We start from the raw sequence: 144179 nt of genomic DNA on the forward strand, positions 1-144179 counted from the left end.
AGATAAATGCCATACTTTTGTGTCTGCTAGGAAAAAAAAAATCCTTTCTTTAAAGGTTGTTAATTATGACATAAGCCTTATTTACCACACGCAAATTTTATCTAATGTTGACATATTTATACATAGGAATCATTAATGAGATAAGTGGGTTCCTTTTGGCAAAGCCATATTTTAATCACTTTAAAAATAATTTATTTAGCCATTTTATGGACCTTTTCCTTAATGAGAAATTATTTTAGAATAATGCTGTAAAATGCATTAGAATCTTAAAGTTTTTATTATTATTTTCCAAGACCATTTGTAATTTGTGATAATGCTTTCCACCATACTAAAACTGAAATCTTTATTCCAGTCAAAAATAATCACCCTGTAATTACCGTGACAAACTGCCCAAGCTGTATCATCGTGGCCATTTCAACTAATGATATTGTATTAGAATGCCTAGCAATAGACTTCAAATGGAAAATATAATTATGTGCATTAGTTTGTCTAAGCATTTATAAGATCACATATCCATCAGTTTTCAGGTCTCATAAAGAAAGCCATACATCACTGTCACTGTGAGTTTTGTTATTGAAAGCACAGGCCTAACAAACTGAGCTTAAGATGCGTATCTTAAATTTCACTTGTTTTGTGGATCACCAAAATCCCTGTAAGTTAAACCAGCATAATCGAGAAGAGCTTTTCCTCTGGTGATGGAGGAACTCTGAGCACAGACCACTTCACACTCTGACTAAACAGAAGACTAGCCAGCCCGAGACAGCTTAATCTAGCTTTTCCACACCTCCTAAATCTGTGGGAGACTGATTTGGCATAAAAGCCTATGGAAAGGCTTTTGGGCAAGGTATCAAATTAAAGGTTTCGTACTGTCGGCTCCACTGACCTGAAAGATATTAGAAGGAAAAAAAAGTGCAAAAAAAAAAAAAAAAAAAAAAAAAAGATGTACATTTGAGTTGTGAATGGAAGAAAACAGTTCTTTGAAAAACAAATATGCAATGAACTTGAATAAATGATACTTCAAATAAATGACAGCATTAGAATTAAAATTTGATGATTATTTACTGAACTCTGCATACAACAAACCATAGAACCCTGGGAACGTTGCTCAGCTTTTTTGTCTACCAGTGTTCTCATTTGTAAAATGAAGCCATAGGTGGATTTCTTGACCCTTTCTAGTTTTAGCTTACTGTAACAATGTGATTCAAACCTCAATTTAAAAAATATTTGCTCTATCAGTTAACAAAAATGTGCATGAAAAAGTGAAACCTACTTTGGGATAACAAAAGAAAATTGTTTTAATTGGTTGCAAAAAAATAACCCATCAATAGATGTAAAAAGTTTCTCTTCTACTAGGAATAATTATGTTACAAAATATTATACACCCAAGGGCCCAAATTTGAATTTGTTAACTTCTCATGTTGTGTGTTCATTGTCTGTAGAAAGTGATAATCTGTGTGTGATGTTCCCCTAAAATGTGTCACCTGTGCATGATGCTGAAAATGTGTTAAAACATGTTCTACCATCTTCAGATCAGTCTTCTAGCAGATCTGGAATGAGAAAATTCACTTCTCTATGATATAAACTTAATGGAGGCGTGTTTCTAAAGAGCAGCACTATTGACATTTTGGGTTGGATCATTCTTTGTGGTGAGGTTATCTTGCGTACTCCAGGATGTTTAGTGGCATCCTTGGTCTGCACCTGTTAGGTCCTGGTAGAACTCACCCTCATTTCCAGACATGAAAACAAAAAATGTCTCTAGATGTTGCCAAATGTCCCCTGAAGGGCAAAATCACCCTTTGTTGAGAACCAATGTCTGACAGCATAAGCAACTAGTGAAAACATTGTTTGACCAAGAAAAAGTAGAATTCTCTACTTGTAGAGAATTTGAAATATGTAGATTTTGAAATAATTCCATGGTTATTTATTTATTTTATGTATCTACTTTATACCAAAGCATGTGAAAAAATTTAAATAACACAAATACTTCTTGGCATTCATGTGTCTTTTTTCTATTGCTGGATCTGAAGATGCTTCCTAAGTCCTGCCTCTGAGAAAAAAATTGACCAGGAATAATTCTTAACCTAATTTTAATCTAACTGGAAATAAAAGGTCAAAGTCAAAGAAGCTGGGGAATTAACAGATAAGGTAAGATATTTTTCTATTCATGAAAAGGCAAGATTTGTTGATTTTAATATCCAGTTGATTATCATGATTACTCAGCTCAATTAGTTAAGGTTCTCATGACCTCGTGGATGTCTAAGACAACAACTTCCAGTTGTCATAACCATACATACATATTTACCTATGTTTTACATCTTTTAAATTAATACATCATTCTCATAAGTTAGGAAGAGTTATTCCTATTCTACAGAAAACTGAGGCTTAGAAATGTGAATACTACCATTAGGTGACAGAACTAATAGTCAAGTCTAGGTTTTCTAACTCAATGATTTGTGATCTTAACTCACTGTTCTCAGCTAGGATTATTTTATTAAGTTCTGCATTATTTGTTACAAAGTATAAATTATATCTATACAGTAGATGAAAATGTTACTCAGTTCTGTTTGCCTCAGCTGTCTACAAGCCAAAAGCTGAGAAATAAATGACTTTATGATCTTAATTTTCATACAATGATCTCCCTTAATTTATAAGTAGAAAAAATGTTTTAAAACAATCAATCAAATCTTTTTTTTTCCTCTTGAGACCACTAATTCATCAGTTCATGGTGTACAGATATGATTCTAAACCATATAAAATATTGTAGCACTAAAGTCGTCAGTATTTCATCCCCTAAATTCTAGAATTTGATTTAGCATTTCCATGAAATATTCACCAGGGGCTTAATTTCTGACTTTCTGAGTTCTGGAAGGCTTGTAGGACACGCAGAATAAGATAGTCATCTTTAAACCCCATGTTGAAGACAGGTCTTCCATTGTGGGAGCACATTCATTTTTCTCTTTAGGAAATGTTACCATTCCTTTGAAAGTCTAATGCTATGCTAACATCAAGTAACATTCAGCAAAATTCAGCCTACATTGTGTTATTTCCATGTTTTGGCGCTATATACATTTGTCTATGCTTTCAACTCAAAAGTTGAGCAATATTGCTTGCTGTATTTTGGTGCCAGCATAGATTTAAGCCATCCAAACAAGACTGCGTATTTGAACTGACAGAGAGTAAATGATTTGCATCTGGCATAACTGATGGTGGTGTCAAAACCTTGGAAGATAATTCATTGGTAAACATATTCCTCTGGATGCCTAGCCACACATGCCCAATTTCCTATCAAGGGATAGAGCCAGATCATTGCCAGAACAATGTGAAATATTTTATGCAGATAATTCAAGAGATTATTTTGCTTTGACAGAAAACGGGGAGTCGGGGGAATATGGTAGTGTTCCTCATTGATGAGGCAAGATAATTTTTTAACCATCATTGCAGAAATTAAATTTCATGCAAAAATGCCTTTATTACAACTATGGAGTTGATGAACTAGTAAAAATAATCACAAACAGCAAGCTTAAAAAAAGTAATCTATAATTCCTGGTTGTAATTGGTAAAGAAAAAAAAAGTTTACATCAGGCCATGACTAAAATGATGACAAAGTAGGAATACAGCATTAAGGTCTTAACACACATATGCGTGAACTACCCAGGTCTCTTCAAAGAAATAGTCATAACTAGATACTGTGCTCAATGGAATAAAAATCTTTGAATCTTTCCATTCCTTTCCACTCATAAGGTATGTATACATTGCTTCAGATGTCTGTGTTAGTCTCTTCTTGTGTTGCCATAAAGGAACATCTGAGACTGGGTAATTTCTAAAGAGAAGATTTTTTATTGGCTTATAGTTCTGCAGGCTGTACAGGAAGCAGGGTGCTGGCATCTGCTTCTGGTGAAGCCTCAGGAAGCTCACAATCATGGCAGAAGACGACAGGAACCAGCATGTCTCATGGAGAGAGTGGGAGCAAGAGAGAGAGAAGGAGGAGGTCCCTAACTCTTTAACAACCAGATCTCATGTGAACTAGCTGAGTGAGAGCTCATCACCATGGGGATGGTGTTAAACCATTCAAGAGGAATCCATCCCCAAGATTCAATCACCTCCCACCAGGTCCCATCTCCAACACTGGAAATCACATTTCAACATAAGATTTGGAAGGGACAAACATCCAAACCATATCAATGACATATACCAATGGAATTTTGTCCAGGTGTTCATAGAATTGGGTTGAATTAAATAGTCTCTTGAAGAATGAATGCATGTCATATAAAGGGAATAAACTTCAAGATAATTTAAATTAAATACAACACTCTTGCTATTAAACCACATGTACTGTAGTTTATTATCTCTCTGATCATTTAGTTGACCTTTCAGGATCTTGTGGCTCAATCAAAAACAGCTATTGAGTACCTATTTTGTCATACACTCTGTGCCAAGTATTGGATCTGATACAAAAATGACTGTGGTTTTTATCTCTGTCTAGCTCTTAGTCCAGGGAGGATATTTAAGAAATTCACTTTAAAAAATATCATGATGGTAGAGCATACTATTCCAATAGATGTGGGCACAGACTCTGCCTAGGTTATTTCAAAGGCTTCACTGTGAAGGGGATGGTGAAGATTGTATGTTTTTGTCCCCCAAAAATATATGTGCTAAAGCCTTAACTACCAGTTTGGCTGTATTTAGAAATGGGAACTCTATAGAAGTAATTAAGGTAAAATAAGGCCATCAGGGTAGAGCCTTGATCCAACAAGATCAGCGTCACTATGAGAAGAGACAGGCCAGGCGCGGTGGTTCACGCCTGTAATCCCAACACTTTGGGAGGCTGAGGAAGGCGGATAATGAGGTCAGGAGATCCAGACCATCCTGGTTCACATTGTGAAATCCTGTCTCTACTAAAAATACAAAAAAATAGCCGGGTATGGTGGCACGTGCTTGTAGCCCCAGCTATTCGGGAGGCTGAGGCAGGAGAATGGCGTGAACTCAGGAGGTGGAGCTTGCAGTGAGCGGAGATCACACCACTGCACTCCAGCCTGGGTGACAGAGCAAGACTCCCGTCAAGCAAGCAAGCAAAAAATCAAGCAAGCAAGGAAGCAAGCAAGCAAGGAAGCAAGCAAGCAAGGAAGCAAGCAAGCAAGCAAGAAGAAAAGAAAGAAAGAAAGAAGAGACATCACTGAGCTCACCCGCTCTCTCTCCCTCTATGTGTGCACACAAAGAAGAGGTTATGTGACCACATAGGGAGATAGTGGCTGCCTGCTAGCAAGAGTAGAGCCTCAGAATAAAACCTACCCAGCTGGTACCTTGATTTAAGACTTCACAGCCTCCAGAATTGTCAAAAAATTCATTTCTCTTGTTCAAACCATATAGTCTGTTATTTTGTTACAGCAGCCAGAGCAGACACATACAATGATATTTCAGGTGCATTTTCAAAGATGAATCAAAGCTTTCTTACAAAGATAAAACACATGGGAACAGAAATCAGTGAATGGGGAGAAGGGGTAGATGGAGAGTGAAGAAGAGATCAAGAACAAAACAAGGGCAAGGAGCAGCCTGAGTAAAAGAGCCCTTTGAAACAAAGCAGGACAGAAAACATATGCATGGTCAGAGATAGAATGTGAGGAAATTGGCATGTGATTTATTGTTTCTTTTTCCTGTGTCAAGCCAATCTTCTGTTGTCAAGGGAGGTAGGGATAAATAGGTGGCTTAAAGTAAATTATAAAGGTTTGAAATATTTGCTTTGGGGAATGAAAAAATGAACTGAGCACAAATCAATGGTGGTCCAACAGGATTATTAGAGCCAGGTTGAAAAGAGGTTTATAATGACTAATGAGTGTCTTTTAGTGGCGATAGTGATGGTGTTTTCCATGTGCAACAAAAGTGGAGGAAGCAGATGATTGGATTGGCCAGATCTAGCTGACTGGCAGGGCAGCTATGGCAGAAGCAGGAGGTAAGGTTACTGTGGGTGGTGGAAAAGGCTGCCTGGTAATCCAATGCCCTGGTTGTGATAAAGAAAAAAACTGAAGTGAAGAAAGCAATAAATCTTGGAATGGGGCAAAGGTGTGAAAAGTTGAAAGAGAGGACAAAGGGGAAAATTTGGTTAGAGGATGAAGGAAAAAAAAAGACAGATTCTATTTAATGGAATTAAGAGACAAGAAGTTTTAAATATTATTGGGAATGTATTTTAACTTGCGAAGTATGGCAGAGACTGGAGGAGCTCTTTACCACACCAGTTTCCCTTTCCCTCTGGATGTCTAGATAAATCACCACTCTGTAGGGAAGAAAAAGTAGTTTTCTCCTCCCCCATCACAAGGTTCGTGGCCAAGGACCCTATAAATAAAAGACAGATTAACAAGAAAAATGCATAACAATTTTATTTAATCAAAGTTTTACATGGAGTGGGAGCACTCATAAATGAAGGCCCAAAGACACAGGGAAAACTATCTTTATGTTAAGTCTGATGAAATAAGAGGATAGTTGTGAAGAAACATGTCTCGACAAAAAGGAATACGACCTAATGGTAATAAACTGGGGGAAACACAGGAAGGCCTGTTTGCTTCATCTTCTCTGTGTCTCAGGCTGATATTCCTCCCCAGGTATGGGGCAAGACACTTGTCACATGAGGATCTTCATGGGAGAAGGGAAAAGATCAGAGCCTGACCTTCCCAGCTTTTATGGCTTGCTTCAGTGGAGAGGATTTCTAGTTTCTATGACCCACTTGGGGGTAGAAAATGGGACTGGAGGAGGGAAGGCCAGAGTAGGTCGATGAAACTGTCTTGTTTCTGAGGCCTTCCCAATCTTATTCAGCTCAAAATCATCAGCATGTCAAAGTGTCATGCTTTCAGGTATCATATTCAGAGCCCAAATAATTCCCATCTGGCTTATGAAGCATAAGAATTAAAATAAACCACTTTCAAGAATGGGCTATAGTAACCTCCTGAATGTGATCCCCACTTTTTGACCTTCTCTGGTGACCTTGGTAACCATGTGTTGAAGATGCAGAGCCACATGATGGAAGGAGAAGCACAGCCACTTGCAAATCAAAATCACCTGCTTTTACTATTGCCTTAATAATAGAGGGAGAAATACAAAATATTTTAGATATTTCAAGTGGATTATTTTCTACAAATGTTATAAGAATACTTTTCAATTTCTATAATATAAATGCTAAGTAAGCTTATTGCATGTGCGCCCTCATAATGCCATGTATGCTTTCATAATGCCACCCAGCTAATCAGGGAATTGCTGTATGATTTCATGTGAAATATTTTCGGGGTTCCAAAGAGAATAAGTGTAGTAATAACCATGAGCTGTTTAACCAAGTATAATGATTAAAAATATAGGCAAATACTTACAGATTTTTAACTCAAAATGCCCAAACATATCTTCTGAACACATCCCTTGCTCTCTAGGTATCTCTATAAAACAGGGTGGGAGCTGAGTTTTGAGTGTAGAAGGGGGAGTTCAGAGAGGTAGAAACCCTGAGGAGAGACTTACGTACCTCAGTTCCACTTCTAACACCTTCTGAGTAGTTTCTCCTCCTCCTGCTTTCACCATGTCTTTGAGTGACACAAACAAAGCCACTGTGTTTTGGGGAGAAAAAAATGCAATAGTCTCACAACCATTCTTCCTTTTAGCCTCCTAAGTGGTTTTCTAAGAGTATTTTACAGCTTGTTCCTCCAGATAAAAGAAGAGAACATTGTTTCAAAGCCGCCTCTAAAGCTCTATCCTTTCTCTTTTCACTTAGAAGACAAAGAATGCATGTAAATGCTAATGAGAGCTTTTGCATAAACAGAGGAAGAAGCAGTGAAAGGCCTTTTTTCTTAATCCCAGAAGTGGCAAAAATAAGTTTTTACCTCTGCTTCTTCTTAACTTGCCAAAGTCTACAACACTCTCCTCCCAGCCTCCCACATTCTTCTGAGAGATCAGCCCTGAGGAAGGTAAGGGATGGTAGAGCTTGGCCAGCCGGTAACAATAAGACAGACCATTTGTGAGCTTTAAGGGAGGGTGAGAAATTCTGATGACCAGGCACTGTTTAACAAAGCAAGTACTGAAGCCCTGGGGTGCTTTGAAAATTACATGTTTTGGAGCCATTCAGACCTGAGTTAGACACTTTGTTCTATTGTTTAAGAGCTGTTTGCCTCAGATAAGCTATTTCCCTTCCTGGAATATCGGTTTTTCCTACCTCAACTGTGGGGGGGGGGGGGGGGGGGGGGGGGGGGGGGAGTATCAACTTCACAGACTTGTTATGAAAATTAAAGATAATTGGCCGGGCGCGGTGACTCACGCCTGTAATCCCAGCACTTTGGGAGGCTGAGGAAGGTGGATCACGAGATCAGGAGTTCAAGATCAGCCTGGTCAAGATGGTGAAACCCTGTCTCTACTAAAAATACAAAAAAATTATTGGGGCATGGTGGCACGCGCCTGTCATCCCAGCTACTCCGCAGGCTGAGGCAGAGAATTGCTTAAACCTGGAGGGGCGCAGGTTGCAATGAGGCGAGATCACGCCACTGCACTCCAGCCTGGGCAACAGAGCAAGACTCAGTCTAAAACAAAAAAAAAAAAAAGAAAGAAAGAAAAGAAAAGAAATTAAAGAATTAAAGATAATAGTTGGCCGGGTGCAGTGGCTCACGCCTGTAATCCCAGCACTTTGGGAGGCCGAGGCGGGCGGATCGTAAGGTCAGTAGATCAAGACCATCCTGGCTAACACGGTGAAACTCCATCTCTACTAAAAATACAAAAATTAGCCTGGCGTGGTGGCGGGTGCCTGAAGCCCCAGCTACTTGGGAGGCTGAGGAAGGAGAATCACTTGAACCCCGGAGGCGGAGTTTGCAGTGAGCTGAGTTGGTGTCCCTGCATTCCAGCCCAGGCAACAGAGGGAGACTCTGTCTCAAAAAAAAAAAAAAAAAAAAAAAAAAAACCCAGTTTAAGTAATGCTTGGAGCCTAATAAGGAAAATATTAAATGGGAGCAACTTGATCAGTCAAGAGATATTTGAGTACCCTACTATATGTGATATCAGCTTTGTAAAATTAGCAGGGAAATGGTAGGGGAAGTAAGGTGAGTGTATTAGGGAATTGGGGTTTCAACGCAAAAGTATTTGAGACAGGTCTCAATCCAGAAAGTTGATTTTGGCAAGGCTAAGGATGGGCTTGTGACACAGCCTCAGGAGGCCCTGATGACATGTGACCAAGGTGGTTGGGGCACAGCTTGGTTTTAGACATTTTAGGAAGACATGAGACATCAACCAGTATGTGGGAGATGTACACTGGTTGTGTCTGGAAAGGCTTCCAAGTCACAGGTGGATAAGGAATAAGCAGTTGCATTCTTTTGAGTCTTTGATCAGCCTCTCACTAAATATACAATTTGCATGTGAGAGAGGGTAGAGAAATAGTCACTTATGCCTTAGTCTGACTCAGTGAATCTGCATTTTTACATAAACAGTAGGACAGAGGAAGCAATCAGATATGCATTTGTCTCAGGTGAGCAGAGGAATGACTTGTGTCCTTCCCTGCCCCCTACCCCCCACCCCCCACCCCCACCGCTGCCACCCATCTGTGAAGATAAGCTATCTATTTACATTGCCCAAGGTGAAATTCAACAGAACTGTTTTAGGGTAAAAACCTTGAGACCCACAAGGATTTTCCTGTGCTGGATAATCTTCAAACAAAGACAATAATAAGATCATAATTACACCTAACATAATACAACTATCCTTTTTACAACTAGAAATGTAGCAATCCCCAACTCAAATACTATTACATAAAGTTAACAATACTTCAATGCTGGTATGATTTCAATAAATCTTATGTCACATAGTAGAGGAAATAAAGATATTTTCTTAGTACAAGTGTATACATGCACAAACACGTTTTTAGCAAAAGACGGAGGAAATACTCATGACAATTACAGTCCTCATTTCTGCAGCTGGTCACGTGGTTGTAGCTGGTATTGATGACTGCCTTCTTCTACTACCCATTCTGTATTCCCTTTGCCTTCAGTAAGCACCTCGGGAGATCTTGGATTTTTTCCTGGTGCAGTGACAGAAACCCTCATTCCTGAGAACTACAAATCTGGCCCATTTGTAGTCCTGCCTGGATTGGGCTATTGTAGTTTCCCATTGACCTTAATCACAGGGCATGGTAATACTAAAAGATGCCCTAGTGGATCTCCTATATTCCATGCATACTCTTCCTTACTACTGTTGTGGAGTAGTAGACTGATTTCATCTTGATAGTCCGGGTCAATCACCCCAACCAACACTGTAACTCCCTTCTTAGCCTGTTGACTTAAAGGTAGGAGGAACCCAAAGTGTCCAGGTGGCAATCATAACTTCCAGTTTAATGGAATCATTGTGTCTCCTGGTGGCAGCTTCCCTCCCTCTGGAACTAAGGCCTCTAGGACAACAGAATGTAATGTTGCAGGAACAGGAAGCAAACATTTTGCTAGTGGATCACTGGTGGTGATGGTGAGTGGTGAGTGGTGCTACTTCCACTTCCACCCCTTGATTTCTGAACCTGTGAATCCTGGCTATGGGAGAAATAGTACCATATATTGGATGCTGATTTGGAACATACATGACCTTCTGGAGAACTCTGCCTCACCCTGCAAAGTAGTGTCGCCTCAGTGTTGTAATTGTGGCTTCAAAAAGCCATTCCACCATTCTATCAATCCAGCTGCTTCAGGATGATGGGGAACATGGTAAGAGCAGTGAATTCCATGAGCATGAGCCTACTGCAGCACTTCTTTAACTGTAAAGTGAATGTCTTGGTCAGAGGCAATGCTGTGTGGAATACCATGACCGTGGATAAGGCATACCATGAGCCAATGGATGGTAGTCTTGACAGAGGCATTGTGTGAAGGATAGGCCAACCCATATGCGGAGTAATTGTCTATTCCAGTGAGGACAAACCTCTGCCTGTTCCATGATGAAAGAGGTGCAATATAATCAACTTGCCACTAGGTAGCTGGCTGATCACCCCGAGAAATGGTCCCGTATTGAGGGCTCAGTGTTGCTCTCTGCTGCTGGCAAATTGGGCACTTAGCAGCAGCCATGGCCAGGTCAGCCTTAGTGAGTGGAATTCCATGTTGGTGAGCCCATGTGTAACCTCCGTTCCTACCACCATGGCCACTTTGTTCATGATCCCATTGGTGATGACAGGGTGGCTGGGGAAAGAGGCTGAGTGGTGTTCATAGAACCGGTCATCCTATCCACTTGATTAAAATCCTCCTCTGCTGAGGTCACCCGTTGGTGAGCATCCACATGGGATACAAATATCTTCACAGTTTTTGACCACTCAGGGAGCTCCATCTACATACCTTTTCCCCAGATATCTTTGTCACCAATTTTCCAATTATCCTTCTTCCAAGTCCCTGACCATCCAGCCAAACCATTAGCTACAGCTTGTGAATCAGTATATAATCACATATCTGGTCATTTCTCCTTCCATGCAAAGTGTACAACCAGGTACACTGCTCAAAGTTCTGCCCACTGGGAAGATTTCCCTTCAACGCTGTCCTTCAGGGATGTCCTAGAAAGGAGCTGTAGTGCTGCAGCTGTCCACTTTTCGGTGGTGACTGCATATCGTGAAGAGCCGTCTGTGAACCAGGCCCTAATCTTCTCTTCCTCTGTTGACTGATCATAGGGAACTCCCCATGAGGCCATCGGTGCAGGCTTGGGGAGAGAAGGCAGGATGGCAGCAGTGGAGACCAGGGGCATTTGAGCCACTTCCTCATGTAACTTACTTGTGCCTTCAGGACCTGCTCAAGTCCGATCACATACATACCACTTCCATTTGATGATGGAATGCTGCTGTACATGACCCACTTTATGGCTAGATGGGTCAGAAAGCACCCAGTTTATGATAGGCAATTCAGTTGCCATGGTGACTTGATGACTGATAGTCAAACGTTCAGTTTCCACCAAACTCCAGTAACAAGTTAAGAGTTGTCTCTCAAAAGGAGAGTAAGTATCTGCAGAAGATGGCAGGAACTTGCTTCAAAATCCTAGAGGCGTCTGCTGTGATTCAGCTATGATGACCTGCCAAGGCTCCAAACAGCATCGCTATTTGCCACTGACATATCAAACACCATTGGAAAAGCACAGAAGCCTGGACCTGTTGCAGAGGCTCCTCCTGTTCTGGACCCCACTCTAAACTGGCAGTCTTTTGGGTCATTCAACAAATGGGCCGAAGTAACACACCCAAATGAGAAATGTGTTGCCTCCAAAATTGAAATAGGCCCACTAGGCATTGTGCCTCTTTCTTGGTTGTAGGAGGGGCCAAATGCAGCAACTTATCCTTCACCTTAGAAGGAATGTCTCAACAGCCCAAATGTCCCTACACCATTGAACCCCTAGAAATTTTAATGAGGTAGAAGGTCCCTGAATTTTAGTTGGATTTATTTCCCATCCTCTGGCACACAAATGTCTCACCAGTAAGTACAATGTGTTTGCTTCTTCTTGCTCACTGGATCCAATCAGCATAATGTCATCAATGTAATGGACCAGTGTGATATCTTGTGGAAGCAAAAAGCGATCAAGGTCTCTCCAAATAAGATTATGACACAAAGCCAGAGAGTTGATATACCCCTGAAGTAGGACAGTAAATGTATATTCCTGGCCTTGCTGGCTGAAGGCAAATTGTTTCTGGTGGGCCTTGTGGACAGGAATGGAGAAAAAGACATTTTTCAATTCAATGGCTGTATAACAGGTGCTAGGAGATGTGTTAATTTGCTCAAGCAATGAAACCACATCTGATACAGCAGCTGCAATTGGAGTCACCACTTGGTTAACCTTACGATAATCCACTGTCATCCTCCAAGATCATCTGTCTTCTGCACAGGACAAATGGGAGAGTTGAACGGGGATGTGGTGGGAATCACCACCCATATGTCTTTCAAGTCCTTGACGGTTGCACTAATCTCCGCAATCCCTCCAGGGATGCAATATTGTTTTTGATTTACCATTTTTCTAGGTAGAGGCAGCTATAATGGCTTCCATTTGGCCTTTCTCACCATAAAAGCCCTCACTGTACTAGTCGGGGAAGCTAATGTGGGGGTTCCACCAGCTGCTAAGTATGTCTATGCCAATCATGCATTCTGGCACTGGGGAAATGACCACAAGATGAGTTCAGGGACCCATTGGACCCAATGTAAGTTGGACCTGAGCTAAAACTCTATTAATTATTTGACTTTCATAAGCCCCTACTTTAACTAGAGGACAACAATGACGTTTTGGGTCCCCTGGAATCAACATCAGCTCAGAGCCAGCGTCATGCAGTACTGGAAATGTCTCATTTCCCCAATGCACAGTTACCCTGGTAAAAGGCTGTAAGTCTCCTTGCAAAAGGATGGGAGAAAGATTCACTGTATAAATTGTCAGTAATGTAGTGCAGTTCTTTCTCAAGGGGACCAAGGCTCCCCTTTATTCAAGGGGTTCTGGGTCTGTAAACTGGCTCAAGTCTGGAAATTGATTGAGGGGCCATGATCCTCAGTTTTTGTAATTTAAATTAGTCTTTTGTCCATTTGACCTAGAGGTTTTCTGCTTGTATAAATTAAGTAGGAATGCAGTAGACTTCCTGTTAATTTCACTTCTAAGAAGTCCGTGATTAATTTGCCAGTGCCAGAGGTCTACATGAGTCAGACTGTTCTGATTGCCGCTTTATCTCTGCTGTCCATTATGTTAGCTATGCCCACCTTACCTTTGACAGTTGAGTGCTGCCACTTGGCCCCTGCCACCTTGGGATCCAATTATTCCCATTGTATTTAAATTTTGTAGTTGAATGACTGCAGTTCCCACTGTTAGATATGGCATACAGAGAAGAGCAATTACAGGACTCTTCAAAGATGCACGTGTTGCCCTCACAAATCTACTTTGCAAGGCATTGGTCAAGGGCATATCTTCTGGACACTCCCAGCTGGGATGAGTAGGTCTAAAGTGACTAATCCACTCCACCATTCCAGTCTCCCTAAGCCTTTGGATCCCTTCCTCTACATTAAACCAAGGAAGATCAGGCATTTCCAGCTCACTCACAGTGGGTGACCTTTTAATCCACATTTCAGCTAACCAGCAAATAAACTATTAGAATCTTTTTTAACTCCTTGAGCTGCAATATTAAAAGCAGAGTCCCCACTTAGTGGGTCCAAATCAATAAATTCAGCCTGATCCAACTCTGTGTTCCTTCCACCACTATCCCATATCCTTAATATTCATTCCTATGCCTGTTATCTAGATTTCTGTTTGTATAAATTAGAGAACTCAAACAGTTATTTTTGAGTGTAGCATATCTCCTCACGAGTCACAGTCCCAATCTCATCTCCAGGGGCCAACTGGGACTTCAGTCTAGTTATAGGTGTAGAAGCAAACAGGGGTGTTGGGGTTTCTCCTGAGAAGAATCAACATTATTTTGCCTGGCAACTGCCTCAGGGGAGGCCATCACTGCTGCCTCAGGCAGCACAGGCTTTATCTCCTCAGACCAAGGTGGAAAGGCTGATGGTAGCATGGGATAGGGAGAGGATGCTGTTTCCACTAGAGATGGGAAATCTGATCCTTCTGGCAAAAATGTTTCATCAGAGTTTACAAACTCGGTGTCCCCAGCTTCATCAGTGTCCTCCCACATGTCCCCATTCCAAGTTTCAGGGTCCCATTCTTTTCCAATCAATGCTCTCACTTTACCAGTAGACACCTGTTGAGGCTGTGCATGCACCTTTCATTGCAGATCAGTCACTTGCATGATAAGAGCTTGTGTCTGTTTTTCCACAATTTCAGCTCTTTCTCTACAGGAAATAAGACTCTCACTCTGAGCAATCTTAGCAGATTTGAGGTTCACTATCTGCTTCTGAAGCCAAGAGACAGAATCCCTGAGTTCATCATTTTCTTTCATCACTTTGTCCACTGAACTTAGGAGGAACCAACCAGGTTCATTATTATGTTCTCCAGATATGGTCAAAAGTATTATGTATAGGGTCACTAAACTCCTTGCCTCTCATGAGCAGTGAGTCAGGAATATCAAATGCATTTATTTTGTATAACTCTAAATAGTTCATGCCAAGGACTATCATTATTCTTCATATTATTAGAAGTAGAGTCCTTAGCATTTTTTGGGTCTAATCATATTAAGTAGCCAACTTCAGAAACCCCGATACCAACAAAATAATTCCATCCTTAATATTCTATTCCTCTACAACCACTCCTGGTATGAAAATCTGTATTAGTCAGGGTTCTCTAGAGAGACAGAACTAATAGGATAGTTTTTAAAGTATTAACTTACATGGTCATGAGGTCCCACAATAGGCTGTCTGCAAGCTGAGGAGCAAGGAGGGCCAGTCTGAGTTCCAAAATTGAGAAACTTGTAGTCCAATGTTCGAGGGCAGGAAGTATCCAGCATGGGAGAAAGATGTAGGCTGGGAGAATAGGCCAGTCGGGACTTTTCACGTTTTTCTGCCTTCTTTCTTTTCTTTTTTTTTTTTTTTTTTTGAGACGGAGTCTCGCTCTGTCACCCGGGCTGGAGTGCAGTGGCCCGATCTCAGCTCACTGCAAGCTCCGCCCCCCGGGTTCACGCCATTCTCCTGCCTCAGCCTCCCGAGTAGCTGGGACTACAAGCGCCCGCCACCTCGCCCGGCTAGCTTTTTGTATTTTTTAGTAGAGACGGGGTTTCACCGTGTTAGCCAGGATGGTCTCGATCTCCTGACCTTGTGATCCGCCCGTCTCAGCCTCCCAAAGTGCTGGGATTACAGGCTTGAGCCACCGCGCCCAGCCTTTCTGCCTTCTTTATATTGCCTGATAAGATTGTGCCCACCAGATTAAGGGTGGATCTGCCTTCCCCAACCCACTGACTCAAATGTTACTCTCTTTTGGCAACACCCTAACAGACAAGTGCAGGATCAATACTTTGTATCCTTCAATCCAGTTGAGTTGACACTCAGTATTAACCATCATAACATCCTTCTTTGGGGACCTCTAAAATTTACTAATCCTTTATCTGAATCCACAATCCTTTATCTGAAACTTTTGGGACCAGATGTGTTTTGGAACTCAGAATTTTTCAAATCTTAGGGGGAAAAAAACCCCTCACAAAACATACTAAATGAGGTTTGGGACAGCACCTTGTAATAATCACATTATGTTAAGTCTGCAGTGAAATCGAGAATATTTCAAGAAATGAATGGAGAATACAAATAGTCTCACATTTGGTCAGATCCAGTTTTGCCACCCAATGGACGGTAGGGGCTAAGGGCCCACTGAAGGTTCACTGAAAAATCACTGACATGAGGCAGATTAATAGGAGTAAAGGCATAGAAATGTATTTAACATGTATACATGGGAACCTTAAGAATGAAGACAAAAGATACACGGAAAATTCTCCATTTTTATGCTTAAATTCTACAACGTATGGACAGCCATGTAGAAACATGATTGGAGGAAAAAGGCATGATCTAACATTTAAAGATTGAGTGAGGAAACTCGCAAGCCTGTCTGTCTAGATTCTTATTGGCCTCTCCGAGCATAAATTTCTTCCTTGTATATATGGAACAAGATCTTCTCCGGAATGGGAGTCTTAACCTACAGTCAAAGATGATAGGTCAGAGAGTTTCTTTAAGGCCAGTTTTTACACAGATAGAGAAGAGGGGAAGTTAGAGTAATACTTTTAGGATTTTTGGTTGGCTTTGGGGAAAAGAGGTTCTGGTTTTTATGACACACTTTTGGGAAGAGGGTTTCTAGTTTCTATGGCTAGACTTGAGAGAAAATGGGCCTGACAGGAGGTGAGGAGAAGGTCAGAGAAAAATATTTTATTCTGAGGCTGTTGCTGAGCCCTTCATTTTGGGGTATGTTTTCTGAGCCCCAATAAAGCATTCATTTCAGTCTTAAGTGTCTTCAGGACTTAGAAATCCCAGATAATGGAATGTGAATATGCATACTGAAAATATCTTTGAATTGTCTGCAACTGAAGTTTGCTTTCCTTTCTCCCCCACTGCCCTATAGACAAGTCCTCAGCAGGGGAATTGCTTTCACCTCAGAAGTAGCAGACAAATGTACTCTGTTTACAAGTTTAAGAAAGAAAAAAGTAAAACATAAAAGCTAAAATCACATTTCTTTGTCCCATTTTGACAATTCTGTGCCTTCTGTCTTCTTGGGATTAATTACCCGTCTCCCACCCTTGTTTCAGCCTCCTACATGTGTCACAGGCTTAGTCAAGCTTTTCTTGTTTTAATGAAGAGAAAAAACAAACAAACAAAAAGTCAGGTCACTCTATTTTCCAGAAACTAAACCTTCATTGGAGACTATTATATTTTCCCAATCATTAAAATAATTACTTATGCACTAATTTTGTTTTTCTTTTTTTGGTTTTTGACCTCCTATGTTAAAATTGGTAGACCAAATGAATATTGCAATTTGAGTAATTTAAAAATCTTTGAGTCTTGCCTTCTTTATAGATAAAATTAATTTAGAAATAGCATTTTTGAAACCAGACATTCTTTCTAAACTAAGAATTCCAGATGTTTTTAGTCGCTGCCTATGACATTTCCACAATCAGAATAAATTGTGTTTCCAGAGTAATGTAATAGATAGAAGTGCTGAATAAATCTCGTGCAGTTGGGATGACAAAATTAACATGCTGATGACATTTTAATGTTTCAATATAATCAAGGGGGCATGGATCATGCCTCCACCAGTTCTAATATAATTCTATTCTTGAATCTTTTTCAAGACAAAATAAAATATAGATTTCAGAAAGTATATAAGCACAGTGTGCTACAGTCTTCAGGCAAGCTGTTTAGGATGCATCTGAAATGCTATTTAGGTTCAGCTTTGCCAGTAGATATTTTACCAAAGCAAATGAGTTATATATATAAAAATCATGGGTTAAGGGCAGATATTTTGTCAATTTTATTCTCAAGGCTGCTATCGGTGCTTCTGCTACAATTACTATTTTATATTTAGGCAGATAGTTTGCTAATTGAAACAGAGAAAATAGTCTATTTTGATTGGATACAGTGAACAGCTGCTATTCACCTATTCTCACAAAAACAAGAAAAAAATGTAAACAAATAAACTTCTTGGACTCAAAATGAGAAAAAAAGAAAGACAAATAGCTGATAATAGCTATTTGAAATCTTAAAGTCAAATTTATCCCTGGGGTGGGGGGAAAATAGCTTGACTAACTTGACTATACATGTAGGTTGAAAAGTTGTGTTAGGTGTTGACAAAGTTGTATCCTGTTTTCTCAGTGGCATTGGAGAGAAGAATGAAGACAAAGAGTTGGAAGAATGGCAAAATCTCTTTCCTCATCTGCCCACAGAAAGGGTAGTGATGATAGGCTAGATGGGGACAAGAAGCAATGATGGTTTTGCCAGAAATCAGGTATAGACAGAAATGAGTGACATAAGATATGTGATTTCTTGGACACTCATTGAGCTCACTGTAAAACAGTGACAGAACAAATGCTTATTGCTAAACAGTACTTTTCAAGCATATACTTGAATGTAAACCTCAAGATTTTCCTTGAGAAAATTTTTCTGAAGAAAAGTCTTATTCAGAAACAGAATATAAATATATTAAGCTTATAAGAGAAGACCCCCCCTGAGTGGAGCTGGGTCAAATGGCTGGCCCTGCTGTGCCTTTCTAGAGTGCAATATTAAATCTACTGCTGCAAATTCACCAAAACACGGGACAGACACATTTTTCCCAAAAAAATTATTTTCCCAACATTTTCTTTTCTTTCAGTCACTGCTGACAAACTGATCTTTCTAAAACATAGTCTTGAATACATAGTATCTTGCAATGGATTATGTATTATCCCAGCTTTCTCACCTCCACACCCATTGCAGAGGACACCCAGCCAGGCCACTAGTGCTTCTGCTTACCTCTCCAGTTCCCATGTGCTCTCTGTGTCAGTGTAGATGCTTTCAGCTGCAATGAAACGAAACCCTATTCAGAGTGGCTTCAGTAACTTGCAAACTGATTGTTCCCACCTTAGAGTTAGAGCAAATCAAAGCAGGAAAGGAAGAATGGCTTGATGATGACATCAAGGGGCTTAATTCTCTCATCTCTCTGGTCCATCAACCTATGGCTGTTTCTTCTGGTGTTCTAAAGATGGCTGACACAGAGAATTGTGGCTTCTCTTGTTCAGCTCTACCACGAGAGGAGAGGGTTGGAAAGGAGAGGGGAGCAGGGGGGAGGTGGAGAAGGAAATTGAGGAGAGACGGAGAGCCAGGAAAGAGGGACAGAGCCAGTCTATAATCCTGGAAAATAGGTCCTCATTGGCCCAATCACAAACCATTAGCAATTGGCAAGAGAAGACCAAAAGTCAGCTAGCAGAGCAGAGGAAAGGACCATTCTGTGAGTGCATCCATGATTTCAACTCTACCAAAGTTTGTCCCACAACCCCTCATCTGGTGATCTGACAGCATAATCCACACTCAACTGCCAAAATAAGTATTCAGAGGCTGAACACTGAACCTGAACAGCAGCTCTGGCAGCAGAGTCTGGATTAACATGTTTTGTTTGTTTGTTTGTCTTAGGTAGGGGGCTTTTTTGAAAGTATGTTGAATGTCGTTCAAAAGAATGTGTTTTAACGTCACACCCAAGGGATGCAAGTATACGATATATCAGTGTGTTTATTTCTCTCTCTCTTCTTGGAAACCTTGAAAGAGTGTACTGATATTTTGATCCTTCCAGAAAAGGCTGAGGAATCTTCAGAAAGTAGAATTGTTTTACACTAAGAAACTAGCCCACATCCAGGACATCACACATACAATCAAAACACTCCAAGTTGTCAGTTGCTTTAGCAGATTGATGGCTCTAAGGACCTCCCATACACTAAAAACCTGAAGTTCCCTGATAGAGATTTAGTTAAGAGATGTCTTCCTTCCCATCTTGCTTATTGAATTTGAAAACTTCTTAGCTTTTTCTGTCAGGGAAGCTACAGAAAAGAGAATTGTTACAGGAATTAGTTAAAAGAAAAGAGTGAAAAAAAGATAAATGTAAATGAACTTTTTTAGCTCGAAACACTGGGAAAGACTAAATATGCTTTCACTGGAAGACTGTAAGGGAGGATTTTTTTAATAAGATTTCTAGTCTCAGAATACTCCTAACCAAGATATAACACTGTTACAGTAGCCTAATACTTTTCTTTCAGTAAGAGAAAAGAAATAATTCAAAGCTTTCCAAGTTTGTTTATGCAGTAATGATAAAACTGTTCATCTTTTTTTCATTAAAAAGTGAATTACCAGTGCATTCTGCTATTAGGGTCAATTCAAGTCGAATTTGTGGAGATAGAATTTTTTATGGTCACTGTCATTGTTTTAGACACCTCCAAATATAGTACCAAATCATCCAAGAACCTCACTGCAGAAAATCGTAGCGATCTCTAGCTTTCTCAAACTCCTTCAATAAAATGAAACTTAGGTGCATTTGTGTGTGTGTGCAAGCTTTCTTCCGAGTGACTACATTTGTTTAGGGATTACACTCAATTATAAATAAATTTATTATTAAATAACAATTTCTAAAACTATTATCATAAGACTTGGGTAATACATTGTCTTTCTGATAAAATGTCTTAAGACAAAATGTAGAATTTCTTGAATGGTCCTCCAACATAACTTTTGCAATGGACATTTTAGAAAACTTCTGGTAAGGAAGTAGAAAAAATTATTGGGTAGGCGTATTCCTATACATTGTCTACATATTAATCCAGTTTACCGACGATTTCAAGATTGTCATTCTTAATACATTTTTATTTTTGTTACCCAAATAGCTGTTTTGAATATTCAAAAGAGTTCTAGATTTGGGGTCTCTTTAGTCTCATACTGGGGACAAGATTTTGGCCAAATTATTTAAACTTTTAAATTTCACATTTCCTCTGTAAATGGAATTACTGACCCCAGGAGTGTCTTACCTTATGGGTAATATAAGAGAGCACAGGCAGCAAATTCAAATACAATCATACCTATAGGGCCTAAGCAGTGACCAGTACATGTAAAGAAGTTTGAGTCAGAGTAGCAGTAAGGAAAGAGATGTTAGACATAAATTGGAATATTTTGAGAAAAAGTTCATGTGGTAGCCATCCTTCGAGGTGGCCCTTAATGATCTTTACCTGGTAGTATTCATATCTTTGTATAGTCACCTCCTATATTGACCAGGGTTGTCCCATGAAGCCAATAGGATACTGTAGATATGACAGTGTAACTTTTGAGGCTAGATCATAAATGACATCATGTGTTCTATCTTGCATTCTCTTAGATCACTCACTTTGGGGAAACCAACTGCCATGTTGTGAGAATACTCACACTAGCCTATGGAGAGTTCCATGTGGCAAGGACTAAGGTCTCCCAACAACAGGCATCATGAACCTGCCGGCTGTGTGAGTGAGCCATCCTGGAAGCAGATCCTCCAGCTCTAGTCAAGTCTTCAGATGACCACAGTTGCTGCCAACATCATGACTGCAACCTCATGAGAGACCCTGAGCCAGGACTATGTGTCAAGAATTCTGGAGGGTCTATGATTTTACTCTAATTGCCAGCTAGCATGTTAGCCTGCTGTATATTTATGGATTATAGCAGAAGACACAAGATTCCTGGGTCACAGTCAAAGAAGTTTGCATTCACAGCCATAACAATAGCCAGAGAGTTAGCATGTTCTCACACATGTTCAAATCCCACTTCCCATAGGCACCACAGAGGACCAGGTGACACTTGCACATATAATGAATTGCATTATAAGAGAGGAATCTTGAGCCTAGGAAACCTAAATATTTTATACTGGACAGTAAAGATGGCTATCCTTGGTTCAGGTAAGAGATCTTATAGCTATCTTCCAAGGCAGAACACTATACAAATATCTTTGAAAAGATAGCCTTGAATAAAGGTCATCAGTGTCTTGGTTCTCAATACATGTAGAAATGTGAGGGATTCATGGAGAGTCTTCTCTCGATCTTACACAGTTAAGCCACTCCTAAATTCCTGACTCACAGAAAATTGTGAGATGATTGTTCATCTGTTTTGAACTCAGAAGTTTTAAGGTAATTTGTTACATAGTAATAGATAACTAATATGGTTTATCTATAAAAAAGAAAAAAAACTAAGTATTAATAGAAAACAATAATTATTACATAATGACTAATTGGTAAGGAGTATGCAGTGAACCCTGGACTAGCAGCAGTACTAGCACATGGAGGACTGAAGAGATTAGGGGAGGAAAAGTTTACTGAAAACAGGAAGGAGCAAGAATCACGTAGAACAAGCCACCACTTAAGATGAGGCAATCTTCAGTTAAGGCTGGTGATTTCACATGGGATTCATCCAGGAAAATAAATATCCTAACCTCTCTTCATTGCTTTGTACTTCTCCATTGGCTGAAAGCAAATGGAAACCAAAAGAATGGAAGCTTTGTTGATGTCATTCATGCAGATACACTTCCCAGGTAGAGAAGGATGGAAAGTGAATGTAGGGAAGCAAATAGAGAATATCTATCACAACCTGGCAAATAAAATAGCTCATGCATGCCTCTTCTAAAAGAAACAGTTTCTACTCAGAAGTAAACGATTATATTGCTATTGGGTTATTTAGTTGGAAATACAGAAATTGGAGAGGCATCAAAGTAGGGGGTAGGGGAGGGTCTTAAACAAAAGGGAGAAATAAATTACTTACTGCATGGAGACTCCTTCCTCAAGGGTCATCAGTAGAAGGCATTACTGATTGAACTCATTTCATTTAAGCCCAACAATGCTTCCAATGGCCAGGTATTCTTCCCGAGTGTCAATGTCAAATGTGGAGACATTTGATTCTCTGAACCCAAATTTTTGACCGTCTCAAACCACTCACCCAAGCCAAGACTTGTAGGTAATTGAAATTCAGTTGCATATTGTGATTGTATTCTGGATCCCAAAACTCAGCTTTAGATAGAGAAAAAAGTGCTTTGCCAATTATCACACAGAAAGCAAAATAAAGTGGGACACTATGAACCCTTTTTATAAAAAATCATTTATCAATTTGAAAGCCTTGATAAGTAATCAATGGCTTCTCATGATTTCTAGCAATTCAACTATAGTGGATTTTTACATAGAGTGTGATTTTAACCTAGATTTAATTTGTTTCCATCATTTACACTCAGGGCCAGACACAGAGAAACAGATTTTGATATATTTACTAACACTTAAATACAAAGCAGATTTCACAAACTTCTCTATGAAACAAATACACTGTATTATCATTTGGAACAAAAATTTTGGGGAGAAAACTACTTCTGTCTTTTTTTTTTTCTTTTGAGACCAGTCTTCCTCTGTCTCCCAAGCTGGAGTGCAGTGGCACGATCTCAGCTCACTGCAGTGCAGTGGTGCAATCTGTCTCACTGCAACCTCCACCTCCCGGATTCAAGCGATTCTCCTGCCTCAGCCTTCCAGGTAGTTGGGACTACAGGCACATGCCACCATGCCCAGCTATTTTTTTTTTTTTTTTTGTATTTTTAGTAGAGACAGGGTTTCACCATGTTGGCCAGGATGTTCTTGATCTCCTGACCTTGTGATCTGCCCACCTCAGCCTCCCAAAGTGCTGGAATTACAGGCGTGAGCCACCGTGAGCTACTTCTATCTTTTTTAGAAGTTAAAACAATACGAAATTTTATCTATGAAAAGGTGATATTTTTAAGGTAAAAATGGGGTTCAACCTATCATTAAAGCATTAGCACATTTACATAATATTACTTAAGGAGATATTAACTAACAATTCATAGAATAAATTACAGATAATAAGTACAAAATGATTAAGGTTTTTGTTTTGTTTTGTTTTGTTTTTTTTTGAGACGGAGTCTTGCTCTGTCGCCCAGGCTGGAGTGCTGTGGCCGGATCTCAGCTCACTGCAAGCTCCGCCTCCCGGGTTCCCGCCATTCTCCTGCCTCAGCCTCCCGAGTAGCTGGGACTACAGGCGCCCGCCACCTCGCCCGGCTAGTTTTTTGTATTTTTTAGTAGAGACGGGGTTTCACCGTGTTAGCCAGGATGGTCTCGATCTCCTGACCTCGTGATCCGCCCGTCTCGGCCTCCCAAAGTGCTGGGATTACAGGCTTGAGCCACCGCGCCCGGCCTGATTAATGTATTAAGAGTCAAATAATTATAAAAAGAAAAAGATAATAATTTCAATTAACTAAGCTCTTCATTAGACTATATGTTGTTATAGAATTTCTAGAATGCCTGTTGGAAGTAAATAGCAATAAATTTTTAAGTGTTCACTTAATTTTATGTCAGAATTTCAATTTTAAAGACATAGAGATTTGAGAAGCGAATTGTACATAGAAAGATGAACCTCAAAGAACTATTTTACATTACCAAAAGTATTTGGAAACATCTCCAGGCTTAGCTACAAATTAATATATCCAAATCTCATATGTCATAATTTTGAATGTTATTTGGCTATTAAATGAGAATAAAATATATTTTTATAACTTTGAAATTTCTCATAATATGATAAAAGTAAAATAGAGACAATATTATAGACAGTATGATTGCAAGCATATTAAATAGTCATGTATATATGACTAAAAGTAAATATGCTAAAATATAAATATTAATTGAGGATATATTTGCATGGAAGGATTATAAATGATATTTTACTCTTTATAGTTGCTATTTTTCCCAATCTTTCTAGTAAATATAAACATCATTAACTTTTAAAATGTTCCTTATCCTTATTTTAGAAGTCCAAATGAGCAAATACTGGCCAAGCGAGCAACATAAATGCACACTAAAATACCTTTTGTGTACTGTCAAAACAACATTCTCCTAATCTTCCATTAATAAGGGGGTTTATAATATAAATTACTGAGTACTGTTCTATGACTCTAGTACCAAAAGTCATCAGTCATATCTGTAGCTTTTCACAACACACAATAGAATATATATATTGAATTCAAGCCAAGTGATTACTGACTGGTGTTTTAGAATGAGAATTCACGCCAAGTGATTGCTAACTGATATTTCAGAGTAAAATTTCTGGGAATTCAGAGTGATAGCTTCACTACTTGTTCTTTTTCACCCCATGAGCACACTGGTGTTTAAAGTCTTAAGTATAAATTGAGGATATGTAATCACACAAAAGGATGTGGGCACAGCGCAGTGTCTTTTCCATCCTTGGGAGGAAAAACACAATAGAGAAATATGTTTGTGCTATAACCATTCCTCTGTACATCTCTGTTTTGCTGATAAAATCAAAGTGGAAGGATATTTTCATTTTATATTAGACACATAATGAAACTTGAAGGTTTCAGTTTCCTTCACTTTATTGGTGTTAACTTTAATTTTTATAAGATCTCAAACACTGCTTAAACTTTTCATATCATTCTACAATAACTATTTGAAAGTGTTCATTTCAATTATCTAGGGGATATTTCCTGTTCTGTTTATTTTATCTACTAACTAATACCACAAGGCATAGTTTGGTCATCTCTTGCCTGAATTGTTTCAGTAGGCTCTTGACTGTTACCATTGCCTCATTCCCTCCTTTCTTTCATCTATTTGCCTCACTGACATCAAAGTTACCTACAGTAAAACAAACATAAACAAAAATAAAACAAACATAAGTTATGTATTTCAAAATTCTTTAGTACACATTCACGATCTCAGAATATTCTTCAGCTGACCTTCTTTCCATTACCTCTGTGTGCATGTATATTCATACCTCCACAAATTTACTTCTTCTCTTCTTTCATATTCCACCTGGAACTCATGAACTCTGACTGTATCTTCAGTGTTGTACTTATTTAATAGTTCATTCTGCCATTTTATTTCTTCCTTGTTCTGTTTTGTTCCTTAGATTGCAGACAGTTGAGGTACATTTTCTTCAGTTCTCTGTGTCTGCAGGATTTTCCCCAGTGATTTCATTACCTGTTGGATGAACAAAAGGCCTACCAAATTCAAAATTTTACGTCAAATATATATGTTGATATATATGTTGATCATTGCTCTATGATGTTTCATTTGTCTGAAACCTGAGTTAGTTACTTCTTCATTGTTATATACCAATGTGGTATATATGAGGCTCTCATCTTTTCCCATAATCTCATTGTTCCATCAACTCCTTCAGAGACTATCTAAATATGACTTTATGAAAAAAGATTAGTTCTTGGATATTTTCAAAATAAATTTGATGTACCAGCTTTTTTAAAAGTTAATTGAAAAATAATTAGTTTCTTCATAACTTTATCTTTTTAAATTTTTTATTTCCATAGGTTTTGGGGGAACAGGTGGTTTTTGGTTACATGAGTAAGTTCTTTAGTGGTGATTTGTGAGATTTTAGTGCACCCATCACCTGAGCAGTATACATGGAACCCAGTTTGTAGTCTTTTATCTCTGACCTCCCTCCCACCCTTTCCCCTAAGTCTTCTTTCTCCCAATAAATAATTATGGTACAACTCCAGTGTTCCAATTATTCCTCTAGGTACCAGGGGTATAGCAATGACCATGTCAGACACAGTCTTTGCCATGATGGATTTCTCAGGTTAGCAGCAAAAGCAGACATGATAGAAAGATTTACAGAAAGAATTCTGCAAGTGGAATTCTTGGAATTATAGTAAGTGCTAAGAAAAAAAAATGCATTCTTTCTGGTAAGGTTTATTTGGAAAACCTACCAATTCTGGGTAGTTAGAAGAGGCATTCAAAAGAAGCTCATATTTAAACTGAGATTTATGAAATTAGCAGCAATTGATGCAATAAAAATTAAGCAGGAATTATTCTACCTAGAAAGAACACCATAAGCAAAGGCCCTGAGCTTGGAAAGGACATGAAGTAACTGAAGACCAATGTGTCTAGAGTACAAAAAGGGAAAAGAATTTATCCAAGAAACATAGGTTGCAATTGTTCTCTGATAGTTCCGCAATTACTTATGTTAATGAGGAAGAATCGATTAAGTAAGACAATAGCTGTGGCTTGGTGAATACTTTGCAGCCAGCTTCCACTTCTGTAAAGTGACAAATGAGAATGGAGACTTCAGATAGGATGCCTCTGCTCTGTCACATTTTTTATCAACCCTGTGTAAAATCATCGAACTAGAAGTGGGTGAGAGTGGCTTTCAAATAAAATACATTCATCTTGATGTAGAAAACCTTATTATTAGACACTTTATAAGGAGCCTGTAGCAATATAAGTGAAGTCCCTCTTTTTTTTTTTTTTTTTGAGATGGAGTCTTGCTCTGTCTCCCAGGCTGGAGTGCAGTGGTATGATCTCAGCTCACTGCAACCTCCGCCTCCCAAGTTCAAGCGATTCTGCTGCCTCAGCCTCCTGAGTAGCTGAGATTACAGGCGCATGCCAGCACGCTGGGCTAATATTTATATTTTTAGTAGACACGGGGTTTCACCATGTTGGTCAGGCTGGTTTCGAACTCCTGACCTCAGGTGATCGCCTGCCTTGGCCTCCCAAAGTGCTGGGATTACAGACGTCAGCCACCACCCTCGACCGTAAAGCCCCTTACATGAACATTTAAATTATTTTGATTAAAAATCTAAACAGTAGAAAGAAGAAACATAAAAATCAAGGAATTATAAGATGCAGAATTATAAGAGAGAGAGAAGAAACAGTGACAAAATAAAAAATTCAAGGAAGGATTCCAGCCACTATGGGAATAAGATTGTTATTCAAACTAAATTAAAAAACAAATTTTTTTTCAATATGCTTCCTAGTGAGCATTTAATTCTTTTACCTTATTTACAAATTCCAGAGTTGTTTATAATAATTTTTTAAAAACTTTATAAATATATTAATGAGTTTTGCAAAATGTTGTGTGAAGGAAAATGCCTTTAAAAACATAACAAAAAACTGTCAATCATCAAAGGGTCTCACCAATACAGAATGCTTTGTTATGAGTGATCCAAAGGCAAACAGAAGACACTTTGTTTTACGTGTGGGAAGGATGGTTTTTGAAAGATATGGCTGTTTTTCAATTGATGTGCCCTCTGGTTTATAATTTTTCCACTTAGAAATCTTTACCAAAAAATTTTTACTATATTGCATTTAACATGTTCAAAGAATCATTCTGTGATCCATTGTTTTGATTTTTTTTTTTTTTTTTTTGAGATGGGGTCTTGCTCTGTCACCTAGGCTGAAGTGCAGTGGCATGATCTTGGCTCACTGCAATCTCTGTCTCTCAGGTTCAAGCGATTCTCCTGTCTCAGCCTCCCCAGTAGATGGGATTACAGGCACACGCCGCCATGCCTGGCTAATTTTTTGTATTTTAGTAGAGACGGGGTTTCACTGTATTGCCCAGGCTGGTCTTGAACTCCTGAGCTCAGGCGGTCCTCCAGTTTCAGCCTCCCGAAGTGCTGGGATTACAGGAGTGAGCCACCACGACCTGCCTTGATCTTTTCTTTTAAAGCCAGAATATTTTTTTGAAGAGAGAAGAAATCTATTTAAGACTAAGTAATACTGGCTCTCTATTAAAAAGCATTTTGCTAACACTGCAGATAAAATTATTCTAGCAACATTATCTTTAAAATGTTTACAGCAATATTTAACATATGTATTTTGAGGTCTCATAAAAATTGCAGATTAGTGAAAATTCAAATTCAAAGTGATGACTAGCATACTTCTCTAGGGCAGGGAGGTCTAAAAGATGGAGACATTCAGCTCTGGAGGTGCGCCTCCTGGAATTTCCTTAGCTCACATGCAACTCCAGGCAAATTTAAATAAATTGGGGTTTAGACACCCAGATAAATGGTCAGATTACTGCTAATTAGTGAACTATACAAAGAGTAACCAACAATATAGTTATTTGATCTTTGTTCACCTCTCTTCTTCTAAGACCTTGCATACATTCCTGAGCAGAGAAAACAGATGCAGAGGATAGGCCACGGAAATTCAGAGTTGTCGAAGAGAGAGAAGAGAAGGAGAAAGGGAAACTGAAAAGAGAAAAAAGAAGGAATAGAAAGGAGTGGTGGAATGAATAAATTATGGCTAGAAGGACAATGATGAAATATAGCCATGAGGAAGATAGGAAAATGAAGAGAGGAAAGTGTATGGAAATGAAATATAGCTGTTGAATCAGAAGTTCAATTAAATATATTTCAATGAATACTCTCCCATTGTCTTCTAGCTTCAAATTAGTCAAAGCCACAGTAATTTGACTAATGGAATGAGGTAAAAAAGGGGTTGCATAAAGTTTTACACATTTTTAACATAACATTACTTCTGGAGGCATCATGTAAGAGAAGCAATATGCTTATAATATTAAAAAATAATACAATTCAAATTTGCATATATAATTTTAAAATAATAAAACTTCTTTTCTCAAAAATAATGCTTGCAATAGGAATAGACGAGGTAATGTCATGTCTTCATACCTCTGCCTTCTAAGATTCTTTCTCCCTGTGCTATCATCTATTGAGCCTATCATTTTAAAACATGTATATCTTGGGATCTGGCTATCTTTTCCAATTACATTTTAAAAATATTTATTTAAGAATATATTTTTGTCTAAAGTGTTAATTATGGATTCTATATTTTTATGGAAATAATTGTTTCTGAGCTCTGTGACATAAATGAAGTTCTTTTCTTTTTGAGTTGAAATGAATCAGTAGTTAGAGAAAAACAACTCAGGTTCAAACCACAAATGTAGACTTCAATTTCTCGTATTTTTTTTTTTTTTACTACACTCTGAGGCATGTCTCCCTGTTATGTATATTTAAAAGACAATGTGGGATATATTTTATTTCGATTATAAAATTTCTAAGAAAACCTGAAACAATTTACAACTTGCTACATTATAATAAGTATGTGAGTCAAGTTCAGTATCCTCTTAGCTTCCACCCACCCTCATCAACTTCCAGATGCACATTCCACTTCCCAAGCTGCTCCACGGCCTCTATTATGTGTTCCCTATAATTTAATATCTATTGTACACTGGTTAGACACTGTTTGACACAAATATCTATACATAGTCTAGAGAAGAGACCACAGAATTCAGGGTCAAGCTGCTAATACTACTAAGTACTACTAATTACTTTGAATATAAAGGTCTTAATTCTGGATTCCAATTCATTGCCAAAATGAATTTATTCTGGGAACAACGTCTCAAAGATATTTGAATAGCATTGCAGTTATGTGAACTGCCCTGAAGTCCATTGGAGTCACATATTTTTAATTTATTTCTCAAAAATATAAATGTAAAATTCAATATGCATACATGTTTCCGTAAATAAATAAGTATATATATACAATTCAATATACATTTGAAATCACTTCTGAAAAAGACATGGTTTTGATGGTTGCAGAATACACTTTTCCTGCAACTTACACATATTCAATCATTATAAATAATTTTCATTCTAGGATAGAGTGTGCTTTGTCTTATAACAGTTATTGCTAATTTTATTCCTCACATCCCATTCATTAAATATCATTTGTGGCATGAAACGCTAGGTATTTTAGGGAATGTAAAATAGGCTCTTTTTATCTTTGAGAATTACATAAAGTAATAGGGCAAACAAGATATCTGGGAGCAATTTTGGCTATAATATGTATTCATCCATCCAATTATATTTATTCAATTATGTTCATCTTTTATATGCTATAAGACACTGAGGATAGGTAACATTTACTAAATGTTACTGTGAATGCGTGTCATATGAATTAGCCATCGAGTTCTCACAAATACCAGTAAGACAGGTACTAATTTATCTTTTTTTTTTTTTTTTTTTTTTTTTTTTTGCAGCTCAGGAAATGAGTAACAAAGTGGTGAAGTTCCTGTGCCCAAGCCACATAGACAGTAAGTTGTGGCACTGGCAAAGTCTTTTCCAAAATTGACACCTTTAGCCATTGCATGTTGTAGTCCCTCAAATGCAAACAAAGGAGCAATTCCTTCCTTCACATTTAAAACCAAGTTGAGATGCTGTACCTGCAGATTTAACCACATTTATACATACTGGAGATAAGAAGAGAAAAATTTCAGACCAGTATAAAACAACCATTTTAAAGAATGATATAGGCCGGGCGCGGTGGCTCAAGCCTGTAATCCCAGCACTTTGGGAGGCCGAGATGGGCGGATCACAAGGTCAGGAGATCGAGACCATCCTGGCTAACACCGTGAAACCCCGTCTCCACTAAAAAATACAAAAAACTAGCCGGGCGAGGTGGCGGGCGCCTGTAGTCCCAGCTACTCAGGAGGCTGAGGAAGGAGAATGGCGTGAACCCGGGAGGCGGAGCTTGCAGTGAGCTGAGATCCGGCCACTGCACTCCAGCCTGGACGGCAGAGCGAGACTCCGTCTCAAAAAAAAAAAAAAAAAAAGAATGATATATAGTACAGATAGTCCACGGATTCCTTTAGAACTTGAAAACTCTTCTGGCAGTAAAAATTTGAATATAAATGAAACATCTAAATGTGTAATTCAGGAGGACAAAACTCTCCTCAAAAATCCAATAAAGAAAGATTATGTCCAGGACGCTCCCTCAGACAACCAACAGAGCCAGGTGGGATTTGACCTGGCAGAGAAAAATTCTTGGGCTTAAAATGAGTATGTAAGTTCACCAAACTAGCTAAGTCTAGTTCTTACCTTGTTATACCTCTGAGTTGTTTCTTAATGGCAAAATTTGTCATGATTCCAGGACTTACACACTACTCATTAGTGATATATAAATGCGTAAATAATGGAAGGTTTGGAGAGCAACATGTTAAACTTCATGTCTTCAATAAGCATTTAACTTTGTTTACTAATAGAGTCATTACCTGTTAACTGAACACTAGTATTAGGTATATACAAAATATGAGTTAATTATGTCACTTAAAATAATGATATTAAGGACACACATTAGTGGATTAGCTATTGAGTTATAGCAAAGTTAAGCCTTTGACTTTTTGAGGGAAAGGAAGATTAAATGATCTCTGACCATGACTCCTTTTCTGCATGGGAAGCTTTCATAAACAGTTAATATTAATGCATCCTGAGACCAAGGCCATTTCCAATGCAACTGTTTCTGAACATTTCCAATGCAGAAAAGGAGTCCTGATCTGAGATTATTTAATCTTCCTTTCCCCAAAAAGTCAAAGGCTTAACTTTATGTTCAGGAATGTCTCCTCTTGCTCCAGCCTTTTATTATTTTTATATAATGTCGAGTCACTTTATTTTATATCCAGGTGTTTCCACCTACTACCTTTAACATAGAAAACTAGAAACTAGATCTTAATGATTGACTCAATAATAATTTAGAAAAGAATGCCATAGATTCCTATTGTAGCTAGAAAGCAGCCAGACTCTGTTAGGGCAACCACACAATCAAATTTATTATGTTGGTGACACCTTTGTATCCCACAGTTGTTTTTTTTTCACATGTAATTAAGATAATCAAAATCAGTACTAAAATTTAACTTTTTTCAATAATGATTTGCCATGATTTGCAGCTAATAAAAATTATATTGTAAAATAATATTTGAGAAAAAGTGGCCTTTTATAAAGCATATTGTTATTAAATTTTATTAAGAAACTATACATATATAAATAAAAATTACCAAAAACTCAGGTTAGATGTTGAAATTATATTTATATGACAATTACTACTGACATTTTTCCCACCTTGGTTCTTTACTAATTTAAAATATTGTTTGACAGTAAAATACACTTCTATTTCATTAAAATATTATTCTAAAAATCCTGCTACCTAGTTCTCATGTACTTATGTTATGCACTGTATGTAGAATTATTTAGTCTAACCCCTGACTCATGTCTTCCTTCTGATCTCTCGATCATGTTGAGCTAATGTCAAGAACCTCTATACCAGAGTCTTTCTAACTGCAAGCCATGATCCATCAGCTAATAGTTATAATGAGCATTTAAAAAATATATATATATGTAAAATAGACAAATTTTTAAAAGAAAATATCAGTGTGCAGGGTGTGTAGTAAGAAACATACTTTGTGAAACTTTTTCTGTTTTATGTATATATGAAAATATACTGGTGCATACAAGAAAATATATTTCTTACTACTGGACTAAGTCAGAAAAGTTTGAAAACGACTTCATTAAAATAAACTATATGAACAGATAAAGAAATGAAACTACAGAGGGTTTAAAACAACTTACTCTAGGGCTTACCTAAGTAAGAAGAGGTTGATTCAGAAGTGGTATTTACTTAGAACTGTCTAGTGGTTATTTTAATCATGTTGCCCACAGAGTACACTGTGTAAATCAAAGAATGGCAGCCAGCAAGAATATATGTACTCTGTATTTCAGAACTTTTATTCTTTTAACTCAGCAGCCTTTCTTCTTATGGCAAATATGCAGCACTCCAGAAGAAAAACAAAGAACATATAATCATTTACATAATTAATTTGATTATTTTAATAAACATTGTTTCTAGTCCCTATAAAAATGATAATACCAAAAAATCTATATTTTGTTTCCATTAGTCTCAATTAGTAATGTAGTCATTTGTAAATTATATCATTGCCTACCATGCATGTATCCAATAATCTAAAATTAAAATCCAGTATGCTGTGCCATTCTCATTAAACGCCTTACATCTAATCTGTTGCACTTGAGCTAGTGAAGGATATTGTTTTGGAAAGGTAATTAGCAATATTATTTCTTACAACATTCTATCTGCTACAATAGAAATTTTCAGAAGAAACTAGCCAATATTCTAATTGAACTATCCATTTGACATAAGCATTTGCACTGATACTGTTAATTATCCTCTGCTTTAGCTGGTCAATTAAAACTGTAAAAGGATGACCAATGTGAAAGTAGTGTTTTTAAAATGTTGTCTCCCCATCATTTAACTCCAAAAACTTAATTGTATCACTTTCACCAAAGTGAATCAAATGCTTCTAAGTGCACATATTTTTCTTAAAATTTAAAATCAAGTAATAGTCTGTGTCATATGGTGACAAGAACAGTTCAAAGTACCATTATCACTGCTATCATGGTGATAATTAATTCTTTATTTATTATCATAATGAGAAACCATGTTCAGAAAATGCTAATTGAAAAATGCAGATATCAAACACAAGCTATTCATTGCCTATCAGCCAAATTGCTTCTTACACTTATGGCAGATTAGCACAGAGCCTTCCAAATAATTTATCTAGCCTACTCCAAACTTTTCTAGCCTTCTTATGTTTCACTTCATGATTTTTTTAATGCCTGCTCTAACATGAAGTACCAGCATTACACTTTTATTTATTAATCTGTGATGGATCTTTCATCCTAATCAGAACTGTTTCCTGATTTTGTTTTAAATACGGTCTTACTTCATTCCTTAACTGGACTGATTGGAATAAGTTTGTAACTGTCTATGGTCAATTAAGTCTGAAACTTTAAAACTTCCAAGTATAACTTTATCAACTTCAAAAGAACTGATAGTCATTTTCATAATTTCATATTGCCCAGTGAAATCCGTAAGTGAACATTCCAAAGGACCTTAACTCTAAATTCATCTAGATACCTTATGGGTACAGAATAAGATGCTGCTGATTTTTCCCCAACATGTAAAAACTCCAAGGGCTATAGATCATTAAGTGTGAATTATCTCAAAATGACTGTTTTCTGATGTTTTTCTAGAGTTTCAGTCTTGTATTGACACGTGGGACACATCCAAAATGATGTCCTGTAATCACCTGAATATACACTGAACTCCCTAAGTTTTATCTTAACTTTGCTGACTTTACTGTCTTTTTTCTCTACTTCTCTCAATCTCAAAACTTGAGTGTTATTAAAATCAATGTTTGTATTTGACAATCACACTCAACTGGCATGCTCATACATATATATCCAGTAATTGGGTTATATTACAGCATCATTTGATGCCTTTTCTTATGGTCCTGTTGAGTCATGAGGAGCATCATATAATAAGAAACAAATACAGACAGAGGATTCAGAGCACAGCACAAACATGAATAAAATATTGGGTGGTAAAGTGCAAGGGGGACATGTTTGCAAGGAAAAGATCCAAACTTCCTCAAAGGAGAGCACATATAAACTCATCCTTGAAAGTTCTTCTACATCAATATGTCCATTTCAAAAGAAAGGAAAGGTAAAATAAGAAGCAACAAGGGTAAAAATGAAAATTAAATGGTTGCTCCAGTTATATTCCCAGAGCCAACGAAAAGTGAAAATTCTGTGAGATGGTTGACCAATGGCTCCAGCAGTAGGAATCAGAGTCCAAATTCCTGTTGAGAGGTTTCGTATTCTTACATTTACTGTCCTACAGAGAACTTTCTATATTAACCAAACTTATACTGTACTAGCATGTCAGCAATGTACTAGTTAAGGCAAAGCATCATTCATAGAAAATTTGGATTGAGATGATTCCTTCTCTATGAGGCATTTCTCTAGAGATATCTTTCTAAATCAAAGACTTGTTCAATATATCTGTTTATTATCACAATCTAATAGTGCTGTCTGTCAGCTTGTGTATTAAGACTGGTATAAACTGCATTTACATCTTTAATATAGCTGCCTTTTTTATTATTTAATGGTAAAATCTATTTTCTTCTTTACATGGGATATTTAAATATAGGTGAAAGGTGGCTAATGCTGTCTTAATATGCTTATTCAACAAGGATGACTTAAAATCTGACCATCCATGCAAATGGAATTTTGTACTTGTGGAAGCAAGAACTCAGAAGGGGTTCTCTCCAAGTGACTAGTAACTCTGCGTGTTCTAAAGATTACTTAGTTCTCTGTTCAAGCTGTCTTTTGTACATAGTCGTGTATTAACACAGGACAATTTTGACAGTCCCTTGGCTAGGCAAACAGGAACTAGCCATCCTATCTCTTGGGTCAATAAATTCTGCCCAAAACATCCTGACTAATTGAGCTAATGGATACTTAGAATATGTAGGGTTGAAGAAACTGTCAGATTGGACAGCTGGGGGATCATTATGCACTACTATCATAACTAATCAAAAGTCTGGAAAGGGACCGGAATCATTGGCTGCTATTATTTAGAGGACAATCCTCCTCTGCTACTATAAAAAATACAGACCACATTCTGTTCTTCATTCAAACGATGTTCTTTCTCAGCTCTTTTATTAGCATATACTGTTTCCCAAGCTGACAATCGCTAATGTACTTCTGACTTTACCTGCTCTTTTTTCCTCCAGTGACTTATCTTAATCTACTTGATAGGATTTTCTTTTAAAACAGAATACCCCATATTTCTGTAAAGGCACACTTTTATAGACATTCAGTCAACTTCTCCTAACAGCTCTTAGTGTGAAGAAAATTAATGAACAGTGCACTAAAATGGTCATAAATAGCACAAATAAATAGGCAAGGTGATGAACATGTACAGCTCTTCCTCTTCCTCTTTCTTTCCATTTTGCTCTCTTCCCTTCCCTTTCTTCCTTAGTCCTTTTCCCCTTTAAAATAGTCAGACCTAAAGCCGTTAGGTACAGCACAATGACTTACGGGTTAAGGGATGGAAGCCCCTGGGGTGAGGTGGCAGGGAGCAGAACAGGTTATGAGAACCTAAGCAAGGTAAAGAAGGCATCTGCGCAGAGACGCAACCCCGTGGGAGATGCTAGAAATCAAGCAGGAAAGCGAGGGCAGGCTTACATAACGAAAGCCGACCTTTGGATATTGGAGATCAAGCTGTAACACCACAGAAGGAATAGCGGTGGAAACAGTAGTTTGTATACATATAGGGATTTAATCAAATAAGTATAATGAGAATATTGGTAGGCAGGTTTCTCAATGGAGAGGAAATTTACCAATATGGAAAAGTAAAAAAAAACTAGAAGAAAACCCTGTGGAAATAGATTGGAACTGAAATTAGTGGTGAAGATGCACATACACAGGTGAACACACACATATATGCACATATATGGAGTTAAATGCAGAAAATACATAGATGTAAATTCAATAGATATATATGAGATTTGTATCAATGATAAATATCAGTATAATGTATATATGTCCACACACACACACACACACACACACTGACAGGTGCTAAGAGCAATGGTATCCTAGTAACAATAAGAAAATATAGAGAAATCAGACTGTGGCTTCTAAATACCACCCACTACTAAAACAAAACAAAACCAAACAAAATGAAAAACAGAGCCTGTTTGAGATCTGGTTGATTCTAGGACCAGAGCAGGATGAGCCAAAAAGTCTTGATTTATCAAAAAAAAAAAAAAAAAAAAGGAAAGAAATGCTCAAAGAATGATGGGTGTAAGTCAAAAAGAGATAGAAACTAGCTTGAAGTGCTCCCACTGGACAAATCAGGATAGCATGACCATCAAAATAAATGATAGGAATGGATTAGAAGCTGCTGAATATAATAGAAAACCATGAGTCCGTCTAGATATAAATAAGCTTATAAATATAATGAGGAGACTATTACATAGTTTAAAAGTGTATAGAATACTTATTCTAAGGTTTAAAAATGGTTCAGAGGATTTGCAAAATTTGCGAAGAAGCCTCTGAGTAATTGTGCAAAACCATTAGTGGTCCACATGATGCATGTGTGCCTGGCTTTTCCTGGCAAAGATCACTCTGATCAAGCAATAAGTATGGGCATCATAAATAATGGGGGAAACAAAAAAATCATGAGCCCCTTGATGGGACATAATGAGAAAACTACAGCATCAATTCATTGATACTCTTTTTAATGATGGATAATCTGAATGTAATCAGGAGCACCAATCCAAATTTAATAACGTCTGAAAAATAACTAACCTTTAAACTTCACAAGCATCAAAACCATGAAAGTCAAAGGTTCAGCAACTGTTCTAGGCTGAAGGAGACTATTGAGATGTAATAATTAAATACACTACTTGACTCTGATCAGATCCTTGTAGGATTAAAAGGAACTGCTATATAAATGTTAATTTCCTGATTTTGATGGTTGTACAGTGGTTGTGTAGGAAATAAGAACTAAAACATTTCAGGAGTGATGGGACATAAGGACACTGAGGTATACTCCACAGGTACAGGAAACAATGTTACTTGTACCATACTGGCAACTTTTCTGTAAGTTTATGCTTATTTCTAAACCAAATTAATTAACTAATTAAAATTGTGTAGAGAAATGAATAGAAAATAATCAAATGTGGTATATGGGTTTTCTAGCCATCCTCAATCTCACCTGTTCCTCTACAAACTTGTTTACCACATTGCATTGGAAAACACTGTTTAAATATCTCTCCTATAATCTCCTATATATTTATGTCCCCAATGCTTTAAAAAGCTCATATCTGTTCTTTAAGAGATCATACTTTGTTCATAACTGAGTTGTAAGTAACCTAACTTGGTTTGCCTTTTTTTAATACAAAAGAGAAAAGTTTAGATATATTTTAAAGCCAGCTAGAGAAACCAGAAGCAACTCAGTATAGCACCCAGAACATAATGCATTCTGCCAATGAATAGAGTAATGGCATTGGTTTCTTAGAATTATTCAGAAAATTATTTCTAAGTCTCACAAGCTCTCTGTGCCATTTTCTGGAAAAAGAAACACTGCATAAACCATTATGTTTTTTAAAAAGAAGTCAAACATAACAAAAGAATCTCCCAGCTTGTAAACTGTGCTGAAAATTTTCTTAACAGGAGGTTGTTTTCATAAGATACTGACCAGGTAATGTTTCTGCTCTATTATTCCTTTTACTAATTGGCAAAATAGGGTTACTGGATTAAATGATTTTTAAGATTATTCCTACTTTAATTTTTGTGGTTGTATCCTTTGTTCACCTTTTCAGAACTCTGAAGTAATCAAGGCTCACATTAACTAGAATTAATATACACAGGAGAAAATATTCATTTGCCTTTTGGGAGTCAAATATCTCATGGTATAATTTAATATAAAATTTTAATAATAACCATTAGGATTTTCATTAAAATAAACGATATGCATCTCATGTTATATATGAATACTACGTGTCAAATGTCAAAACGTACCTTGCAACTAGTAAAATAATATAATTTCCATGGGTTCAAAATGGAATGAAGTTTTCTTTCTTTTAGGCCTGTTGCTTATTTTAAGTTAAACATCTTTGATAACCTTATTTTTCTCACTGCAACTGCAGTGAGTTGAGGAAAGATGTACATCTTAAACCTCAGGACTAATTTTGAGTTCTGTTTCAGTTGTCCTACCCCCACCCCAACCCTCTGCATTATTTCTTCTAATTTCCATGGACTATTTTATCCGAAGACACTGTGTTATATTAAATTACAATAATAGCAATCAAAGTCATGGGGAGCAAAAGGATTTTCGATTGCAGCCCATGCTTGGCTCTCAATAGCACAGCAGAAGGAGAGCCTGAAAAGCACAACAATTCAGAGAACTTGCCAGCAGACCCCATTGTCCTTTCGGTTTCTAATGACACTGAAGTACTTCCATGATTAAAATTTAAAGGCTTCCCGGTAACCAAGTAATTTGCCCAAAACTCCTTATCTAGCACTTACCAAGAAGACTCTGATTTTAATATACTATTAATCAAGCTCCAGCCAAGTTTACCACGGATACTTTCAATTATAGAGAGACTAGCTTCATCTCTCTCAGTATGTATGTATGAGATATTTTTTTCTGATTAGTCAGTTACCCAGCAATGAAATAAACCACAGACTTGGTTTAGATACACATTACTAAGACACTAGTTGTGGATTTGCTAACAAACTAAGATTTTTAAACTATTAACCACTTGTAAGATGATTAAAATCTGAAAGCCTTGGTGTTCATTACCAGGAATTAGTTATTAGTATTATTAAACCTGCAGTGTACTCATTAAGACACATGCTAAAACAGGCTTTATGATATAAAAATCAACTAAGAAATGTACTTCAAAAAAATAATGATGGATATATATCATCAGTTTCAGTGCTGTCCATAATATCACATATTTACAAAAATACAGAATATTTATATTTATATCAAATATATATGATATAGACATATTTACATTGCATAATATTTACATCAAAAAAAGTTGACTATATAAATTATGAATTATTCCTTCAAAAGATTGAATAATATAAAAATATGTTTATAATACTTTTTACTAATATGGAAAGTACTTAAGTGGAAAATAGCTGGTTTATTTTCTTAAAATATACGCAAGTGATAAATGACACTGTAAATATAATCACCTACACATGACCAATGCTTATCTTTTGCTGATTAGGGATTATTTTTACTTCTTTAATTCTGATTTTTTAAATTTGCATTTTCAACATCAAAAATATATTGCTTTGTAATCAGATAAATGACATAAATTCATCTCATTTCACACATAAGGCATCTATACAGCCAAGGAAAAACCGAAGTATTTTGTCCTTTTCTTTCCCCCTCAATATTTATTTAATACCATAATGACTATTATACCAAGTCACATAATTATTTAAAAAAAATATCTGGAATGCTATATTATTGATGTTTGCAACAAAAATGTAGACTATGTGTGCATGCAGCTTAGTGGATGATAAAAAGATAATCAATAAATTACTTTGGACAATTCAGTACAAAATAAAAATAATTTTGTTGACTTATTTTTTTCTCTATTTTAATTTTTATATAGGACAATTTTTGAATATAATTAAAGACCAGGAATTTTACTATATATGTAAGGTTAAATATAGGATGATTTTAAACAATAAGTGACTATATGATAGTATTTGCTAGTGTTAGCAAGATAAGATGAAATTTAAAAATTGAAACTATGTAGATTGAATTCGAAATTGCTAATTGTATATTACCTTATGTATTGCTATATGTAAATTAAATTTTTTGATTAAATATTCATGCAATGTGGAAGACAAATTTTCTGAAGAGGGTTTTAGCCAACTTAAATGTATAGCTCCTAATTCTGGAGGCATGTGGTCTTATTACTGTTTTTATGTAATTTGAAATAACAGTAATATAATCGCAAAATCAAGTTTTTATACATAGCAATCATTCACTAATATGTTAGTCATAGTAGCTCATATTTATATAGCATTTTACAAAACACTTTAAAAACAATGATTACAAGTAAATCTCAAAAAAATCACTGAATTTTATATTTTAATCATTATTTGCAGATGAGAAAATTCTGTATCAGATAGCATATAAAAATGTTCAACTTTGCTAATGATTAGAGGTAAATAAGTATCTGTTATTTTTAATTTTAATTTATAATATTAAAGATTCTTTTTTTAATATTTTGATAATATTTACTGTTGTTAGAAACGTAGTCTCCTAAGTTTTCTCTTATTTCTATGAAAAAGTACAGTCATTTTGAAAAGAAATGAAGCAGTAAGTATCAATTTTCAAAATATTCACATTATTGAACCAAATAATCCCCTTTCTGAGACTTAGGTCTAAAGAACTTAACTAAAATAGAGGAAGAGTTCAACTAAAAATAATTGACACAACTTAACATGTAGCAATATCAAAATAGGCAATTAAATTTAAAAACTATACATTTATTAAAATATTATTAATAAAGTTGTTTTAAGAGCAAGATAATTTTTTATCTTATCTAGTGCTTTACTGCTTTGTCATGGTGATGTTTCTCAAAAAATATGAAGATTAAAGATGAAAATGAAATGTACCAAAATGTTAATGGTACTTATCTTGCAAAAATATTGGAATTGTTTATTTTTTGTTTTAATATTTCTTCTTTCTTACAGATTTCAGACTTTCAACACTGAGCAAATGTCACTTCTTCAAACAGAAAAACATAAGATTGATTATGTTTTAAAACTTTCCATGTTACCTAAACAGTCTCTTGATGTAGATTGAGCTTGATGTGACACTGTATTCACCTGACATTATCCAAAACAAATTAATTTAAGGATGACTAATACCATCAGAGAGATAAAATAAAATAAGATTTTCTATAAAAGAAAATGTAAAATATTGCAAACATTTGATTTAATTTTTTCATTAATATTAGATTTGCAGAAAGTATATTTGGGAAAGTTTAAGTTTCATTATGTAGCCAAAAATTGATTGAAAACAATCACTTTGCAGTTTTAGATATTCTTGATGATTAAAATGATTTATATTATTTATGTAATAATCAGTAACTTGGATTTTAAAAATATTCCACAGTAGATGATTCATTAACCCTATCTCAAATGCACGTACTTTTAAGATCTGTTTATGCTGGGAGAGGCACCTCTCCCAGCATAAATAGATAAATAAATAAATAAGCCATTTCTTTTTCAGTTCTCTTTTCTGATAGCTATTGTCTGAGATTAACAATTTTCTACAAAATCAAATGTTAAGAAGAAGATGGAATGACACATTTTAACCAATTATAAGTATAATATATGTGAACATACACATGTCTTTAAAACAGGAAAACATATAAGTGTCAATATACTTTAGCATACACCATGGAAAAGTTTTTGAGGCCTTTCTAAACTAATTTTATACAAAGTAAAGAAAGACTTTTCTGTGAGCTTTGATTTGATATTTTAATAGTGTACAATCACTTGTACATAAAATTAGAGAAAAGCTTAGCTTCAGCTATTGAAAATGCCAAGAAAGTGGAATTAAAGTAAAAACATAAAATCACAGGCAGTTTGTACTGATTCCAAAAAAAAGAACTGCAAATTTTGTAACTACTATTTTTTTGTGTTCTTTACGATAGTGGTAACTTACTATAAACGTACAAAAAATAGATCTTTACTCTTTCTGAGGTAATTACATTTATTTCACTTACGGTGCTTTTTACTCAGGTCATCTAAATATAATAACTATATATTTAACTTTTTAAAGTACTCTGCATCACTAATTTCTCAGGTTCCTAGAAGCTATCAAATGAGGCTACAAATGTGGAGTATATCTACCTTACATAATAGATAAATAATTACACAAACACATATATACACAAAGACAGTAAATAAAAGTGAGGAGTGTGACCTGAAAAGCAGCCAATATTAGTTCATTGATTTCTCTTTTTAATGAACACCTTTTTTCCTACTTTGCATATAGACTTGATTAAGACATATTCAAGTTGGCTATTACACGAAAGATTTGAGTCCTCCTATGAACTGCACCTTCTCTAGAATGCAGGTTTATTCTTTATTAAGGGGAATTCTCAAGTTTGTTTATGATTGCTAAGTAGATCTTACAATAGAATATTTAGGCAATTGTCTACAGTCTAAAATAATGTTGAGTTTCCCTCTGCATTACCTTCCAACAAAATGCACAGCATTAACCAATTCTTTTCTGTCAACTAGCAATTTTTGGCAGATCCCTTTTGCATGATTCATGAAGGACCAGTAAAAGGCTAATTGTTCAAATTAATTTGCGTAAATGACTAAGCAAGAGATAACAAAATTACATCTGCACTTGTTTGGCAAAGATTCAATAGCAGCGGCCCTGTACTGCCAGCTGCTTCCAGACAACACTCTTGCAGAAATTAAAAGCTACAAATATTAATTAATACACTTTTTTGGTACGTTAATTTGCACTGAAAGGTTCCGGAGTGCAAAACTGCTGAGAAGATGAACCATGATAATTAGAATTAATGGGATGGATGCATGTTTTTTGCAGCTGAAGTTTTAAAAACCCATGAATGGAACTGGGAACTTGAAACTGACATTCTCATAAATCTCTATGATAATGCAGCTATTAGTATTAGAAGGATTAAGTACTATGGCTCCAGAGTTATCAATCACATGACACGTTATATCCCATCTGTCATTGCAGTAGCTAAGACACGATAGCCGTCCTTGAGGAAGCCGTATGAAAAGCGTTGGGAATTCAAGGAATTGTAGTGATGACTGTCAGACTACAAAATGAACAGTTCAAAACTCTGACTTCCAAACAGAAATAATAGCCAACACTCTATTTGTCAGCTTGGTACTTTGCAAATACCCTAATTCTAGTATCTATATTTAAGATTGGTTAGGCAATGGGAATTATAGATAGATCACACTGGAAAAAAGAGTAGTAAGATGTCACAGACTTTACCTTTAATTCATATGTAGCTTCATGACTATGAGTTTGCCTGTAAAATACTTTTTACTGATTATATTATTAACTATACACAGAAACATCTTAAAATCTTACTGTTGACATACTAGTAAATATGCTGAAATAATCTTGATACAAAGTGATTAAGAAATAAAAATGCAAAGCTTGCGCTTTTAGCTTTATCCATTGATTTGTAGATGTTATAGTTCAAGAACTGTCTATCAAGATATAACATCAGTTTCTACATGTAACTTCCCAAATACTACTAATTAATGTAATTAATGTATGCCACATATTTACTTTTGTTGCTTAAATAATAAAGCCACATTTGCATGAAAGTTTATAGGATACATGCAACACTTTATTTATCTAAGCTTTCTATTTAATTTACCTAAGTTTGTATTTAGAAAGAATACAGCATTGAAAATGCCAAGAGGAATTGTCTTACAGCATTCTAATTTGGATCCGTTAACGCTTTTTTTTTTTTTTGAGACAGCTTCTTGCTCTATCACCTAGGCTGGAGTGTAGTGGCACGATCTTGGTTCACTGCATCCTCCGCCTCCTGGGTTCAAGCGATTCTCCTGCCTCAGTCTCCCGAGTAGCTGGGACTATAGGCACCTGACACCACGCTCAGCTGATTTTTGTATTTTTAGTGGAGCCAGAGTTTCACCATATTGGCCAGGCTGGACTCAAATTCCTGACCTTGTGATCCGCCCACCTCGGCTTCCCGAAGTGCTGGGATTACAAGCGTGAGCCACCACACCCAGCTGTGGATCAGTTAACACTTTCTAGAGTGTCCCAACCACCATAAAATACTGCATTTAGCGAGAGATTATAAGAAAATGAAAAAAAGTTTTAATATTCTTTTTAAATATTAAATATTTGGAAAAATATTTTTCTTTATACCAGGCTACCAATATGCAGATGGATGAAGGGAAAACTCTAGAATTAAGAAAAATTTTTCACTGATATTCAAAATTATGCCCTAACATGTTTATTCATTTTACAGTGATTTTATTTTTTATTTTTTTATTTTTTTTCGAGAGAGGGAATCTAGCTCTTGTCACCCAGGCTGGAGTGCTATGGCTCGATCTTAGTTCACTGCAACCTCCACCTCCCAAGTTCAAGCAGTTTTCCTGCCTCAGCCTCTGGAGTAGCTAGAATTACAGGCCTGCACCATCACGCCTGGCTAATTTTGTATTTTTTTTTTTTTTTTGAGACAGAGTCTCGCTTAGTCGCCCAGGCTGGAGTGCAGTGGCGCGATCTCGGCTCACTGCAAGCTCCGCCTCCCGGGTTCACGCCATTCTCCTGCCTCAGCCTCCCGAGTAGCTGGGACTACAGGCGCCCGCCGCCTCGCCCGGCTAGTTTTTTGTATTTTTAGTAGAGACGGGGTTTCACCGTGTTAGCCAGGATGGTCTCGATCTCCTGACCTCGTGATCCGCCCGCCTCGGCCTCCCAAAGTGCTGGGATTACAGGCGTGAGCCACCGCGCCTGGCCTAATTTTGTATTTTTAGTAGAGACAGGGTTTCACCATGTTGACCAGGCTGGTCTCAAACTCCTGACCTCAAGTGATCCGCCCACCTCGGCCTCCCAAAGGCTGAGGGATTATGGGCGTGAGCCACCATGCCCAGCTCATTTTATAGTGATTTTAAAACATATATTCCTTCTATAGCTTTCCCAGATATTATCTTTCCCTAAGATTTTGTGAAAACTTGTGTGTACTTTTTTCTTCTGGAGAAATGCCTGATTACATTTTATTTATTTATTTATTTATTTATTTTATTTTATTTTTTTGAGACGGAGTCTTGCTCTATCGCCCAGGCTGGAGTGCAGTGGCAGAATCTCAGCTCACCCGCAATCTCTGCCTTCTGAGTTCAAGCGATTCTCCTGTCTCAGCCTCCCAAGTCGCTGGGATTACAGGCACGTTGCACTGCGCCCAGCTAATTTTTGTATTTTTAGTAGAGTGGGGTTTCACCATGTTGGCCAGGCTGGTCTTGAACTCCTGACCTCAGGTGATCTGCCTACCTTGGCCTCCCAGAGTGCTGGGATTACAGGCATGAGCCAGTGGCCCGGCCAACCTGATTATATTTTAAAATTATATTTTCAAAAGTGTTAAGACTCAAGTTTAAATTCAAGGCTTTGATCTCACTTTTAGTAGAAATATATGCATTGTCAGGAAGGAAATATTTAAAACTGCAAACAGTCCTTTACTGTCCCTGGAAACAGATTTTGAGTCTCCCTTGATAATAGTATCCATAAAGGGTGCCAGGAGGACACTGCTGTGATTATAGATGGAAAGAAGAGTCTCAAAGTGAAGAAGTTCGCAGCATCAGAAGGCTGAGCGACAGGGTAAACCTTGCCTAGCTTAGAACTGTGCTCAGAGCCTGAGTTGCTTCTGAGGCATGATAAAGAACCTAAGTAATTTATTCAGGGGATAAAAGATCATGCAGTAACTTAATAGTTTAAGTATTTGGTGACTCATTGCCATAAAGAGACTATAGATTGGACTTTATAGAGAATATCTTAGTGGCAAGACTGATGAAACCTGATGATACAAACCTGAAGAAAGTAGAGAGTGTTTCTCAGGGGATGAAGCAGAACTATCACTCACATACTCTTATCACAATAAGCACTTTTCAAATTTTTTTTTCCCAAAGGGAGGAATTTACAGCTAAGAAAGCATACTCAGATATATTAACCTTTTTGTAAGCTCTTTAAATGGCCAGCTAATATGCAGAATAAGAACTTTTTTGTTAGGATGGAAAAGGTGATATGTCAAGGTGTTTGTTTACTTGATTGATAAAGTCTGTGCAAAAATTACAGAATGCTACCATATGGTGTTCATTTGTCCTACCCTTCCTGGGTTGTCTCTACTATTTACCAGGTATACTAGCTAGACTTAGAAATATGCCCATTCCACAAGCATTTGCACCCAATTGGAATTTCTATCATACCAAAAATTTCACAAAATGTAAACATGTTATCAAATACCTCTTTGAAAATCAATAGGATTTGTTCTATAAAAAAATAGTTTTCATAAGCCCTTTAGTAGGACATGCCCAAAAATTGTTAAAATAGATGCTGTTTTCTAAATTTGAGAATGATATACAAGTTTCTAAAACACTTCATGAGTTTATTATCATTTGTTTATGAAGATGAATTTATACCTTTAATATTCATGATTTGAGTCTCATAAGGTCCTTGTCAGAGTAGTTAAAACATTTTATCAAAGAACACATAATAGTTTCTTCTATTGGGAATGTGTTTCTATGTATATATGTAATTTCAGAATCATATGAAAGCTTTATGGCTTTGTGGGCGCCAGCTTAGAACAGTGCCTGACACGGATCAAGCTGCTGTTTTACCAGGGAAGAATTATTGGCCCTTGTGTAAGCATGATGGCATTGCCTGGCAAAATGTTAGCTGCTTCTTTTATCATCTTATTTGTAAGTTAATATTTCAGGATATAACCACGCATCAACAGGCAACAACATTCAAATTTGAAGAAACTCCTGTTTCTTCACGCAGATATACAAAGAAAGCATCATGCAGATACTTTATGTCCTTAGGCAAAGTGTCAAAAGTTAAGAAAAAAAAATCTATACAACAAAATAAACATAATTTAAACAAAATCAAAACCAGCATTTTTTAGAATGATCAAATTCCTATCATCAACATTCAATGTCCATGTTATTTTGCCCATAAAGAAATATCTCATAAATAAAACCTAGAAGACATTTCTTTCCCAAATCTTAAGGCAACAAAACAATTTTCCTGAATCAAATTTTTAATATTACAGTATCATAAATCAAACACACATACACAGCTTTATCCCATTTGGACGATCACACACAATAAAATCTGTGCAGCTATTCATAAGCGGGTGTAATACAAAGTCACAGCCTGACAGTTTCTTTCCAGAATTTTACTGTTTTAACCAAGGAAAAGGAATTATACCTCATCTGCCAATGAATTTCTTCCGCCTAAAATACTTTCTGAGCAAACATTAGAAGAACTTCGTTTTAAAAAAGAAAAGTTTATGAAGGACAAAACCTACATTAGCCATTCTACTTTTAAGTGATCTTTCTGGCCTGCTACCTGCTATTCTCTGTACAAAGTATAGAGGTTTTATTTCTTTCAACTATTATTTGAATTATTTGTTTGTATTTATCTTTCAATCAGTCTTATTATTATGTTGCAAAACTGAATTGTAAACTCTTCGAGGACATGTTCTCAAGCTCATGTGACCTCATACAGTTTGGTATCCACTACAATTCCCAAATGTGATTTGTCTGCATTCAATTTACCCTGCTTTGGGAACGTCTTCCAACCTTACACTGACCCTCAATATCTGGAAATTTCACTTGTTAAAATCTGCGCCTTACTTCCACCAGGGCACACAATTGTAATGTGGGCATTTAAGCTAGAAAAATCAGACATTTTGCCCTCAGAAACTGGACATTTGTAACTGAGGAGTTGGTTTCTGAAAATCTTTAGAACTAAGTCAGTTTAACTATAGTATTTTAGATTAAAAGTCTGTGAGATTCCTAGATTTTCATTCTTGGTCGTTTACTTGATTCTTGGATTCCTCACCATGGCTCAATAAAATTCCATAATTTTTCCTTTTGGGAAGCTGGCTGGAGTTGTTTTCCTTTTCTTTTTAGTTGTGTTTTCAGTTATAATTCTAGGAAACTTAATTAATAAATACGTATTCATTAGAATTAACGAAACGAGATGGGGGTGAGAAACGAGATGGGGGTGAAGCTGGAGATATTTCGGATGATACTCTACCTCACTTTCCCTGTGGCGATGTTCTGGGTTTCCAATCAGGCCGAGTGGTTTGAGGGCTACGTCATACAGCACAAGAGGGAGCTGTGGACACCTGAGAAGCTTCAAGAGATAGAAGAATTCAAAGAGAGGGTACGGAAGCGGCGGGAGGAGAAGCTTCTTCGCGATGCCCAGCAGAAATCCTGAGGCCTCCAAGTGGGAGTCCTAGCCCCTCCCCTGATGAAATATACACATACTCAGTTCCTTGTTAAAAAAAAAAAAAAAAAAAAAAAATTAACATCATGAAGGAGTTTCAAAGAAATATATTCTTTATGCCAGGTGCGATGGCTCACGCCTGTAATCCCAGCACTTTGGGAGGCCGAGGAGGGCAGATCACGAGGTCAGGAGTTTGAGACCAGCCTGGTCAACATGGCGAAACCTCATCTCTATTAAAAATATAAAAAATTAGCCGAGTGTGGTGGCACACACCTGTAGTCCCAGCTACTCAGGAGGCTGAGGCAGGAGAACTGCTTGCACCCAGGAGGCAGAGGTTGCAGTGAGCCAAGATTATGCCACTGCACTCCAGCCTGGGTGACAGAGTGAGACTCTGTCTCAAAAAAAAAAAAAAAAAGTATAGTCCCTATAACAAATTTTAAGAGAAAAAAATAATGATTTCTTATCAAACCCCTTTCCATAAATGAATAAAAATACCTGCCTCTCTATGTATGTATCCTATGAACAAACCCATTATTAATAAAACATCTGTATGAGTTGTGGCAAATTTTATTACATATCAAAATATTCAATCTGATTAAAATATATTTGAAGAATCCCATTTACACTTGTGCCAGACTATTTACTTTGAGGTAGCTATGCAAGGTTTTTTTCATTTTGTTTTGTTTTGTTTTTGTTCCTAGGTAGAATTCTCAAATCAACATCAAAATAAAGCTGCCTTTTGAAAATAATTTATCGTTGCTAAATTATTCATTGCATTCTCTGTATCATTAAATGTATTTGTGATTAGGAAGAGTTAACATCCCATAAGACATTATATACACCTCTGTAATATCTTAAAAAGTAAAGACAATTTTTCCATTAGTGAGTGAGAAAAAAATAAAGCAATCATTAAGAAGTCATATGATTTGGGGATTTGGGGGACAAAGATACTTTGAGAGAGCATCTTTCATGACAAAGACTGTTCCTTTTTTTTGAGAGGCACACAGAATCTACTTGGTAGAAAAATTATTGATGCATAAGGAAGCCCAAAAGGTGGAAACCATTTATTTGTAAATCTATTTCTTGCACTCTTGTTTTTGTTTCTTAAATCAAGCTACTGAAATTGGTATTAAGAAGTAAAAAAAAATTTCATACACAGTAACTAATGTTATCACTCTATGGAAGAAAACGTTTGACGTGTATGTATAAGTTACATAATATATTTAGAATGTTGATGATATAAATAGAAGAGGCATTTTAACACCTTGTAGTTTCCTGGAAAACAACTTACCATCCAGTGTAGTGACGAAAATGAAAAGCCTTATATTTCCCCATCAACATGTGACTATGTTAAAATTTTAACAATCAGAACACCTAATGTTCAGTCTGGGTAGAAGGACTGGTTGTAGAATACTAGATGGATAGGTTAAAATGGTACCATATGTCTTCAAAACAATGCATTGTGACTAAATGATTGGCCACAGTGCTGTTGGCAACTGCTCCTCTGAAGTTTAACTTAGAAATGGAAAATGAATGAAACTTGTTTACCACTGACTGGTCATAACTCACTCTAATCTTGCCAAGGAAAGATCTGCTACCAGGTTTCCCATAATCTTAGGTTTTTGTCATCCTAATTCCTTTCAAACAAAAGGTTTTATTATTTGAAAGAACATTAGAATAAAATTCCTTCTGAGATTACTTTACATTTGCTATTCATAAGCCCCAAATAATAGCACACCAGGGTAAAAGCAGCAGTCTAATATATTCGCCGCATGTCTGACCACTGATTACCTTTTATTTAGAGAAATATCCTGGAGATCAGGTATAGGTTTCTTATAGCCATGTGACAAAATAAAAAAAAAAAATTATTGTTCTGGGAGCAACACTCCTCCAGTGGCTCTTGAGTGATCTTGAGGAAGTCATTTCAATTACCCTTGGCTCCATGTTTGCATCCAACATATGGCCATGCAAACTCGGTATTATTCACTAACTCAGTGATTCAATTCAAAAAGGAATGTCTACTAAAACTGAAGGCTGATTTTATCTTTTCAAAAGAAAAGACAAACATACCAAAAAAATTGCCACTCCTCTCTCTTGGAATATATAATTCATTTTACATGGCGTTTGCTCTTAATGCTTGAAAGTGGGGCTCAAAGTAACAAGCCAAGTGAATAAGAATGTGTCCATGTTTTGTTTCATGTAACCAGCACTCACTGTGGTGGTGACTGACTCTTTTTTTCTGGACCACAAAAAGGAGTTCATACTGTTTGCGTAAGAGATTTAAACAACCAGGCTTCATGTTTTTATCATTTGGTAAAGCTGCCAGAAGAGGTCTCAAATCTCAAACTATCAATGAGTAGAAGAAAAAAAAAAGATCTTACTTTTTAAAAAAGACTATGGAAAATTGGAAGGGAAAAAAGAATATAAAGAAAGCAAAGCTCAGAGGAAGTAATAGGGTTTCCAGTACTACGTAGCATGTCAAAAATATCAGGGATTCAGTCAGACCTTTAATTAAATTTTTTTTCTTAGAGTGCAAATACAATGTAATGAGTAACTTTCTGATTGTATTATTTTTCCTCAACATTTGTCTATGATTCTTAAAGGAAAACTAAGTATCACTGAATGAAACCCCAAATCTGGCTTTCTGAAGAGTATTCGACCCTGGAAAGTGGTCGCATGCTTGTCACATTTAGTCTATTACATAGTTCTAAGTCTATGTAAAAATACAAACAGATATTGCTGAACAAGGCCTTAGCAAGGCAGGACTGTGATTCAAACAGCCCTTTTCATTCAACACCTTCTGGTGAGTAGAACTAGCCAGGAGCAACGCAGACTGGGATTAAGAAACATGACCAGCTGTCCAATGGAGTCAGGTTCTATGAAACTAGTGGCATTTTCTCTTAGAAGCAATTGAAATAAACAAGATATTTGTCAGTGTTTCAGTTCAGAGAATGGAGAATATGCATTTTGAGAAGTGAGAAAGTAAAAGGTTGAATTAGTTTAAAAAAATTGGAAGAGACATGCTGGTAAGGGCAAAGGAATGAGCTGATAAATTAAGACATTTCATAGGAAATATTTTGGTGGTTTTTATTATGTAGCTTTCTCTGGTTAGTTTTTCAGGTTCTTCTAAGCACTTTTAGGAATAAAGTGATTATGACTAATGTGTCTAATAGCTAATTTAGTTAATGTAACCAATTTATTTAATAATTATGACTAATGTGCATTTACATACATTGTAAATTACAAGTTTTATTTCTCACCAAAAACATGTTCTAGTGAATAGAGATTGTATTAGTTGGCTAGGAAAACCATACAAAATGCCACAGACTGCATGGCTTAAACAACAGAAATTTATTTTCTCACGGTCATGGAGCCTGGAATTCCAAGATCAAGAGGCCAGCAAGGTTGGTTTTTCTTGAGATCAATCTCCTTTGTGTATTCAAGGTCGCCTTGTTGCTATGTCCTCCCATGGCCTTTCCTCTCCGTGTGGGCGTATTTCTGGTGTCTCTCCCTCTTTTTATATGGACACCAGGTATATTGGATTAGGGCTCCACTCTTAGGACCTCATTTATCCTTAATTACCTCTCTAAAGATTCTGTCTCCCAATACAGTCACATTGTGGGTTAGGGTTTCAACACATGAATTTTAGAAGGACATAATTCAGTTTAGATCCAGCATGCGATAACTAAAAACATTTCTAATGCATTTTCTTATTATAAAGAGACTCCTTCCTTATTCATCCATCTCTTTAAAATAGTTATTACTATGACTTAAGTGTTAGCTTCTCTTTTAATGGGAATAATGCACCTAGATTTATCAGACCATTTTTAGGAAGTGTATTTTAAAAAATTTCAAATATCAAATAAGATCTTGATCAAACCAGAAATTGTAAGCAGCCAATTTAGCATAAAAGCCAACACGGTCTACTTTGGTATATTATTGAAGTGACTCACCGATTTAATCAAACCACACTTAGGTACTAGTGTAGTGACAGAATTTTAGAATAATGTCTTTGAAGAAGTGCCTACATATAACTATTAGAAAAATTACCTGAAGTTTGGAAACAAGCAATAGATTACTAGATGCTCTTTTATTACTTTTCTATTTACTTTTCAAAATTTACGACTCTTTAGGAACACAACCTAATGTACAGATTTTTCTCAGGTAAATATGCAAATCATTTCTCTCCAATGAAGAGATAACTATGAAAGTCACAATTTATTGCCCAGAAAGACAATAACTGGTTTTATACCTAACCCAAGAATCTCACCCTAATATGTTTTCTTAAAATTACCTCTATACTTACCTCATCAAATGTTCTTTGAACTGATTTTAACTTTCCTGGTCCATTCATTAATTAACAGGTTAAATAAAATCTTTGACACATGTCTGTTTAATATTTGCCTCAGAGCCACAGATTCACTTTCCTGAAAATAATACTTAAGCATAACCAATAAACACATATTCATTAATATCTTATGTTGGCATATTATAATAAACAATCTAATCTGGAAATTGAATCATTAATAGAGACTATAATACCAAATGATTTATAGTTTAATTTTAAAATTACTTGTCATGCTTTTAGGGAAAAATGGAATATTAAAACTTTAAGAAAAGCACCTGGAGCATTAAAAAAAGATTTTCTGTTATTTCTATGTTTATGTAAACTTATATAGTAAAAGATTACATTTCTTGTTTCCCATTGTCGTTTAATAACCATATGTTAATTCTGTATGTAGGCATTGTGAATACATATTTACAAAGAGAAAGAAGGGAAATTAGTATGATTTTAATCTATGGCTATCTATAATAAAGCAAATCATTTCTAACCTTATTGGCTTTGAACTCCCTGTTACTAATTTGGCTAGAGTCCCACATTGACTCTAAGTGTTTTGTGGGGGAAGCAGCAGCTCAATGGTTTTTCTTCCAGAGAAATTTGGCCTAGTGTCATGAAAGGAAAGGAACTAGCTAGGTGGATTGTTGGTTTATGGAAACCTAAATGCAGGTAGGATCCTTTTGATACAGTCTTACTGGGTCAATTCTTCTGTTTCTTCAACGTTTAAGGTCAGGAATCTTTTTCCATTGGGAAGTCTTCCTTGCCTACAAACATTAGCTAAATTAGATGCCTCTGAACTCCTATGCCGTCCTTTAATTGCACTTAATATGTATTTCGTATGTTTTATGATTCTGCCTCCTCCTTTATTCCATGAGTTCAATAAAAAGAGAAACTGCAATGTTTATCATCCAACTAATTTAGTTTTTGACATCTACATACTAAGTAAATAAACCCAGATAAAATATATTTGATCAGAGGACTAATTAGCTTGACAAAAAAACTTGAATATGGCCTTTCTCCCTAAAAAAAATCTTTTAAAAATACCTCCCAAAATTTCCCCCCAAATCGGCATCTACTCCGTCAGAGAATTATAATATTTTTTCTTCCGCTTTTATAAAATAACCCGGTCAACAGTCAAGACCGACCCCGCCTGCGGCCCTGCAGCAGCTGCAAGGAGGAACCAGGAGACTGAGGCCTTCCCGCCGCCCGAACCGGAGACCCGCACCGTGGCTCCCCGCCGGCAGCGCGCAGACAGCGGCGGCCAACCGACCTCACTCTGTGGCTGGTAAGTCATTTCCGATTTGGTTGATTTTTGTCCCTCAGCGCATGCCCTTGCTCCCTGCTCCCGGCTCCGAGACCCCCGGCCCGGCACTCGCTCTCCTCCTCTCACGAAAGGGCCGCGGCCTGTGGCCCTGCGGGCAGCCGTGCCGCGATGAACCCCAGCGCCCCCAGCTACCCCACGGCCTCGCTGTACGTGGGAGACCTGCACCCGGATGTGACTGAAGCGATGCTGCAAGAGAAGTTCAGCTCAACCGGTCCACCCTGGCCATCTGGGTCTTCAGGGACCAGATCACCCGCCGCTTCCTGGGCTACGTGTACGTGAACTTCCTGCAGCCAGCGGACGCGGAGCGTGCTCTGACCACCATGAACTTTGATGTTATAAAGGGCAAGCCAGTATGAGTCCTGTGGTCTCATTGTGATCCATCACTGCTCAGAAGTGGAGTGGGCAACGTATTCGTTAAAAATCAGGACACATTCATTGAGAAGGCACTGTGTGATGCATTTTCTGCTTTTGGTAACTCCCTTTCGTGTAAGGTAGTTTGTGATAAAAGTGGTTCCAAGGGCTGTGGATCTGTACACTTTGAGACACAGGAAGCAGCTGAAGGAGCTATTGAAAAAAAATGAATGGGATGCGCCTGAATGGTCTCAACGTATTTGTTGGACGGTTTAGGTCTCCTAAAGAAAAGCAGCAGAACTTGGAGCTAGGGCAAAAGAGTTCAAAGTTGGACCGACCTTAAGTGTGAAAGTAATGACTGATGAAGGTGGAAAATCTAAAGGATTTGGATTTGTAAGCTTTGAAAGGCATGAAGATCCACAGACAGCTATGGATGAGATGAATGGAAAGGAGTTCAGTGGAAATCAAATATATGTTGTTCAAGCTCAGAAAAAAAGTGGAAGGGTAGACAGAACTTAAGTGCAAATTTGGACAGATGAAGCAAGATAGAATCACCAGATACCAGGGTGCTAGGGTTTATGTGAAAGATCTTGATGAGAGTATTGATGATGAACGTCTCCAGAAAGAGTTTTCTCCATTTGGTATAATCACTAGTGCAAATGTTACGATGGAGGGTGGTTGCAGCAAAGGGTTTCGCTTTGTATGTTTCTCCTCCGCAGAAAAAGTAGCTAAAGCAGTTACAGCAATGAATGGTAAAACTGTGGCCAGCAAGCCATTGTATGTAGCTTTAGCTCACCTCAAAGAAGAGCACCTGGCTCACCTCACTAACCAATATGTGTAGAAGATGGCAAGTGTACGAGCTGTGCCCCACCCTGTAATCAACCCCTACCAGCCAGCACCTTCTTCATGTTACTTCATGGCGGCTGTCTCACAGACCCAGAACCTGCTGCATACTATCCTCCTGGCCAAATTGCTCAACTAAGACCAAGTCCTCCCTGGGCTGCTCAGAGTGTCAGACCTTATCCATTCCAAAATATGACCTGTGCTATCCGCTCAGCTGCTCCTAACCACCACTCTGAGACCAGCTTCTTCACAGATGTTACCAGTCATGTCTACACAGTGTGTTGCTAACTCATCAATACAGACAATAGGTCCATGTCCTGTAGCTGCTACTGCTGGCTCCACTCCTGCTGTCCACATCATTCCACAGTACAAATATGCTGCAGGAATTCACATTCCTCAACAACATCTTAATATACATCCACAGGTTACCAGGCAGCAGCTTGCTGTTCATGTCCAAGGTCAAAAACTTTTTACCGCTTTCATGTTGGCATTTGCCCCTCTTCAGCAGCAGAAGCAGATATTGGGTGAACGACTGTTTCCTCTTATTCAAGCCATGCACACTACTCTTGCTGGTAAAATCACTGGCATGTTATTGGAGCTTGGTAATTCAAAACTTCTTCATATGCTTGAGTCTCTGGAGTCTCTGAAGCTGTGGTTATACTACAAGCCTACTGTGCGAAAGAGGCTCCGGAAAGCAGTTAACAGTGCTACTGGTGTACCAACTGCTTAAAATTGATCAGGGACCATGGAAAAAAAAAAAAAAAAAAAAAAAAGCAAAAAACAAAAAACTTGTGTTTCAACAAAGAAAACTAAACATCAAAAAACTAAAATATGATGGAAAAACTTACAAAACATAAACAAGGAAAACAAACTGTGAACCTTATGTACTGAGGAAATACCAAGTCTAGCAAACTTACTAGTCCTAGATTACTTATTGATTTGAAAATAACAAACAAAACACAAAAATATAGGAAAATGTAAAAACAAGCCAGACATGGTGTCTCATGCATGTAATTCCAGCACTTTGGGAGGCTGGGGTGGATCACCTGAGGTCAGGAGTTCGAGACCAGCCTGGCCAACGTAGTGAAACCCCATCTCTACTAAAAATGCAAAAAATTAGCTGGGCACGGTGGCGGGCACATGTAATCTGAGCTACCAGAGAGACTGAGGCAGGAGAATTGCTTGAACCTGGGAAGCAGAGGTTGTAGTGAGCCAAGATCATGCCATTGCACTTCAGCCTGGGCAACGAGCAAAAAACTCCATCTCAAAAAAAAAAAATTAAAATTAAAATTAAAAACAAATTAATGTTTCATAGACCCTGGGAAAAAGAATTTTCAGCAAAGTATGAAAATTTAAAGCATTTCTTTAATTTTGTAACTCTTAACTGTGGAATAGCTCAGAATGTCAGTTATGTTTTAAATAACAGAATTGATAACTAAGCAAGGAAATGTAACTTGGATTATGAAATTCTTGGTTTAATAAAAATTCCTTAAATGGTTAAAAAAAACCCTAATAGGCTCAAAAACAAAGGTGATTATGCAGTGTATGTACACATAAAAGGAGGATGTGGCCGGGCGCAGTGGCTCACGCCTGTAATCTCAGCACTTTGGGAGGCTGAGGTGGGCAGATCACGAGGTCAGGAGTTCAAGACCAGCCTGGCCAGCATAGTGAAATCCCATCTCTACTAAAAATGCAAAAAATTAGCCGGGCGTGGTGGCGGATTCTTGTAATCCCAGCTACTTGGGAGGCTGAGCCAGCTACCCAGGAGACGAAGGTTTCAGTGAGCTGAGATCATGCCATTGCACTCCAGCCTGGGCGACAGTGCGAGACTCTGTCTCAAAAACAAACAACAAAAACATAGATGTGTATGCATTAATACTAATATGTGAATCAAACAATTAGTCAATTTTTTTCCAAAGTAATTGCTTATTTAACCTAATTCCACCATTTTGTTGGTTTTTCAAACCTTAATGGGAGTATAAACACAATCTGACTTTCAAACAGGTTAAATCTAAACCCTCTACACCTTTATCTAGCAATTGCTATGTTGTATAGCTTTCTTCACTGTCACATCACAGCTATGATTTTGTAAAGCATTTATTTTTATAGCATTGGAATTTGTAGCTATTAGAATATCAAAGCTATAGGAATATTTCAAATATTCCAAATATAAAAACAAATTTGATTTCAGAGGGAGACTTTACACATTTAAATGCCTGAAAATAAGGCATATAATAAAGAGCCTGGTAGACCGTGTACTCTGACAATATCACTGCAAATGGCTATAAAATCTGATGGAAACACTGAAAAATTACCTTTGAGGAGGATGCAGAATCTGTTTTCTTTGTAAACTGACCCTGAAAATGTGTCAACACATTTGTAATATCCACAATAAAAAGTCAACGGCATGACTGGGAGATTTCTTGGGCCTGAAATAAAATATTCATTTTAGTGATTTTTCTTATTTAATGTGGTGAGGTGAAAAATTGATATAGTCTATCCATTTTTCTTTAGGTATCCCTATTAATATCCACTTCTAAACTTTCAAAAAGCATAACTAAACAATGCAAAAAATATTTGTGATTGCCAGAGTAGCACGAGGGAAAACGAAGACCTCTCAGCCATGAAAGAAGGAAACAAATGGGTGAATTTTTTCAATGCTTAAAAGGAATCCATCTCAACCATGTCAGTAGTCCATCTGATTTGATTTTCTTCCAATGTAAGCTAAAGTACAGGTTATTCTCACACCTCAGTAAGGATGTAAGGTATTTGAAGACGAGCCCTGTAAGATTAAAATGTCAATAATATATTTATATATTGCAGTAAGATGCAGCCTTTTGCAGTCTGATATTCCGATTAGGAAAATGAAATATGCTACTCTGGTTTTTTGAACTTCTTTTCAAGTTTTTAAGAGATTATTGTTTTAGCCTAGCAGTTATTATTACTCAAAACATACTTTTTTTGTTTATATGATGTATTTATTCTATTAATATTTACTAAGTATTAAGTACGTATTATCAAAAAATGATGCATTCTTTAACCTTTCTTGGAAATCAATATTTGGAAGGATAGGCTGGTAGAACTGTTACTAAAATATGTAGGCAATTAATTCCTCATAGGGATAAAATATCTTCCAACAATTAGTAGATATTATATCCCATTACCAATCTTATTCCATTATGACAGTCAAAAATTTGTTTCCTAGTCAAAGAAGCACTTCATTTATCAACACTTATGTATTCTGTGTGTTTCAAAGACTTTGGTAGTTGTCTCCTTGTAATATTTCAGCTTTTAAGCTGCTTCCCTGCCTCACTGAGCTCACATAAGATACATCTGAAAGCTTTAGTACAAATTTACTTCGAATAAAGTCTTCAATTCATTTTCATGGCACCAAAAAGACAGCTTTAATAACTGCAATGACAAATAAACTGGAAATCATTCCAGGCCTTTTCACTTAACTGACAAGTAGAACACTCTCATAATGAGCCGCAGGTTTTACGTTTTCTCTTTGACCATAATAGCTTCATTTAAGAGTGTCAGACCCTGACACTTCATCATTTATCTACATTATTTCTCTTCTTCTTTCAAATAAATTATGGAATACTAGACTGAGCACATAAAAACAAAGTGACTTGTTATCAGTAAACAGTAAGATAAATTGTCCAGAAGTTCCTCATTTAGTTCCTTTTAAATTTAAGGGCAAGTTATTGGGTGCACCTTTTTTAACTTCCAGCGTTTGCATTTTTACAACCATCTTATTTCTCTTGCCACTGGCCTCTGTGCACTCATCCAGAGCCTGATGTGGAAGGCATAAAGTAATCCCATTATCCCAAGGTTGGCCGCTGAAGTACAAAGAGGCAGAAGGGGAGAAAATCAAATAAACAACTTTGAGAGAGATTTCTCCACATCTATAAAAACCCCCATCCATAATACATCTTGTCATACTAGAAAATGTGACACTTCCAAAGTAATGAACAGTGCAACTGTAACTGTTTTAGCCCTTGGAAATACAGCACTGACTTTAAATGGATGGGTGAATGCCATCTCCTCTCATTTCATCTTTTTTTTCACCTTATGGAACTGGAGGAAATCAGAATCCCAATCGGATTGTATTTCTCTTTGAAACTGTTGACCAAGTTTATGGAAATCCTCACCTCTCTTCCTTCTTACGTATTGGTTTAGTATTAACTTAAAAGGACTTAAAGAATCAGATCAGATTAATTAATAGAAGTATCAGTATTTTAGAAACACTAAAATGTGTTTGTGTATGGGGCAATACATATTAAAGTCTTATTTATATGCTAAATGTATCAATGAAAGATGTATAATGTAGGCTGATTGTATATTAACAACTTTTCATTGACGTGAGTTATTCTGGAATTAAGCTTTAAGATACTGTTGTTTTATTTTGCTTTTCCTAGATATTACAATCAGTTTGGTCATAATATCTCACAGATTTAGCAACAATGTAACATGGAAATTTAAACACTGGTAACTTAGTAATGTTTTATAGATGCCCTACTCAGTGCAAAATTCTGATATAGGGAAATACAAGAAAAGGCTATATGACATTACCCATCCTCAAAGATCTCTGGGAATAGGTTTACGTATCTAATTTTGGGATGCTATTTAGCTTCTGAGATTCTACAGTGGTGAGAATAATTTAAGGTGTGAATAATTTATATGCCTCTATATTTATATTTTGAGGAACTTTTCCAAGTTTTAGTTCCTGAGAAGTTGGTGTAATAATATGCTATTTTGGCTCCTTCTACTAACCCAAACATGAAGATATTTCAGAAAGAGATGTTGATGAATTTCTCAGCCAGCAGATATCATAGAAATGTTGGTGGATGTGTGGGGGCAAAAGAAGATGGTTAGGGCTGTATGTGAATGGGAGAGTGTTGGGTGGTGGAGGTCAAGGTGAAAGGAATGCAAGGCAGAAGAACTTGGAGTAGAAACAGTCTAGGTAATGTCAATTCAGGTAGTCATACGTTTTGGTGGAAATGTGCCTTTTGCTTTCCTATATTTTGTACCTTTGCAGGAATAGTCAGCCTAGGAGAAGGGGAGAAAAGAAATATCCCTTTAAAAGACAGTGTCTTAGTAAATGTACAGATTATCTCATAAAAGCTCTTTATGCTATGGCATGTCTCCTATTCCCTAAAGTCACAAAGAAAGACAAAGGCCGGGACAAAAATTATCTTCCCATCCACAAGTATACAACCCTGTAAAGGTGACTAACTCACAAAGACAATACAGACTCGCAAGGGAAAGTAAAAAACAAATATAAGACAAAGACAAGAATCAGCAAACCTATAGGCTGAAGACAACAAACTTCAAACCTAAAAATTAACTTTAAAATGAATATGCTAAATATCTTCAAATAAGCAAAAGAAAGTATTGTACACTTTGTTTATTGAAACAGAAACAAACAATCATAAAATATAACAACAATGACAACCAGTAGTCTGGGTGTGAAAACATCACAGAAAAGAGAACTCAATATATGGTTCACATACATACAGCTGAAGAATTAGTGAGAGAAATGGAAAATAAGGTGAAGGAGTTCATTGAGAAGGATTACAAAGGGAGAATGCTAATAAAGGAATGCAGAATGAAGGGAAAGGGTTAAGTTACATATCCAAAAAATTCAAACAGATTAAAAAAGAAATAACTGGAAGAATTTAATGAATTACTGATGCGGAGTTTAACAAATAAAATTATGAGAACTCAGATACAAAGGATTTATGGCAAGGCAAGCAGGAAAAATAATAAAAAGACTGATACCTAGAAATGCAGTGAAATCTAAGAATTGCAGAAACATAAAGACAATTTTAAAGGAGAAAAAAAATAGATCTTCTATAATAAACTGAGAAACAGATAGTCATTATGCTTCTCAACATCTATAGATAATGTACTAAGTAGCAGAGCAGTAATATTTTCAGCATCACAAAGAAAAAGAAATTCAAAATATATAGTTATATATATAAACTACCATTTAAATGAGCAAAGCCCAATAAAGATATTCTCAAGCACATTTCTTGATAAGTTTCATTACACAAAGACCCTCTTTGATAGTACCATTGGGTATAAAAAGATAAATACATTTGGGTGGTTTCTATCAGCAGAAAAGAGAGTATTAAAAACTATGCCCTGAAGTTGGTCTTACCATTATCTCTGTATTATGGAATACAAAATTGAAGCAAATAAATTTCACACACATAGGAAATAAAAATGCCAGGATTTGAACCCAGTAGTTTAGCTCCAGAGCTTGCATTCATACTTGCTACAAACAATACACATACACACATTTATACACACACAACACACACACATAAAACAATTCAGAGTGAAAATTCAAAACTCCAGAACTGCTGTGTCATCTAACTCTAGTGAGCACCATTCACATGGAATATATTGTAATAACAGGGACCATCCTGCACTTTGTAGTTTATGTAAAGGGCATCTTTTGGAGCTGTGCAATACAATGGCTCCATTTTTATTAGAATGCTATAATTGGCTAAGTCTATTTAAAAAAAAACAACAACAGCTAACTGTAAAACTCATACTTCCACATATGAACACATACTCCAAATTTATAGAATTAAAAACAGTGTAAAATTGGTTCAGTAATAAACATTTAAATCGGAACAGAATGGAAAGGTAAGCAACACACATATACACATGGGCACTTCGCATATGAAAGCAGTGCCACAATAAACCAGCAGAAGTATGTACAAGTTAGATAGAAAATGTTGAGAAAATGGTTTATTATTTGGATACAATTAAGATATATCGCAGTTACACAGTCCACAATGGTGAATTATGTTAGCTAAAATGTCAAAGTTAAGTAAAGAAGGACTTCTGAGTAAGACCCCAAAATTACAAACAATAGATAAAGTTGAATGCCAGAGGAATATCTGTGTTGAATAGTAGATACTGCAGATAAGGTTAATATGTGAGTAATGTGTTCAGAGACAAAAGCGGGCAAAGAATTAATGCTTGCAATTCAAGTACTTTTGCACATCAACTAGGAAATTTGCTGAAACTTAATGGGAAAATGAACAGAAACATAGATGAACAATTTATACAAAGGACGACTAACAAACATCAAAATCATTCAGAATAAAATGGAATAGTTATTTCCCTAGCAAAATGTCCTGTATAAAAAAGGTAAAATTTGAAATAAATACTCTCACCCACATTTAATCATTTTCCTATTTATTATCTAAATTATATTCTGAGGAACAATAGCTGGACTCAATTTTACTATGAATTCTTCAAAAGAAAAACTGATAAATATCTAAAACACTCAAAATATTATATATGTAGTCTGCAGCCAAAATTTAAAAAAGGAAAAATATGTGAATATGAATACATATATATATTTATAATAATAGTTATGACTGATTTATAAGAATCAAGGAAACCAATGAAAAATGGAAGCAAATTTATATGGGGTGATACACTTACATCTCAATGTTTAAAAATGTGCAAAAACTATTTAAACAGAGTTAGTGGCCAGGTACAGTGGCTCATACTTGTAATCCCAGCATTCTGGGAGGCTGAGGTGGGTGAATCACTTGAGGTCAAGAGTTAGAGACATATATATATATATATATATACACACACAAATATATATATATATATATGTCTATATATGTGTGTTTGTGTGTGTGTGTATGTGTGTGTATAGTAGTAGTTGTAATAAGAGTAATAGTAATAATAACTTACCAGTCCCTGCAACTACATCAGTAAATCTCAAAAACATGATGTTAAATAAAAATATGTGGATATAAAAGATTACATGCTGTGTGATTTCATTTATATGAAGTTCAAGAACAGGAAGGGCTCACCTATGGTTACAGAAATGTGAAGAATACGTACTTATGAGGTATGTGAATTGACTGCAAATGGATATGAAGAAAATTTCTGAGATGATAAGAATGAATGATTTATATGTTGACTATGGTTTTTGTACTTAGATATAAATATTTGTCGATAGTCATTGACAAACACCATATATACACCTATGTAGATTCTATCTTAATAATAAAAAAATACTAAAAACCCCCTTACTAGTTTGGTAGTAGATATCCCACTGGATGGGCTTAACATACTGAACACAGCAGAGAAGCAGATGAGTGAATTCAGAAAAGATGTCAATAGAAAACATTCAAACTGAAGTATAGACAGAAAAATGAATTCTAAACAAAAAAGTCAGAATATATGAGAAGAATAGGTGGAACTCAACCAAAAGATCAAATAAGCTTTGACTAGACTCCTAGAATGAAAGGGGTAAGAGAATGATGCAAAAAAATTTTTTTGAAGTAATAATCCAAAGAACAGTATCAATCCACAGATGAAAGAATCTCAGCAAATCCCATAGGATAAATACATAGAAAACTAATCATAGGCAATCATTGTCAAATTGCTAAAAATCAAATACAAAGATAAAATTCCATAAGCAGCCAAAGCAACATCTGATATTACATTCACGGGAGCCGTATACTGATGACATACATGTCAACCAAATTTGGGGAGCTAGAAAACAATAGATTGAAATATTTAAAGTACTGAAAAGAATAAAAAAGCTACTAAAGTGTATATCCACTCAATATGTGCTTTTAAGATGAAGGTGAAATAAAGATTTCAGATCAAAACAAACAAAAACCCTGACTCCTTGCATTCCTCACACTTGCACTTCAAAAATTACTGAACAGATTTCATCACCATGAAGAAACATGATCTCAGATGCAAACTCAAAGCTTCAAGTTGGGATGAAATGACCAGAAATGATAAATATGTAAGTAAATGAAAATGAATATTAATGACTTAAAGTTATTAAAAAAAATCATGTTCTGACCAGGCAACAGAAAGCACAGTAATAATTTGAGCAGAAAAACATTAATATAAAAGAATTATTAATTAGGCTGGGCTCGGTGGCTCACAACTATAATCCCAGCACTTTGGGAGGCTAAGGTGGGTGAATCACCCGAGGTCAGGAGTTTGAGACCATCCTGGCCAACGTGGTAAAAACCTGTCTCCAGAAAAATACAAAAAGTATCCAGACGTGGTGGCAGGGGCCTGTAATCCCATCTACTCGGAGGCTGAGGCAGGAGAATCATTTGAATCTGGGAAGCAGAGGTTGCAGTGAGCCAAGATCATGCCATTGTACTCCAGTATGGGTTACAGAGCAAGACTCCATCTCAAAAAACAAACAAACAAAAAATTATTTAGTAAAAAGTGGTTAACAAATATAACAAAAGAATGTAAGAAAATGCTAAATAATACAGGGATAGCAAATAGCCTTCTATCTCCAAGGCTAAGGAAGAGCACCCAAAGATGAAATAAACCTGGGTGACCCATTGCTTCCCAACACTACTACCAGCCTGAGATTCAGTCCTTGCTAAAGAGGGTAAGTCTGTGGTCTTATCCTCTTTAAGGTGAAGGGTGAATACATTCACTGTGTGCCATGGCACAGAGCTGTTCCACAGCCAGTAAACTGGGAATGGTGAGCAGGAAGTTGCTTGATTTCTGGTGAAAATCTGAAACTTGAGAGCCACTGAACATTGTTTCATGTTCAGTGCTGGAAGCACTGTCATAGGAAGCAGAAAGAAAGGCCAGCAGAACTCAGAAGACAAGCTTCTTCCCTTGCTTTGCCCTGCAGTGTCCCAACAGCCCCCTCCACTGCAAAGCTTACTATTGAGCCAACTGATGAAGGAGAACTGATTGCAGCAAGCTTGCCCAGCCCACGGTCCATGGGCTACTTAGATGACTTTGAATGCAGCCTAACACAAATTCGTGAAATTTCTTAAAACATTATGAGATTTATGCATCACTTGAAATATGCACAACAAATAAAAGTTTGCTAGATCTAATATCTGTACACTCTGTTTTTTTTTTTTTTTCCAGCTTATCAGCTATCGTTAGTGATAGTGATTTTTATGTGTGGCCCAAGACATTTCTTCCAATATGGCCCAGGGAAACCAAAAGATTGGACACCCCTGGATTATGGAGTGCAATTCTAGTATCATGAGCAGGTAATGTAGGGCAGATCACAGCTGAGAGGCAATAAACTTATAACTGGTGTTTAACATGATATCTTGTAGGAAATATAAAAGATGTAATTGTAAAATATGTGACTATACCAGCACAAAGAGTGAGAGAAGGGTAAACAGTTAAATCAATGTGAGATACTTCTTTTGTTTGGGACATAAAAAATAAAGTAGTTTCAACATATAGATGTATATCATACTAAAAATTAACCAAAGACGTCTCATTAAAAAGATTTTTTTTAAAAAAAGATCATCAGCAAGGATATGTCTTCCTTTTTCTCATTATTATAAAGAATTAGAAATAAATTTTTTCTAGCAATAGGAAAAAATTATATTTATCCGCACAACTAAATATGGTTCTATAATTTTAGAGAAACAGGAGTTGTAAATGAATAGCTACCCACAACAAATGTTCATTATATGCAGTCTAGTGATAAAAGCAGGTTTTAAAACTGTAAATACTATCTTATAATAGCTAGATTATTGAGCACTTGTGGTATACCAGGCACTCTGCAACATGCTCTCATTTTATCTTACTGGCAGCCCTATAAGGTATTATCTCCATTACAATATAATCCCATTTTCATAAATACAGTCACACATATATTTATAGGAAAAATATTAAATTTATCTCTGATTTGGTGTGATAACCAGTACTTTTAAATTAACCTCCATTTGCTTTAGAATATTTTCTGTTTCTCTCCACTGTGAACATGTATTAGTATTCTGAAAAAAAATTAATTAAGCATGTAGAATTAAAGCAATGGGTAATCTAATCACAATTATTTACCTCAGATAGTGGAAAAATTAACCTATAAATTTAAGAAATATGCCTGAAGATTATGAGAGTAAGCAGTTTATAACTCAGCGGTTAATATAGTTTGCAGATTGTTTTTATTTGTTTGTTAAAAAGAATCAGTATGGAAGATTTGGCTTTTCATCATGCCTCTACCCTTAACAAGAGCAAGTTGTTTGCAATTACTTTGAATATGAAAAACTGCAAATATTCCTTTCAAGAGATTAATTAAGGTCTCATAACTTCATCTTTTAATTTAGGTACACTGACATAAGGTATCCACAGATGGTTCACACAGTTGATCCATGGTTGAAACTACAGGACCTGTATTATATCTGAAATAAAGCAAACAGAAAGACATGAATTTGCTACTCACAAAAAAGATAGCAATCTTTATTTAAACAGCTCTGTGTAATATGAATAAAAGAGAATAGAGAGTTTAGTAAGTAAGATGACCCAAACTTTTATGCAAGATCTATGGCATTCACCATTTTTGTTTTCTTTTTTTTTTGCTCCTAAGCACATAAATGTCCTTGCAAAACAAACAATTTGGGGACTTACTGTATAAATAAATTGATCTATGTAAAGTAAATTATAATAATATGAGGATAGAATATAAAGTCCTCTAAAGGTATGTAAATGAAGTTTTAAAATGTGTGTTCAAGGGAGTCTTCCATAAGGAGGTAACATTTCATCAGGACTGAGGGTCCAGACCTGTCCTGGGATATTCTTGTATACTACAGAAAAGGCATCACTTGAAATAAGCACTCCAAATAAAATTTCACTAGATCTAATATCTGTACACTCTGTTTCTTATCCTTTCTTCTATAAGTTTTTAAAATCTTGCTGTCTCTCATGATCCAGTATCTTGGTATCTTCTACTGGTCTCTCTCATACCTGTGTAATTCTCTTTTATTCACAGCTATTCTGCATTAAAACTATTCATAAACTTTTAAATCTTGTTTCTTCGAATTTCCAGTTCTAGAAGTCATATTTGTCTTCTAATATTTTATCATTTCAAATTATTTTTCCAGATTGTTATTCTCATCTTTAAAATGACCTGAAGTGTAGTAAGCATTGTTTATATTGAAAGTCTGCATTTTATATTTCCAATATCAGGAGCCCTAGTGGGTGTCTTTCTGTTTCCCTTTTTTCCAAATTATTCTGATTTATATTTCTTTGTTCACCTTGGTTGTGTATAATTTGATGCTTGACACGACAATTGATAATTTATTTGTAGATACAGTTTGAAGTTTAGGATATTGTTTTCCACTGGTGTGTCACCTGGGAGAAGTAGCTTTCCAGAATATCCTAAAGAAGTTTGAGTAACAAATATTTCCAGGGCCATTCAAATGACTAGAGGCTGGACTATGGTTTGGTCTGTATGAGGACTGATTTGTGTCCACTTTGCCTTCTGTCCCAATTCAGAGATAAGGGCATTATACCAGGGTCACTGTCCTTGTGAACCCTTTGCTCTGAATTGTGACTGCAAGCCATGAAAGAATTTCAGAAGAGCTATTCAGTCTTTCAGCCACCTCTCTGAGAATCTGCAGAGGTCCCAAAGGTGACTCACCTCATGGATTTCAATCTCCTCTTGGAAACTGAACTAGAAACATTTCATAAGTTTTAGCTTTATTATGCCTTCAAGTAGCTATTTTGAGTAACTGCTCCCACTTCCTAATTTCTAGTTTTCTCAATGAGAAAGTTACTCAGTTATTTTATAATCTGCAATTTTAAGAAGAGGAAGTCTCCATACACAATGTTAAGGACATATACTTGACAAGTAGTTCAAATTGGAAGAAACACAGCTAAGAACAATCCAGGGGTTATAAACAAAACATAGTCTGCAGGAATTTGACCTAATTGGTGAAAGTCATTTGGCTTTTCGTGATGAAATTTTTTTTTTTTTTTTTTTTGAGACGGAGTCTCGCGCTGTCGCCCAGGCTGGAGTGCAGTGGCCGGATCTCAGCTCACTGCAAGCTCCGCCTCCCGGGTTCACGCCATTCTCCTGCCTCAGCCTCCCGAGTAGCTGGGACTACAGGCGCTGCCACCTCGCCCGGCTATTTTTTGTATTTCTTAGTAGAGACGGGGTTTCACCGTGTTAGCCAGGATGGTCTCGATCTCCTGACCTCGTGATCCGCCCATCTCGGCCTCCCAAAGTGCTGGGATTACAGGCTTGAGCCACCGCGCCCGGCCGAAATATTTTTTAAAAACTCAAACAAGTGATTTTTTTTTTTTTTTTTTTTTTAGAAAGCTAACTCTGCAGGCCTCTGAGGACTTGCGAATGTGCACCGTCTTTGAGGCAGTAATATAAACACTATCCTTCCTGCCAAGGTAATACTCCATGACTAGAAATGAGAATGCCGTGTTTATACCATCAAGCTCTAAAGACACACACACACACACACACACACACACACACACACACACACCCACACCATTTTCAGTCATTCATTGACCTTAATTATGGCTTGTTCTCTTAGCTCATGAATTACACAAGGTTGATTTCAGAGAAAAGAACTCAGTTGATAACATTTGCTTATGTTTATGGATAAAAACAACTTTTAAGAACACAAATATATTTTTCCTTTGATTAAAACAAATGATTTGGGAAAACATGACACTGTTTTGTTTTTTCTCTATCTTCAAAATAGTTTTATTCTATTTTGGGAGGCAAGGCTCTATCAGTTGTCAACTACTGCATTCTAGGACACTGTATATAATTCCAAAATTTGAAGCATATGATTTGCTTAAGGTAATCAAATAAACTAAGTTCTTATCAAACCTTACTTCTTCTTTCACCACACGTGAATAACCTAATAATGATGGAGAACAGAACCATTGCCTAGTTTTGCATAGGATAGCGTAAAAATACAGCCTTCATTTGTGAATGTCTTTGATAAAAATGAAACATAAATATTTTTCAGTTTTATTTTACAACTCAAGTTCAAAACATCCGTATTTTAAAGACCATTCAAAGATAAAAAGGTAATGCAAATTTTAATAAGATATATCTGTTTTGAAATAATCTACTCTAGTAAGTATAAGAGATTTTGTCTTATTGATACCACTCAAACAGTTATAGATAAAATATTACAGAATGAGCATACATTTTGAGATTGCTAAAAAAAAAAAGTAACATTAAAAGAATGGATACACAATTTTATGCTATTTAAAAGTTCAAAAAGAAATAAAACCTGTATATCAGATAAGGCATCAGTTTAAAATTTGCAAGAAATATGAAATTTACTGTAGATTGGTTTTCAATGCTCATTTTGCACTTACAGTGGTATTTATTAAAATATTTACAAGTTGTTTCAAGAAGGAAGAATAATCTGTAATTTAGATTTATGTTCAAATATCTCTGTAAATAAGATGTTAAACTGTTAATTTAGACTATTTCTGATCTACAATGCAGGCTTTAAGTATAAATCCTTAAAAGAGTGCCTTAATGTGTATCTTTTAAAAATGTATCCAGGCATGTAAGATTTTAAAGAAAAAGAACAGAATAATTTTGTGAAACAAACTGTGAGTTACATTAAAGAAGAGTACTTAGTTACGAATATATTAAATCAATTCATAATTTGTGCTCTTTATGACTGAAATTATGTAATGTTCAGTTCTGTACGTGTGTTTTACTTGATTGATACCCAAATGAATGCTGTATTGATTATATATTATCCTTCTTAATTATCTTAAATCTAAATGTAAAATAACACACATATATGTACAATATCTATGTCTCAGGAGTACCTTGGGGTGTGTAGCACTTTTAATTAAATTTGGTAAACATTGTAACGTTCCAAAATTTCTTTTTATTTTCTGATTTACTGTTAGTTGTGCAAGAGATTAAAATAACCAGTAAGAGGTAATATAATCAAGCAATAATGTTATGAGAACGGGTACATGCATTACTTTCTAAAGCTGACATGTTTCTCCTGGCCCTTCTGCTTTTTAAACTCGATTGCAGCCTGTATTTTCTAACGCAATGGATGGACTATATAAGTCTGTCTTCTGAAGTGATGAGTTAGAGAATGTTGCAAGAGTACTTGCCAAATCATAGTACCATTATTAATTCAAGCATGATGAAATTGCTCATTTTTACTATAATCATGTAATTCATCAAAATACTACTAGACCATATCACTCTCAGCTATTACACTGATATAGCACCTAATTCTAACACCAACAAAAGCAGAAAATTATTTTGCTGCTTATCTCCCCAAAATAGTAATTGTTTTGAATTTGGGCAAGCGTTGCCTCATATTTTGATAAAAGGAAAATTTCAACATGTTTTTATGTACTGACTTGAATGTAGTTGTTTTGCATTTGAATAACCTCATCTATTAAGCTTTAAAATATGTCAGGGTGTTGAGAACTGAAATTCCCTCATGTCAGTTTCTTTATTGTTCTTGATGAATATATCACAAACTGGGGTAGTATACAAGTAAATATCCCCTTAAGTCATAAACAGAATCATGAAAAATTACAGTCTCATTACTGAACAGCTCTTCCTTGAAAGTTTCTTTTGCCATCAAACCTATACACTTCCAAATACTATGTTGGAAATTGAAATGCGGTGGACAATAGCCCTACTTATTGTCATTTATCCATAAAAGTTTTGTTGGGCACAATTTATTAGGAATAAAAAAGTCAGTAAAATTTTGTACATATTTTTTACTAAGATACTCAACTTTTGTCTAATGCTCATGGATTTATTTATTTCATAAGAACCATTTACTGCTACTAAAATAATATTGCAATGAATAACAATATCCACTTATTTATATGCTGTACTTGAGCATTCAATATGTGTGAAATTGTCCCTGCTCTTTTCTGAGGACTGAACTGTCTGCACCATAGTGCCATGCAGAGGAACAACCTTATTAGAAGTTAGAGTTATCAATAAATAGATAAATTAAAATAAACTAAGATAAGCTAAAATAGATTTTAAAAAAGAAACTCTGGTTGCTTCCTGTGCCACTGAATCTATTATTTTATTGTACATTTCCTTTGTCTTTAGAGTTTATGTTTGTAAATTAGTTTTCTTCATGCAGTGGGTCTGACAGCCTTGGAAATCTTCAGCTTGGTGAATTTCTAAGGTAGGTAGATCCCACTACCCCCACTGATTCTGATTTACATGGGAAGAGGAACACAGGCTGAAACATATTCCTTGCCCTTGCCCCTCCTCCTTTCCTCTACCCTGATTTAAGATCACTATTTATTTTATTTATTTTTTATTTTACTTTAAGTTCTGGGATACAGGTGCTGAACATGCAGGCTTGTTACATAGGTATACATGTGCCATGGTGCTTTGCTGCACCTATCAACCCAATCATCTAGGTTTTCAGCCATGCATGCTTTAGGTATTTGTCTTAATGCTCTTCCTCCCCTTTCTCCTGATCCCCCAACAGGCCCCAGTGTGTGATGTTCCCCTTCCTGTGTCCATGTGTGCTTATTGTTCAACTCCCACTTATGAGTGAGAACATGTGGTGTTTGGCTTTCTGTTTCTGTGTTAGTTTGCTGAGGATGATGGTTTCCAGCTTCATCCATGTCCCTGCAAAGGACATGAACTCATTCTTTTTTATGGCTGCAGGGTAGTCCATGGTGTATATGTGCCACATTTTCTTTATTCAGTCTATCATCAATGGGCATTTGGGTGGATGCCAAGTCTTTAGTATTGTAAACAGTGCTGCAATAAACATACATGTGCATGTGGTTTTATAGTAGCATGATTTATAATCCTTTGGATATATACCCAGTAATGAGATTGCTGGATCAAATGGCATTTCTAGTTCTAGATCCCTGAGGAATTGCCACACTGTCTTCCACAATGTTTGAACTAATTTACACCCCACCAACAGTGTAAAAGCATTCCTATTTCTCCACATCCTCTTCAACATCTGCTGTTTCTGGACTTTTTAATGATCACCATTCTAACTGGCATGAGATGGTATCTCATTGTGGTTTTGATTTGCCTTTCTCTAATGACCAGTGATGATAAGCTTTTTCTCACATTTGTTGCCCACATAAATGTCTTCTTTTGAGAAGTGTCTGTTCATATTCTTTGTCCACTTTTTGATGGGGTTGTATTTTTCTTGTAAATTTAAGTTCCTTGTAGATTCTGGATATGAGACCTTTGTCAGATGGGTAGATTGCAAAAATTTTCTACCATTCTGTAGGTTGCCTGTTTAATCTAGTGATAGTTTATTTTGCTGAGCAGCTCTTTAGTTTAATTAGATCCCATTTGTCAATTTGGCTTTTGTTGCTATTGCTTTTGGTGTTTTAGTCATTAAGCCTTTGCTCATGCCTATGTCCTGAATAGTATTGCCTAGGTTTTCTTCTACGGTTTTTATGGTTTTAGATTTTACATTTAAGTCTTAAATCCATCTTGAATTAATTTCTGTATAGGGTGTAAGGAAGGGGTCCAGTTTCTGTTTTCTGCATATAGCTGGCCAGTTTTCCCAGCAACATTTATTAAATAGGGAATCCTTTCCCCATTGCTTGCTTTTGTCAGGTTTGTTGAAGATCAGATGGTAGTAGATGTGTGGTGTTATTTCTGAGGCCCCTGTTCTGTTCCATTGGTCTATATATCTGTTTTGGTACCAGTACCATGCTGTTTTGGTTACTGTAGCCTTATAGTATAGTTTGAAGTCAGGTAGCGTGATGCCTCCAGCTTTGTTGTTTTTGTTTAGGATTATCTTGGCTATATAGGCTCTTTTTCGGTTTCACATGAAATTTAAAGTAGTTTTTTCTAGTTTCGTGAAGAAAGGCAATGGTAGCATGATAGGAATAGCATTGATCTATAAATTACTTTGGGCAGTATGGCCATTTTCACAATATTGATTCTTTGTATCCATGAGCATGGAACATTTTTCCATTTGTTTGTGTTCTCTCTTATTTCCTTGAGCAGTTGTTTGTAGTTCTCATTGAAGAAGTCCTTCATGTCCCTTGTAAGTTTTATTACTAGGTATTTTATTTTCTTTGTAGCAATCGTGAATGAGAATTCACTCATGATTTGGCTCTCTGCTTGTCTATTATTGGTGTATAGGAATGCTTGTGATTTTTGCGCATTAATTTTGTATCCTGAGTCTTTGCTGAAGTTGTTTATCAGCTTAAGCTGTTTTTGGGCTGAGACAATGGGGTTTTAACACTCTCTCCTTTAAAAAGAAAAAATTAAATTAATTAATTTATTTATTATTATCATTATTTCTTTTTTTGGTAGAGAGAAGGTCTTGCAATGTTGACCAGCCTGGTCTCATGCTCCTGGCCTCAAGTGATCCTCCTACCTCAGCCTCCTGAAGTGCAGGGATTACAGGCATGAGCCACCATGCCTGGCAAGATGACTCTATTCTTCGGGTTCTAGAAGTTCACAGTAAGCATCTTCCATTAACAAAAACTGTAAACACGGCTTCCAGAATGTGGAAATTAAATTTACAAACTGAGGCAACTGGATTAATTTAAACAGACCAAAGCCATGCCACTCAGCAACAAAGCCCTTGTACCTACTTTACGAGCTGCCTGAGGCTCTTCTATTGACTGCCTATTGGCCAGTGATCTCCTCCTCATCTGTTGTAATACATCTCATGTGATACCTTGCAAGTAAAATGAATATATAAAATCCTGCTGTATCCCAGTTCTAGAATTTCCAAAGTGAAAAGAATATACATCTTTTTTATAATAGCACAAATGTAAAAGGTTCTGCTGAGTGCAGTAACATAAAACTATACAAAGCAACTTCCCCAAGAATTAAACAAGTATGAGATTGAATTGCAAAAACAAAAAAACAAATTCTGTAAGCTTATTTTTTTCAAAGCATTTATTTTGCTTAATCTCTAGTGTTAACAAGTGAACTGTGATTAAAAATAATAGTAAGTCTATGTTCCATACTAACAGAACTTACTGTTGTGATACTGTAAATAATATAACTCCTTTATCTTGTTCATGGCTATCAGACTTGGCTTTTGTTGAATTTGTTTGTTTATGGCTTCTGGAATTTAAGAAAGCAATACAAATTTCTAATTAATCTACCTAAGTATATGAGTAGAAAGATCTCATGTAGGCCAGTTTAAAACATGCTGTGAATTCCCAGATTCTTCATTTTGAAACTAACTTAAATAGAAGTTTATGTGGTAATTCACTTACCTTTCACAAAGTATGCCTTCATATGGTAAAGGGGGAAGTGTTCATCAAAGGATTACAAAACATAAAACATTTATTGAAAATTAGGAATTTAACCTTTTCCATTCAAAGTGAGGAATACATGTGTATATATATGTATTGACTCACCTTCTTAGTAATGGAATTCCTAGGCAGGGAGGGGGAAAGATGAAAACTATTTGAATATTGGATAAGATTAAAACAATCTTCCGCTAGGGAGATTGTTCTTTATTTCTGCTATAGGAAAAGAAAGCATTTTGCTAAATCTTTACTAAAAGTTCCTATTCCATTGGGATGTCTCCTAGACAGCGGGCTTTTTTTGTGTAAGAATTGAACTTCTAGGATGAACTTGAATGTGTCAAGTGGATCAATATGAGTTTTCTGAATAGCATACCATTTCAGAATTCTCACCTCAGAACTTTTGTTGGGTTATGATGTTTCTCTTTTTCTTTCCTCATCCCCCTTTAAGAGCATACTTTTTTTGTAAGTTTGAATTAAGACAAGACTATTTACTCCTTTTACATGATTATTTATGTCAAAACGTCACTTTGAGCATTATATATATATTTGCTCAATTATACCTTAATAAAACTGGAAAAAGTTTTCTTTAATGTTCTATCTTGCAAACATTATATAAATATTTGCATATATGATACATATGTATCATAATATATGTATGATATGAAATATTCATCTGAAAGGATTAAAGCAATGAACAAAAAAGAGACCATATAATCTATAAACAAATTTTAAAAGAAAGACAAATTTTTAATACTGTCTCACGCTAACATATAAAAGACCTGATGTCATCAAATATTTCTCTTTGACTCCTTTACAAAATTTAGATGTGGGTGTTTTCTTTAATTTTATACCATGATATATACCATAGAAGTATTTAGAATAAAAGATAGTCAATTCGACCCCTGCTTTTTAACATTATAAAATGTGTTCAGTTTAGTAATAATAAAACTCAAATAAAAATGAGAAATAAAATTAATTTTATTTTTTATTAAATAAATTTTATTTATCTGTAACGTCGCAAGCATTTATATAATGTTTGAAGCTAGAATATTTTAAACGTTTTTTTCAGCTGTATTAAGGTATAATTGACAATTAAAATTGTATATATATAATTCTCAAAGTGATGTTTTGATATATTCATGTGAAAGGATTAAATCAGGCTAATTAACATATTCGGCACATCACACACATGACTTTTTTGTGATAAGAAAGTTTGAGATTTAATCTTTAATCAGTAATAATACAATACTATTAACAATAGTGACAATGTAGTTCAATAGATTTCCAGAATGTATTCATCCTAACTAAAACCTTGAACCCTTTAGCCAACATTTCTCCAATTCCCTGACTTTTCTCTGCCCTGTGTCCTGGCAACCACCATTCTACTTGGCTTCTCTCAGTTGGATTTTTTAGATATCCCATACACATGAGATAAGGCAGTATTTATCTTTCTATGCCTGGCTTATTTTACTTAACATAATGACTTCCAGGTTCATCCAAATGACAAGATGTCCTTCATTTTAAGGCTCACTAGTATTCCATTGTGTATATATACCATATTTTCTTTATTCATTCGTCTATTGTTGGACAGTTAGGTTGCTTGTATATCAGGGCCACGGTGAATAATGTTTCAATGAACATGGGAGTGTAGTTATCTCTGTGAAACAGTGATTTCATATACTGTGGATATACACCCAGTAGTGGGATTGCTGGATCATATGACAGCTTTATTTTTAAGTTTTTGAGGAGCCTACATATTGTTTTCCATAATGGCTATGCCAGTTTACATTCCTGCCAACAAGGGCATGAATTCCCTTTTCTCCAAATCCTCACCAAAACTTATTAGCATTTGTCTCTTTCATAATAGCCATTTTAAAAGGTATAAGGTGATATTTCATTGTGGTTTTTATTTGCATTTCCCTGATGATTAGTAATATGCACATTTTTTCATATACCTGTTGGCCATTTTTTCATATACCTGTTGGCCATTTTTTATGTCTATTCAGGTCCTTTGCTCGTTTTTCAGTAGGATTATTTCCTTGCTATTGAGTGTTTAATATATATATTTTTGATATTAACCCCTTATCAGATGCATGGATTACAAATATTTTTCCCCAATTAATAAACTGTCTTTTTGCTCTGCTGATGATTTCCTTTGCTGTGCAGAAGCTTTATAGTTTGGTGTAATCCCATTTGTCTATTTTTGTCTATTTTGTCTGTGCTTTTGGGGTCATATTCAAAAAAGTAATTTCCCAAATCCATGTCATGGGGCTTTTCCCATATGTTTTCTTCTCGTATTTTATAGTTCAGGTCTTATGTTTAAACCTTTAATCCATATTGAGGTGATATTTTTATTTGGTATGAAATAAAAATCTAATTTCATTTTTCTGTATATGGACATCCAGTATTTCCAACACATTTATTGAAGAAACTCTTTTCCCCATTACGTGCTCTTGGCAGTCTTGTGAAAAATCAATTGACCATAAACATGTGGGTATATTGCAGGCTCTCCATTCTGTTCCATTGGTTTATGTGCCTGTTTTTAGGTCACTATCATGGTGTTTGATTACAATCACTTTGTAGTAGATTTTGAAGTTAGATAGTGTGATGCCTCTGGCTTTGTTTCCACACCCCCCTACCACCCCAATATTGCTTTGACTATTTGAATTCTTTCATGGTACCATACAAATTGCAGGATTTTATTTTTCTATTTCAGTAAAAAATGTCATTGGAATTTTGATAGGGATTACATTGAATCTGTAGATCACTTGGGTAGTATGGACATTTTAACAATATTGATTTTTTTTAATCCATGAACACAGGATATCTTTCCATTTATTCGTGCCTTCAATTTCTTTTATCAATGTTTTATAAATTTCAGTGCGCAGATCTTTCACCCTTTTTGTTAAATCAATTCCTAAGTTTTTTTACTGCTTTTAAAATAGCAATTGTAAATGAGTTTTTTTTAAATTTCCTTTTCAGATTCATCATGGTTAGTGTGTAATAATGCTACTGATTTTTGTATGTTAGTTTTGTATTCTGAACCTTTACTGAATTAGTTCTAATACTTTCTAATAGTTTTTTTTTTGTTTTGTTTTTTTTTTTTTTTTTTGGTGGAGTCTTTTGGGTTTTCTACATACAAAATTATTTCTTTGCAAATAGGCATAATTTAATTTCTTCCTTTCCAATTTAAATGCCTTTTATTTCTTCTCTCTTTTTTTTTTTTCCTAATTGTTCTTAGTACTATATTTAATAGAAGTTGTGAAAGTAGGTGGGCATCCTTGTCTTGTTCCTGATCTTAGAGAAAAAGCTTTCAGTTTGTTTTATTGAGTATCAAATTAGCTGAAGGACTGTTATATATGGGTTTATGGTGTTGAACTACATTTCTTCTATACCTAATTTGTTGAGAGTTTTTATGATTAAAGGATGTTTAATTTTGCCTAATGCTTTTTCGGGATCTGTTGAGATAAGTGCACGATTTTTGTTTTTCGTTCCTTAACATGTTGTATCACATTTATTAATTTGCATACGTTGAACTATCATTGCATACCAGTACTAAATTCCACTTCGTGATGTTGAATGGTCCTTTTCATGTGCTGTTGAATTTTATTTGCTAGTATTTTGCTGAAGATTTTTACATCTATGTTTTTCAGGGATATTGGCCTGTGATGTTCTTTTCTTGTAGTTTTCTTGTTTGTCTTTGGTATCAAGGTAATGTTATCCTCATTAAATGAATTTGGAAGTATGCTCTCCTCTTCAATATTTAAAAAAAAACTTTGAAAAGGATTCATATTTGTTCCTCTTAAATGTCTGTAGGAATACAGCAGTGAAGCCATAGATCTGGGCTTTTCTTTGATAAGAAACTGTTTTAAACTGATGCAATATCCTTACTCCTTATTGACCTGTCCAGAGTTTTTATTTCTTCATAATTTGGTCTTGGTAGGTTTTAAGTTTCTAGGAATTTATTCATTTCTTCTAGGTTATCCAATTTCTTGGTAAATAATTATTTATAGTAGTCTTATATAATTATTTGTATTTCTGTGGTATCAGTTGTAATGTTTCCCCTTTTTTTCCTAATTTTATTTCTTTGAGTCTTTCTCTGTTTTTTTTAGTCTAGCTAAAGGTTCTTGATTTTGTTTATCTTTTCAAAAAAACACAACTCTTCATTTTGTTGATATTTTCTCTTGGTATTCTAATCTCTATTTCATTGTCTCTGCTCTGATATTTATTAATGTCTTTCTTCTATTAACGATAGACTTAGTTTGTTACTTTTCTAGTTCATTGTGGCATAACATTAAGCTATTTAAGATCGTTCTTCTCCTTTGATAGGCATTTGTTGACATAAACTTCCTTTCTAGAACTGCTTTGCTGCATCCCATACATTTTGGTATGCTGTATTTCCATTTTTGTTTAACTGACACTGTTTTTTAAAATTTCTTTTTTGATTTTTTCTTTGACACATTGGTTTTTCAAGAGCATGTTGTGTATATCCACATATTTGTCATTTGAACAATGCTATATACTAAAAGGGTCTAGAACATTCCATCAAACAGCAGCAGAATATACTTTTTTCTCAACCACTTTCTTCAGAACAGATTATGTGTTAGGCTACAAAACAAGTCTTAGCAAATCTAAGAAGACTGAAATTATATCAAGCATCTTTTCCAATCATCACAATTCACTTTCTGCCTATGTGTGTGCTTAAAGCTAAAGAAAGTTCCTTGAGGCAGCATATAGTTAGAAATTGTTTCTTTATCTATTCAGCCACTCTGTGTTGTTTGATTGGAGAAGATAATTTATTGACATTTAAAGTAATTACTGATAGATAAGGACTTACTATAGTTATTTTGTTGTTACCTGCTTTATATTTCCTTTAACTCTTCCTGTCTTCTTTTCTTCCTTTGTGTTTTAATAACTTTTGTAGTCATATGCTTTAATTCCTTTTTCTTTATCTTTTGTGTATCTATTACAGGTTTTTTCTTTGTGGTTACTGTGAGGCTTACATAGAGTTTACTATATTTATAACAGTCTGTTTTTTAGCTGATAACCACTTAACTTCAACCAAATTTTTAAAAACTACATTTCAATTTCCTTTCTCCCCACATTTTACATTACTCATGCCACAACTTACATCCATTACCAAATCTTGAGTGTTCATTACCAAATCATGTGGCTCCACTTTATTCATATACTTTTACCTTTTAACTGTCTTGTTAGAATTAAAAATTAGAATATTCTGAATTTCTCCATATTTTTACCTGTACACTGAATTTATAGGTTTTCATGTTCTTAGCATCTTTTTATTTCAATTGAAGAAATTTCTTTAGCATTTTTTGTAAGGCAGGACTAGTGGCAATGAACTCCCACAGCTGTTGTGCGTCTGGGGAAGCCCTTATCTTTCCTTAATTTCTGTAGGACAGTCTTGCCAGGTATAATATTCTTGTTGCCTGGGAGTTTTTTTTTTTTTTTTCCTGTCAGTACTTTGAATATATTACCCTACTCTCTCCTGGCCTACAAGGTTCCTGTTGAGAAAGTTACTGATAGTCTTATAAAAATTTCCTTGTATGTGACAAGTTGCTTTTCCTTTGTTATTACAAAATTCTCTTTTGAATTTTGAGAATTTGATTATAATGTGTCTGGATAAAGATCCCTTTTTTTTTTTTTTTTTTTTTTTTTTGAGACAGAGTCTCGCTGTGTCACCCAGGCTGGAGTGCAGTGGCACGATCTCAGCTCACTGCAAGCTCTGCCTCCCAGGTTCACGCCATTCTCCTGCCTCAGCCTCCCAAGTAGCTGGGACTACAGGCACCCACCCCCACACTCGGCTAATTTTTTTGTGTGTTTTCAGTAGAGATGGGGTTTCACCATGTTAGCCAGAATGGTCTCAATCCCCTGACCTCGTGATCCACCCATCTTGGCCTCCCAAAGTGCTGGGATTACAGGAGTGAGCCACTGCATCTGGTCAAGATCTCTTTATATTTAATTCATTTGGGGTTCTTTTTTCTTTGAGTGGCCTGTTTAAGGTTCAGTCTTCCCTGCTCAAATGTCTCTGCCAGCACCATTCAAGGGCCCAATCCATTGTCATGGTGTCACATATATCACTGTGGGACTCCCATAACCACGAAACCATATTATAACATAAGAATCATGAAACTTATTGTTCTGTGTACGCAGCTGCCCTGATATAATGGGAAAATTGCTTGTTGAGAGGTGAGCTAAGGTACCAGCTCAAGAACAACACCTTCAAGGTTGAGTGGCCATCCACTAAAATAAGGTATATACACTTAACCAATAGCCAACAATCAGTGACTAGAACACACAGGTCAAGGAGCAAAGGATTGGAAATAGAAACAGCTCTTATTGCCAGCATTCTCAGGGACCTATCTATGGAAATCAAACTCTTCACAACATTCTTCTTTCTGTCTCTTATTCAGATAGGTAAATGTTTGCATGGAATTATCTTACTGACCAAATTAAAAACCAGTTGTCCAGTTATCCTACTGGACACCTGGATTTCCATATACTGATTAGTATAGGACTGGTTGTTGCATATGGATCTCCAGGAGATAGACCTCAATTGCATATCTGAAGCAGGGGTTGGAAAAACCATGTATTTAAAAATGTCATGACAAACTTCTCCCCAGCAAGGAAAATAATCAACAGAGTGGAGAGACAACACAGGATGAGAGAAAATTTGTGCAAAGTATACATCTGATAAAGGGTTACTATCTAAAATATATAAGAAATTCAAACAACTGAGTAGCAACAAATAATGTGATTTAAAGATAGGCAAAACATGTTCAATGTCACTAATCATTTGGGAAATGAAAACAAAACAAAACACTATATCACCTCACACCTCTTACAATGGCTGTTATAGAAAGACAAAAGCTGCTGAGTGGCAAGGTGGCAGAATAGGAACAGCTCTGGTCTGCAGCTCCCAGCAAGACCAATGAAGAAGGCGCATGATTTCTGCATTTCCAGCTGACGTACCAGGCTCATATCATTGGGCCTGGTTAGACAGTGGGTGCAGCCCACGGAGGGCAAGCCAAAACAGGGTGGGGCGATGCCTCACCTGGGAAGCACAAGGGGTCATTGACCTCCCTCCTCTAGGCAAGGGAAGCCATGAGGGACTGTGCCATGAGGAATGGTGCACTCTGGCCCAGATACTATGCTTTTCCCATGGTCTTCACAACCTGAAAACCAGGAGATTCCCTCAGGTGCCTACATCACCAGGGCCCTGGGTTTCAAGCACAAAACTGGACGGCCATTTGAGCAGACACCAAGCTAGCTGCAGGAGTTCCTTTTTCATATCCCAGTAGCACCTGGAACACCAGCAAGAAAAAAAACCACTTACTACCCTGGAAAGGGGGCTGAAGCCAGGCAGCCAAGTGGTCTAGCTCAGCGGATCCCACCCCCACAGAGCCCAGCAAGCTAAGATCTATTGGCTTAAAATTATCACTGCCAGCACAGCAGTCTGAAGTCGACTTGGGACACTTGAGCTTGGTGGGGGGAGGGGCGTCCACCATTACTGACTACTGAGTAGGTGGTTTTCCCCTCACAGTGTAATCAGACTTCCTCTCTACATTCCTCCTCTCGGGGCAGTGTCTCTGAAAGAAAAGCAGCAGCCCCAGTCAGGGGTTTATAGATAAAACTCCCATCTCCCTGGGACAGAGCACCTGGGGGAAGGGGTGGCTGTGGGCACAGCTTCAGCAAACTTAAACGTTCCTGCCTGCTAGCTCTGAAGAAAGCAGCAGATCACCCAGCACAGCACTCAAGCTCTGCTAAGGGACAGACTGCCTACTCAAGTGGGTCCCTGACCCCCGTGGCTTCTGGCTAGGAGACACTTCTCAGTAGGGGCTGACAGACACCTCATACAGGAGAGCTCCGGCTGGCATATGGCAGGTGCCCCTCTGGGACAAAGCTTCCAAAGGAAGGAACAGACAGAAATCTTCGCTGTTCTGCAGCCTATGCTGCTGATACCCAGGTAAACAGGTCTGGAGTGGACCCCCAGCAAACTCCAGCAGATCTGAAGCAGAGGGGCCTGACTGAAGGAAAACTAACAAACAGAAAGGAATAGCATTAACATCAACAAAAAGGATGTCACACAGAAACTCCATCTGAAGGTCACCAACATGAAAGACCAAAGGTAGATAAATCCATGAAGATGAGGAAAAACCATTGCAAAAAGTCTGAAAATTCCAAAAACCAGAGCACCTCTTCTCCTCCGAAGGATCACAAACTCTGTGCCAGCAAGAGAACAAAACTGGACGAAGAATGAGTTTGATGAACTGAGAGAAGTAGGCTTCCGAAGGTGGGTAATAACAGACTCTTCCAAGCTAAAGGAGCATGTTGTAATCCAATGCAAAGAAGCTAAGAACCTTGAAAAAAGGTCAGAGAATGGCAAACTGGAATAAGCACTTTAGAGAAGAACATAAATGACCTGATAGAGCTGAAAAACACAGCAGGAGAACTTTGTGAAGCATACATAAGTATCAATAGCCAAATCAATCAAGTGGAATAAAGGCCATAAGAGATCGAAGATCAACTTAATGAAATAAAGCGTGAAGACAAGATTAGAGAAGAAAGAATGAAAAGGAATAAACACAGCCTCCAAGAAATATGAGACTATGTGAAAAGACCAAACCTATGTTTGACTGGTGTACCTGAAAGTGATGGGGAGAATGGAACCAAGTGGAAAATGCTCTTCAGGATATTATCCAGGAGGACTTCTCCAACTTAGCAAGACAGGCCAACATTCAAATTCAGGAAATACAGAAAACACCACAAAGATACTCCTTGAGAAGAGCAACCCAAAGACACATAATCATCAGACTCACCGAGGTTGAAATGAAGGAAAAAATGTTAAGGGCAGCCAAAAAGAATGGTAGGGTTACCCACAAAGGGAAGCCCATCAGACTAACAGCAGATCTCTCAGCAGAAACCCCACAGGCAGAAGACAGTGGGGGCCAATATTCAGCATTCTTAAAGAAAAGAATTTTCAACCCAGAATTTCATATCCAGCCAAACTAAGCTTCATAAGTGAAGGAGAAATAAAATCCTTTACAGACAAGCAAATGCTGAGAGATTTTGTCACCATCCGGCCTGCCTTACAAGAGCTACTGAAGGAAGCACTAAATATGGGAAGGAAAAACCGGTACCAGCCACTGCAAAAACATACCAAAATGTAAAGACCATTGACACTATGAAGAAGCTGCATCAACTAATGGGCAAAATAACCAGCTAGCATCATAATGACAGGATCAAATTCACACATAACAACATTAACCTTAAATGTAAATAGGCTAAATGTCCCAATTAAAAGACACAGACTGGCAAATTGGATAAAGAGTCAAAACCCATCAGTGTGCTGTATTCAGGAGACCCATCTCACATGCAAAGACACATATAGGCTCAAAATAAAGGGATGGAGGAAGATTTACCAAGCAAATGGAAAGCAAAAAAAAAAAAAAAAAAAAAAAAGCAAGGGTTTCAATCCTAGTCTCTGATAAAACAGACTTTAAACCAACAAAGATCAAAAAGGACAAAGAAGGGCATTATATAATGGTAAAGGGATTAATGCAACAAGAAAAGCTAACTATACTAACTATATATGTACCCAATACAGGAGCACCCAGAATCATAAAGCAAGTTTGTGAAGACCTACAAACAGACTTAGACTCCCACACAGTAATATTGGGAGAATTTAACACCCCACTGTCAATATTAGATCAACGAGACAGAAAATTAACAAGGATATTCAGGACTTGAACTCAGCTCTGGACCAAGCAGACCTAACAGACATCTACAGAACTCTCCACCTCAAATCAATAGAATATATATTCTTTGCAGTACCACATCGCACTTTTTCTAAAATTGACCACATAATTGGAAGTAAAACACTCCTCAGCAAATACAAAAGAATGGAAATCATAGCAAACAGTCTCTCAGACCACAGTGCAATCAGATTAGAATTTAGGATTAAGAAAGTCACTAAAAACCGCACAACTACATGGAAACTGAACAACCTGCACCTGAATGAGTACCAGGTAAATAACAACATGAAGGTAGAAATAAATTAGTTCTTTAAAACCAATGAGAACAAAGACAAAACGTACCAGAATCTCTGGGGCACAGCTAAAGCAGTGTTTAGAGGGAAATTTATAGCACTAAATTCCCACAGGAGAAAGTGGGAAAGATCTAAAATAAAATCTAACATCACAATTAAAAGACTAGAGAAGCAAGAACAAACAAATCCAAAAGCTAGCAGAAGACAAGAAATAACTAAGATCAGAGTAGAACTGAAGGAGATAGACACATGAAAAACTCTTCAAAAAATTAGTGAATCCAGGAGCTGGTTTTAGAAAAATTAACAAAATAGATAGACTGCTAGTAAGACTAATAAAGAAGAAATGAGAGAAGAATCAAATAGACATGATAAAAAATGATAAAGGGGATATCACCACTGATCCCACATAAATACAAACTGCCAACATTGAATACTATAAACACCTCTATGCAAAAAAACTAAAAAATCTAAAAGAAATGGATCAATTCCTAGACACATACACGCTCCCAAGACTAAACCAGAAAGAAGTCAAATCCCTGAATAGACCAATAACAAGTTCTGAAATTGAGGCAGTAATTGATACCCTACAAACCAAAAAAAGCCCAGGAGCAGATGGATTCACAGTCGAATTATTCAAGAGGTATAAAGAGGAGCTGGTACCATTCCTTATTAAACTATTACAAATGACAGAAAAAGAGGAACTCCTCCCTAACACATTTTATGAGGTCGGCATCATCCTGATCCCAAAACATGGCAGAGATGCAACAAAAAAGACAATTTAAGGTCAATATCCCTTACGAACATCAATCTAAAAATCCTCAATAAAATACTGGAAACCAAATCCAGCAGCACATCAAAAAGCTTAACCACCATGATCAAGCCAGCTTTATCCCTGGGATGTAAGGCTGGTTCAACATACACAAATCAATAAACATAATCCATCACCTAAACAGAACCAAAGACAAAAACCACATGATTATCTCAACAGATGCGGAAAAGGCCTTTGACAAAATTCAACAGCCCTTCATGCTAAAACCTCTCAATAAACTAGGTATTGGTGGATTGTATCTCAAAATAATAAGCGCTACATATGACAAACATAAAGCCAATATCATACAAAATGGGCAAAAGCTGGAAGCATTCCTTTTGAAAACCAGCACAAGACAAGGATGCCCTCTCTCACCACTCCTATTCAACACATTATTGGAAGTTCTGGCCAGGGCAATCAGGCAAGAGAAAGAAAGAAGGAGTATTCAGATAAGAAGAGAGGAAGTCAAATTTTCTCTGTTTGCGATGACATGATTGTATATTTAGAAAACCCCATCATCTCAGCCCTAAATCTCCTGAAGCTGATAAGCAATTTCAATAAATTCTCAGGATTCAAAATCAATGTACAAATATCAGAAGCATTCCTATACACCAATAACAGACAAATAGAGAGTGAAATCATGAGTGAAATCCCATACACAATTGCTTCAAAGAGAATAAAATACCTAGGAATCCAACTTACAAAGGATGTGAAGGACCTCTTCAAGGAGAACTACAAACCACTGCTCAAGGAAATAAGAGAGGACACAAATGGAAAAACATTCCATGCTCATGTATAGGAAGAATCAATATCGTGAAAATGACCATACTGCCCAAAGTAATTTATACATTCAATGCTGTCCCCATCAAGCTACCATTGACTTTCTTCACAGAATTAGAAAAAAAGCTACTTTAAATTTCATATGGAACCAAAAAAGAACCCTTATTGCCAAGACAATCCTAAGCAAAAGGAACAAAGCTGGAGGCATCACACTACCTGACTTCAAACTATACTACAAGGCTACAGTAACCAAAACAGCTTGATCCTGGCACTAAAACAGATATCTAAACCAATGGAATGGAATAGAGGCCTCAGAAATAATGCCACACATCTACAATTATCTGACCTTTGACAAACCTGACAAGAACGAACAATGGGGAAAAGATTCCCTATTTAATAAATGGTGTTGGGAAAACTGGCTAGCCATATGCAGAAAACAGAAACTTGACCCCTTCCTTACACCATATACAAAAATTAACTCAAGATGGATTAAAGATTTAAATGTTCCACCTAAAATCATAAAAACCGTAGAAGAAAACCTAGGCAATACCATTCAGGACATAGGCATGGGCAAAGTCTTCATGACTAAAACACTAAAAGCAATGGCAACAATAGCCAAAATTGACAAACAGGATCTAATTAAACTAAAGTGCTTCTGCACAGCAAAAGAAACTATCATCAGAGTGGAAAGGCAACCTACAGAATGGGAGAAAATTTTTGCAATCTATCCAGCTGACAAAGAGCTAATATCCAGAATCTACAAAGAACTGAACAAATTTACAAGAAAAATACAAACAACCCCATCAAAAAGTGGGCAAAGGATATAAACAGACACTTCTCAAAAAAAAGACATTTATGTGCCAGCAAACATATGAAAAGAAGCTCATCATCCCTGGTCATTAGAGAAATGCAAATCAAAACTACAATGAGATACCATCTCACACCAGTTAGAATGATGATCATTAAAAATTCAGAAAACAACAGATGCTGGAGAGGATGTGGAGAAATAGGAATGCTTTTACACTTTTGGTGGGAGTATAAATTAGTTCAACCATTTTGGAAGACAGTGTGGTGATTCCTCAAGGATCTAGAACCAGAAATACCATTTGACCCAGCAATCCCATTACTGGGTATATACTCAAAGGATTATAAATCATTTTGCTATAAAGACGCATGCACACGTATGTTTATTAAAGCACTGTTCTCAATAGCAAAGACTTGGAACCAACCCAAATGCCCATCAATGATAGACTGGATAAAGAAAATGTGGCACATATACACCATGGAATAGTATGCAGCCATAAAAAAGGATGAGTTCATGTCCTTTGCAGGGACATGGATGAAGCTGGAAGCTATCATTATCAGCAAACTAACACAGGAACAGAAAACCAAACACCACATGTTCTCACTCATAAGTGGGAGTTGAACAATGAGAACACATGAACACAGGGAGGGGAACATCACACACTGGGGCCTGTCAGAGGGTAGGGGGCTAGGCAAGGGATAGTATTAGTAGAAATACCTAATGTAGATGATGGGTTGATGGGTGCAGCAAACCCTCATGGCACGTGTATACCTATGTAACAAATCTGCACATTCTGCACATGTATTCCAGAACTTGAAGTAAAATTTAAAAAAAGAAATAAAAATAAAAATATAAAAGATGAAAGTAACAAGTGATGGCAAGGATGTAGAGAAAGGGAACCTTTGTACACTCTTGGCAGGAATGTAAATTAGTACAGCCATTATGGAAACAATGTGAAGGTTCCTCATAAAATTAAAAATAGCACTGCCTAATGACCCAGCAATCCCACTGCAATCACATAATCAAAGAATATGAAATCACAACGTCAAAGATATCTGCACTCCCACATTCATTGCAACATTATTTATAATAGCCAAGATATGCAATCAACCTAAGTGGCTATCAATGGATAAATGGATAAAGAAAATGTGACGTATATCCACAATGGAATACTAGTCAGCCTTAAAATGAAGGAAATCTTGTCATTTGTGACAGCATAAATGAACCTGGAGGACATTATGTTAAGTGAATTAAGCCAGTCACAGAAAGATACATATCCCATTATCTCACTTATATGCGAAATCTAAAAAAGTATAACTGATAGAAGCAGAGAGTAGAGTGGTGGTTTCCAGGGACTGTTGGTGTGTCAGGGGACATTGGTTAACATACACAAAATTTCAGTTCAATAGGAGGAATAAATTCAAGAGATGGTAGTTAATTATAATATATTTAGTCTTAAAAATCACTGAGGACATTTTGTTCTCACCACAAAAAATGATGTATATGAGATATTGTATATGTTAATTAGTTTGATGTAAGCCATTTCTATACATACTTCAAAACATGTTTTATTTCATAAATATATATACCATTTTTCTCAATCAAAATAAGTAAACTTTAAGAAATGTCCTGATGTGATGAACAAATGCTACCACATTGGAACAACTCTCAATTCTAACAAGACTATGAACAATGTGTGTGTGTGTGTGTGTGTGTGAGTGATGTTGAAAGTCACAGAAATTCCCATTTGACCAAATGCCACCTTACATCCTCCTTCTTTGATTTCCCTCAGATAAGAATCCTAAAATCAAAGAGTTGGTATTATTAAGGTATCTGAAAACCAATGGGCATATTCCAAACTTGGACCCTTTAAATTCTTTTTAACAGATGAACTCAGTCACCCCAATGAGCATTCAAATCCCTTGAGATTCTTTAAAATCATGGGAAGAATTTTGTTCTAAACCTTGCACATAGCATGCACTTAATAAATAAATAAATAATGGATTGAATGTCTGATTAGATTATGTATAACTGAAGCTTCTGTCAATATTTCTTTAATCCCTGGACTCCAGTGGGACTCACTGGGCTATCTACCACTGAACACCACCTGTCTTTCACCACTGCGGGGTGAGACTTATGCTTCTTTCTTAGGACTGGAATTTCTTCTCATCTGTGATGGCTCAGCGTCTACCAAGCACCATGTGTTCTCCAGTTAATATTTAAATAACTTTCTTTACTTTTCTACCAGCAACTCATTTAATTAGTAATTCAATGTGTATATGTGTGCCCCTTTATTTTTGACAAGATACAACTTTCTAGTAAAAGGTTCAAAATAAAAGACAGTTTTATAAATGTTGCACATCTCATTTATTTAATAAAAATTCACTAGATATGAAATCAAAATGCATCATCATCCATTTGAACCCTATCTAATTTTGGCTCGGGTTGTAGATAACACAGTAAATGTAATTTGTCATCATAAATTTATGATTATTTAATCATATGAAACTTTTGGTTTATCTTGAGCAAACTTTATAGTAGTTTTAATACACAGGAGCCATCCCTGACAGATATGATGAAATAGATTTATCACCCTTGACAAATTATATTGCAAAATGTCCTCTCATGACTGCCCACAATGGAACTCACATTCCCATATTCAACAGGAATGTCACCTGTGATTCTTATTTTATAACCTTGTTTGGTGGCAATCTAAAACTGCTTTTTGGAGGGACTGTAGAGTACTTAGAATGTACGATGGTTATAAGAATAATTGTATGAATGAAGGAAACCTGTAGTCCTTTAAATCAAACTAAGTAGTGCTTTATTAAAGTGCTCAGCAAATCAATCTAAATCCAAGGATAATAAAGCCCTAATCAGGTGGTAGGAAAAATAATAGGTTGTCATGCATGAGAAAAAATAGGCAATCATGAAATGTTTTCTTTAATTAGGTCGTGTAAAGTGGAGGAACTGAGTAGGAGCTGGCAAGACATTCATCATGAGCAAGGTGGGAAATTATTTAGATTACTAAGGAAGAAAAATTGAGTGTGATACACTTAGATTTGACTGGACAGAAAGCTAAAGCTTTTTTTCTTCACTATATGTCCTATTTTAGTGGTGATAACTATTGACAGGTGTGGGATTTTTTTCTTTTTTTAAGCTGAATTCAGCCAGTTAGTCATCTAGTTGGCTAAGTACACATACGTTACTTGTTATCTAATGATTTTGATTTCAACAATGCTCTCGGCCACTGAATGTGTTCCTCTGGCATTCTTATTGCAAAACTGCCTCTCACCTCCAATGGAATTTAGTTCCCAATAAACTTGAGATTGATTATTAAGCACTTTTCATTTTCTTCTTAAACTGAAAGGAGTAATTAATACTATCTGGGATTGTTAATACACTGCTCTGTACAGGGATACTGTTACAAATTACAAACGTCAGTAGACAGATTTCTTGTTAGACGTTGTTGCCTTCACAGCTAAGAGTATTAAATACGTCTTTTTAAAAAGGCCTAATTTAGGGAATGTAATGACAAGATTTCTAATATATGCAGTATTGTGACAACCACCTTAGACAAAATTACTTTTACCAAATTAAATCCGAGAACTCAGCCTTCACCGTCCCAAATAGCATCATCAAACAATTGGAACATTGTTGGCATTCTCTATTGTGCAAGTCATTTCTATATGTTTCCAGTGATACTGCTAAGTAAAGACACTATGGTAAGGCAATGGCGCTTCTGTACTTCTTTTTACATCTATCAACCATGCAGAGGAAACAAACATACTACAGAAATCTGAGAAGGTTTAGTTTTCCTAAATTGTATTCATGGGGTTTATAATAAACTAAGGAATGGCAAATGCTGCCAAACACACCTGCAATATCTGTTGACAGACTTTCCCTCATTAAGTCTAGATTTGACTTACGAATCTTTTTGGAGTGCTGCATAGTGTTTGTGCTTGTCCACATTTCCCTGGCCCACTTTGGAGGTCAGATGGCACTTCTGTGGTTAGTTCCAGTATTTGTCAGAGGTTTCCGTGTCAAGCGCCTGTTTCTAAGAAGATTGTTTGACCAGAGCACAGAGTAGGCCAGAGTGCCAAGGTCTGACAATCTCAAGAGCATGCCAGAGAGACCACCCCTCCACACTGAGTGATGAGGGCTGGTATTACTATCCAGACTCTTCACCTCTGACAGCAACTTGTCTGAGTTGTATTCTTTACAATGTTTTAAAGGGTCTCTAGTGGGATTGAGCCCCAATTGTCCAGAGTAATAAGTTCACATTAACTGAGCCCTTATTTGCTTACCTCCATTCCCTTTCCTAATTCATCTGCCAAATAAGCTATTTGTTTTTGGGTCTACTTCTGTGGCAACTTCTCAACAAAGAATTCTGGGCAGGTATTACCAATCACCATAGCTGCCTACAAGATGAGAATTCTCTGCCAATGCAGCAGTAGGTATTGGCAATATTATAATCTGACTTCTACTCAAGCAGCAATAGACCGAATATTGATTTATTATTTTATTTCCTCCCACTCTGTCATAGGCATTTCTGTATAATTAATTACAAGACCAAATTATTTTGAGACTCTTTGTTTAGTTTGGCAAAGTCAAGCTACTGTACTTATAAATTACGTAGATACCTTACAAACAAGCATCTCTTGCTTTTTATGGACAAGTTCTTACTGAAAATATTCCTCAGAGGGTAATTTACCAGAAGGACAAATTTTCCCATTACTTTTAATTGAAAAAAATTACTTATTCTTGAATCCAAAACTGGTATCTATTATTTTAAAATAGCGGGATACTCTAATTAGAGATAGTTATTTCAAAATTCAACATCATCAAACATTTCCCTTTAATGAATTATGCTATTTACTAGTTTTTGTTAAACACTTTTATAATTATTATAAATGATATATTTAATAGTATGCTAAAATAAAACATTAATAATATATTTTAAAATGCACATAAATTAGTAAATATAAAATAAATCAATACAATAATGCATTTTGGATGACATAATGCACAATATTTTATAGACTAACAAACCAGATACTTTGAGAGGAGGTTGTAACAAAATACATACCTATTATAAAAGTGTTTAGGTGATTATGTTATTGTGTTTCATGTGGAAAATCTTAATAATCTCTTTAAAATGTAAACTATTTTTTAAAAAGCCTCAGAAGCCCAAGGTAAGGCTTAAGGAAGCTCCTTGTACAGTTGAATCTTGTCAACTACATTTGTTAGGAAAAGAGCTGAACCTCAAGATGGGTAGACATTCCTGAAACTCGCTGACACAGTGTAGTTGTTTTTGTTTCCCATAGTGTCTGAGCCTAATACATTGGTTCTTAAAGTTTAGATTTCATCAGAATCACCCAAGAAGTTTTCTAGAAATGCAAATTTCTAGCTTCAAAAAATCCTCAGAAAGTCTCAATACATCTGGGATGGGCCAAACAAGTTACATATGTTTCTGCAAAAATCCCGGTCAAAAAATTCAGAAATAGACAGTCCACAGACAGAACTTTCAGAAAACGTAGTCAAATTAGTACTTAGTTATTGTTGAATTGAAATTTAAATGTTCAAACAAGTTGACTATAAATAATTCTCACCTTGCTTAAGCAGGAAGAAATCTATTAAGATAAACATATTACATATTTTTCCATGGATCATACCAATCTATTGACAGTCAGTGGATGTGAGAACAATTAAACTACGACTTGCTGAAAAGCAGACTCTCATTAGCCTACTAGAGATTTGCAGAAGATTGAAATCACACAGTTTGGTCCCAGGAATGTGTACCATGTTCCATTACCTTCGGGTAATATTAAACTAACTTCATACTTGCATAGCTTTCATATTTCCATGTGCTGCCTGGCTGGATGTCAGCCTGAGTGCCAGCAAGGTCTGCTTGATTTAGTGGTTCAACAAGCCCGCCAAAGAGGTCCTATTGCCTCTCTTCCACCACTCATGAAGAACCAACCTACAAATCACTTGTCAACAACTTTGATCTACCTTGTTTCAGGTGGTTTACTCTCTGTCTATTATTTCTGTTAAGAGACCCGTGAAAATTAAATACAGACCCTGCTGATGCTTGACTGACCCGGTGCTCCATCATAACAGCAGTGTAATAGCAATAAATCATTTCAACTTTAATCTATTGTTATTGATGAATGTACAATTATTTGTCATCTAATATGCTGAAAATGATGACCAAAGAAATAGATCAACTTTTTTTCTTCTTCCAAGTGCGGCATTGATGGATTGTATCCCTAAGCTGTTATTACACTTATAATGTACTCCTCTGCACTGACAGCACAGCTAGTTTTTTAATCATTCCATAGTAATCAACTTAAGACAACATAGCAAGACTCATAACTCATGTTCTTTTCTTTTTTGGCAGTGATGGGAAATGAAAATGTTTTTATTCTTTTGAAATAATTCTTACCTGACTAGGCTGAAGATTGCTCTAAAATTGTAAATAAATGGTTGTTTATTGAGCTGGAACTGAAGTGTGACATATTAAAATGTCTCTTTCCAAAGGGGGGGAAAATATTATTTAGGCCTGAGTGGAGTGAGACAGTGAAAGTATATTTTTTTTTCTTTAACTGGTTCGCTGCTAACTTGATACTTTAAGAGAATATTTAAAAAGCAATGCATTGGTCAAAAATGCTATGGAGAAAATGACAATATTAAAATAAGAAACAATAATTCCTCTTAAAGCACTACTCTACTGTCTTCTGGCAGATGTTTCACCAGTCTTCTCGTTGGCTTCCATTACTAGCTCAGGTGGCTGATAATTTTTGCATAATGAACCACACAAATCAGAAAGAAAATAGAGAAACAATGCAACAAAAACTTGATTCAAGATAAAGTTTCTTTTCAATCCACATGTTGGATTAAGCTAAATGGAAGGTTCAGCCTATGTGGGCCAAAAAGTGAATCAACTTTAATTTCTCTCATAATTTCTACTCATGTCATGAAATTTTTTTTAAAAAAACTTCCTACTAAACTCTAACCTAAATATCTCTTGCTGCCACATATTCATAGGAATGATTTTCCCACAACTAAAAAAAAAAAATACTAAAGTACGATCACTGGGTGTAAGTGAACAAACTTTGACTTCCATACAGGGCCCTGCTTTCAGGTCCTTACTAACTTTAGAACTGGTAAAAGCAAACAAACAAACAAACAGCTATATCTTTAGGTTCTTAAAGATATACAGTTAGGATGTTTTGTAAATAGGAAATAGTTGATAACATAATTAAATATAACCTAATGCAGTGGCACTCAAAGTGTAATTTATAGACCAGCAGCTCCAGCATTACCTGGGAACTTGTTATAATACAAATGTGTAGATCCCAACCTGCTAAATCTGAATCTCTGGGGGTGGGCCTCAGGAAACAATTTTAGCAAGTCTCTAGATAATCCTGATGTATACAAAATTTAGGAAGCACTGACTGTGTAAGGCTTCCTCTATTTTGTTATTTCTTACCTGTGAAAAGTTCCAAGGTAGATATGGCAGGAGGATACTTCTATAGTTGGCCAGCATAAGATAGTTATTGAGAGGATGACTCTGGAACCATCCTGCTTAAAATGTGTCTAAGTTTCTAGTGCACTATCTGTATGACCCAGGAGAATTTATTTACTTTCTTTGCCTCAGTTTTCACATTGATAAAATGGGGATAAGAGCAGTACTTACTTTCATAGCATTACTGAGAAAATCAATTAGTTAATGGATGTAAAAGGCTTAGATCAGCATCTGGCATATAGTAAGCACCCCACAAATATTAGCTATTAGCATTACTCTTTTACCCATGTTTGCAGAATATTTTTGCAGAAGTAAAAATGACTTGGAAAGGATAGTGACTTGAAGTAAAGTGGGTAGTTCCTATATTATGCCTTAAGTAATGTTTTAAACCATCAAAAAGGTTCATTTTGAAAATCATGTTTTACTCTTGCTGTATAGTTGAGAATACATGAAAATTAAAAAGGAAATAAGTACCATTCTTTAATTCAGTTTGTCAAATTCCTGATTTACAAAAACAAATGAAACAAAACAAAACTGACATGACTTCATGATTCAGATCACTACTACATATCACTTAAAAGGCACGACGCTTCAGTCTTAATCTAGTAATTACTTATGTTTTAACTTTCTCTGATATGTCTGCTTATTCTGAAACGCTGGCCTCTGTTGGGGCAACATGATCATGGCTTTAAGATGTGACCTTTACTGTGGCTTGTTGCTGTTAATCTTCTTTTAGGGCAAAACTCCAGGCATGTAGGAAATAGTCAAATTGCAGTCTTATGAATTATGACTTCAGTTATCTTCCACTTGAAGTCTGTGTCTGTTGTGGAGAAAAGCAGGAATGAACAACACTGAATATTCTCAGAGGGAGGAGAAAGCTCTGTTAAAATTGAGCCATAGAAGGTGAACTGAGTTACAAGCTGTTTTCTGCAATGGTAGGAGACAACTGGAGAGGCTCATAAGCAGAGGAGACTTACTGTAGCTACAATGTCATAAATGACAGTCTACATGTGCTATGGTTTAAATGTTTGTCCACTCTGAAACTCATGTTGGAACTTCATCCCCAGTGTAAGAGTATTAAGAAATCAGGCCTTTAACAGATGATTGGGCCTGAGGGCAGAGTCCTCATTAATGGATTAATCCGTTCATAATTAATGAGGTAATGAGTTATCATAGGAGTAGGATAGTTATAGAACTAGTGGGTATAGTGGGTCTGTTATAAAAGCCAGTTTGACTTTCTCTCATGTGCCAGTCTCATCCTGTGATGCTTTCCACAATGTTATAAAGCAATAAGAAGGCCTTCATCAGATCCAGCCCCTTGATCTTCAACTTTCCAGCCTCTAGAACTGTAAGAAATAAATTTCTCTCTCTTTTTTTAAAATAAATAAATAAATAAATTACCCAGTCTGTGGTATTCAGTTATGGAAACAAAAAATGGACTAAGAAAACAGGTGACTTAGACCACAGTTTGCCATACTTGCCACTGATCTTCCTTTATCAACTCATAATAGAGACTATGGTGTAGAATCAAGGACTGTCTGAAGTTATACTAATTAATTACACTGTAATAGCAAATATTCATTTGCTGTATTCTTTAATAGATCTTTATCCTTAATCATTTTATTTCCATTACTATTCTCTGTGATGTTCATACAGAGAATATTTGTATGAACAGATGGCAAAGACTGGGGTGGCAAAAACATGTGTCCTGTCCACTTTCAATGATAGCATAGAGGACGAAACTTTTCCTTAATTTAACAAAAACAACAACAACAACAACAACAAAAATCCTACTTCTATTGTAATGTTAAGAAATCACTATTGTTGTGACTGTGTTTTTAACTGCCAAACAGTCATGCATACTTTTAATTTTCTGTCTCCTTTTCACTCTTTTGAAGTTATTTATACTAAATTTTCATCTAGTCTTAGAATCTTTTGCAAATTATAATACTTTGCAAATGGAATCCCTTTTGTTGTGTTCTTTCTATACTGATTAACATCTTATTTATTTGGCTTCATTAGTATACATCATACCACTCAGTTTATTATGTGTAAATTTTATTAAGACAGGGGTAGTTGAGAATGAGTTAAACAACACCAAATGGTACCCATTATAGCTGCTTTCTGGCACCATTCTTATATTTAAAATTATTTAAATATACAAATGAATATTATATTTATATGGTAAATGAACAGAGCTTGTAGAACAGTCTCTCCTTTTCAGTGCCATAAATTAATTGAGCATTGGCTTTGTTTTAAATACAAAGTGTATGGAAACATAAATTTCTAAAATATTATTTATAATGAGTAGATAAACAGAATCTCAAAACTTATTTTATCTTTATCTCAAAAATATGTCTGGACAATATAAGAAGCCTTCAATCTAAGGAAGATGTCAAGTAAAATGTCTTTTATCCAGGCTAAATCATTATTTGCCTATATGTTCGCTCTACATACTTAAGTTTCTGTCTAAATTTGTTTTTGTTAGTGATTAATTATTAGCAAGTTGTCCTATGTAATATTACATCATTTCATGAATGGATGGTGAAAAGAGTTAAGAAAAAGAAAGGGGTAGAGTACTTAGGTAGGTGCTCCCAAAATTGGTCAATTCTTATGAAATGCTGCGTTGTTTTGGTAATATGCAAGATCTGAAACATTTCAAAAAATATTCAATATGTTAAAATAAGTATCATTAGGACCCATGTATTAGTCTCCATATTCTTCTGCAGAATTCACTCTACATACTACGAATTCACAAAATAGCAATAGTTTATTGAACATTTTCTCTGTGTCAGGTATTCTACTAAGCGCTTCATATCCATTAGGCATGATTACCCTTATTTAATGTATCTAGAAATTAAGATTTGAGATATGAACAATTTTCCCACTGTTATTAAAAGGCAGAAACTGAATGAAGAGGCTAGATGTGTGTACTTCAGTGGCAGTTGTGATGAAAACAGTGCTTGTACACCAAATACGATAAACACTTTTCTACCCGTCTCAGGCTATTTTGCTATTATATTGAGGCCATGTGTTTATTTCCAGTTAACAAACTTGGAATAGAAGTGATGTGTGTCACTTCTCGACAAGATGGATAAGAAACAGTGTACAATCTCCATGCTTCTTTCTGTTAAGCCTTCTTTAGAGGTATCTTCCAGATGGTAAAATTACATAAAGGAGAATGTCCTCTTGTATTACTAGCTTCCTAGGGCTCCTGTAACAAAGCACCATAAACTAGGTGACCTAAACAACAAAAATTTATTACCTTACAATTATGGAGGCCAAAACTCTAAAATCGAGATGTCAGCAGAGCCCTGCTCTCTCTGAAGACTCTAGGGAAGAATTTGTTCCAATTCTCTCTCCCAGGTTCTGGTAGCTTTAGGTATTCCTTGCCTTGCAAATAGCCATCTTCTCCCTGTGTCTCTTCATGTGGTCTTTGCTCTGTGTGCATCTGTTTCTATGTCCAAATTTATCCCTTTTTATAAGAATACCTATCATATTGTATTAGGGCCCATGCTAATGATCCCATCCTAACTTGCCTGGATCGGAACAGACTCTGTTTCTAAGTAAGGTCATATTCTGAGGTACTAGCTGTTAGGACTTCAATATCTATTTTTTGGAAAACACAATACAACCTGTAACACCACCCAATCTGCATTAGACATGTGAACAAAAATTTAGTTTTTATTTGATATACTTTTTCTGTACTTTATAATATAGAATATAATATACTATATAATGTATTTATATATGAGGTATAGTACCACAGGATACCTCTCTTCTTAACTTATTCTATATCATGTGAAGTTTTTCAATATCATAACAATTTTGATTAGTTTTCTTTTTCAGCATTTCTATTCCCATGCCATGTTTAGTCCAGTTTAATAAAACTACGTGTAGGCATTATAACAACATTTTGATTCACAATCTTAGCTAAACCTCAGAGTCCCTTTAGAATACTGGTCCTGGTCAATGGTCACACATTTTACCATTTTCCTCATTGACTATTATTAATGGGCAATATTCCTTTCAAGACCCATAATCAACCTGAATAATTCTTTATTTCTTCTTCTTCCTTGATAAAATGACAGTCACCATGTTTAAGACAGCCCTCTGGCCCTGTGAAAGGTATATTAGAAATAAGCAGCATAAGGATTTAGTCCTAAGTCTATGCATGGGAGTATAAGGATTTCTATAATATGGCCCTGTATACTTACTTCCCCAGTCCTCTCCATACCTCTCTCCTCCACTTACCTGACATGACAGAAATACTGAATGATAGGACACATTGCATCTAAACAGTTTTTTATTTCTCTGTGCCTTTGCTCTTGTTATTTCCTATGTGTAATTGATCTACCAAACCCCACCCCCATCTCTTCTATATATACCACCTGAAAAAAAAACAAAAAACAAAAAAAACTCATATATACAATTAAGGAGTCCATTTTCAGCATTTCCTATTACCTTCAGGCAGATTGGTAGATTGGTATATTAGTTATAGGAGCATTTGCTGCTGCAATAAACTATCCCCAAATGTCAGCGGACTGATATGTGGACACATCAGTCCAATTATAATGTTCCTGGTCAGTAATGATTTAGAACCCAAACTCCTTCTATCTTGATGTGCCACTTTTCTTGTTGGGGCAGGGGAAGGGGAAAGATTTGGGAAGGCACATTGATATAACAAGGTCTGGAAGATATGGTCCTTTTCTGGGAACACATCTTCGCCAATAACTCTATATTAGTGGTCAGCTAGGCCTCTCTGCCTCACTGCTCCTTGTACTTCACCTCTTTCAGAGTATGTATTGTATTAAATTGCAGGATGCATTCTTTTTCTTATGTTTGCCTTCCAAATAGACTGTTAATTAATTGTGAGAGCCAATAGTGCCTTGATAATTGTATTTTCTCAGAATGGTACCTGACGTGAGGTAGGAAGCAAATAAGCGTAAATTTCACTTACTTATAGGATTAACCTAAATTGTCAATTTCTGGCACTGTTTGTACTTTCATTATCCTGTGATTTCTGGTCTCTTAAAATCAAATACGATAAAAAAGAATCCAACCCATTTGTAACACTCTGACTTTTTTTTACTAGATCTAAAAGATAGTTAGCTAATATTCATAGCTAAGCTTGTTAAGCAGTACGCTGAAAACCCCTAATCAAATCTAACATTGCCGGTGGCATCTAATTGCTCAAATATTCAAGTAATAGAATGCTGAAGCATACATTTTGTATTAGTAAAGTCTTGATAACATCTAATTTGGTTATTACTATTTCCAATGATTTGAAATTCAATATTGTTTCTAAGAAGTTTATATGATAATGAATTTTCCTGTTTTATTATTGCTTAGAATTGTTTGGGCTATGGCATTCACATTGTTCATGGAACAAAAAAAAACCTATAGAACTATTTGGAGCACTAAATAAGAAGAAGTAAATTCTAAATATGCAGCTGCATGGAACCTCTCATGTTAAAATTTATTTTAAAATTTTATGATCAGTTTAGATTTCATTATGTATGGTTCCACATTTTTATTTGTTTCCACATGTGTTAGCTAAAATAAATTGCTGTAATTAGTATACATTGCCTTATAAGAGAAATAAAGAAGTTAAAGCTATCTTGAGGCCACTATAGCTCAAATTTTGGTCAGGAATGTCCCAATTCCTCTTCTCCACATGGTATCATTAAAACATTACACACTTAATAAACAGAATTTTTAAAGAAACCTAACAGCCAAGTTGATAACATTAATTCTCGATTATAAATCTCATCATAAAATTATATCAAGACAATATATCTTTTGTTATTAAACCAATAATATTGAAATATTTGTGAATAGTTCTTTTATAAATTTGAATGATAGATACTCAAGTTTCTATGCCACAAAAACCCTCAATAATCCGTATTTTAATAATGTTCTAAATGCATATCTCAGTATAAGCATATCCCAGTATAAACTCCAAAACTACATATATGCAAACAAAAAGCAAATGTTGATTTTCAAGCCATAAATTCTGACTGGCAAAAATATAGCTTGATTTTTAAAATAATTTCATCTTTACTTTGAGATTCTTTTCTGACTAATGGCAGAAAAAAACAATCTAACATCAGATAAACTGGATACTCTACTATTTTTCTTAGCCATTTCAAGTTCGAACTCAGCCAAATAAGATTTCTTTCTTTTCCCTGCCTTCTCCGTGGGCTGGACAGTTTAGGTATCCAGGCTTTAATTAACCATGACCTCAAGAGAAGGAGTTGGTTTCTGTTCATGACAGCCTTTTTGGGTTGTAAACACATCTCTCCTTCTTAGCTCTTCCACACTGATAATATCAAGCAGTGTCTTAGTTCATTATGAATGCTTTACCAATATAACATAGACTGGATAGCCGATAAGTAACAGGAACTTATTTCTCACAGTTCTGGTGTCTAGGCAGTCCAAGACGAAGGTACTGGCAGATTCAGTGTCTGGTGAGGGCCCATAGATGGGACCTCTTTTGGTTCATAGATGGGACCTTCTCACTGTGTCCTCACATGTTGGAAGGGGCAAAGGGTGTCTCTCTCTGGCCTCTTTTACAAGGACACTAATCCATTCCTGGTCACTTTCCAAAGGCCCCACCTCCTAATACTGTCACCTTGGGGGTTGGAATTTTAACATAGGAATTTGAGGGCACACAAACATTAAGACCATAGCAACGAGCCTCCAATCAAACAGTCCAGCCTGATACTTTCTAGGGCCCTGACCAGCTCACTCACACGCTTTCTTACATTCTGTAAATGTTATATTATTCCCCAGTTATGGGTAACGAAAAAGTCCCTTGTTTACTGTTTTGCAGTGTTTCATATAGGCAGTAGCTCACTTGACCCTTCTATTCTCACAATCTGCAGAATTACCTAGTTTTATCATATTCCTGGAGTTCAGCCTAGAACACTGAACATAGGGCCCCCCTTTGGAGACTCTCACTATATGCCCACCAGCACTAGAAATATTTTTAAATTGTAAGCAGTTAAACTGGTTCTTAGATTATATTACATTGCAACTGTTGTCATAAATATGTAATAAATATACTTATTTATGTAAAACAGAACATAGCTAATAAAATAATGTATCAAATTGATCAACCAAAGAATCAGTGGGCAATGAGAGTGCCAACAGGTCAGACTCCAAAGTGAAGGAGTTGCCCAGCACTGGCCAGAGGAATGCATACCTGTTAAGCTAAATCAAGAATCTCATCTGCTTCAAATATTACAGCATGAGGCCATTACACATTTGGATCATGTAACTAATTATCCCTATGCTTATTTTAGACTCACTTAAATAACCCTCTGGCAAGCTAACTTCCCAAATGATACAGGAAATATACTGATGAACTCTCATACATTTTATTGTACATGAATATATCAGCATAATTTTATATATCATCCTCTAAAGAGTTTTATTTACATAAGTTCATATTCTCAGTTCTGGTTTATGCCAGGATACTCAGAAGAAAGTACCTGCCCTCCTGCCACCACTGGGTTCGCGAGACTGAAAAAAGTGGTGAATTAGTTAGGCAACTGCTTTCTTCTGTGGAATATTTGTCTGAGTGTTCTTTCCTCAAAATTCTACAATATGAATTTTCCAGGTCTACAATATCATACTAATGTAAAGGCTTTTTACATGTTTTTTTGTTTTGTTTTGTTTTGTTTTTGTTTTTTGTTTTTTTGAGATGGAGTCTCACTCTGTTGCCCAGGCTGGAGTGCAGTGGCATAATCTCAGCTCACTGCAAGCTCCGCCTCCCAGGTTCAAGCAATTCTCTGTCTCAGCCTCCCGAGTAACTGAGATTACAAGTGTCCGCCACCAAGCCCAGCTAATTTTTGTATTTTTAGTAGAGACGGGTTTCACCATGTTGCCCAGGCTGGTCTCGAACTCCTGACCTTGTGATCCACCCGCCTTGGCCTTCCAAAGTGCTGGGATTACAGGCGTGAGATGTTTTAAGTGATAGCCTTAAGTAGAGCTGCTCCACAATTTTCTTTTATAAAAGATCTCTAAATACAATGCCGGTGGAAAATTTACTAAAAAACTTGTTATTGGCTGTTTATAAATATTAGCCCAAGATTTATTGCTATTTGGCATATAAATGTCTAAAATATTTCATTGTGCTTAGTTTATATCTATAAGTGAGACTGTCCTTGTAAAGGAGGTATATTCATACATCAGAGCAGTCAAGGCTCACCTCTGAAAGTAGAATCATCTGACGCCAAGAAAAACCAAAAGTAAGTATTGTGAGGGTAGCAGGGAAAGCCTGAGTAATCCACATACCTGAACGAGTACTTGTCTGCACCTCATATTCAACTAGTGCCAAACAGGAGTTAGTTATTATTGATTCCATAGAGCTGAGTCACATGAAATTCATTCTCCCTGGGATTTGGCCAGAAACAAGGTTTATTAAGCCTTACATCACTTTATTATCAAGGTTAACTCCTCACTCTAAGGGCTGTTAAGAGAGCTTTATTATTAGTTTGTAATTTTGTATGTTTTAAGTGGAATGACATTATTTTGCCCAAGTGAATAAAATGAAGCACAGTAATTGTAATTGCTATTGCCAGATTCCATAGCGAGCCTTGCAGGATTTTCCAAAAGTAAAATGACAATGCATCTTCGTCAACCTGGACACCATCCCACCACGATGATTTCTGGCATATTGCCAACACTCTCCAACAATTCTTGGATGTCCCCACATAAGATATATGACATGTCAAAGTCCAGATTCATTACATTTCTGCTTTTTTTTCCCCTTTAGTACAAGATAATCCTTCATCATTGACTCATTTTTTAACGGAGTGCTCCAGTTAAAAATATATCAAGATCTTACCACAAGATGTCTTGACACTGACTCATTATTATAGAAAAGAATATGTTCAAGGAAACTAATGGGTAGGATAATGGCCAAGTGACAAAGCACAGCACTATACACATAAGATGGATAGCATTGACATAAGATGATAAACTGGAGTACCTGAACGCTCATGATAATTTAAATCGTATCCGTTTAAGAAAAGTGCAGTTGAGAATTAAAGAGAACCTACACATCATATGAATATAACAAAGTTAATGCCTTAGGCTTACATTACCTGGTCCTGGGCCTAAGAGATAATCTCATCACTCGCTGCTAATTTCCCTCCTCACTCCCCTTCATGTTTCGTATTTGTCTGTATGTGAGCAACATGCGTAATGTACACACATGAGCACATACTTGTAACCTACCAACTTGACTTCTGATGGTTTCTTGACTACTTCATACTTGTACACATTACTGGCATTTTGTTCTTCTAGTACCATCTACTCAAAACTTCCTTGTTTACTCTTTGTTCCTTTACTCTTTGTTCTACTATAGGCCCAGTATAGATCTTGATTCCCAGAAATATTTGGTTTACAATGAAAGAAATTAAACCGGTAAGCCAAAATGTGGATGCCACAAATGACATGGCCATTTCTCATAGAACCCAAGCATAGCCATGTGGTAGGAACAAGGTTTAGAATTTGTGTGTGTGTGTGTGTGTGTGTGTGTGTGTGTATCAGTTGTGAGAGAGCCATCATCTAGGATGGTCCAGTTTCCTCACATATGGTAATGTAGTTTCAACTAAGTCATACTCAAACTCTGCTTACACTATGCTAAATGACCTGTCATACATACCTGTGGAGTTGGTATCAATAAATAAAACAAGCTTTATACAAGTATTTGTCAACACTTCTGAGAATAAAAGCATTTCTGCATCATTCTCTGTAATCCTCAAAGAAAAATCAAAAGAACTCTGTATATCTTTGATTTGAATGTGCCCAGAGATTGATGCGATAGAAATATCGATTGAAATAAAGAAGCAACAAATAACCTGAGATCAATATGTTATGTCTATTTAGTTTGATTATACTACAATTTGCTTCAGAATTTCAGAGTTATAGTAATCATATAACGTAACTGTTTAACCCTGTGGTATTGCACACGAGAAAACTAAGGCTAGGTGGGTTTAGTAAATTACATAACCAAATGTACATTAAAAAAGCAGTATCTACCTCTAGAAGGGCTCATGTATACTAAGTAGAGAGAAATTAGGCTCTCGAGAGAAAATTATATAGTTGGCCAACTATGGTGACTTTCTGCTGTGCTGATTAAATACTCTCTAGTTTCTCTTCTATAAAAGCATGATAATAATACATGCTTCGTAGGATATTGTGAGAAATATATAAAATAATATCAAGGAGACTCGTAGCCCAATAACAGGCACAGAACAGGCCTCTTAATAACATCTTTCTCTTCCTGGTTAACTCACATGAGTTTGAGTTTAAAATACTATTTTAATTCATTTACAAATTAGATTAGTGTGCAATGTATCAGATTATTTTTCACTTTTATATTTCTACAGAAAAAATATATTATTTGGGGTTTATGTGTTACGTGTTTTACATAAGTGTTACATTTCCATTGTACCTTGCTATCTTTACCAACAGTATAAATTAAATAACTTTCCATGTAGTTATATTTTGTTCTTTTTAATGATGGCAGAGTATTTTATAGTATGAATATTCTAAAATTGTTTAAGCAGTCTCTAATTTATGGACATTTAGATTAATACAGTCTCCCTCATAATATTGTTTTAAAGACTGAAATAACTTAACTGAAATAATGTTGTAAAGTTCTCAGCACAGTAAGCAAATAACAAATGCTTGAAGTTGGTATTCTATGTTCATAATATTATCATAATCAGTTTAAAAATTATTCTCTTTACCATTTTCCACACTTTTCCATTTCCCCATATAATTTTTTTGAAAGGCAAACTTTATATCACTCTATTTTTTTTCAGTTCCCTTTAAATTTGCATCTTACTGTAGTTTGATTTCATCCCCATAAAGATTTTACAAAAAAATGCTTTACTGAGAACATCAACAATCTCTAATTTTTTTAAAATAATGGAACAATGTATAATGTTTACAGAAGATCTTTTTACTGTATTGGCAACATTTATTTATCTCTTTTTTTTAAAATGTGTGTGTGTGTATGTATGTATGTATATATGTATGTATGTATGTATATACACTCCTTCAAGAATTATATAAGAGTTAAAAACCAAAACTGAAATATATAAAGTAAGTAATATTTGGATGCTTTTTGAATTGTACTTAAAGTGAATTATCCTCATTATTATTTACTACTATTACTAAAAATAAAGTAATATATTGTTCATTGAAGAAACCATGCAAGCCAAAAGACAATGGAGTGATGCCATCAAAGTGCTGAAAGAAATAAAAATGCTAAACCAAGAGTCTATACCCAGCCAAAATATCTTTAAAACTGAAGAAGATGTATTTCTCATATAAAAAAAATTGAGAGATGTATTGTCAGCAGACATGTGCTGCAAGAAATATTGAAATAAATTTTTGAAGAGTATGATACCAGGTAGAAATTTGGATCTACATTAAAAAAAGAAAAGTACAGGAAAATAAATAAATATAAATAAATATGACTTTTCCCCTTATTTTTAATTGCTTTAAAAAAACTGGATGTATGAAACAAAAATAGTAGCAAGGGTACTGTATGTGTATATTTCAAGTAGGTAAAAGTAAAATGCATGACAAAATATTGTTAAGGATGGAAAGAGGAAACAGAATACTGCTGTTAAGTTCCTTACACAACATATGAGGCACTATGCTAATATTTAAAGATATAATCTGATTAGTTAAAAATAAATATTATAACGTATGAGGCAACCAAAGAAAAATTTTTTGTAACCAGGCATGAATAGTAAGGCAACAGTGAAGATAAAAAGCAATCCTAAAGATACAAAATTAACAAAAATAAGTCAGAAATTAAGGATGAGCTTGCTGTTGTAATCAAAAATAAATATACCAAAAATGAAAAAAAAAAGTCATTAAAAAAGAGAAAAAAGAAACAAAACAGAGGTAATAAAAAGAAAACAATTAACAAGATGGTAAATTTTAATTCAGCCATATCTATAATTATAATAAATATAAACAGTCTAAATATATCAGGTAAATATAGAGATTATTAAATGAGATAAAAACTAAGACACAAACACATACCTTCTTAAAGACATGTGATACCAGAAGAATGAAAAAGTGCATACCAATTCATACCATGCAAACATGAATCAAAACAAAGCTAAAAGAGTAATACTAATATTGGGCAAAGTAGCTGAAAGACTTATACTAATATTGGGCAAAGTAGAATTTAGAAAAGGAATATTATCAAAGAAGAGAAACATCATATGATAACAAAAAAGTCAGTTATCTAAGAATAAATAATAAATCCAAATGTTCAAACACCTTTATGTACAATTTCAAAATACATAAAGAAAACACTAAAAAAAGAAGTAGACAAATATGTAATTGTAGTTGGGTACTTCAACACCCCTCTCTCAGTAAATGATACAGCAAAATGCAAAAACCAGCAGAATTCAAAGTAGGCAGTTCTACAATAATAGTTGGATACTTCAGTATTCACCCACTTTTAATACAGAATAAAACATCGAGGTAGAAGATCTTTAAGGAAATAGGTGACTTGAACAATACTATAAACCAACTAGACCTAACATTCATAATTATTACACAACACTCTAACATTAGAAAATGTCACATTTTCCTCAAGTGCACCAAAGACATTCTCCAATATAAACCGCATATTAAGCCACAAAACAAGTCTCCACATAAATCTTTTCAATCACATAAAAAGATTGAAATTGTATAAGTATCTTCTCCAATCATAATAAAATGAAACTAGAAATCAATAACTGACAGAAAACTAGAATATTTACAAATATGAGAAAATTAAACAACACATTTTAAACAAACAATGTGTCAAAGAAAAAATATAAGGGAAATTAAAAAGTACTTTGAGATAGATGAATATGAAAATACAATATACCAAACTTTGTGAGATGCATAGAAAACAGTGCATATAGAGAAAATTATAGCTACAAATGCCTCCATATAAAAAGAAGATCTCAGCTGGGCATGTTGGCTCATGCCTGTAATCCTGGCACTTTGGGAGGCCAAGGTGGATGGATTGCCTGAGCTCAGGAGTTCAAGACCAGCCTGGGCAACATGGTGAAACCATATCTCTACTAAAATACAAAAGAAATTAGCCAGATGTAGTGGCATGCACCTGTAGTCCCAGTTACTTGGGAGGCTGAGGCAGGAGAATTGCTTGAACCCAGAGGTGGAGGTTGCAGATTATCGCACCACTGCACTCCAGCAACAGAGCAAGACTCCGTCTCTTAAAGGAAAAAAAAAAAAGAAAAAGAAAAAGAAGATCTCAAATCCACAGTGTAATTTTAAAACTATGGGAACTAGAAAAAGAAAAGCAAACTAAACCCAAAGCTAAGAGAAGGAAGAATTAAAGCAGACATAACATAGAAAACAGAAACATTCTGTATTTTAAAGCAGACATAATACAGAGAATAGGAAACCAATGGGAAAAATCAATGAAACTTATAGTTTATTCTTAAGTTAAACACTTATTACATAAGCAGAGATAGAAACAAATTTACAAAAAAATACACTAGACTAACTAAGAAAAAAATGACAAAGTTAGGCACAGTGGCTCATGTCTATAATCCCAGCACTTTGGGAGGCTAAGGCAGGTGGATCAAGAGGTCACGAGTTCGAGACCAGCCTGACCAACATGGTGAAACCCCGTCTCTACTAAAAATACAAAAATCAGGCAGGCATGGTGGTGCACACCTGTTATTCCAGCTACTCAGGAGGCTGAGGCAGGAGAATCACTTGAACTTGGGAGGTGGAGGTTATAGTGAGCCAAGATCACACCACTATACTTCAGCCTGAGTGACAGAACGAGATTCCATCTCAAAAAAAAAAAAAAAAAAAAAAACCAGGAGATACAAATAATGAAAATCAAATGATTTTAGTGAAAGTGGGCCCATTACTACTGACTTTACAGATATAAAACAGATTATAAGTGATTACTATAAACAATCATATGGCAATAAGTGAGATAACCTAGGTGAAATGGACAAATTCTTAGAAACACAAAAACTGCCAAAATGCACTCAAGAAGAAATAGAAAATCTGGAGAGACCTATCAGAGAGAAATAAATTGAACAGTAACAAGAATCCTCCTAGCAAAGAAAAGCCCAGGGCCTGAAGGTTTCAATGGCAAATTCCACCAAATATACCCAATATTATTCTTTGAATTAATACCAATCATTTTCAAACTCTTCCAGAAAATAAAAGGGAATACTCCCTAACTCATTTTATGAAGCCATCACTACTTAAACCTGAAAGTCAGATAAAGACATCACAAGAAAAGAGAATTACACACCAATATCCATTATTAATATAGATGAAAAAAATCTCAACAAAATGCTAGCAACTTCAACACAACAGCATACTAAAAGGAGCATATACAATGATCAAGTGGGATTTATCTCAGGAATTCTAGAGTGGTTAAACATGAAAATCAATCAATGTGATATATCACATAAATGAAGAAAAAAAAACACATCATCATCTCAATTAGTATAGAAAATGCATTTGACAAAACAATAACATCTGAGTTAGTCCATTCATGTTGCCATAAAGAAATACCTGAGTCTGAGTAATTTATATAGAGAAAAGAGGTTTATTTGCCTCACATATCTGTAGGCTGTACAAGAACAGTGGCAATAACACCTGCTTCTGTTCAGGGTAGAAGATGAAAGAGTAGCAGGTATCACGTGATGAGAGGAAGGAGGCAAAAGAAGTGGGGGAGGTGAGAAGCTCTTTTTAACAATCAGTTCTCATGGGAACAGATAGAAGAAAAACTCACTCACTACACAGGAACAGCACCAAGGCATTCATGAGAGATCAGCCCCCATGATCCACACATCTCCTATGAGGCCCTAACTCCAATACTAAGGATCAAATTTCAACATAAAATTTGAGGGGAACAAATAGCTGAACTATATCAGTATCGTAAAGAATGAACAAATTAAATAAAGAAGTAGAAGATTTGTACACAGAGAACTATAAAATACTGCTGAAGGAAATTAAGAGGACCTAAATAAATGGAATGGCATCCATGTTCACTTGGAAGACTAATGTTGTTAAGATGGCACTACTACCCAAAGTGATCTACACATACAATAGAATCCCTATCAAAATCCAAAAGACCTCTTTTACTGAAATGGAAAAGCTGATTCTAAAATTCAAATGGAATTGCAAGGAAACCCGGATTTCCAAAACAATGTTATCATCTCAGTAGAAAAATAATTTGACAAAACTTACCATTCATTCCTGATAAATGCTCCAGGAAAAGTAGAGAAAAAAAAGACTTCCTAATCCTGACAAAAGGCATCTGCAAAGAAACCTACAACTAACAGCACACTTAACATTAAAAGACTGAATGCTTCCCTCCTACAATCAGGAAGAAGAAAAGGATGTCCATCATGGAATTTCTAGCCAATGCAATAAGGAACATAAAGGAAATAAGAGGTATTCAACTAAGAAAGACAGAATTAAAGGTGAAATAAATATTTACAGATAATATGATTTACAGATAATTTAATTTACAGGTAATATAACATACAGATAATATAAAGAAAATGTAGAGGGATCCACCCAAAAGCTACTATAACTATTAAGTTTAGCAATATCACAGTAGAAATGATCAATGCAAAAAATTAATTGAATTTGTATATACTGGCAACACACAACTGAAACTTGGACTAACAGGATCCGTTCCAAGATGGCTGAATAGGAATAGCTCTGGTCTGCAGCTCCCAGCATGATCAATGCAGAAGACAGGTGATTTTTGCATTTCCAACTGATGTACCTGCTTCATGTCATTGGGACTGGTTGGACAGTCCATGGAGGATGAGCCAAAGCAGCGTGGGGCGTTGCCTCACCCAGGAAGTGCAAGGGGTTGGGGGACTTCCCTTTCCTAGCAAAGGGAAGCCATGACAGACTGTACCTGGAAAAATGGGACACTCTCACCCAAATACTGCACTTTTCCCATGATCTTAGCAACCGGTCAGCCAGGAGATTCTCTCCCATGCCTGCTTCAGTGGGTCCCACGCCCACAGAGCCTTGCTCACTGCTAGCACAGCAGTCTGAGATAGACCTGCAAGGCTGCAGCCTGGCAGGGGGAGGGGCGTCCGCCATTGCTGAGCCTTCGGCAGGTAAACAAAGTGGCCGGGAAGCTCAAACTGGAAGAAGCCCACCCCAGCTCAGCAAGGCCTTCTGCCTCTAACAGACTCCACCTCTGTGGGCAGAGCAGAGCTGAATGAAAGGCAGCAGAAACTTCTGTAGATTTAAACATCCCTGCCTGACAGCTCTGAAGAGAGCAGTGGTTCTCCCAGCATGGTGTTTGAGCTCTGAGAACGGACAGACTGCCTCCTCAAGTGGGTCCCTGACCCCCATGTAGGCTAACTGGGAGACAACTCCCAGTAGGGGCTGACAGACACCTCATACAGGGGGTTGCCCCTCTGGGACAAAGCTTCCAGAGGAAAGATCAGGCAGCAATATTTGCTGTTCTGCAATATTTGCTGTTCTGCAGCAAATATTTTTTGCTGTTCTGCAGCTGGAGTGGACCTCCAGCAAACTCCAACAGACCTGCAGCTGAGGGAACTGACTGTTAGAAGGAAAACTAAAAAATAGAAAGGAATAGCATAGGCCAGGTGCAGTGGCTCATGCCTGTAATCCCAGCACTTTGGGAGGCCAAGGCGGGTGGATCATGAGGTCAGGAGATTGAGACCATCTTGGCTAACATGGTGAAACCCCATCTCTACTAAAAATACAAAAAAATTAGCCAGGCATGGTGGCGGGCACCTGTAGTCCCAGCTGCTTGGGAGGTTGAGGCAGGAGAATGGCTTGAACCTGGAAGGCAGAGCTTGCAGTGAGCCGAGATGGTGCCACTGCACTCCAGGCTGGGCAACAGAGCAAGACTCTGACTCAAAAAAAAAAAAAAAAGAAAAAAAAAAAAGAAAAAAAAGAAAGGAATAGCATCAACATGAACAAAAAGGACATCCACACCAAAACTCCACAAAACCCCATCTGTAGGTGACCAAAATCAAAGACTAAAGGTAGATAAAACCACAAAGATGGGGCGAAACCAGAGAGGAAAATCTGAAAATTCTAAAAACCAGAGCACCTCTTCTCCTCCGAAGGATCACAGCTCCTTGGCAACAACAGAACAAAGCTGAATAGAGAATGACTTTGACGAGTTCACAGAGGTAGGCTTCAGAAGGTTGGTAATAACAAACTTCTCTGAGCTAAAGGAGCATGTTCTAACCCATAGCAAGGAAGCTAAAAACCTTGAAAAAAGTTCAGACAAATGGCTAACTAGAATAAACAGTGTAGAGAAGACCTTAAATGACCTGATGGAGCTGAAAACCATGGCAATAGAACTTTGTGATTCATGCACAAGCTTCAATAGCCAATTCGATCAAGTGGAAGAAAGGATATCAGTGAGTGAAGGTCAGATTAATGAAATAAAGCAAGAAGACAAGTTTAGAGTAAAAAGAAATGAACAAAGCCTAGAAGAAATATGGACTATGTGAAAAGACCAAATCTATGTTGGATTAGTGTACCTGAAAGTGATAAGGAGAATGGAACCAAGTTGGAAAACACTCTTCAGAATATTATCCAGGAGAACTTCCCCAACCTAGCAAGACAGGCCAACGTACAAATCCAGGAAATACACAGAATATCACGAAGATACTCCTCGAGAAGAGCAATCCAAAGACACATAATTGTCAGATATACCAAGTTTGAAATGAAGGAAAAATTGTTAAGGGCAGCCAGAGAGAAAGGTAGGATCACCCACAAAGGGAAGTCCATCAGACTAACAGTAGATCTCTCGGCATAAACCTTACAATCCAGAAGAGAGTGGGGGCCCATATTCAACATTCTTAAAGAAAAGAATTTTCAACCCTGAATGTCATATCCAGCCAAACTAAGCTTCATAAGTGAAGGAGAAATAAAATCCTTTACAGACAAGCAAATGTTGAGAGATGTTTTCATCACCAGGCCTGCCATACAAGAACTCCTGAAGGAAGCACTAAACATGGAAAGGAACAATTGGTACCAGCCATTGCAAAAACATGCAAAATTGTAACGACCATTGACACTATTAAGAAACTGCATCAATTAATGGGCAAAATAACCAGCTAACATCATAATGACAGGATCAAATTCACACATAACAATATTAACCTTAAATGTAAATGTGCTAAATGCCCCAATTAAAAGACACAGACTGGCAAATTGGATAGTCAAGACCCATCAGTGTGCTGTATTCAGGAGACCCATCTCCTGTGCAGAGACACACATAGGCTCAAAATAAAGGGATGGAGGAATATTTACTAAGCAAATGGAAAAAAACAAAACAAAACAAAAAAAACAAAAAAAAAACAAGAAGGGGTTGCAAACCTAGTCTCTGATAAAACAGAGTTTAAATGAACAAAGATCAAAAGAGACAAAGAAGGCCATTACCTAATGGTAAAGGGATCAACTTAACAAGAAGAGCTAACGATACTAAATATATATGCACCCAATACAGGAGTACCCAGAATCATAGAGCAAGTCCTTAGAGACCTACAGAGAGACTTAGACTCTGAAACAATAATAATGGGAGACTTAAACACCTCACTGTCAATATTAAACAGATCAAAGAGACAGAAGGTTAACAAGGATATCCAGGACTTGAACTCAACTCTGCACCGAGCAGACCTAATAGACATCTACAGAACCCTCCACCCCAAATAAACAGAATATACAATCTTCTCAGCAACACACCACACTTATTCTAAAATAGACCACATAATTAGATGTAAAGCACTCCTCAGCAAATGTAAAAGAACAGAAATCACATCAAACTGTCTCTCAGACCACTATGCAATCAAATTAGAACTGAGGATTAAGAAACTCATTCAAAACTGCACAACTACATGGAAACTGAACAACCTGCTCCTGAATGACTTCAATCACGAAATGAAGGCAGAAATAAAGATGTTCTTTGAAACCAATGAGAACAAAGACACAACATACCAGAATCTCTGGGACAGACACAATTAAAGCAGTGGGTAGAGGGAAATGTATAGCACTAAATGCTCACAAGAGAAAGCAGGAAAGATCTAAAATCGACACCTTAACATCGCAATTGAAAGAACTAGAGAAGCCAGAGCAAACAAATTTAAAAGCTAGCAGAAGACAATAAATAACTAAGAGCAGAACTGAAGGAGATAGAGACAAAAAAAAAAAAAAAAAAAAAAAAAAAAAAACCCTTAAAAAACAAATGAATCCAGGAGCTGGTTTTTTGAAAAGATCAACAAAATTGATAAACTGTTATCAAGACTAATAAAGAAGAAAAGAGAGAAGAATCAAAAAGAGGCAATAAAAAATGATAAAGGGGATATCACCACCGATCCCACAGAAATACAAACTATCATCAGAGAATACTATAAACACCTCTACACAAATAAACTAGAAAATCTAGAAGAAATGGATAAATTCCTGGATACATACACCCTCCCAAGACTAAACCAGGAAGAAGTTGAATCCCTGAACAGACCAATAACAGGCTCTGAAACTGAGGCAATAATTAATAGCCTACCAACCAAAAAAAGTCCAGGACCAGACAGATTCACAGCCGAATTCTACAAAGGGGACAAAGAGGAGCTGGTACCATTCCTTCTGAAACTATTCCGATCAACAGAAAAAGAGGAAATCCTCCCTAACTCATTTTATGAGGCCAACATCATCCTGATACTAAAGCCTGGCAGAGACACACACACACACACAAAAAAAAAAAAAAAAAAAAAAAAGAGAGAGAGAGAGAAAATTTCAGACCAATATCCCTGATGAATATCGATGTGAAAATCCTCAATAAAATACTGGCAAATTGAATCCAGCAGCACATCAAAAAGCTTATCTACCATGATCAAGTCAGCTTCATCCCTGGGATTCAAGGCTGGTTCAACATATGCAAATCAATAAACATAATCCCTCACATAAACAGAACCAATGACAAAAACCACATGACTATCTCAATAGATGTGGAAAAGGCCTCCAACAAAATTCAACAGCCGTTCATGCTAAAAACTCTCAATAAACTAGGTATTGATGGAACTATCTCAAAATAATAAGAACTATTTATGACAAACCCACAGCCAATATCACACTGAATGGGCAAAAACTGGAAGCATTCCCTTTGAAAACTGCACAAGACAAGGATGCCCTCTCTGACCACTCCTATTCTACATAGTTTTGGAAGTTCTGGCCAGGGCAATCAGGCAAGAGAAAGAAATAAAGTATATTCAATTAGGAAAAGAAGAAGTCAAATTGTCCCTGTTTGCAGATGACATGATTGTATATTTGGAAAACCCCATCATCTCAACCCCAAATCTCCTTAATCTGACAAGCAACTTCAGCAAAGTCTCAGGATACAAAATCAATGTGCAAAAATCACAAACATTCCTATACACCAATAACAGACAAACATAGAGTTAAATCATGGACGAACTCCCATTTACAATTGCTACAAACGGAATAAAATACCTAGGAATCCAACTTACAAGGGATGTAAAGGATCTCTTCAAGGAGAACCACAAACCACTGCTCAATGAAATAAAAGAGGACACAAACAAATGGAAGAACTTTCCATGCTCATGGATAGGAAGAATCAACATGAAAATGGTCATACTGCCCAAGGTAATTTATAGATCTGATGCCATTCCCATCAAGCTACCAATGATTTTATTCACAGAATTGGAAAAAACTACTTTAAAGTTCATATGGAACCAAAAAAGAGCCTGCATAGCCAAGATAACCCTAAGCAAAAACAACAAAGCTGGAGGCATCACGCTACCTGACTTCAAACTATACTACAAGGCTACAGTAACCAACACAGCATGGTACTGGTACCAAAACAGATATATAGACCAATGGAACAGAACAGAGCCCTCAGAAATAATACCACACATCTACAACCATCTGATCTTTGACAAACCTCACCAAAAAAAAAAAAAAAAAAAAAAAAAATGAGGGAAGGATTCCCTATTTAATAAATTGTGCTGGGAAAACTGGCTAGCCATATGTAGAAAGCTGAAACTAAATCGTTTCCTTACTCCTCATACAAAAATTAATTCAAGATGGATTAAAGATTTCAATGTTCCACCTAAAACCATAAAATCCCTAGAAGAAAAACTAGGCAATACCATTCAGGACGTAGGCATGTGCAAGGACTTCATGACTAAAACACTAAAAGCAATGGCAACAAAAGCCAAAATAGACAAATGGAATCTAATTAAACTAAAGAGCTTCTGCATGGCAAAAGAAACTATCATCAGAGTGAAAAGGCATCCTACAGAATGGGAGAAAATTTTTGCAATCTACCCATCTGACAAAGGGCTAATATCCAGAATCTATAAAGAACTTAAACAAATTTACAAGAAAAATACAAACAACCCCATCAAAAAGTGGGCAAAGGATATAAATAGACACTTCTCAAAAGAAGACATTTATGCAGCCAATAGACACATGAAAAAATGCTCATCATCACTGGTCATCAGAGACATGCAAATGAAAACCACAATGAGATACCATCTCATGCCATTTAGAATGGTGATCATTAAAGTCAGGAAACAACAGATGCTGGAGAGGATGTAGAAAAATAGGAACGCTTTTACACTGTTGGTGGGGGTGTAAATTAGTTCAACCATTGTGGAAAACAGTGTGACGATTCCTCAAGGATCTAGAACTAGAAATACTATTTGACCCAGCCATCCCATTACTGGGGATATACCCAAAGGATTATAAATCATGCTACTATAAAGACACATGCACATGTATGTTTATTGTGGCACTATTCACAATAGCAAAGTCTTGGAACCAACCCAAATGTCCATCAATGATAGACTGGATTAAGAAAACGTGGCACATATACATCATGGAACGCTATGCAGTTATAAAAAAGGATGAGTTCATGTCCTTTGCAGGGACATGGATGAAACTGGAAACCATCATTCTCAGCAAACTATCACAAGGACAGAAAACCAAACACCACATGTTCTCACTCATAGGTGGGAATTGAACAATGGGAACACTTGGATACAGGGCAGGGAACATCACACACTGGGGCCTGTCGGGGGGTGGGGAGCTGGGGGAGGGATTTCATTAGGAGAATTAACTAATGTAAATGACGAGTTGATTGGTGCAGTCAACCAACATGGCACATGTATACCTATGTAACAAACCTACACGTTGTACACATACACCCTAGAACTTAAAGTATAATAATAAAAAAAAATAAAAAAAAGTTGGAACAACAAACACCATAGATTCAATAGTTTCAAAACTATAACATGAAAGGATAAATGTAGCTTAACATATGCAAGTTCTATATTCTAAAAACTCAAAATTTTTATGGTCTTAATTCTCCCCAAATCCATCTGTGGCTTCAAAGTAGCCCCAATAAATATTCAGAAAGACTGTCTTTGTAATAATTGACGCACTGAATTTAAAATTTGTATAAAAAATTAAAGTACCTACAATAGCAGAAATCACTGTGAAAAAAAAAGAGAACAAAATTGGAGGGCTAACAATCGATATTAAAACATATTAGAAAGCAAGAATAAGCAAAATGTGGGGTATTTGCATCATGATAGATGAACAAATCAATGCAACAGAAGAGAGTTCTAAAATAGAGTTGTGCACATATAGACAACTGATTTTAGACAAAGATGCAAAAGCAATTCTGTGGAGAAAGAATAGTTTTTCAGTAAATGGTATGGGAACAACTGGATATCCATATTTAAAAAAACGAACTTTGATTCATACCGCATGCTATATGCAAAATTAACAGAAAGTAGATCATACTATTAAATGTAATATTTAAGACTGTAAAATGTATAGATGAAAATATGAAAAAAAATCTTTTTGACTTTGGCTTAGGCATGGCTTTCTTAAATATGACACGAAAAGCATGATCTATAAAATAAAACTGACAAATTTGATTCTTTCTATATTAAAAACTCTGTGCTTTGAAAGGTTTTTAGGAGAAAGAAAAGACAAGCCACAGACTGGGAGAAAATATTTGCAAATTATATTTCTGATAAAGAACTTATATCCAGAAGAGATAAAGACTCCTAAAAATCACCAACAAGGAAACAATCTGCTTGTTGTTTGTTTGAGGGGAAAAGAATAGAAAGGACACTTAATCAAGGAAAATGCATACGTCAAATAAACACATGAAATGATGCACACCATTAACTATTAAGCAAGTTAATATTAGACACAATGTGATACCACTATACACTTACTTGAATGGCTAAAGTTAAAAATATTTACTTATGTAAGTTACACAAGTTTTGATGAGGCTACAGAGGAACTGGAACTCTTAGCGCTACTGGTGGAAATGAAAATATACGACTACTTTGGAAGACAGTTTCTTATAAAGTTACACATGTATCTACCATATGACTCATCCATCTTACTCTTAGATGAGGGAAATGAAAACACGCATCTATATAGAGACTTGCATACTGATAGGTATTGCAGCTTATATTTTAAAAGCAACTGTGGTAAGACCACAAATATCATCCACTGGTGTACAAATTAGAAAATTTTAATATATACACAAAATGGAATATTACCAAGCAATAAGAAGAAATAATCCCATTGATACAGGCAAAAACATGGATGAATATCAAAATAATTATACAGAATAAAAGAAGCCAAACCAAAACACAAGCAAAAAATAATCATACAGTATTTTTCCATGGCTAAAAAACTTTTTAAAAAAGCACATCAATGTATACTGACAAAAAAATCAGTAGTTACCTGGAGAGAGAGTGTGGTACGACAGAGAGGGAGGGATTAAAAAAGGAAAAGACCCTTTGGGGGTTGTTAAATATGTTCATTATCTTGGTTGTGGTGAAGAAATAATGAGTTTACATATTAAGCCTTTTCAAATGATATACTTTAAATAGGAACAGTTCATTTCATGTTGATTATGCTTCAATAATAAAAATAAAGAAAACAGAAAATTTATGTTTGTATGGCTAACTCTAAACTGTGTATGCTAGGGAAATACAAAGTAGTAATCTTGTAATTCCCTTGTAGTTAGGGAAACTAAGCAATTGTTTATAGAGACAGAAAAAGGAAGTCTCCGCAAAGAGAAGAAAAACGAGAGCTGGAAAGAAGGGATTTTACGGGTTCTCTGTGGTTCTAGGTTCTCATTCTTACCCACTTCCAAGACCAGTTTGCATGCAGCCTCACACATTCCAGGACACACTACCTACTGAATACATCTTTGTTATTCATTCACATATTCACATTTAGTGTTTTTGTTTTTGTATTTTTGGCTTAAGTTAGCACAAGGAGGCTTCTGTTACTTGCAACCCAAAATATTCAACTAATATAATAACTATCCCATGACCTTGTACCCCTAAAGCTGCAAAATCAGTCCTTTCTCTCTTGTCAGATTGACAGCAGAGGCCATAGCATAAGTAGCTTATTTGGCAAATATGGAAGCTACACAAAAACAGCTAAATTAAAGTGTTAATAGATCAGAGTCACATAGCTTTACATTTTAATGTCATAATAGCATGTCTTAATCTTGCCGATGAAGTTGTAATAATAGTCCAAGTCCATTTTTTTAAGCCTCTCTTTTTTGGACAGTGCTTGAAATAGTATTTATTTCCAACATTATCCTCTGTAATCATATCATCTTTATATTAATCACTTGTCAATCCCCATTTTGCAATATTTCTTTAAATAAAAGGCTATACACTATCAAGTTCAAGTTGAGTCTTCTAGGTGTCTCTGCTTATCTCTTATCTAATAAATGTTGATTTAAAAAATTAATACTTGCAGAAAAACTAATATTTCCCTTATTTCCAGGTCCTTCAGAGACACTCCATCATTATTCCTCATTATTAATGACAATATTCACATTACTAACGGGGCTGTAGTCAGAAATAAATTTAAAAATTTTGTGAAATTGCAAACTGGAAACTCTATCCAAATGTGAAATCTTATCGTTTTAAAATAGTCAAAAATTGTTTTGACATGCATTTTTATCTCCGTATTACATTACTTTCTTTATTAGAAATGGAAATTATCTTACTTATTTAAGTCTCCTATGTCATTTAGCAGCTAGAGGCTAAAAGGTATTAGCCCAAAATATAATAGATAACTATACCAGGAGTCATATCATCTCAGTGCATACTACTGGATCCATAAATGACTATGTTGTGTAGACTCTAGGAAAAAGATGAGGTGACATTTATTCTACATCTTATGAATGGAGGGGTGTATGGATGGAGAGACAGTAGACATACAAATAGATGATAGGTAGACAAGTAGATATTCATAATTACTGAGCATTTGGATAGTCTATAGAAAGTATAATAGTTAAGGAAAATTTAAAAATAAAAAGTCACACATTAAGTCCTTGGAGGCTCAGATATGTGAGCAGGATTAAGAAATACACATGTTTCAGACATGAAGTTAAAGCATTCTGTCAGTAACAAGAAGCAAGTCAGTCCACTGGAGGCATAGATAGCCTCAAACAGGGCCTGAAATGGAAAAGATATTTGGCCATATCAAAAACTTTATGAGTTTCCAAACATGGTAGAGACTGTTCCTTATCCAGAAGTTAAAAAGTACCTACTCTGAAGAGTCAAAAAATGTAAGATTAAAATGTATTAAAATGTGATACCTCTTCTTACCTATTAGAATGGTCAAAAACTGGAATACTGACAACACCAAATGCTGACAAGAATGTGGAGCAACAGGAACTCTCATTCATTGCTGGTAGGAATGCAAAATGGTACAATCATTTTAGACAACAGTTTGGCAATTTCTTACAGAACTAAACATATTCTTACCATATGATTCACCAGTTGAGCTCCATGTATTTACCCAAAAATGTTGAAGACTTATTTCCACACAAAAACCTTCACATGAATGTTTATTCATGTTTACTCATAATTGACAAAACTTGGAAACAACCAAGATGTCCTTTAGAAGATGAATGGATAAATAAACTGTGGTACATCCAAACAATGGAAAATTATTCAGTACTAAAAAGAAAATGGGTTATTAAGCCACAAAAGACATGGAAGAACCTTAAATGCACATTACTAAGTTAAAGAAGCCAATCATACATACTGTGTGAATCCAATTATATAACATTCTGAAGGAAGCAAAATTACAGAAACAATAAAAAGATCAGTGGTTTTCATGGGCTGGGAGTGGGGAAAGGGGTGAGAAGGCAGAGCACAGAGGATTTTTAGGGCCATGGAAATACTCTTGCATGATACTGTAATGATGGATATGTGTTACCATTTATTTGTCCAAACCCATAAAATGTGCAACACCAAGAGTGAACCTAATGTAAACTATGGACTTTGGGTGATCACGAGGTGTTAATGTGGGTTCCTCAACTCTGACAAATGTACCCCTCTGGTGGAGATATTGATAATGAAGGAGGCCATACATAGGTCAGGAGGATATATGGAAAATCTCTGTACTTTCCTCTCAATTTTTCTATGAGCCTAAAACAACTCTAAAAGAATAAAATATTTTTTAAAATTATTTTGCAAAATATGTTTTATTTAGGAAATATACTCTGCGGTCAGATCTCTTGGGTTCTGATCCTCACTACTATGTGACTTGGACACAAAACCTTTATCTTTTTCTCAGTGTCATTTGCAAAATAATCCTATTAACTGTTCCTACTTTATAGGTTCGTTGTGATGATTCAATAAGTTAAAAATGTATGGCACTTAGACTCATGGTCTAAATAAGCCCTGCCATGTGGTCAGTGCTCAGCAAGGGCTGGTTTTTATGATCAGTACATGAATGACCACAACTCTTCACTCTTCTTGCCATTGCAGAAGATCAGGCCCAGGCCTCAGAGGTCACATACGTTTATTTTGCACACTGCATCATCTGGTATAGAGGAAAAAGAAAAGCCTGCACATTCTCACATAAATTCTTCTTTGCTGGTAAAATATTCTTTAGTCTTAGTTGATTTATTTCCCTATGATTTACATTTATTTTTCTGTTTCTTAGAAAATTCTACATTTCAATTATACCTTTATTCTCTGAAGAAACTCAAACACCTTTGTTTAAAAAAGATTAATTTACATATGATCTGCCTGAAGGGAAGTTCTAATCTCTCTAGTCATTAATGAAATCTGTCTTTATGAAGGTAATAAAAATAAAATTGAGAGTTTATTATGAATCAAACACTGTACTAAATGCTTTATTGTTTTTTAGCTTATTACATTATCATAAGAACACTATGAAATAAGTATTGTTATTTTCCCTAGTATACAGGTGCAGAAATTGAAGCATAGAGAAGTCAGCCTTCTAGTAGGCAGCAAAGCCAGAATTTCGTTGTGCTCTGGCTTCAGAAAGAGCTTACCGGTTACCAGACTCAGGGTCAAGCACTTTACATGGATGTTGTTGAATTTTACCAAATGCCATAAAAATCTGCTTCAAAATTTAATTGAAACCCATCTGTAGTTGAAAATTGAGAGGTCCTTTCATCCATTTTTTCTGTGCAGAATATTCATAGAACAGACATTTGCAGAACACACATTTTTTCTGTGTGTTCAGCTTTCAGGTACCAAAGCAGGTACTGTAGATACAATAATAAATAAGCCAACTACCTATTAAGGGCAGACATTGAAGTCAGATCCAGAAATAAGACATGCAGGTTATTGCACACTCTTCTCCTTTTAGCAGACAGCCAATCAGTAGCTTTTGGCCAATACTGTGGGTAGTTATTACATACATGATGTGTTTATTATACACTGAGTAAAGCCGTAGTCAAAATGTAGCCTTTGACTTCAAAGGTCATAAAATTTAATTTAAAAACATTACTACAAATCTTAAGCTACATTAAATGGAGATATACAAAAATCATTGATTTAAGACATCTGAGGGAGCAGAAATCATGAAAATGGGATGTTGATTACACTTCCCAACTAAACAATAACGGGAACAAAACCAGGAGCAGTTCCATTTTATGCGTCACTCAGTTACGTAACTAAGTAGCATTTGGTGTGAACCAAGAGATTCTTGGCTAAACAAAGAGTCCAAATAACTATCAGACTGTACATCCCTTTTATCTTTCACAGTTTACAGGTCACTATGCAGTTACTGAAACAACTCCCTCCCTTCTATGCCTGTGAATTTCACATCAACTTCTCCCTATCCTCCTGCTTATAGAGTTTCCTGAAAACATTTTTCAAAAATTAAAAGATGTAACACACAACATCTTGTACTCCACTCCTCAGATCTATCTTTATTCAGGTTCCAAACTTGCTCTCTATGGATTGGAATAGAAAATCTCATCATTTCTTCTCATTTGGCAGCTCTTCTTGCCACTCTACCAATTCTATAACCCTGAGTTTGGTAACAGCGCATGAGAAAAGCTATGTTCATATGACATAGTGGAGATTTGGTAGAACAAAAATAAAAAACATTTAAATGCATCAAAAGAGGTACAACTGAGTACAGTTTCATAGAGTTTTATGAAATTAATGCTTGATAAATCAAAATGAGAATATGGGCTTTGGAATCAGATAAATCTGGGTTAAAATTACAGAGCTTCTAATTAATCCGTATAAAATCGGACAATTTATTTAATCACCGATTGAACCTCAGGAAATGGGGATAATAATAGCTAAATGATAAGTTATTATGAAGTATAGTACAGCAAATTAATTGTTACGTAAAAACATGGCCAGACATGGTGGCTCACACCTGCAGTCCCAACACTTTGGGAGGCTGAGGTGGGCAAATTGCTTGAGCTCAGGAATTTGACACCAGCCTGAGCAACATGGTGAAAACCCATCTCTACAAAAAATACAAAAATTAGCCAGGCCGGTGTTGTGCGCCTGTAGCCCCAGCTACGCTGGAGGTTGAGGTGGGAGGATCAATTGAGCCTGGGAGGTCGAGGCTACAGTGAACTGTGATTGCCCTACTGCACTCCAGCCTGGGCAACAGAGTGAGACCCTCTCCCCCACAACCAAAAAAAAAAAATGACAAAAAATGAGAGTTCTAGGTTTTATATTTGGGTGGATTTCTTTGTCCGACTCATTCTACTGTGTATCCAGCAATGCCATAGTCCCAGACAGAAAGTAAAATGGTTACTGTTTTATTTTATATAGAGAGATACTGCATATTTTATTCATCAAGTATTAACTAATAAGCTATTTTTGAGGGCACTGAGTTTTAGATTGGGGCACAATACAAAGTATATGAAAATACAAGTTGAGTTGTCTAGTAAAAATCCCAATAGCTCAGGTTGACTGAAGCAATGACCTCCTTTTAGTTTCCCTAAAACTTCAAACTTATCTCAGAATTACCAGGTGCTAGCCACCTGCACCCTTAGAAAATTTCCTTTACAGCTGGAATTCTCACAAAGAATTAGAATTCTCACTCTACTGCCTAAGTACTCTCTTTTACACATTACAGTAGCTCCCCACTTATTCATGGTTTCACTTGTTGCAGTTTATCCATGATCCACCAGAAATATTAAATGGAAAGGTCTGGAAATATATAAATTTTACTCTTTAAATGGCATGCTCTTCTGAGCAGTGTGACGAGATAGTGCACTGTCCCTCTTTGTTCTGTCCAGGACGAGAATCATCACTTTGTCCCATGTATTCATGCCATTTATACCACCTACCTACTACTGTATAAGAAAATCATAGTGTATATAGGGTCTGGTACTATCTGTGGCTTTAGGCATCTACTGGGAGTCTTGAAATGTAACCCCCATAAATAAGGGGGGCACTAAAGTAAGTACAAGGTTTTTCTCACCCTTGTATCATGAGAACGTTGAAGAGCAGGGGAAAGGATTTCTTCCCCTGACTCTTATTCCACTGTATATCCACCAATGCCATAGTCCCAGTTTGTCTTTCTTCTGGATTAAGAGGCAACAGGACCCTCTTACCTCCCTTTTGCTGAGCCTTGAATTATATTTCCCTAAAAAGTCTGTTACTTACCCATATGAGATTACGATATTTGCTTTTTCCCACTTTCACACATAAATGTATAATAAGGTATGGCTTTTTTACTCAATGACTTCAAATGTGTAGAAACTGTAATTTATAAAATATGTTAAAGGCATTGACATATTCTGAACAGAAAAAATATTTAACACTTAAATTAATTTTTGAGAAAAGGCAATTTTCTTTATTTTTATAGTGACTATCAGAGTCCCTTGGCAATAAAATAAGTAGCAAGCAAGTTTTAGTGGCATCTGGGAATGAATAAGCTATGTATGATCATGGCAGGATCTTTGCCTATTGTTAAGTCCATCTGGGCTTCTGGTATAATTTAGAAATGATTAGAATGCTATAAACTAATGTTTGTGTCATATGGTGACAACCTAATAACCTAACTCAAAATCCATAAACTGAAAACATAATCAACAATGTGAGATATTGAGAGGTGGAATCTTCGGGACGTAGTTCAGTCATAATGGTGGATCTCTCATAAATGGGATTAGTGCCCTTATGAAAGAGACTTCAGAGAGCTCCCTTACTGCCTTCCAGCATGGGAAGATGCAGCAAGAAGAAGGTCATCCATGAACCAGGAAGCAGGTCCTCACCAGATACTAAATCTTCTGGTGCCTTGATCTTAGACTTTCTAACCTCCAGAACTGTCAGGAATAAATTTTGTTGTTTATAAGCCACCCAGCCAATGGTATTTTCTTATAGCAGCCTGAATGAACTAAGACAAGGGACTGTTTTCAGAATATTGGACACCACTCTTGACCTAGTGATGCCTGGCAGTATCATAGGAGCTAGCAGTGCTGCATTTCAAATCCTATTCAAGGCAATACATTGGAAGAAGTTATGCCTCTCACCATATTTCAAAATTATTTTGCATTTCAGCCCATCTACCAATTATTGTAATAAATAATAATCCATTATAAATAGGAGTTTACAAAGAGATTTGAGAGGAGCAGGTCTTCAGGCACAGCTTTTCCTACAACTTGAAGTTACTTATCCTTATGCATATTTATCCGATGATTATATTATCTTTCTATGGAACCCTGGCATCTTCTCACTTACACTTCTTTGTTAGCCCTGGAAAAGTCTTGAGCTGACTTCAATTATGCCCACCCAAATTTAATGTCCTTAAAAATAAGAAACAATAAAATTGTATTATATTCCATATCCTAGGTCTCTCTAACTAATATTAAAAGGGACTTCTGTTGGTTGTATCAATCTACAGATTTTTTAAAAAGTGAATAATGTTAGACAACTATAAAGTCACTGCCTAAAAAGAGAAAAAGGAATACAGATTTTACCTGGTTTAAAATTCTTATTCCACTGACCAATTAATTAAAACATATTGTCCTTTACTCAAGGACAACCCTTTACCTTCTAAAGAAAGGAAGTTAGAATAAAAGCCAGGGGTGGACACAAAAGTGTATTCAAATGAATCATAGACCTTAATTTAAGAACTGAAAGTGTGTAACTGTAAGAAGAACACATAGGAATAAATTTTCATGACCTAAGGTCAAGAAATGTCTTCTTAAATAAGGAACCAATAGAACAAAAGCAAATGCAGATTAATTAAACTTCATCAAAATTAATAACTTTTCTGCTTTAAAGGACATCATTTCAAAGTAAAAAACCCCCAGAATGAAAGAACATTTCTGCAAATGATGTATTTCATAATAGATTTGCTTCAGGAATGCATAAAGTACTTCAAAAGAACAATAAAAAAAGAAAACTCAAATGAAAAATAGGCAAATGATTTGAATAGACATTTCTCCAAAGATATACAAATGGACAATAAATACATGAAAATGTGCTGAATATAATTAGCCATTAGGGAAATGAAAATGAAAATCACAATGATATACCACTCTGTACCCACTAGGATGGCTATAATAAAAAAGACAGATAATAACAGGTGTTGGTTAGTATGTGGAGAAATTGGAACTCTCATACATTGCTGGTAAAAATGTAAAGTGTTGCAGCTGCTTAGAAAAATAATTTTTTTGAAAACTTGAACATGGAGTTACCGTATGATCCAGCAATTCCACCCTTCAGTATATAACCGAGAAATGAAAACATAAAATCTTATTTTGACACAAACACTGGTACACAAATGTTCATCGCAGCATTTTTCATAATAGCCAAAAGTCTAAACAATCCAAATGTCTATCAACTTCTAAATGGATGAATAAAACACGATCTAGCCATACAATGGAATATGATTTTTCAATAGCAAGGTATGAAGTACTGATACATATTGCAACATGCCTTGAAAACATTAAGTGAAAGAAGCTGATCACAAAGAACTACATATTGTATTATTCTATTTATATAAAATGTCTAGAATAGGTAACTTTATACAGACAGAAAGTAGATTAGAGGTTGCCCAAGTCTGGAGGGTAGGGGAGAAATGTGAATAGGAAGTTACTGCTAACAGGTATGGAATTTCTTTTTGAGGTGATGAAAATGTTCTAAAATCTACAGCTGCACTACTTATTGAATATGGTAAACAACATTGAATTGCACATTTTTAAAGGGTAGAGTGTATGTTTTAAAATTGCAGTTTAATAAAGCTATTTTTTAAAAAGTCAGGGGTGGGATGGCATTTGAGTAAGTGACCAATGGCATCTCACTGCTACATATCCATATGTTGAGTCAGAACAATCTTAAAGGAAAAGCAAAACTGTTAAATATTTTAAAGATGTCTATTGTGAGCCAACATGAATGACTGTAGCTCAGGGATACAGAGTCTCAAGAGATCCTGACCTGTGGCAGTCAGATTAGTTCGGTTTTATACATTTTAGGGAAGCAAGAATTATAGGTAAAGACTTAAATCAGTACATGGAAGGTATACATTGGTTTTGCTCAAAACGACAGGCTATCTTGAAGTGGAGGTAGGGCCTTAAAGGCTATGGGTAAATTCAGAGATTCTTTAATTTGCAATTGGTTAAAGAAGTAAAGCTCTGTCTAAAATTTGGAGTTAGCAAAAAGAAATGTTTTAAGTTAAGGATGCTATGTAGTAACATTGATGGCCTGCAGATGTGACTTAATCCTTGCCTTGCACAGCTTTAAGTCTTGTTTATAATTTTGAATCTTTTTGTCTCAAAGAGTTTGTTTTGTTAGTCTTATGATCTCTAGATTAACATTAATGCTGGTCAGTTGTGCCTAAACTCCAAAAGGGAAGGGATATAATGAGGTATGTTGCACTTCCCTTACCATCATGGCTGGGAATTCAATTCTTAAGTTTTTTCTGGGGTCCCCTTGACCAAGAGAAGGGTTGTGCTCCTTTAGAAACCAGAATGGCCTAATTTCTAGATTTGATCTAGTTGTTTCTAACCTATTCAGAACTAATGGTGCTTGAGCAGAATGAGTCAGCTTTCAGAGAAAGTATGTCCAGAGTTAGTAAGCCTTTCAACAGGGCCTTTGCTGGAAGCACTTTAACCATCCTTTAAATCAGGAAGAGGTTTCCCAGGTTTCTTCCTGCTATGTTCAAGAAAGAAAACATAGAAAGCCAAAGGGCTTTAAAATTGCCTCAGTAGATCAAGCCGTGTGGCAACAGTCATGCCACCAGAGATAGATGAATTCGCCACTGATCATGGCCAGATATGGATAATGCTCAAATTGATGTCACGTGTATGCCAGTATGAAAAGAAGTACATTTTTAAAATGACTTCTCAGCCAAGATCTGTGACATTATTGACTGTAGAAAGGTCAATGGCTGTCACCTTAAGACCCTTAAATGATGCTCACTATTATTATTAAATGCATTTTAAAGGTAGGGGCCCCATGGGAGCTTGTAAGCACTTGATATTCTTATATGTGGAAAGATGGCAGGCAAACAATTATGATGATATTAAATAAGCAAAATAAAAAGTTTTCCATCCAATAATTTGTCATAATGTGTAGTTTGTATTATTTTAGACCTGATCAAAAGTTAATAGTTACATATTTTCTTTACATCTTTTACTTTATAAACAAAGTGAATTATTTAAAAAATATATTTACATATTTATATCATCAAGAAAGTGTATTAAATGAACTAATTAAATGTATACTAAAGGGAAGAAATTATTATAAACATTGAAAAATTATGCAATAGAGCTTCATTAGGATACTTCATTCTATCTAAAAAGAAGATCTTTCTTTCGTTATTAAGCTATTTGTAAAATTTAACTGTTGCTATTCCACAGAGCATGGTTGACAATGGATCGTTATTCCTCTTTACACTTTAAAAGACAACCTGCTTAAACTAAAGACAGACACTCTTCCTCATTTGGAGTTATATTTACTTAATTATTTGTCCTGCTTTCTTAGAGAGATTTAAGCGGGTTTTTTAGAAGTCACTAGATTCACTGGGCCCAGAGACATTATCATTTTCTATAGCAGTTCTCATTTTTTCTTAAAATCATGACCCATTTGATATCTTAAAAACAGCAACATTAATTTTAATTTGTCTTATTGTAGGGTATAAATTGACTAAATGTTAATAGCATTCTTCTAGAGTAATCAGTTCTACATGATTAACCTAAAAATTGCCAAAACATTGTTTACTCTTCATTTGTATCTGAAGAAAAAGGCATGATGAGACCGACACATTTGGATTACTTTCTGATCTGCATTAAAACTTGCCACAATGAGTCATAATCATTTTACTTGACATTTATTTTGACAAAACAACTTAATTTTGAAAGCAGTTCCTTGGAAAATAATTTAGGGCCAAAAGGTATTCCACTTCATAACTACAATTAAGTTTCATGGAAAATATTATTCTACTTTATTTTTCTTGCTTCTTCTCTATCTAATAAAAAATGGGCAAAATACAACCTATGAAACATCGTAAGCATTCCCTTTTGAAGACTTTTTTTTAAAATAAAATCAGAGTAGGTAGCTTGTGCTTTTACCACCATCTAGTGGGCTTCTTTTGTGACAGCAACTGACTACTAAGGAGAAACAAATATTCAGGGAATGGGATACTGACCATTAAACATGTTAAACTTTCCAGAATTTTCCTGAGAGGGCAGGGTCAAGGGGCTTACAATGAAAAAGACACCTAGTTATATGCTGCAATTAAAAAAAAAAAATCTTCATTTGGCATCTTTTCTTAAGAATGAGGAAACAGAATAGTGACCACATACTCTTTTTTCTTAAAAATTGTTCTGAAAATGGGAAAACACCAAACTCACCTTCAGAAGTGTAAATTGACAGTGTTTCCTTTTGAACAAATAATTTTGACCATAGATGATTCAGCAATACAACAGAAATAGATATAGCTAATGAAAATAATATAATGAAATGTTAAAAGTATAGAATTCCTTTATCTTGTTTCAAAAAAATAAGATTTTAACACACACAAATTGTTAAAATCTTAGTTAATGATTTAAAAGATATGTTAGAAATAGTAACTGATTTTACATTCACTATAGCAAAAGATGAAACACAATAACTTTATAACCTTTCTTTCAAAGGTACCTGATATTGAGATTACATGGAAACCAGGGAACCACAGTCTTCAAATATTCAACACTACGCATCATTACATATAAACCTCGGCACATACTTATAACAACCTATATATTCAAACTTGGCTCAACATAAACAGTTTCTTCATTTTCAACACAAAGAATTGAATCCAGTCTAATATAGACAAAGACCTAATCCAATTTCTACCATAATTTACTTAAGTATCTATACACCATTCTAATGAAATCATTTTTCTCATGCTATCAATCAACTCCTCCATACTAAATCTAATAATTTCTTTAAAATCTAATTATTCCTGACTTTTAAAAATGTATATGATATTTTGAAAATTGTTGAATTTTAAAAACTCTTTGTTCCCCCAGTTTCTATGAAAGAAAATAGGAAAATATGCTTTTTTGAACCTCCCTTTTGCCTTCCTCAGTTTCCTCCACTGCTCTTTAAATGTAAATAAGCCCAGTTTCTATGACTCTTGACTTTTCTTGCTTATGTAACCAGCTATCACTTCTATCCAAGCAATATACAAATATAGTTACTGGTTTCGAACACTCAACAACATTTTTTTTTTCCTCTGCCTTAGGGGCACAAATATTTGTCCATCTAGCTTATCGTTTCAAATTCAATTTGTATAGAACTATGCTCTGACCTAAAAAATTCACTTTTCCAATATTATTTAAAGTTTCCATCATTTGAACATTATTCTTCTGTTTAGAATCAAATTTAATTCTCTACACTTAAAATCTGGTTTGAAGGTCAGGCACAGTGGCTCATGTGTGAAATCCCAGCACTTTGGGAGGCCGAGGCAGCAAATCACCTGAGGTCATGAGTTCGAGACCAGCCTGACCAACATGGAGAAACCCTGTCTCTACTAAAAACACAAAATTAGCTGGGCATGTCAGTGCATGCCTGTAATCCCAGCTAATTGGGAGGCTGAGGTGGGAGAATCACTTGAACCCAGAAGGCAGAGGTTGCGGTGGGAAAAAAAAAAAAGAAAGAAAAAAAAAAGAAAACCTGGTTTGAGCACCACATTCTAAGAAAATGCGACCTTAAACACATTTCATTCTGCACAAGTGAGACCACATACTCTTTCACATACAATCAATTCATTTTCTTGTCATGCATTTGGTCATGTCATTGTCATTGGAAAACTCCTTTCTCTCCTCGGTATAGTCTAAGATATCTTTTCTTAAAAAGCACACTCATTTAGTGACCTCTTCATTGTGCTTCCATAAACTTGAGATCCATAGGAGTCATCATGCATATGAGGAACACACATTGTTGGCTCTTTTTTTCTCTTTAGTCTACTTCTCCAACTAGATTTAAATCCTTTTGACATTAAATGTGAGGTGACAGAACTGTGTATTCCCAGCACACAAGCAGAAAGCTGTACACACATACAGTATTCAATAACTATATGCTATTAATTCTGTTGATGTCAGAGTGGTAACCTTTGTAATAGGTAACAATAACCAGGTAGACAATATCAATCATTTAAACATTTTTTTACTCTAAAATTTAATACATAAGCAAAAAATTTTCATCACTATTGCATTCACTACTCTTCCTGTCACCATCGAATCTAGGACCACACAGTTCTCCATTTACAGTATGTCCATTCATCAAATTAATATCTATTGAGTGTCTCTGCTTTAGGTGCTGAACATATAGAAGACACATACACACACATACACACAAAGATGTGTTTACTCCCCCTTATGATGCAGTACAGCAGGAGAAATGCATATTAAACAAATTATTACATATATAGCAGTAGTTAATATTTACTGGATATTCATCATATGCTAGGCACCTTTTTAAGAGCTTAAACAAATTAACACTTTCAACATATACAGCAATTCTATTATGTAGGTATTATTTTTCTTATGTTTAAATGGGAAAAAAAAAATGAGGCGTCGAGAAATTTTAAAACTTGTCCAAAGTCATCAAGCTGGTAATTGGTAGTCGGTATTCCAATTTAGGTAGTGCAATTACAGAGATGAGGCAGAACAAATCTCATTGTAGATTTGTTGGTGATGAGGTTTGAGTTCCTAAAACTGAGACTTTTGGGTATAAGGTAATAGGCATTAATGAAAATACCATTGATCCTTGGGTAAGATAACTTGGCTTTACAATGTTCACAAAGCCAGGGAAGTTGTTATATGGGCATCTGTAGAACTTTATTGAGCCACTTATGATATAGGTAAAATTATTCCCATCACTATTTTACAGATAAAGGAAATGAAATCTATGTTACATGAATGGATAAATTAAGTTCTGAGAGATTCCTAAACTTACCAAAGGTCTCAAGTCTGGAAAGGAGTAGGGATGAGATTCAAACCCAAATTATACCTCCAAGTCCAGGTCTCATCTGGCTGTAACAGAACTGCTATGAGCAGACAAAGCAAAGACACTAAGGTGTTTTAATTTCATAGAACAATTTCTTCATTTATTCTTTCATCAAGTATTTATTAAATAGCTCCCATGTTCAATCACCATTCTAAATGCTTTGATATATAAGATCTGGTCTCTGTTCTCCACCACTTTATAATACAATTTTGGAAAAAGCTATGTATACGAATACCTATGATATAAGGCAGGATATGACAAATCCCATGTGAATATGTCCTAATTGTGAGGGAGAAGAGTATCTTGTATAAAGCAAATGTGGCAGAAAACCCTTGTAAAATCTTGCTTCAGCCCACCCAAGGGCTCTCAGCCATTTTGTATGTTAGCATTCCCTTCACTTGTGAACATTTAGACTTCTTATACTTTTGCTAAAAGAATTCTATACAGCAAGAGCTAGACAGACTGTTGTAATCCTATAGTAATTAGCCTAATACAAATGGAAGATAGAACAAAAGCACAATATGTTCTAAAGTTTTTAAAATTATACACTGACAAATTATAGTTACACAGTATAGCTAATAATTGAGTACTGTACATCTCAATATCACCAAGAAAGTAAATCTCATGCTCTCACAGCAAAAAATGTCAAATATTTGAAGTGATGAATAGGTTAGTTAGCTTAATCTAATCCTTTCACATTGTATTAAAAAAATCGTAATGGCAGTTTGTGCCTGTATTCATCCTACTGTGTAACAGACCTCAGAAAAAATCAAACTTATTTCTCCTAACTGAGGCTTTGCAGCCTTTCGTGATTATCTCCCCATTTCTTCTACCCCTACCCCTGCCTCTGGTAAACACCACTTTACTCTCTGGTTCTATGAGTTCAATTGTTTTAGATTCCACATATAAGTGAGATAATGTGGTGTTTATTTTTCTGTGTTTGGCTTATTTCATTTAGCCTGATGTTCCGTTTCATCCATGTTGTCACAAATGACAACATGGCTTTTTTAAGGCTGAATAGCATTCCATTGTGTATATATACCACAATTTTTTAATCCATTCATCCACTGATGGACACTTAGGTTGATTCCATAACTTGGCTATTGTGAATAGTGTTACAATTAACATGGGTGTGCAGACATCTCTTTGACTACATATGATAAGGGATTAGAGATTAATATGCAAATAACATAAGGGACTTAAGCAACTCTATAGAAAGAAAACAAATAATTCAATTAAGAAATGGGCAAAGGAGCTGAAGAGACATTTCTCAAAAGAAGACACATGAATGGCTAACAGATGAATGAAAAAATGTTCTATAGTTTATTTACCTTCATAAGGGTTTTTCTATTTGGTATCTTTCTATTAGTAACTCACAGAAAATTTTACTCCAGGCCCCAAGTGAGGAATGAAAAGTTGCAATTAGATGATGTGCTTATCAGTCATCTTGGATATCGAACTGGAAACAGGTTGCTGAGTGAAAGGCATATTGAGAATAGGAACCAACCAATTTTGCTGAGACTTTTAAAACTGCTCAGAGAGAAGTAACTATCTGAAGGGTGAAATCATGGAATGGGCAATATCTGATTATAACTTTAGGTTAACTTGAGTTAAAATTAGCAATTTGTTAAGCCCTTGTAAATAATCTTTAAGTCTTGACACTCTAAAGTGTTCTTTTACTATCTTCTACTAAGAGCTATTGGAATAATGTGAGGCCTGAAGAGTTCTCCTCACACCAACCCATCCCTCAATCCCTAAAACATCTAGTGAAGGAGGAATTGGGAAAAGGTGATGTTTTCATAAATCCTAAAAAAAGAATAAGATTTTGATAGACAGGAGGCAGTCACGTGGAGAGAACAAAGAAATGAAGGTTTCAAAGCTCATTGTTTTGGGGAATGTCCATTACATCATATTGAGGCTTTGTTTTATTTGCTTGCTTGAAGGAAATATGTGAGTCATATGACAGGGAATATAGTATATAGCCAGAACATGGAATATGAGGAACTAGAAAGGGGATTTTGAAAAGGTATCTGTAGGCAATGGTTAGTAACTCAACAAGAGTGTGACATGATCTCAGACATATTTTTCCAATAGAATCTGGAAAATTAACTTAGTGTGAAGTTATTGCAGAAGTTATGCCATCAGAGGCAGTGGAACTTGTTAAAATCAATTGTCTAAGCCTGGCCTAAGAAGTTAATAACTGAGAATAAGGGAAAGCTTTACGGATAAAAATGATGGATGCACAATCTGTGGAAAACAAAAAGAAATTAACAGGATTGAGAACTCTTCCTGAAAGTGTGAGGTAAAGAAAAAGGAGCAAAAGGGTTTAAGCCAAGGATGAACTCCAGAAAGTAATGTAAAATTAACAGATATTATAATGCCAGAAGTAAAAGCAAGGTTTGAAGGAAAAATGAATAGAAATAGAGTAATATTTCTTGATCTAGATGTTCTGTTCGGACTTTTATTTGGAAATGTTCTTAGGAATTTGGAATTTCAGAACTGGAATGCAGAAGAAAGATCATGGATTACAGTGTGTGACTCCTGTAAGGGAAAGACAATAGAAGGATCCAGGTAAAACAAAACAAAAACAAAAAACAAACAAATAAACAAAAAAAAACAAGAGAAGGTAAAAAGAGCCAGCAAAGATATATGAAGTTCAGAGAGGTAGGAAGAGAACTAAAATAATGCCAGTAGGAAAGATTTCTGATTCAGCTCATTAAAATGCATTACTTCAGGCAATATTTTAATTAGCTCTTCAAGTTCAGAATTTAAAATTTTCTCTAAAACTGTCTGTTATCTTTTACTAAAATCTACAAGTAAATACATCAGTTTAAAAAACATAAAAATTGAAAAAAAAAAGGGTTTATTCTAGCGATAATTTTTGCCAAAATTTGTTTCTTAAGATTCTAGCTTTTCTGGAGCTGAAAGTGATTTGCACGTTACAATAAAAACATCTATGGCTGGGTGCAGTGGCTCACGCCTGTAATCCCAGCACTTTGGGAGGCTAAGGCAGGAGGATTGCTTGAGCCCAGGAGTTTGAGACCAGCCTAAGCAACCTAAGGAGACTCTATTCCTATAAATAAATTTTTAAAAAAATAGCTAGGCATGGTTGCACATGCCTGTTTTCCCAGTTACTCTGGAGGCTGAGGTGGGAAGATTGCCTGAGCCTGGAAGTTAGAGACTGCAATGAGCCATGATTGCATGACTGCACTCCAGCCTGGGTGACAGAATAAGACCCTTTCTCAAAAATAAATAAATAAATAAATAAATAAATAAATAAATAAATAGAAAAATAAATCTATGCACTCTATCAAGAGAGAAAATTAACTACTTTTTAGAAAAAGACATTGATTCTAAGCTACAATTCTAATTTTAGAACAACATTTCTCTTTTACCTAATTTATATTTTCTCTAAAACAAAAATCTGAAGGAAACTTAGAGCAAAATTTTTCAAATCACCTTCTTGTATTCTAGAAAAGTAAAGATATTTTAAAGGCCATGTTGTCTCTCAGAGTTACTGAAACATTTTACCAAATATATAATATTCTTGAGTACCATGGACATGGTACCAGACACATCACAGATACTATTTTATAACTTAAAATAGCATGTAAACACAATATTTTAAGATCAATTATTGCCTAAGCATCATCTGTCCATTCACTCATTCATTTGAAAATATTGATTGTGCACTTGAGATGCATCAGTGACTAAAACAGACAAAAATTCCTGCCCTCTCATTAGACACGGTTGTCGTACAAGACAATGAGATTGAACTCAAACTGTAACTTGACCCTTTGAAATATGGAACATTTGCTGTTAAATTTATCAGTGTATTTATACTCTGTGTGTGTAAAAATATTTTTTTTCCTCAGAAAATCTATGTCTTTCAAATGTGAGGGAAACCAAATGACCTTTACTCCTGTCTACTTTAATAATACTTGGACTGTTAATTTTTACTAAAACATCCTAGTGGCCGCACTCCTCAAAAGCACACACACGTGTATTTTTAAACGAGTTTGTAACAAAAGATAAAAGATCCGATTTCAAACAACTGATCATTGAGATCCCATGTCTCCACTTCGTCCTTCCTGGAGGGAGCATAGATTTTGCACCTAATTAGGTAGTGACTGAGTGATGGATTAGTACTCTCAATGATTTTCTGATTTAGTTGACTAACTGAAAATTTCCACAGGGCAGAGTGCAATTTCCTTGTGTGCCCCAATTAGCACTGCTAACTGGGGCACAAAATCGGCATAAAATTGGGCCCTGATTTTGTATCGGCCACCATCCAGAGAATGGCAAAGAGCCAAAAAGACTCCGAGGAAAATCTTTAGCATCCTTCCTTTTGTCATTTGCGAAATCACCCAGTAGTCCACTGCTAATTTTATAGAAAAGTTTACAGTTTGTGGATTACTTTGGATTATCCTAAAAAAAAAAAATGTGGCTCATTAGGAAGGGTTTGAGGACTGAAAGCCTCATACTCATTGGGAGACAAGAGAGCAATAGAAACACTGGGAATTCTTTTCTGGAAAGTCTTGTGTGCTGAACCCCCAGCAACATCTTCTCTTGTATATGGAAATACATAAAATGGTAGAAGTAATTTTATACCTGATAGAGAAAACTTGTACCATATTTCCATAAATTGTTTCTCTTTGGTGAGGTCCGTGTAGCCACATAATAAAAGTTCTTATTTATTATTTACAAGTTTTCTCTGACATCTTTTATAATCTTTCAGAGGTCCACAGAACCACATTTAATGAATAAGACTTTTCAACACATTTGTTTGCCTTTTGAAAGTCCAACATTTTCTTTTACCTAATATTGCATTTTCCTGCTATTTATTCATTTAATAATAGGCTTCAATGCAAACACATAGTAATGTTACCAAAAGGGCAAGTGCAGTAAATAGCCTTATGTGGGAAAGTCAGCCAGCTTTTCCTAATGCAAATTGGGAATCTTGTTAAAACATGATTGTGCATAGGACCTTTGCAGAATGAAAACAACTCTTCCTCAGAAACTCATTTGACTTTGCCTAAATTACACTGAAGCAAAAGGACAATTGTGGCTCTTTCATTAGCCTCTATCCTGTGCTGCCTCTCCTCTGTGCATGCTACAGGCACACACAGTAGTAATATAGGTGAGCCGTGCTTGTGAATGAAGGCACAATTATTTAATACGTGTGCCTGCATTCTGCACAAACCTAATTTGTTCTATTAGGTTGATGCAATATAATGGCAGGTTTTGCTATTAAAAGTAATGGCAGGTTTTGCTATTAAAAGTAATGGCAAAACCGCAATTACTTTTACACCAACCTAACAGAACAAAGATGAAGTAACAGGCTCAAGACAACTTCAGTTTAGGAGAGCATGTAGATATGAGTCAGTCATGGCCTCCAAAACTTAATAACTGCCTTATTCAACTGTGACACTAACGCTCCACCTGCACACCAGCAGCATGAGAGTTATGTGGTCCTTCAACAGCCTAAGTAGTGCATTGATATTCTGAGATACACAGTTTTCTTCAATGTGACTGATGCATTTTGCAATTCTGCATACTTTTGTATTATCAGTGGCCCAATTACCAATGCTAAGTTAAATTCCCAACAGCAACATTATTTAAACAACTCTTTAGAACACCTTGAAAATATGTCAGATATACCAAAAATGTAATCCAATTCAAGAAGGTCTTGGATGAATTCAAAGGCAAGATGGCAAGACTATGGTTTTGTTGCTGTTGTTGTTGTTTTTGTTTGTTTTTTATGTTGCATGCACTACTCTAACAAACGTGGACAAGACTGTAATTATATCCTTTTTCTTGCCCCCAAGCCCCCATATAATTAATAAATAAATAAAACATATATTAAAAACAAGATGGAACATTGGGTCATGTGGCTGTATTCATGAATTTATATTTACAAATTATTTGACCCAGATTATATTTTAACTTACTGGATAAAATTATTCAGTCCCAGTTTTATATTGTTGTTACATGTGGGGATAAGGAGAGAAACAGAATGAATTGCCATTGGATGAGAAAGAGGAAGAGGGGCAAGGAAAAGTAAGAATAACGAGGAAGAGAAGAAAAAAAAATAAAAGGAAGAGAAAGTAATTTTGGCATCACTTTCACATGGAGTAATTTATGTATAATTAGTTATGCCTGAAAATTCACTGACTATAAAAGCCAAGGGTTGTCTTTCGATGTATACAATGCCATCTCTAGCATATTTCATAGCTCATATCAGTCTCAGTGATTTTGTCTATATCTGAGCTTTTTAATCACATTGTTTCACCTTTTAGAAGGCTGAAAATTCCTTTTTTCCAACTACTGATTGGTGACAAGAATTTTCAATTTCGTAAATGCATTTGAATTCCAGTGCAATCACTAAGACCACATTAAATATATGGACCTGTTGTGTAAAAAGACAGTAGAACATTTTCATAATTCAAAAGGAAAGTTGGAACTTTCTACCCCTCTTACAGGTTAAGGAGGCACGTGATCTGGTATAAGAAAGTCACTTGATTTTGTAAGTTTAACCAATTACATTCATTTTTATTCCAGTTATTGTATTTGTATAATCTGGTAATTCAATAACAAGCAGATATGACTGTAGCCTAAAGAAGATGATGAAATCATAATTACTTCCAACTAATTTATCTTCATCTTCAGTAATAGCCATAGACTTAAGGCTTTTGTGATACTAAGTTTAGTTATCAACATATTTCAGATGTGACTTAGGCTGCTTTAGCATACTACTTCTTATTTTGGGTTCCTTGTTGTCAGTTACATGCTCTGAATTCAATTTTAATATTTCTGTGTTTAGCTGAGAAAGGGAGTCTAGGAATTCCACTAAGGAACCCTTTTAATTTTATGGCTTGTTCTTTAGTATTTTTAAGATGCTCCCATAAACAGCATGTGATTTGATCTTTGCAAAAATACAAGTGAGGAAGGTGAACACATGATATTATCCCTATTTCACATAGGATAAAACTGAGGCTAAGACAGTCAATTTGCTCTTAAGTTAACCATTTGGAATTAGAATTCTATTCTACATTCTCTAAATTGTCTTAGACAAAGTAGAAATCCTTTGTGACAGCTTTAGATGTTTTTAAGAATGAGGGACTGAAATATAATATTAATATCTATGTACAAAAATTATGCAGAATAAAAAGTTAATCACAGACCTAAAGGTAAAATGGAAAACTATAAATCTTCCATAGAATAACACCGGAGAAAATCTAGGAGATCTTGGATTTGGTGAAGACTTTTTAGATATAATACCAAAAGCACAAACCATGAAAGAAAACATTGATAAACTGGACTTCATTAAAATAAAAAACTTTTACAATATGAAAGACACTATTGCTTTCTTTGCTGCATCTACTGCAAGAATGAAGACCATTCTCAGCAATCAGACTGTCGACATTCCAGAAAATGTCGACATTACCCTGAAGGGACGCACAGTTATCCTGAAGGGCCCCAGAGGAACCCTGCGGAGGGACTTCAATCACATCAATGTAGAACTCAGTCTTCTTGGAAAGAAAAAAAAGAGGCTTCGGGTTGACAAATGGTGGGGTAACAGAAAGGAACTGGCTACCGTTCGGACTCTTTGTAGTCATGTACAGAACATGATCAAGGGTGTTACACTGGGCTTCCGTTACAAGATGAGGTCTGTGTCTGCTCACTTCCTCATCAACGTTGCTATCCAGGAGAATGGGTCTCTTGTTGAAATCCGAAATTTCTTGGGTGAAAAATACATCCGCAGGGTTCGGATGAGACCAGGTGTTGCTTGTTCAGTATCTCAAGCCCAGAAAGATGAATTAATCCTTGAAGGAAATGACATTGAACTTGTTTCAAATTCAGCGGCTTTGATTCAGCAAGCCACAACAGTTAAAAACAAGGATATCAGGAAAGTTTTAGATGGTATCTATGTCTCTGAAAAAGGAACTGTTCAGCAGGCTGATGAATAAGATCTAAGAGTTATCCAGCTACAGAAAGAAGATGCCAGATGACTCCTAAGACCTACTTGTGATATTTAAATGATGCAATAAAAGACCTGTTGATTTGGAGCTTCTTAAAAAAAAAAAAAAGAAAAGAAAGACACTATTACAAGAAAGAAAAGATAAGCCACAAACTGGAAGAAAATCTTTGCAAAACATCTATCCAATAAAGGACTGGTATCCAAAAATATACAAAGAATACTTAAAACTCAACAATAAGAGAGTAAACTATTCAATTTAAAAATGGGCAAAAGATCTGAACAGACACTTCGTCAAGGAAGATATATTACTGGCAAATAAACATATGAAAAGATGCTCAACATTGTATGTCATTAGAAAAAGCCAGTTAAAACAAAAATGAGATACCACTACACACCTACTAAAAGAACCAAAATCTGGAACCCTGACGAAATCAAATGCTAGTGAGGATAGGAAGCAACAAGAACATTCATTCATTGCTGGTGGGAATGCAAAATGGTACAGCCACCTTGGAAGGCAGTTTGGCAGTTTCTCACAACACTAAACATACTCTCACCATATGATCCAGCAATTGTGCTTCTTGGTATTTACCCAAAGGAATTGAAAACTTATGTCCACACAAACGCCTGCACATGCAGTTTTATTCATAATTGCCAAAACGGGGAAGCAACCAAGGTAACCTTCAAAAGGTGAATGGATAAACAAACTGTGGAACATCCAAAAAAGTTAAAATTAATTAGCAAGAAAAAGCCACAAAAAGCCATAGGAGACACTTAAATACATATTACTAAATGAAAGAAGCCAATCTTAAAAGGCTGCTATATAATTCCAGTACTATGTAATTCCAACTATATGACATTCTGGAAAAAGTAAACATTGGAGGCATTAAAAAAAAATCAGTGGCTGCTGAGAGTTTCAGGGGGAAGGAGGGATGAACAGGTAGAGTCCAGGGGATTTCCAGAGCACTGAAATTATTCTGTGTGATATTACAGTGTTGGATATGTGTCATAATCTCTTTGTTAAAACGTATAGAATGTGCAACGCAGGCAGTGAGCTCTAATGTACACTATGGCCTTTAGTAATTAGTAATGTATCAATATTGTTGACCAATTATGACAAATGAGCCACACTAACATAAGATGTTAATAAAGGGGAAACTGCTGTGAGTGGGAGTTTGGTGCATGAGGAGATAGTTGGGAACTCTGTATTTTCTGATCAATTTTTCTTTAAAGTAAAAACTGATTTTAAAAAGTATCTTAAAAAATACAACTATGTTGGAAAAACATATAGAAAAATGTCCTTTCAATTTTCTGTGAAACTTGTTTTTACAAAATTAGTAAAGGAGAAGATTATTAGCCTCTGATTTAACCAGCCCATAACATGTGCATGTAACTGTTCAGAGTGAAAGATGCAGAGATAAATTTGTAATTCTTCTTCATTCAGTGAATCCCCAAAGCCTTAACTCTTAAGCTGTTCTACCTGCCATGCTTAAAAACAAAAACTAAAATCTTATGCACAGCGAACGCTAAAGGCAGACAGTAATCATGTTTATGACAAGAAAATGTGTGTGAGTGATGTTTACCTGCATTTAATGATGCATGTTGCGGAAGATTTTTATCTGGAGCTCCTATTATTACAAGTATAACAGCACAAATATGAGCGTGAGCTATGACCATGTATAAAAATACATATAGACATTCAAACACAGATGCAGCTTATGCATGCGAAAATGTACTTTGAGTTTAATTCTCCACAGGTAAATGTATCTAAATTATAACTTTCTACACAAAACTCTCAGAATTGGAACTCCCTCATTTCTTTCTGAAGTGCGATAATATCTATTTAACTTTGATCATGAAGCCCTCAGAAAGGGACCATGTCATCTTCCCCACTTAGAATAATGGTAGAAATTCTATCAGCCCCACAAATAACAATTAACAATAATAATAATGGTAATGTGAGAGCCAGTGTAAGCTATAATAATACCCTAGATGAAATGAAGATCTGCCATCCTCTCTATCTCTATGCTCAGCCAGCTTGCTAATCAAACACTGGCAGAATGAACTGAAGTTTAAATGGCATCATTATTATGATTTAAATATAAGTTCTTGTGAGAGACTGACAATCTTGGAAAGTAAAGTCATCCATTTATTCACAAAATCAAGAGAGCACTTGCAGTGAAAAAGCTCACTTCCCCTCCACTGACCTGCCAAGTAGCTTGAACTCTTTTCCAAAAGACCACATCTGGTGAGAATAGAATCTTAACCATTAGGGTGCAGATGCCCACATCATCATAACAAAAATAACAGTGCTGGCAAACTGGGGACATTAAAAAAAAAAAAAAAAAACTCTATGTACTGTTCCCTGAAGACTCATAGCGTGTTCAAGCTACTGCGAGTCTCAAGAATTCCACATATTATTCCTCCTTTCTTAGGAAGTTTGTCTATAATAGAACTTAATTAAACCAAAGCTGTGAGGGACATTCAGCTTGCATTCTATCTCCAAATGTTACTGCATGAGAGTTTCTGAGGGCCCAATAATCTATAGGGGCTTGATGGGAAAGAAACGTACAAGCAGTTAGTCTTTCCTGACTCTCTACTTACCAGTCTACCCAGTTCTTTGTTTCTGTGACATCTCAAAAGTCATAGAGGACACCACAAGCAGATTAAAATATTGATAACCAAATTTCCATTGCACTTTCTCTGAGCTTCAACAAACATCATTGCACACTGTTGTGGTCACAACTGACTTCTTTGAGTTCCTCATGATATTTTATAATTACTTCATGGTCCTTTTCTTTATCCCTGAGTCAGCAGCCTCCGGAATGAAATTCTCTTTTACTGGGACAAATCCTAGCTATATATACAATAATACTAAAAACAGATTCACTTTTTGACCTTCTACATTCCTTATTTGTATTAACCAATTCAATCCTCAAAACCACCCTATGAATATCTCCATTTTACTGATGATAAAACTGACGTCAATTTCACAGAACTGGTATTTGATGGAACTTATTTATAGGGATAGGTAGTCATGTTCTTCTTCGTCCCTTGCCAATAGTTTGAACAATATAACACTAAGTACACAAGATGCCCAATACTACATAAATTGTAAATAAATTCCATTTGATTCAAATTAGGTTCAAGGGAAACAGAGCTTTCCCCACCAAGACACTCTCTAATTTGGATCATCATATTATGGTCCTGTACAGCGAGAGCCTCCATCATCCTTTCTACCTCCTCCTCATACTTCCTTATGGACAGCCAGCCTCACACCAAACTTATTTCACTGCAGTATAGTCTGTTCCTAAATATTTCTACAGTCAGAATATTCTTTCCACTTTAGCACTATTTGGTTTCTCTCAAATCATCACAGATAGTATTTGATAAATGACTAAAATCCAGGAGAATACCTTAAGAATCATTTCAAAAAGGCATTTCATGTCTGAATATAATAATTCAAATACGAACAATAAAATCTGAGTGGAATAAGTCAGAAAGAATCTGATGCAAAAATATTATAAGTTCTATATGTAATGAATATCTAATTCTCTATGTCTTAATTTTTCCTGAACTACCTTAACCTTTTTCAACCAAAACCAAAATGAAA

At 35.8% G+C, this 144179-nt stretch overlaps 1 long non-coding RNA gene and 3 pseudogenes across 3 annotated transcripts; 3 read left to right on the forward strand and 1 right to left on the reverse strand.

The window, feature by feature from the left end:
- Positions 1–47303: 47303 nt before the first annotated feature.
- Positions 47304–48934, forward strand: LOC101007595 (annotated as a pseudogene). The gene has a single exon (XR_635372.4). The product of XR_635372.4 is annotated as a protein PET100 homolog, mitochondrial pseudogene (transcript).
- Positions 48935–53427: 4493 nt separating this feature from the next.
- LOC101008666 lies at positions 53428–56486 on the forward strand (annotated as a pseudogene).
- Positions 56487–65648: 9162 nt separating this feature from the next.
- On the reverse strand, positions 65649–106653 carry LOC103876224. The gene is made up of 3 exons (XR_002516071.2): positions 103037–106653; positions 95349–95555; positions 65649–66899 (listed from the first exon to the last, which is right to left on the reverse strand). It is a non-coding gene; the product is annotated as an uncharacterized LOC103876224 (long non-coding RNA).
- Positions 106654–139868: 33215 nt separating this feature from the next.
- LOC101007958 lies at positions 139869–140678 on the forward strand (annotated as a pseudogene). Its single transcript, XR_004176506.1, has one exon. The product of XR_004176506.1 is annotated as a 60S ribosomal protein L9 pseudogene (transcript).
- The last annotated feature ends 3501 nt before the right edge of the window (positions 140679–144179 follow it).

Source organism: Papio anubis, chromosome 10 (assembly GCF_008728515.1).
Source record: "Papio anubis isolate 15944 chromosome 10, Panubis1.0, whole genome shotgun sequence".
NCBI classification, from domain to species: domain Eukaryota; kingdom Metazoa; phylum Chordata; class Mammalia; order Primates; family Cercopithecidae; genus Papio; species Papio anubis.